The sequence below is a fragment of the Oryzias latipes genome, chromosome 20 (assembly GCF_002234675.1).
Source record: "Oryzias latipes chromosome 20, ASM223467v1".
NCBI classification, from domain to species: Eukaryota; Metazoa; Chordata; class Actinopteri; order Beloniformes; family Adrianichthyidae; genus Oryzias; species Oryzias latipes.
In genome coordinates this window covers 23,101,946-23,218,975 of record NC_019878.2, presented here as the reverse complement: position 1 = coordinate 23,218,975, position 117,030 = coordinate 23,101,946, and the positions used below count along the sequence as shown (strand labels likewise).

At 42.4% G+C, this 117,030-nt stretch overlaps 4 protein-coding genes across 8 annotated transcripts; all 4 read left to right on the top strand.

Moving 5' to 3' along the window:
- Positions 1-15,235: 15,235 nt before the first annotated feature.
- LOC101169498 (annexin A13) lies at positions 15,236-21,204 on the top strand. Its single transcript, XM_004081176.4, has 11 exons — positions 15,236-15,367; positions 16,010-16,085; positions 16,157-16,251; positions 16,328-16,498; positions 16,570-16,603; positions 17,673-17,752; positions 17,910-17,978; positions 18,053-18,154; positions 18,274-18,349; positions 18,462-18,574; positions 19,424-21,204. Exons 1-11 carry the CDS (start codon positions 15,353-15,355, stop codon positions 19,541-19,543), a joined length of 951 nt encoding a protein of 316 aa, XP_004081224.1. The 5' UTR covers positions 15,236-15,352; the 3' UTR covers positions 19,544-21,204.
- Positions 21,205-23,072: 1,868 nt separating this feature from the next.
- On the top strand, positions 23,073-31,701 carry LOC105356707 (coiled-coil domain-containing protein 106-like). 2 transcript variants are annotated; one of them, XM_011489092.3, is made up of 7 exons: positions 23,087-23,249; positions 25,225-25,361; positions 27,028-27,233; positions 27,302-27,502; positions 27,590-27,793; positions 28,114-28,897; positions 29,129-31,701. In XM_011489092.3, the coding sequence occupies exons 3-6, from the start codon at positions 27,038-27,040 to the stop codon at positions 28,491-28,493; spliced, it is 981 nt and encodes a 326-aa protein (XP_011487394.1). In that variant the 5' UTR covers positions 23,087-23,249; positions 25,225-25,361; positions 27,028-27,037; the 3' UTR covers positions 28,494-28,897; positions 29,129-31,701. The 2 variants fall into 2 exon arrangements, with proteins under 2 accessions (XP_011487392.1, XP_011487394.1); XM_011489090.3 differs by lacking the exon at positions 25,225-25,361 and having other exon boundaries at positions 23,073-23,249.
- Positions 31,702-40,017: 8,316 nt separating this feature from the next.
- On the top strand, positions 40,018-95,149 carry myo3a (myosin IIIA). Of its 4 annotated transcripts, none has more exons than XM_023950405.1 (37): positions 40,018-40,309; positions 42,177-42,360; positions 43,574-43,708; positions 53,768-53,872; positions 53,974-54,073; positions 57,406-57,482; positions 58,504-58,649; positions 64,223-64,288; positions 64,367-64,522; positions 64,707-64,748; positions 66,153-66,249; positions 66,694-66,810; positions 66,988-67,092; positions 67,541-67,624; positions 68,769-68,971; positions 70,497-70,595; positions 70,687-70,801; positions 72,614-72,740; positions 73,408-73,618; positions 73,885-74,032; positions 75,493-75,646; positions 75,820-75,908; positions 76,893-77,022; positions 77,592-77,674; positions 77,777-77,818; positions 80,480-80,560; positions 80,765-80,970; positions 81,458-81,569; positions 82,730-82,892; positions 82,962-83,048; positions 83,122-83,245; positions 83,320-84,313; positions 84,654-84,798; positions 87,428-87,516; positions 89,353-89,393; positions 91,884-92,129; positions 94,062-95,149. In XM_023950405.1, coding segments are annotated over exons 1-37 (5,220 nt in total). In that variant the 5' UTR covers positions 40,018-40,307; the 3' UTR covers positions 94,177-95,149. The 4 variants fall into 4 exon arrangements, with proteins under 4 accessions (XP_023806173.1, XP_020568111.1, XP_023806174.1 ...); XM_020712452.2 differs by having other exon boundaries at positions 40,019-40,309; positions 87,425-87,516; XM_023950406.1 differs by lacking the exon at positions 64,707-64,748 and having other exon boundaries at positions 40,019-40,309; positions 87,425-87,516.
- A 196-nt stretch (positions 95,150-95,345) lies between these two features.
- Positions 95,346-113,947, top strand: gad2 (glutamate decarboxylase 2). Its single transcript, XM_004081175.4, has 16 exons — positions 95,346-96,081; positions 96,227-96,289; positions 96,399-96,548; positions 97,184-97,417; positions 98,197-98,287; positions 98,860-98,972; positions 99,360-99,475; positions 99,685-99,764; positions 101,366-101,420; positions 101,548-101,664; positions 104,104-104,168; positions 104,258-104,336; positions 104,412-104,561; positions 105,484-105,591; positions 108,757-108,846; positions 110,250-113,947. Exons 1-16 carry the CDS (start codon positions 96,006-96,008, stop codon positions 110,421-110,423), a joined length of 1,761 nt encoding a protein of 586 aa, XP_004081223.3. The 5' UTR covers positions 95,346-96,005; the 3' UTR covers positions 110,424-113,947.
- The last annotated feature ends 3,083 nt before the right edge of the window (positions 113,948-117,030 follow it).

Here is a 117,030-nt window from a genome sequence, read left to right as displayed (position 1 = left end):
AGGTCGTTTTTCCAGTAAAATTTCAATCAAGAGCAAACTTCAAACTAAAGCTAAAGAGGAAATCATTTTCCATGCAAACGTATTCTTATTTTAGCCACAGAGAGCTCTGTGCTGTGAACGCAGCCCTCTCAATCTCCCATTGTGCGAGAGAGAATCACAGTTGGATGCTGTTGTGCCTCTTTGTTGCCTTCAGAGCGAAGTGGGAGACAGAATCCAACATGGCAGGGCTTATTTTTAACCTCAGACGGTGCGTGAATCACTGCCTTTTGTGGCAGAGCCATGTGGGCAGTGATGGACAGCGACTGTGAAGAGGAGGGACGGGAGATGGGAGGAAGATGATCGCTTGTATCAAGCCAGCGTGGTCCGCCGCTGACTCATTTGTCCCTCAGATGTGTGGATGAGGGAGGAGGGGATCAGGTGAATCTGGGGAAACAACCACGACAAAGACGTGCATTCTTTGATTGAAACAGAAACACGAGCAGATAAACATGATTGTTTGGGTGATCACAAACATTTATGCTTTACGCTCAGAAATAATTGTCTGGATGTCTGCAGAGACTCAGGAGGTGCTGCTCTCCCACACAGCTTCCCCGGATCTTCGTCACTGGAGGAGGCGCCGATGGTGGGAGCCGCCATGACTCGCACTCTGGCTTTGCACCTCCACCATGACTGCCTCCACTACCAGAGGGTATGGATCTGCTCAGCGGCCCCTGCTTTCCTGTGAGTGGGATTCGGACTTCACAGCTCAGTTTCCTTCTCTTTTCTGCAGGATGGTTTCCATCCTTCATGTTGGTTAAAATGTCTCCTTAGGATGTTCTTGATCAAAGAAACACCCCTGTTTTATTCAAAAGAGCTGTTTAATCTTCTCACAAAAGACCCAGAGGATCAATTCTCCATGTAACTGCAATTTCATCAAATAAGAGTTGAATCTCATTGGGTAAAGAACCTTAGTCACACGCACTGGTACAGGAGGTTGACCCGTATGGGCGCGGCAGGTTTTTGGGTTGTCCCGATTCGTGGAGCTTCCTAAACCGTTTCCAACCCAGAAGTAAGACAACTCGATCTCTGAGGCCCCGCCTTTCGCTCATTGTGGGTGCCGCCCATTTCATGACGTCATCCCAGAGCCGGCCTCGGCGGCTCGTCTGCGTTTCGCCCACAAAAACAAGCAACATCCAAACTTTTGCAACGATGGGTGCGTATTGTGTGTATAAAAGGAAAGCCTTTAGCCCATCACCGCTAGCTCAACAGAGAAAGTAGGCATGTGTGTCAGCCTGGGGGCAGAGCTGGCAGCCTGGGAGGGGCTGTTCATCACTTTGTGATGTCACAACGTGAGAACCCTGTATGGACCCATTTTTGTGGGTTGGGAGGGGCTGATGCTCAGTGCAGAGGATTTTAGAGGAACGCTCTGCTTTAAGGCTGTGTTTTGAGAGGGATTAACACTCTAATGCACTTCAAAGCTCCAAAAGTTACAAGCTACTCGAGTTAGTGATCTAATTACGTTTATCCCCGCTACAACACCGTTATCGTTTCTTAGTATAAATCATGGTACGTTACTTCATTGATGTGGTTTACTCAGCCTTGCCCTCACTGTCTTCTGTGTGACTTGGGGGTGGGGGGTGTTAAATGTAACAAAGCACCAAACCCCAAACTTTTCTTCTCACAAACCCCGGTGTGTGTGCTCCGGAGACGAAGCAGAACCATTCAAACTAGACAGAATAGATTTTACAGCCCACAAACTCACACAGAACTGAACAGAATTATTGCGAGGTTCATTGTGGAAACCATTGTTCCTGCTGACCACTGTTGAATCGGAGTCATTCAAAGATCCAGCAGGGCCAGACTTTCCTCTCCCCGCTGTGATATGTTTATAAAGTACATTGATGACAGGAACACAAGATCAAATATGCAGCTAAAGACGTCATTTCATAAGAGACATGTTGAGAGTACAAACCTTTACTTCTATTTGTACGCAAAGTTTGATTTTCTGCTCATGTAAACTTAATATTATTTGGCTTGCTGCAGTGTTTTTGTGTAATAAATATATTTTTAAATGTCTACACTTCAATTCCATTGGTAGAACTTTACCATAATACTAAACGTATCGCTTTGATTCAATCATTGCATTTAAATGCTTTGATAAGTTTGTGGGCAGCTGAGGAAAATAATAAAATTTATTGCTGTATTTTAACTGGCAAAGTAACCTTTCCTGAGTAACTAATTACTTGTAAGACCAGTAACTGAGTTACTAACTCAATACATTTTTAAGCAAAATAACTAGTAACTATAAAATATTACTTTTTAAAGTCAGATTCTCAACATTGCATTTATGTACTTTTTCATCATCCCTTTGACCAGCAAAAACTTTACTTACTTCCTGTTTTGTTTTGAAAAGCTTTTGTCCTTACAGCGATGACTTTAGCTTTACTTCCTGTCTGTGTTTTGAGTTCGGTTACCATCCTGTTATTAACCAGCCTGCTTGTCCATTCATTAAATTCATTGTTAGGTTTTATCTTCTGCTTCAGATGTTCTGTAATCTGGTGTTTGTCTGTTGACGTCTTTTTTCCTTATTCCTCCCCTTTCGTGTCTTATTTGTGAAGAAGGAAGAAAACTAACCACACAAATGGAAAGAAGAAGGTGTGATGTGACAGACTCTGGGCTGATCACTGACTGGTAACTTAGCAGAAATAAAACAGCAGGTTGGATGCTGTCAGCCCAAACACCAGCAGGCAGACTGTGAGGAAAACGGGTCCAAAACATTGTCAGGATTGAAGAAAATATTGAAAAACTGCATTTGTTGGAGTTCCAGTGGGTGTTTAGTGGAATTAGATTTTAATAACCACTGTGTGCAGATGGCAGGGAAAAAAAGGCCACTTGACAGTTTACTTTAGGCTGTAAGGTCCTCAATAGCAAACAGCTTTTCAACAAAAAAATGGAATAAATGTGTGTTGATAACATTTGTAGAACAAAACGTGTTGTGATAAAGAAACGTTTCTTTCACATACGTGCATAGACCAGACGGATCATTTCCAGGGAATTTTGACCAGACTGCATGATGATTAAACCTGGACATCACAAAGATACTGAGATTTTAAAATAAAAAATAAAAAAGAAATTTAACCCATCCTCCAGTGGTGAATTGAGGAACTGCAGTATTTTTTACTAACTTTCGTGTTTGTGTCATATTTTGAAAACAGAAGGTCTGGTCTGGTCTTTCCCAAAATGTGCAAAGAAAATTTGACAAATTAAAAAAACACAAGTCTATTCCAGGGTTTTTCTGCAGGATGTTTTGTGTAAAATGATCAAACATTTAGTTAGTTAAGGATGGGAAGCATCAAGTTACTTCTGTTTCCAGTTATCTTTATTTCCACAAAAACAAAAGATCCTGATCAAACTAATAAAATGAGAAGTGAAAGGGAACAAAATGAAGAAAACTTTTTTATTTGCCCCTTTTACATCTTTTGGATAAACAAATTTTTAGAATAAAAATAATATATGCAGTATATCTATCTATCTATCTATCTATCTATCTATCTATCTATCTATCTATCTATCTATCTATCTATCTATCTATCTATCTATCTATCTATCTATCTATCTATCTATCTATCTATCTATCTATCTATTCTATATATCTATCTGTAACTTGGGCGGCCGTGGTGCAGTGGTAGGGTGGTCGACCCATGATCATAAGATTGCAGGTTCAATTCCCGCCTTGCGCGCCCATGTGTCGAAGTGTCCTTGGGCAAGACACTGAACCCCACCTTGCCTCTGGTGGGAGGTTGGCGCCAGTGTTCGGCAGCGGAGCCACCACCAGTGTGTGCATGGGTGTGTGCATGGGTGTGTGCATGGGTGAATTGGACTGTGACTGTAAAGCGCTTTGGGCCTTCAAAAGAAGGTAGAAAGCGCTATATAAGTATACGCCATTTATCTATCAATCTATCTATCTATCTATGATAAGAAATTGAAAAATGTAAAATCAACCCTCCCTTACAACTTTTTACAATTCAGATCAATTTAGCAAACTGAGTTCTGGTTAAGTTTAGCATCTCCTTTATTTTATTTGACTAAAACAATAGTCTTTAGTTGTAGAACCAACCTGAATCTGTAACTTCATTGCAGTGGAGCTGTGACCGTGGAAAGTTCCGGTCCGTCTGCCTCCTCATCAGAAGAGCTCCATTGCCTCACTCACATCTATTAAACTGTATTCTCTCCTTTTTTGTCAGCGGAGCAGCAATTATGAGTCATGTTTCCCTCTCTTTGTGTTTGTTGGTTGGCAGGTGTAACTCAGTGTTTCCATGGAAACATGGTCTAGCCTCTTGCAGGACATTTTCCGCGTACATTTGACACCGATCGGCATCGGGAGAAGGCGCTCCGTGATGCTTTCGTTCTCATTTGGGCATTTATTCATAGTCTGTGATGGATTGCACCAAATTATGATGAACCCAAAGGGCTAATGTGCAATCCATCATACTGGCTGACAGGATGAGGCCATATCTAGCTCTTTATTGATGTTGACTTACTAACTTCAGATAATTGGCTTTGGCCCAAAATCATTTGTGGTGTTTCTGTAGATGAACTCTACAGACATTAGCAATCAGAGCTGATATTACTGAATCCTGGGATGCCATTCATCACTGAACTCCTGCTGCACCGCCGGGGTTCACTGGGTATTTCGGAGCATAATTACATCGCCGCTGCTTATCCCAGTTCAACCATAACGGCTCTGGAGGAGGAACCGTCCGGCAGAAGACGCTTCCACCGTAATTATCCGGCGCACTGCAAGTTTGTGAGAAAAGCAGCTGCGGCGGCCGTGGCGCCAGACAGGATGTTTCCTCGGCACATTGTGCGAACGCTTTGTGAAGTGGCGAGCACTGCCTGGCTGCAGCGGTGTCCTCACACTGTTGCAGCTCCATGACACCTCTCTCCCAATTACAGAAGTCTTCAGCTGTGCGCGCAGACAGGAAGCCACCTTTCTAAGAAATCCCTTTCTTGTTCCTGTCAGACAGACAACGCTGGCTTTTGAAAGGCTACACACACACACACACACACACACACACACACACACACACACACACACACACACACACCCCCACACACACACACACAGGGAAAGTCTGGTCTTCCAGGTCCGCTGGTCCATCTCGTCTTCATTAGCGCTCTTTTTCATTTGTCCATGCAGCACAGTTTTAAGACGGTTGCTCCGTGAAATAAACCGATTTCAGGACAACATTCAAAAACAATGCAAAATAAAAGCATCAGCTGAGCAGAGTAATAAACAAAAGTCATGGGGGGATGTGGGTGATGGTGAGCATCTCCATACAGCTTCTAAAGTTTGTTGAGTAACAGTCATAGTGTCTGCATTATTAACTGACTTCTGTTCTTCTGTTTTTTTCCACATACCTGACATGTTTCGATGGACGTCTTCCGTCCTCATCAGTCATCAACAGGTGGTGATGATGTGACGTAAATAAAAAGGCGGAGTCACCTGTCAGACTTTGACACGTGACTCCGCCCCCTTGATGTCCATTTGCTGCAGGAGGATGATACTCCAGGTGTGAGAGAGTAGGAAGGCCCCCTCATCCCGGTTCATGGAAGAGTGGGCTCGCTTTGGGATCTCCATTGCCTCCATGATCCATCTGTGGTGTCTGTTGTCTTCAGTGCGGAGGACTGTGGCCTTTTCCCAGTCCATGATGTGGTTTTCTTGTTTCCAGTGGTCTGTTGGGGATGATTTCTTATTTTCTTGAGCCACCTGCTGTCGTCTTGCTCTTGTTAGTCTCTTTCCTTTCTTTTTGATGTTCTGTTTTTCCTTGTGATGAAGGTGCGTCCCGTTTCTCCGATGTATGTTTTGTTGCAGGTGTGACATGGTATTTCATAAATGACATTGCATTTCCTACTTTGTTCACCTAGGAAGTCAGCTTGTGAAGTTTGGTCAATTTAATATCAATTTAACTTTTACATTTTAATATTACAACAATATTCGTCTCAATGGGCTTCATACTTTCATACTATTTGTATAAGAACATGAAATCAGTCATGGAATTCAAAAGTTAATGGCTAAACTAAACTAAACTGGGCATCTCTGCCCTTAGACCCTCCAACTCTGTAAGAAAAAACTCAACAACAAAAAAAGGATTCCAGAAAAGAATAAGAAGCCTCGGGGGTGTCCACATGAAGGAGGGATCCTCCCCCAGGACAGACAGGCGATGTACCAGAACTTATCTAACTCTACAACTACATGTGTAAATAGTCCAGCAGACGATCTTCCTCCAGATGGAGTTGGGGAACGGGAGGAAATACTAAGATTGTGTCCTTTTTCTGTCACTACTCACTACTTTGTGCTTATTTAAGGCAGTTTTTCAGTGTCCACATCTACAATCCCAGAACACCACATTGCATGGAGCCGCTTTTCTCCATACAAATCAGCTGATTGTGTATAACTTCAACACGGTCAGTTCTTGCACATCAGTGCTTTTCTCTGTTTCAGAATCCTCTTGAATTACGGTAATTGTATGAACACTTAAATCATTTCGTTAGTCAAAAGAATGTCAACTCTGGGGCAAACTCTGGTATAACATCTGTAAAAAGGAACTTTTGAATGATCTTGACCCTTACACTTCATATTTTTAATGGTGTTGAAGAGCTGATATTTGTTTCCTAAACCACCAGAACTCTTCTCTCTAGTTCTGTTTGATTACGCGTTTTGTCACGTCTGTTTAAATCCTGCGAGTACATGATCTCACTATGGTCCCTCAGAGAAACCGCCCCCCTCTGCCATCTTTTAGCGGCCTGGAGGCAGAAGCAGTGAGGGTGATGCGCGCTCACCTTCCAGAAATTGCTGTAATTGAGGGATTAAGACTGATGACGTCAACAGAGAGGCTTCTTTTTTCACTGAATGAACTCCTTTCCACACACGTCGGCGTGCTTGACTCACCAGCGTGCGGCCTTGGGCTTTGTGTTCGGCATCTGTGCTGCAGCGGTCCCTGATGACACAGAGTTATGACAGAGAGGCTTTTTTATGTCTTTATTTATTTGCTGTGAAGCACACTGGGTAATAATTACATCAGGGGACTTGTTCCCCCCTCTGTGCGTAAACGTGTTTGAAGCCCTGAAGGCATCTCATTTGTGTATTTACTGGATTTCTGATGTCACCTGAAACCAGGACGGCTCTGACCAAAGTGACTACAGATATACGTTTGAATACAGACAGTGGAAATGCGTCAGTGCTAGTTTGATTGGATCTCAGTGCTGCATTTGATACAGTCGACCACGCTATATTACTCAAATGTCTAGAAAACTGGGTGGGTCTCTCTGGGCCAGCACTAATCTGGTTCAAAATGTGCTCAAAACACAGGAGAGATTCATGTCAACTTCACATCTAAGCCAACCGAAATTAGATGTGGAGTTCCTCAACGCTCCCTCCTGGTACCACTTCTATTTGGGTTTAAAAAAAAAAAAAAAAAAAATTTGTGTAATGGTCCCTTGTCTTGCTTTTGGGTTTTAAAATAGGATTCTGTTTTTAATAAAAAGCTCTTTGGATTACAGTAGTGGGGACACGGCTATACAAAAATAGTTTGATTTTATTGGATTCTATTTAAAATCGACATACTTGACAGTGGTTCAGGTGGTTGAGCAGGTCAGCCAATGATTGAGGGGTCGCCGGTTCTTTCTCTACCCCAGTCAACTGTTTCTGTGTTTTTGAGCAAGACATTTCCCTGCCTCCAGTGCGGCTCCATTGGTGTGTGAATGCGTGTGAATGTCCCTGTGATGGTCAGAGGGGCTCTAGGCGTGTCCTGACCCCCACGCCTCTGTCCGTCTGCCCCAGGGCGGCTGTGGTTACATCAGTAGTTACCATCACCAAGTATGAATGAGGAGTGAATGAATGATGGAGACACACTGTAAGCATGTAAATCCAATCCATTATTATTATTACTATTAGCATTAGTTACCATTTACGCAGATGACAAACCAATATATGTACACTGACACCAGGAGACCGAGGCCCCAGACAGGCTTTTGGTAAATGCGTTAGCGACATCATTGACTGGATGTGTCATAACTTACTCCAACTTATTGTTTTTGGGGCTAAAGAGAAATAGTTGGAGGTCAATGCAAAACTTCAATCTCTTCATCTGAAAACACCAACATGGCCAAAAACCTGGTGTAGTAATGGACACAGACCTACATTTTAACAAACCCATTATGACAATCACAAAATATTATTATCCTTTCACAGATTAAATTTGATGTCTAAGCACGAGAAACGAGCTCATCTGTTCGTCTTTTGTCGACTTGACGACTGTGACAGTGTTTGCACGAGACGACCAGGAGCATCAACCAGGAACTACAGCTGATTCAGAACCCTGCTGTGCGGGTTCTCACTAGGACCAAAACAGTAGACCACATCAGTCTAGTTGTGAGGTCTCTACAGTGTCTGCCAGAGGAAAGGCTTTAAAGTTGTGTTGCTGGTTTATAAAGCTTTGAATGGTCTATCACCAAAATACACGGTTCACCTGTACAGGTGAGTGGGAGCCTGTAGTGATGACAGTGCTGACAGATTTCATATTTATTTCAAAGTAACTTCCAGATTAAAGCGCATTTAAAAACAAAAGACAGACATTTGGTGCAGTTCATTAAGTAACCACGAGAGGGCGATAAACACAGAAGTCCCAGTTTGGAACAGACCTGCTTCCACATGGATTGATTTTTTTAAAAACTGCTTCTCTTCTGCGTTCAGGGTTTATGTCGTCCCGATCTAAATCTCTGTTGTCATTCAGTGATCTAAAAATGTAAAATGTATAAAAAGATGTTTGGTCTCCTGGATGACCTGTGTTGCAGCTAACAGACAGCATCAGGACTCTGAGACGGTTCGGATTAGTTTCTTCCTCCATTCCCACAAGACCTGTGGAAAATGAGCACCAGAGGATGATGCGTTCACTGCCCTGAAAGACCATCGGTGTAATAGAGAGGATTATTATGAGCATCTGCACAAAGCGAGCATGTCTTTGTGCTGTTTTCTGTTTTTTTTCCAGGAGCAGATGGAATCGTCTGCATTACAAAACAGTCTTATTGATTTCTGCTCTGGGAGTTAAAGCCCTGACTCTCACAAAAGGCCATAAAATGATGAGTTTTCTGGCAAAGAGGAATTGAGATTCAAACTGTGCTCTCAAAGCTCGGACAGCAGAATATTAAAAACACAGACAAAATGCCACAACGGGGATTAAAGAAGGATGTTTATGAAAAACTGTATATAACAGGTAAAGCATATTTTGTTGAAAACATTTACATTTCTTCATTTCTAGATCTTGGAATTGTTAATTTTTTTTATTTTATTTAGTAAACTCATCATGAAGCTGCATGTTTCAGAGGAGCTTCATGGAGTCATTTCCACAGATTTCCGCTAGAGGGCAGTAAGGGGCAACAGTTGATTGGAATAAAACTGTTTGTTGGGTGGACTGATCAGGGATATGGTGATGAAGAGCTGCAAGGAAAATTTAACATTTAAATAGAAAACAATATTTAAAATAATAGCTAAAATAACAGAATAAAAATAAAAGTTTGGGTCTCTCTATTCAAAAGGAATAAAAGCTCAATCTTGTTTTTTATTTATCGTCCCCAAAATAATCAACCCTATAATGTCTGTCCTGAATATCAACATTCATTCATTTTTTCTTACTTATAAAGTTTGTGGTGGTGTTGTGTTATAGATTAGGTACTATAATTTAGTGTAAATGATTTGTTTGTTGATGAGGATTTATTTATAGTCCTTTGCTTTACCTGTGGCAGCATCAGTCAGAGCACTGATTCCTAAAATTATCTATAATATGTTGATTATTTATGCTTTATGTTCATATGTTAACCAAAAGCAGAACAATATCCCAAATGCTTTATCTTAATTAAAAATTATGTTATAGCTGTAATCAAATTGAAACCATCAACTGATTCCAATTTTTCATTTCCTGATCATTTTCTGCTGTTTAAATGTTTTCTATGCTCTAACATTCAACAGAATTTCAGTGTAAAGTGCAGATACTTATTAAATGAACACAAAAACATGTATTGTGATGCAAATTTAAAACATTTTAAGAAGAAAATCAGTTTGGACAAGCTTCAATGACTTTGTTTGACCACTAGATGGCATTATTGAGTCAGGATTTGCAGTTTTTCTTTTACTTTGTTGTATAAAAACACATTTACAGAAGATGTAGACCTGCATCGAAAGCAGAACAATGTCTATGATATTTGAACACAAAATAATTGAAAAGAAATTATGAGTTAACAAGTGATAAACACGAAAAATCAAACAAGAGAAAACAAAGTTCAAAGTTCGACCTCTCTGCGGGAATGGATCCATTGAGAATTCAGTAATGGAACCAAACTAATTAGAAGAAGTCTTTCTAAATCAACGTGTATGTGAATTAAATTCTGTGTACAAAAGTAGTAATTAACCACATTTTTATGTTTTCATGATCAAAACTAAAATAAGGGATTATTACATGTTTACAATTTGTGACAGAATTAATTTTAATTTAATCTTTATGGAGCATTTGAATTGGTCCCAGGGCTTAAAAGAAAACACACAACTGTAGAAAAGGTTGAGTATAAATTTAAGGGAGTTTTTGCAAAAATGTATGATCAATATCTGAAAATTTAGCCATGTAGATTTTTTGTTGGATAGATATTGTCTAAGAGTTTTTTTTATGTATCTCGTTGACTTTACTATTAATGCACATTTTTCAGGTAATGACCGCACTTTGTTCCAGATAATATGACAAAAGATTTTCCTCCAGTAAAACACTTTGTTGATTATTTTTTCACACATTGCAGTCAGCTCAAAGCGTAGATGCACACGTGTTCTTTGGAGTCTTATTCTGCTTTCTGACGCAAATCTTCAAACTGCTGAAGTGTTTTGGAAACAAGAATGAACTAAATGAAGAAATTGGGGTTCCTTTTAAAAAAAAAAACAATCATTTTTGCTTGTTCTGAAGCTGCACTAAACATGAAATGCTTATTTCAGTAAAAAAGTTCAATTCAATTCAATTTTATTTGTTTAGCGCAAATTCACAACAACTGTCGTCTCGATGGGCTTCGTATCGTAATTGAAAAAGTAAAACATAAAATCAAAAGGATCATAAATGCATAGAATTCAATAGGAAAATACTAAACTTTAACTGAACAGACTAAACTAAACTAGACATCCCTGCCCTTAGACCTTCCTTTAAACTACATATATAAAGTCCAGCAGACGAGCTTCATCCAGATGAGTTGGAGGGGGACGGCTTGGGGCGCGAGACGAGCCAGAGACAGAAACCACAGCCAGGTGTAGGAGCAGGAGCAGAGAGGAGGTACTCTGTCAGGAACAGGAGCACGGATGAGCCAACTAGAGTCTGGAAGCACTCCCACTCCCCAGGAGGGGAGAGGAAAAGAGGGACAATACATGAATCACTGCACCAAACAGTGGCATGGAGAACTAAATGATGAATAATGATCAAGAATAGAAAAGAGAAGGAGAGCACCATAGTTACCCCAGCTTCAAACTTCTAGAAGCTTACTAACAACAAATAGTTATTGTTATTAAGTTTAATTTAAACAAATTAACATTAAGTTAAATAATCTCTGAATACTAACTAGTCTGACAATAAGCCTGTCCACAGAGGAATGTTTTCAGTCTAACTTTGAATGTAGAAACTGAGTCGGCCTCTCTTACATGAGCTGGGAGTTTATTCCATAAGACAGGGGCTTGGTGGCTAAACGCTCTACCTCCAACCGTACTTTTACTAATTCTAGGAACCACAAGCAGTCCTGCATTTTGCGAGCGAAGTGTTCTTATTGGTTGGTAAGGGACTATGAGGTCCTGAATATAGGACGGGGCCATTCCATGTAAGGCCTTATAGGTTAACAGGAGGATCTTGAACTTGATTCTGGAATCAACTGGGATCCAGTGAAGTCAAACTAACACAGGAGTGATGTGATCTCTTCTGCTGGTTCCAGCTAACAATCTAGCAGCTGCGTTCTGAACAAGCTGGAGACTTCTGAAGGAACTCTTAGGACACGCTGCTAACAAGGAGTTACAGTAATCCAGCCTCGACGTAACAAATGCATGGATGAGTTTTTCAGCATCACTCTTAGAAAGTATATTTCTGATCTTAGCAATATTCTACAGGTGAAAAAAGGCAGTTCTACACGCCTGAGATATGTGAGCCTTAAATGATAAATCCTGGTCAAGTAAAACCCCAAGGTTTCTAACTGTGGAATTGGGGGCTATACTTATACCATCCAGGGAGACTATCTGAGCAGACAGAGTATCTCTGAGGTTTTTAGGACCTAGTATAATGACCTCAGTTTTTTCTGGGTTCAAGAGGAGGTAATTAATTGTCATCCGGGTCTTGATGTCTCTGATGCAGGCATTCAGTTTCTCTATATCGTCATTCTGGTCAGGTTTCATGGATAAATACAACTGCGTATCGTCGGCATAACAATGAAAATTAATGCTGTGCTTCCTGATTATGTTTCCTAGGGGTAGCATAGAAAGCGTAAACAGGATCGGTCCCAAGACTGAGCCCTGTGGGACTCCATAGTTGGCTTCGAGTGCACTGAGAGGAATGTCCATTTATATTAACGAACTGGTACCTATGGGATAAATAGGATTCAAACTACTGGAGGGCAGATCCTCTGATCCCTATGTCATGCTCTAATCTATCGAGTAAAATACCGTGGTCGATAGTGTCAAAGGCTGCACTGAGGTCCAACAGGACCAGAATAGAAAGTAGTCCCTTTTCTGAGGCCAATAACAAGTCATTAGAGACTCTAACTAGTGCAGTTTCTGTACTGTGGTGAGGTCTAAACCCCGACTGAAAGTCTTCAAAGTGGCTGTTGTCCTGTAGGTGGCAGTAAAGCTGTAAAACAGCGGTAATAAAATAAGTATGAAAATATACTTTTTTGAAGGTGGTTTATTGTAGTTACAGAGGAGGTTTATGATAACAACACAAAACAGACGTTTTATCTTAAAAAAGACGATGAAAATATATTAATTTCTCATTTTTCCCCTTTGAGTTTTTTTAAGAAAAGTTTTGTATTTGTGTAAAAACTTTCTGAACCATTTTATACTTATGATTTTTTACATTTATTTCTGTGTTTTTAACTTGAAGAACATTTTTAAACAGGCGGTCAATCGTCAGACCAAAACAAACTGCTGGTTGATTTTAATGTTTCTTAATGAAACATAAATCATTTTTCTTTATTATTTTTGCTGCCTAAGCTTAAGGGACCAGGACCGTCTTCTGTTCTTGACCCAACTTTGTATGACATTTTGAAAGTAAAGTAATAAAACCTTTTTTTTCTTCTTATAATTTTCAAAGAAACCATTTATTTTCATTGCTTTTACATAAAAAGAACTGAATTTATGCTGGGAGGGGGAGTATTATCAAATAATAACACATAAAATAACAATAATAATAATGAATACACATAGTTTGTCATTTGTTTGTAATAGTGTGAATCGTGCTGTTGTTTGTCCTCCTCCTTCTTGGACTTTTTGCATGGCCACAGAACAACAGTGAGTCTGTGGTGATCGGCAGCAGGAGCTGATCAAACCCAAAACCAAAACCGGAGTCCGGGTCCTACGCCAGCATGACAATGCAGCTCCGATGCCGTAAAAGCCGTCTTTGTTTCCCCGTGAAAGCTTCAGTCAGAACACGTTTCGCATTTGAAACCAAACGCCTGTCTGGAGGGAGAATAATGCTGTTCTCAGGAACACCACTGTGAAGCATGGGGGCGGATGCATCATGGTTTGGGGCTGCTGGGGTAAAGATTCCTCTGAGATCGGAGAGAACACTGAGGATGACACAGGTCACCCGGACAACAAATGGGCGTCTGCGCCTTCCTGAAGAATGGACCAAAATAGTCAAAAGCTGCTGGTGACCTTCAGGGAACCTTTGACCTCTGTCACTGAAGCCAAGTCATTCAACAAAGGCATTGAGTTAGTGACCAAACCCATATTCTGCATTATAATACAAATTAATTCTTAAAAAAAATACAATATGATTCTCAGGTTTTTGTATTTTTTTTACATTTTGTCTATGATGAAGACTACAGACAAAAGCCAGCTTTAAGTGGGGATTAAATACTTCGTAGGCTCCTGTAAACCAACAGGACTCTTATCTCAGGTGCTTAAATGTATTCCTGTCTGTGTGGAGGTGAGCTGGCAGGTGAGTTCAGGTGGGCCCCATAATTTAGACGGTTAAAAGATTTTTCCATGGTGTTTTAACTTTTTTTCTTCTTTTCTTCTTCTGTTGGGTTTTATAAAAGTCTCAGCCGAGGTTTTTTTTTTATTGCACAAAATGGAAGCACATTCATTGATTCATCATTCATACAGTACAAAACACAATTTTACAAAATAAAATTCAAATATCCCAGGGGAGCATACATAGAACATGCATTTGACACAAAAACATTCATACAAACATACAGCTTTCTGATTAAGGCTTTTAGAAATAGTACAGTGTTTCAATTTGTTTTATTAATATGGGGAAGAAAAGAGAAGATGAGAATTTGCATTTATGGATATAAAATTAGCCAAATATAATGATAAGATTAATTAGGAGATTTTTTTTACTTGAGTCCACATTTTTACTTAAAAGCCAAAAATGATATGTTCAAATTTCAGGCTGAAGTTGGGGGGAATATGTTCTTTGATATAATGTAAACACTTTTTTTCAAACAAGTCTACTTTCAGTACAATCCAAAAAAGATGGTTAATTGTTTGTGAGTTTTCTTTACAGAAGGTAAAGTCAGGATCAATTGTTTTCATGTATCTCAGCATGAATTGATTGGTGGGGTAAAATTTGGGCTTTCTTTTAACCCTTGTGCTATCCTAGGCACTTTAACATTGGGGGTTGGGTCATCTAGACCCACTAGACAGTGCTCTGAACCTTTTTTCTTCAATGATTTGTGATCTTCACTGGTGTCCATGGATTACATGAAATCTTTCCACCTTTATCCACCTTTGTCATGGTAGGGAGAACACGTCAAAGTAAGGATCGGGTCATCTTGACCCCATAGGATAGCACAAGGGTTAAAAGAAACTTCTTTAATCTTAATATTTATCATACATTTTTGAGTCACACTCCAGACTTTTCTCCAAATACTGTAAGGAACAAAACACCTCCAGTAGTTTTTGGCACAGAAATGACATTCTCAGATGACTTGAAATGGTTAACGGCCCCCCGTGACGTCACGGTCAGTAGTCTCGTCCTCCTTCGGCCTCCGCACTTTACCCCGCAGAGGAGCCATTTTCCCGCAAACCCTGCCCCTCCATTCATCCCGCACACTGCCGCCGCCGAGGACGCGCCTGAAGATGGGAAACTGCCAGGTGAGAGTCCTCCTTTAAACCCACAATCCACATCTAAGCGTGAGTTCTCCAAATCAGAAGCGCGACGTCTCACTCTGATCATTTTTTCCGCTCCCGTTTCGGGAAACGTCGGTGTTTGTTCATTTTTTCCGACTTTTCATTCTTTCGTCGTTGTGAATTTCATTTTGTGGAAGGAAGATGAATAAATTAGGATATTTAATAGACTTGTGTTTAGTTTTACATTTTACATTTTACATAGAAGAGACTGAGTGGAATTCATTACAGCCCCGTTACCCCGACAGAGGGATTTATGGGAACGGGGGGAGGGGCTTATAACGCTTTTTTTCTTTCAAAATAAAATCCTAAAAGATTTAAAAAATATAAATGTATTTTTTAAATATTTGTCCTCTGAACTCCGCCTTTCTTAAGAAGACTGAACATTTAAATGCCAGTGAAATGTTGAGAAAACAAAGTCTCCATGCTGCTGCTTTTGTTTTTACTTATTTCCTGTCAAATCGATCCTGTTTCTTCATTGACCTCATCTTTGTGACCCTGATGGGGACCTCTGGCCCCTGAGGCACAGTCGCCCCCGCCCTTCATGCTGTCAGTGGGCGTAATGAAAGCCGTGTGAGCGGCGGACTGTCAGCTGCTTTGTCTCTCCAGCCCACAGTTTTTCCCGCTGAGGACTTTGACGTGGTGGCGGACATCAAGGCCATCCGAAAGGCCTGCAAAGGCCTCGGTGAGTCTCCACCCAGAGGCCGCCGCCGCGTGGGGAGCGTGCTCTCAGGAGTCTTGTCTTTATGTCGACAGGAACCGACGAGCAGGCCATCATAGACGTTCTGGCGAACCGCAGCTGGGCTCAGCGTCAGGAGATAAAACACGCGTACTTTGAGAAGTACGACGATGTGAGTGCTGCTCTTTGCTCTCAAGGCTCCGGACGGCGTTGGGACGGCGTCCTAAGGTGTTATCGTTTGGCTGCAGGAGCTGGTGGACGTCCTAAAGAAAGAACTGTCTGGAAACTTTGAGAAGGCCATCCTCGCCATGCTGGACCCGCCCGTGGTTTACGCCGTGAAGGAGCTGAGGAAGGCCATGAAAGGCCCGGGCACGGACGAGGACGTCCTGGTGGAGATCCTCTGCACGGCGACCAACGCTGTACGCCGTCGAGCACGCCCATCCCCGTCTGCGCGCTCCCCAAGTCTGACCTTCTTCTTTCTCCCCCACAGGACATCGCCATGTTTAAGGAAACTTACTTTCAGGGTGAGCCAGCTTTGAAGCTTGTTCTTCAGATGTTGTGAAGCTCATCAGTCATTACTGATGGAGCGATGACTCATGCATCCTCTGTAGCTCCGCCCACAGTCACACTCTGTTTGTTCACGGCCCATCCGGCCTCACTTCCCATGACCGACGCAGGAAATGCAGCGAGTCATCGCGACCACGTGACTTCTGACGTAACGGAATTGAAAAAACATCAACTAATTATAGAACAAATGATGATCAAGAGTTAAGAGGAAAAATGGACCAAAGGGTTTCATGATACCATCCTTGATAATTCTGATAATTGGATTCTGTGACAAATGTTATTAAAACCAAATTAAGACTGAATTATCATCTTATAGGACTAATAAAATCATATTTTCTTATTAGTTTTGATTAAAATATTGTTTCTGTAGTTATAGTGTTGAAAATATACGACTTCTACAAGTTTCTTACTGCTTTTATTTTGAAATCCCATACTTTTATAGTCTTTAAAATGCATAAACTCTAATTGTTTTACTCCAGATGGAAACAATTTGGTTGAAAAGTTAAAAAAAATAATAAGAAGAAGAATTGCAAAATACAACAACTAACAAAAGTAAACTATAGTTAAAAGACTTTAGACGTCCAAACGAACCTCATGCTCTTAACAAACATCCCTTCAGGCTTGCTGGTATTACTTTTTTTATTTATTTATTGATTTGATTTATTTTGATTAATTTTCCGCAATACAAAAAAACAGAAAAAAAGACCAAAAAATTTACGGTACATGAAAATATCAAATCTACAGGTTAGATTGGAAAATGCTGCTGTCTTCTCGACATAATGACTCCCAACAGTAGATAGACATAAATAGCTGCAGGTATCATGCAGGCTACCATGGAGTCTGACTTGAACATACGGAGGAGTTCATGGTTTAATCCGGGTCACGAGGGAAGCAGGTCGAACCAGGAAACCTCCTTTAATCATTGATGTCAAACTTTCTAGCGGAGATAACTTTCCAGGAAGCGTCCTGATAAGTCCAGAGGAGGCGCAGATGAAAGGAAATGCTAATCGCTCTTCTGTCCCGCAGTGCATGAACGCGACCTGGAGGCGGACATCGAAGGAGACACCAGCGGCGACGTCAGGAACCTCCTCACCCTTCTCCTGCAGGTCAGTGGCCTTGAGTGTGTCGGGTGGAAGCGAGCCGCTGCACTGAAACTGAGCTCACTTTCGCTCAGCTCACTTTCACGCTCGCCGTGGCCTCATGACCTCAGCCGAGGCCGGGTCGTGTTGCTGCGGCGGAACTGAGGCGCTCCTCTTCCTCCAGGGCAACAGGGACGAGAGCTACCTGGTGGACGAGGACCTGGCGGAGCAGGATGCCACGGCTCTGTTTGAGGTACGGTTTGGATTTGAGGGGAAACCTGGTGATGATGCGGAAACTGAGACGTGTGCAAACGCGGGAATGCGCAGGCTGGAGAGGGCCGCTTTGGGACGGACGAATCCACCTTCAGCTACATCCTGGCCACCCGGAACTACCTGCAGCTTCAAGCTACGTTCAAGATATACGAGCAGGTGTGTTTGTGCAGTCCCTGTCTGAACACGAGAGCGCCTGGTCGTGTCGATTACCAGAGAGTCTGCAGGAATGACGGGCGCAACCGGACCTCCTCAGATGCTGATGTCTTCTTCTGCAGCTCTCTGGAACTGAAATCCTGGACGCCATCGACAACGAGACGACTGGAACCCTGAAGAGATGCTACACCGCTCTGGGTGAGGAAGATCTAAGTATCTCATCAGAGCGGGGACGGCGGCGTGCGACCCCGGGGTCCGGGGTCGGGTTTCCCAAGTCCGCGTGAAGACGGTTGTTCTTCTTCTCCTGCAGTGAGGGTCGCCAAAAACCCGCAGCTCTTCTTCGCCAGGCGGTTGCACGACGCCATGAAAGGAGTGGGCACCGACGAGGACACGCTGACGCGCATCATCGTGTGTCGCTCCGAGGTAACCCTGTCAGACATGAGGGGGAGGGGCCTAAAGCATCCTTTGCGTTTTAGCATGAAAGCTGCTATTCATTCCTAGAATGTTTACACAGATTAAACCTTCACCTCAATAAAACGCAGATTACATCTACGTTCGTCTCAATGCTGTTTTTCGCCAAAGGCTAAAAAAGGACATAGTTTCTGCAGTTGTAGAAGCCCCGCCCCCATTCTCCTGCCCACTGCTCAGAGCTTGGAGCAGGGAGGCTGTGGGTCCAGCCAGCATAGTTTCTACATCACAACTAAGCTCTTTTTCATTCGTAATTTTCTTTTTATCCGCTCCTGATTCACAACAATTTGCATTTAGAAATCCTCAGAAATGCAATTATAAGATTAATTTTCTTGTTTTTGTTTATAAGTTGTTAAAAACACCAAAAACACAGTTTTCATCCAAGTTAAACCACATTTTTCTGGGTAAATATACTTTGTTTTGCAAGTTTAAGCCACTTAATGTATAAAAACAAAGGAAAAAGACGATATACTTTATTTTATATGATTGTTCTTAATCATAAATAGACATATTTGAACTCACACCCTACATGACACATTGATATGAGGTTTGTCGAGTAGAGTTTGATTCATTTCTTGCTGCGGACGGAATAATTATGTCCTCTTTGAAAACATCAGATGTTTTCGTTCTAGTATTGACACGTCTTTGACCAACCGTAACTCTTCAATCGTTGGCGCAGTTATCGTAAGTCAGCTGCTTCCTGCGTGGGATTCAAGGCTTAGCGGAGGCGTTCAGGCGGGGGGGGGCACCTGTGGCGTTTATGGGACGAAACGGGATCCCGAAGTTTGTTCTTTTTCCCCACAGTTTGACCTGGAGACCATCAAGGACATGTACCTGGAAAAGTACGACGTGTCGCTGAAAGACGCGCTGCGGGACGAGTGCGGCGGCGACTTCAAGCGCCTCCTGCTGGCCATCTGCCACTGAGAGCAGAAGGGGGGGTGGAGGGGGGGCCGGTGACGCTTTTCACATGGAAAAGGTTAAAGATTAAAAATAAATAAGTGACCTTTTTAATTTAGCACTTTCCTGTAGGTAGAGGCGTGGCTAGAGGTGGGTGTAGGTGGGGCTTGATCACCTGTAGGGTTTTACGGACACTCCTAGAGAAGACCCCCCCCCTGAGTTGTGGTTGGTTCAGTCCATTGTCACCTGTCAGGGTGGTGGACGGTCAGCTTCCCTCCTTTTTAGGACTCTAAACTGATTCTTTTACACGTCTGCATGAACTACAGTTTGTTCATATAAACGTAGGAAGTTCTGAGTAACTTTTTGAATTTTTAACTCTTTTTAGATCTGCAGTAAATTTTTAGAAAACAATTTAGAATTTTATTGGTTTAACTTCCCTCCAGTTTCTGTACAAAGTGTCCATTTATAACTGAGATCATCTCAAAACCCTATAAATAATTTTCATCGGTCCAGATTTTTCCAATAAAGACACTTTATCGTTGGGATTGTTCAGGTGTGCTAAGCCCCTCCCACTCCAGTAAAAATGTCCCAGCATGCCGCAGTCGGCCGGATTGTTTGCGTTCCGCCAAAGTTAACTTTGTGCATTTTTTTTCCACGTAGGAAATTTCAGTTTTTCGTGATCCATGCGTGATTTACGGTTCCTCGGTTGGGAATTCCGCATGTTATGCATACTTTTCATAGTTTATCCGCAATTATTACGTCAATCTTACCTAATTGTGTGTGATTTGTGTCTTTCCACGGCCGTTCCATGTTTGTCTAACTGACGTTTCACGCGTGAAGCACCGATGTATAACTTTTATGTCACGTATACGGCGGTCATATCACGTTCAAATGACATATATGATACACAAGACACTAATGAACTGCATATAAACACCGCAATACTCGGTTTAGGTGTTCTTTGCGTGGTTTAGTCGTCCTCCTTCCGTGGTTTTAACGTGGTTCAATCTGTGAACTTTTCACGTAAAGAACCTCGACGTTTCTCCGTTTCCACGTAGATTCAGGTCTGAACCAGTTTTCGGCCGTGCGATGCGTTCAGGGGGGACCCATTAACGTCACACCGATCCGCTCCGTTAGGTCGGCGTGACGCCGTAGCTTCACCAGGACCTGAAGAGGGTCGTCTTAATTTCTGTGATGTCATCGTTCTTTATGCTGCTGCTCTTCCACGCCGTGGTCATGAATTATGCAAACCCCCACTTGGAGTTTCTGCAGAGTTTGTAAGTCTGGATTGAAGGTCTGAGAGTCGGTGTCATGAAGGATGTGCAAAGGTCGATGAATTCACAGCTGATCGCTCTGAGGCATTTCCTGTTTCCTGTCAATCAAACTATTTTACTATAACTATTCTGTACTACTAAGTCAAAGTACTGCTCACGTTTTATTTTCCACACATTGTATTTAATGACTAACAGAGTAAATTAATATAAATATTGGGGGAGTTGAGTGTCTTCAGTAGCGTGTCTATTATAATTAAAAATAACACCGTAGTTTTTCCACATGTAATGTTGTTTCTCAGTATAGCAGCAGATACTTTACTGTCTGTAGCCAAAATATATTAAAGATTTCTAACCCAACTTCTTGTAAAGTTGGTAGTTGCATCATGCTTTTAATATTAAAACCTGAAAAAAGTTTTTAATGTTTCAGTGTTTGTCCTGGATGTGTCCAACCATTATAAAGCAGAGTTGAGGGTTCTATAGTCACATAAGAATCACAAACCTTGATCTCTGAAGGAACAAATACGTAGTGGTTCATTATTTTTTTTATAAAATATAGATCACACATGTCAAACTCAAGGCCCGGGGGCCAAATGTGGCCCCCCATGTCATTTTATGTGGCCCCCGAAAGCATAAAAGTTTTTGATTTCTTAAAATAAAAAAATAAAAATTGGTGTGTATTTATTCATATCTAGGGGGAATCTGACTTGAAATATCAGATTGGGCAACTATACATCAGGACTTAAACACTGTCCATATAATCTAACCTGACAGAATCTAATTGAAAAGGATTTATGTTAGAGGAACAAGCAAACATGTTTTCTATGCAACTGTAATTGTCCCTTTCAAAAGTTACTACAAATACATAAATTAGTTGTTTAACATTTAGGAGTAGTTACGTTTATTTTTCATAACATTTAGTTACATGTATAAGTTATATCTGGCCCTTTGAGGACAGCTGCTATGCAGATGTGGCCCTTGGTGACAATGAGTTTGACACCCCTGATATAGATGTTTATATCACACCTGACTTCTGTCTATTTCTGCTTTTATTAAGTGTAACATTTTACTTTCATTTTGCCAACTTGTTAATGGAACAAACCACCTGCTGGTCACTTGATGAACTGACCTGGCTCCAGCTTCCAGCTTTTATTTTGCAAACCAGCCTCAAACAGGAAGTGTGTCATAACCATCCCGAGTTCCTGAAGAAATCGCTGCTTCTAGATGCAGCTTTGCATCTTCTGGTTCAGCAAGAACATGATATGACGTTCCGCTTACCTGGAGGAACTTTCAGAAATACTGGCTACGGCCGTTTTTATGCTTCGAAAAATCTTTTCTCATCTGTTTCTGTTGATTGGTTTATTTTAGGCAAAAAAACAGAACAAAAACAAAAATCATGGAAGATAAGAAAAAGCAGGCATAAACACACATTTCTTTATTTTAGTTATTTATGACCATAAAATTCCACTCCGATCATCTTTTAATCTATTTTCTTCATCTCAAATACGACCTCTGCTCCTGATTCACATAAAGAAATAAACAAATGTAATTTTGAGCTTAATTTTCTTTATAAATGTCTTCCATCATCAGAGAAATGCCAAAAGAACATATCAAAAACACAATTTTTTACTGCAGTGGGTCTTTACCTAGGTTTGACATATCTATATATAAACATGTTTGCCTTTTTCATCTTTCTTTCGTTTATTTTAATGGTTTATATAAACATATTTGAACTCTTTTCTTTTTTTAGCCTTTTCTTTATTTCTCTTCCTTTTTTGTTTTAACAAATGTTGAATCTTACGACCACCATTAAAATGTTTTTCAAGTTTTAATAAAGAAAATTACTCTGAAGTTTAAGTGTTTATTCTGCTGTCTTTAATGCCTGAAATGATATCAGGATCATTTCAGGAAACATTTTTTGTTTCGTGTTTTCTTGTGATGGGAGGAGGAGTCTTAGACGGACACGCCCCTTTAATAATACCGCTACCTTGTTGCCTTCTCAGCAACTCGGAAATTTAAGCTCCTCCCCAGTCCTTTATGAGTTTGATTTAGTCCGTCATGATAAGTTTAAGATTCATGCAGGATTAAATCATCCCACAAATTTATGTTATAAGAAGATATAACATAATTTGTTTAAGTTAGAAGAATACAATATACTTTTTAGACTGAACAAATTCATTGTAAATTGGTTTATTTAAAATGTAAAATTATTAATAGTTTCTTCCTTCTAACCATGAAAACCAGTCGAATAACTGTTATTGTAATGGGTTTCAAATTTCCATGCAGCCCATGAAGGCAGCGCCGCTGTGCTACGTGGCTCCGCCCCTCTCCCAGAGAAGCATGTTAGCGGCATTTTTCCGCTCGTCTCCGCTGGTTCTGCTAAGAAACTCGGCGTTTCCGTCGACCGGAGAGTCCACCTGAAGGAGGCAGAGCCGCCGAACCGCCGCTGGACTCCCCCGGAGGTGCTGATTTCACTCTCTGTCCGTCCTTTTCATCCGGTTCTGCTGGTAACCGCTTGTCGTTAGCATCCATCTTGAGCTAATAAACCCACAGAAATGAAAACCGCTCTCGTTGTAGATTCGATTTCCCGGGGAGGGGGTTTGAACCTGTGATGTGACGCTAATACAAACAGTAGACGGGTCGCGGACTGTGCGTCAGGTCTAGAAAGAGGGTTCGAACCTGTGTTAGATGTAAAAGCGTGCTTCTCCGCTTTGATGAGTCAGCAGTTTCTCTCTGCTGATTTGGGGACGTAAACACAGATTTCTGCTCCGGTTTGAATCCAGGTGTGTCAGAAACGCTTCAGGTAAAAGGTAAACAAAGATGTCTGGTTCTTCCAGAGACCTGACATGATGTTTGTGGAGCTCCACACTGACAAAAAACATCTAGACTTTTAGCTTCTTGTTATCATTGGTGCAGTTTATTGGTTGAATGCTATAAATCATTGTTTTCCTGGTTCTCTTTCTCTCTTCTAGCATCTTCCTCCATTTTTTTTTGGTGCCTACAATTTTTCAGCTATTCTAATTATTCAACTATTCAAGTGTTCCGCTCTTTCATCTTTTTCCAGCTATGACTTTTGGTCTTTTAAATCCTTGAACTTTACCAGATATTCCAGGATTTCTGTCTCCATTGAAATAAATGGGGAATCCTTGGTGCAGAAGCTCGCCAATTGTTACCCTTTAAGTTTCATTTTCATTCAGCAACACAGCATTCAACCCTGCAGATTCTCCTTCTAGGAAAACATGCGTTACTGTTCGCCTCAAGAGTTTCTGGACTTCAGCGGAACAGCTGAGTTCTTGTAGACGCCGTTAATCAATCTCAGCCTTTCCTGACCTTTGACCTCACAGCTTCACATGCATCCAGACATCTATCCTCCTTGGCCTCCGGAGCAGGTTCTACTCTTCCTACCATGTTCATTTGATTTAGATTTGAAATCAAATAAGAATAATACACAAAAACATTACAATCATCAGGTATTGACGTATCAAACTGAGGATAATTAGACATAAAACTGAATATATGCAGATTATGTTCATTAGAAAAATCCTGAATATGATTAAAAAGTAAAATAGACAAAACATTGTTTCAAAAATCTTCATAGCATCAATTGATCAAGTATCAAAAGTTAAAAATAGGTGCAAATTATGGTTCATTAGGAAAAATCATGAATCAGTTTTTCACTTTTTGGAGCAAGTGAAGTAATATCATTAGAAATCAATCAATTTAAGCAACTTTAATAATTGATTAAGCTTTTTTTCTATTGTTATAATCGGGTAATGCTGTGAAATAAAAGGTTTGTTTTCCATCTTCTGCTGATTAACAGCCGTTCTTCTGGTTTAACAGAGTTTATATTCTCTTCGCGTTTATGTCTGCAGACAGTAGATTCAGGTCCTTCAGCTGATATCAGCGGCGCTGAAAGTTGAGGTCAAGTTGTCTGCAGGTCAGAACTCTGCTGAAAACCAGGGTCACTTCCGACTTTTGGAGCAGATCCCAGGCGTCTCATTTCTTGAAATTATATTCGACTCTTTGATTTATTATTGCACGTTGGTTCAGACGTCCGTGATCAAACACTTCTCAAAGTCCTTCGCGTTGCTCACGACCAGAACCTTGGAGTGGTTCGACGTAAATCCTGCAGCCTTTAACCCAACTAAAGCAGAACATGGAAAACATGAACCCTAAAAAAGAAAAACACGTCAAAGTGAATTTAAAAAGCTCAGATTCTTATCATGACTCGTCGTTTTCTGTTGATGCTGGACGCCGTGGCTCATAACGGTGGACGCCTCGGGCATGAGCGGCTTAATGAATGACGTCGGTCTTTATTATCTTTGTGCTATTGAGTACAAAGGTTGGATCACTCCTCTCTGCCATGGTTGGAAAATAAAGCATTCTTTACCGTTAACGGCATTAATCAGTCACGAAAAAGCCGTCTCACCTGAACAGGTGTGGAGAGCTGAAGCTCGGCAGCAGCTGCGTTTGTGGACGGCAGTCGGGGAAAGCCTCAGGTCTGAGCGGCGGCTGGTTTAGTCTCAGGAAAACATGCATTACTGTGGAAGAAGGCCGTCCTAAAGGACCAGCAGGTACGCTGACCTGGAAGACCTGTTTCTGCCACTTTGAGGCACTTTTCATGAAATGTTTTGATGATTGAAGCTGCTTCCTTTGTGCTGAGTGACTCAAGGAACTTTTAGTAAAAATAGATAAAATAAAAATTGTACTTCTGGAAAGTTTCTCAGCAGGTTTACTTTAGATTGAAGATGGAAAGCCAGTTCTCCCACTGTCTGTTGGAGTTCACTTTATTCCCTGAATCATTTAACACTGAAGAAAAAACAAACGTTCAATTCATTATTATTAATATTATTATTATTATTAGAACACTTTTAAAGAATATCTGGTAATATGACTGTTGTGCATCACAGATTTACTATGTAAACAAGTGGAAGGTACTTCTTTGTAAAAAAAGAAAAAGAAACAAATAAAAATTAAATGATGTCCCGGAGCTGCGATGGAGAACTTTTTTTTTTTTTTAAATGACCACCTTAAAGTCACAGAATTTACGAGACAAAAGTCATAACTGTTAAATGACGAGATGAGATGAACTCTTGTCCACGCCGCCGATGCGATGGAGGACATCAGCTCTCCTCGGTCAAGTGGAAACAGTGGTTGCCTTGGAAACCGCACATTAGCCCACACCCCGATGTCTCGTCTTCCTTGTCTTTGGTTTTTTTTTTTTCACGCGACGTAAAAATGTGTTTGGCTAAACGTTAACATAGATGCGTTTGTGGAGGTCAGCGTGGACACGGTTCTTTGTTCCAACCTGGTGTGAGGTTCTAGCAGCAGCTTTGATGGTTCCACCAAGCCTGAGACGTTCAGTCATACGACCAACTCAGCAGTGATTCCATCCATTTGTTCACTTCCAAAGTGATAATAATCCAATCTGATCTGAAGGAGACAATAAATGAACTCTCGTGTTTATTTATTCCATAATGAGCAGAAACTGCCATGTCAGATCTGGAGGTTTTATTTTATCAACTACTTATTTAATAAATATCAAAAACTCTCAATTTAATTTTACTCGTAGTTCCTGATGAAGTTTTTCATGCAGTGGTTGAACGTTTGAAAATGACGACAACTGAAGGTTAATGTTGAGTCAAGTTGAACAAAATCCAGAGTTTATCAGTTTAGGGTTCCCTCAGGACTTTCCTGGAGTCCAGTGGCCTCCTTCAAAATAAAGTTTCCTCAGTGAAAATACATTATCAACCTCAAAACAGAGTGCTAGACCATCTATTTGCATGTTTTCCATCAATTTAAGCCAAATATCTGCTAAATTCTGCTGTTGGACATTCTGCTTTTATTTTGAAATTTGAGATGTTTTTTCTTGTTTCCCAACAGCAGATTTTGTTTAATGAAACTTTTTTCTTTCCGTCTGTTTCTGACCATCTTGGTGGTTCATTTTTAACTGCATCTTCTGTTGCAATCCAAATGAAAATTGTGTTTTTTGCCGTCTTCCTGTGACATTATTCTAATGATGGAGGACATGGAGGAAGGAAATTAAGATTGAAATTTGCCTTTCTGAGTTTCTCTTCATTCAAATCGCTGTGAATCAGGAGCAGACGAACACATTTCGTATGAAAAAGTGATATAAATGAACTAGGAACGCGTTGGAAATGGCACAAAAGACGGTGGGACTTTTAGTGTGAAAGAATCTGAGAGATGGAGCTGGTTGATTGATCTGTCATCCCCGCTCAGGTGTGCAGAGATGTCGTCCGTGTGGCAGCAGGAGCCGTCGGCGTACTCGCCGTGCGTGGAGATCGACTCGAGCTCGGTGAGGACCAAGGAGCGGCTGGGCTCGCCGTCCTGGCTGAAGCAGGAGCAGGACGAGCTGCGCGTCATCAAGTGGGAGAGCTTCCCCTCCGACGCCGTGCAGGACAACACCCCCAGCAGCGCCGCGTCCGGTGAGCGCCGCCGAGGCCGCGGCACGCCGTCTTCTCTGCGCCGTTGTGACGTGTCTGTCCTCCCGCAGCCTCGCACGGCGAAGGCCTCCCGCCGAGGGTGCTGCTGACCATCACCAAGCTGCAGTGCATGCTGGAGAGCAAACAGGAGCGCATCGCCGCGCTGGAGAGGCAGGTGGAGGACCTGATGCAGGACCGCAAGTTCCTGCGCAGCCAAATCGAGAACCTCACGAGCAACCGCGGCGTGCCCACCTTCACGCCGGCGATGGAAGGTCAGCTACTGCGGCAAAACCGGAGATGCCGCCAATCCGCCTGATCCTGAATACCACTGTGTGTGTGTGTGTCCCCCCCCCCCCCAGCCCCCAAACCCAGCAGGGCGCCGCATCCGGAGAACAAGTCCCGGAAACGGGAACGGGCCTCCTCCAGGTCCTCCAGCAGCGACGGCAGCAGCTCAGAGGAGTCCGAGTCTTCCCAAGTGTCCGCGGCCTCCAGCGACCACCGGAGGAAGAGGCACCACAAGGACAAGAAGAAGAAGAGGAGCAAAGACTACAGCAGGAAGAGAGGTGAACGCCAGGAAGAGGAACGAACTGCACATAAAAATCAAAACCCTTCCCAGAGTTTACTATTTCAAAAACAAACAAATCCAGTAAACGTGCTGCTCGTCTGTTCAAGCAAATGCTGAACCATTCTAGAAAAACATACTTTAGGAACCACAAGATGAACAGGTCAGATCAGTTCCTAACCTTTCATCTGAAGTTCTTCTGCAGTCCAAATTAAAAATCTGCTTCTTTAAAAAAGAAAATAAAGGTGTTAAAGAAGACAATATAACCAGAAAAACTACATTTTTAAAGATTAAATAACGTTCTCTGCTGCTTTTTTTCAGCCACCGGCGTCCAGTACGTCATCCATCGCTACAAACAAGTCCTCTCCGCCTTCGTCAAGAAGAAGAGCATGAGCGAAGCCTTCCGCCATCTGGGAATCGACCGCAACACCATCGCCAACACGGCATCCATCGCCGAGCTCCACCTGGCCGGCAAAGACATGGTTCCCCTGGTGGGGATGTTTCGCCAGGGAGAAGAGACTCTGGTCAGCTACGCCCAAAGGTGCACGCTGGTCATCGACAGCGACGCCGAACTCTCCAGGAAAATAGAGCAGATGAAAGCCAACGGCGAGCTTCTGCCCATCTCTGGGAAAAGGTCCAGGGCGCTGCATTCTCACCTGCAGTCACTAGGGGGCGGGGCAGACAGCATTTTGATAGGTTGATAGAACAATGGAATGACATTGTTTGGAAAGGACTCCTCTGCTCTTTTCTGAAAATGCACATTTCTATCTGTAAAAAAAATCTTTTTTAACATTTTAATTTGTGTAGGAGTAGAAACGCCCACTAGATGGCAGCACCACCTAAATCTGAAACAAGCCCAAACCATTTGCCATTTTATTTTAAACTGCTAGAGGTGGGGGGGGGGGGGGGGGGGGGTATTTGTTAGACCTATTCAGTGACTTTTTTGCGCTCCCAAGTGATCTGCTGAACTATAAACTGCTAAACCAACAAATGAGATGTTTTCTGTTGTGTAAATGAAGAAAATCTTTGAGAAACTCTCCCCACGGAGGCCGCCGCGTCCTGGAAGGGCTTCCCTTTTCGGATGGAGACCCGTCCTGGCCTGATGGTAAGTGTCAGTGCGACGCGTCACCGTTTCCCGCTCTTTTCTGTTCTCCCAGAGTGACAAATGGCTCGTGCCGAGTCATTACGAGGTCTGCTCCCGTGCGGTTTCTCTTTGCCCAAGACTGTCAGTCTCAATCCCACGCTGCCTGTCTCCTCCGCCCCCCACCCCTCTGTGTTATGAACTCATTCAGTCATTTCTCATCATTCCTTCTTCTTCTTTGTTTCGTCTTTTCAGCTCAAGCTGAGGAGGAAGTGTGGTGCTGGCGGTAGGAGAGGGACGGGCGCACGCTGGTCTGCTCGCCGTCCCGACCTTCCATTTCCAATCTCCTGAGGCATGTCCCTTCTGCCCCCCACCACCTCTACCCCCACGTCCAGGTTGAATGGTTTTCCGCAGAAACGCTGATTGTGAGGTACGAGGTGTTCTGGAAGCTTCATTCCCGCTCAGGCCTCGCCGGTCGGCGCGGTGCAGCTGCAGACCCTCAGGGGTGGAAGCGCAGAATTTGGTGGTAATGAGTCGGCGTGGTGCAGCTCACGGAGACCGGGAAGGGGGCCTAATGGAGCCTGAAGCTGCTTCCCCTCCTCCCTCCGCTCTTTTGGCTGCGCTGTGAGGCCAGCTGGGACTCCATTTTGTGCCTTTTTCTGGCTGCAGGTGCCACGTCACCGATGAGGCTCAGAACTCCCTCCGCCTCCTCCCGGCCCACCTTTGTTTTTCCTGACCTTGACAAAAAGAGCAGCTGGACTGTTCTGGCGCCGAGCGGCTCGTAATAACCACCAATCACAGCCTTAATGAAGCAAGTAAATGTGTTCAAAGTGAGCGAACTTTGGTGAGGGATTAGGAAGGACTGGAGCTCCGACTGGCCCGTGTGGAGAAACAGCTGCTGGAAGATTGTGAAATTAGGAGTTATTTTAATCCTTTACTCTTAGTTCAATGTAAACATGAACAACAAGATTGTTAAATGTCAGAAAACCCCAAAACAGGGATACGAGCCCACTTTGCTATAGGAAAATGGAAAAACACGGATGGATGTTCTCCCCCGGCATTCCAAAAAAGGAAGTAGACTGTTTCTGACTCCAAGAAGGCAAAATCCCACAGACCTCTATAGAGAAATAAACAGCTCATTCTATCATAGTGAGAGTTATTCAAGTCATAAACTGACCAATCAGATGCCTGTGTAAAAGTAGGTGGAGCCTGCTGGCCCCCGCATCCAACATTCAAAACCTTTGGCGGGTTCTCCTGATTCCGCTTTCAAGTGGTAGGGGTGTGGCCTTACAACAACTTCCCTCCTGATTGGATAGAGTGGTTGCCATAGAAACCGCCATAGACTCTGACCAATCGCTGCTTACTGACGTCGTCTGGCTCCAACATGGCGGCGTTTACTTCTCAAAACTGGCGACTGGATTGACTTCAGGGGGTAAACTATTTTCTATAGATGACGTCACGCTGAAGCTACACTGTTTTCTAGTACAGTTGGAAAAGCCTTGGTGTGAAATGTCGAAGCGGTGTCAATCTGGTTCATCTCGCTCCAGGCCTTTTCCTTCACAGTCCGATTCCGATACGAAAGACTTTGTGTCCTAAGATTCCAGTCGGACATAAACGGCAGTTCACTTCCATGAATTAAAGGGACGCCATCCATAAATCGCTACAAAATCCAATTCCCTGATTGGTCAAACTTGAAACTGGTTTAAACGCGTGTTCAGTGGATGCGCGTTTTGTACATAGAGCCTGAAAAAACGGTCGTAAGAACTCGCGTAGCCACGCATGGACGTGAGAGTTTTGAACGCGGAAGTACGTAACGCGTGAGGACGCGGACTTGGAAGTGTGAACGTAGCTTCACTCGCTCCAGTTCTCACATACAGTAGGTGGTGGTCACCCGCTCTACAAGGGTCATCTGGAAGTCCTGGTCCAGTCCAGGTTCGGCACGCCGTGACCCCACACAGCATTGGTGGTGGTTGGAGGCTCCGGAGGTCAACAGAAAAACCTGACGTCTGTCTGGAGGGCCAACCCACAGACGTGGGGGGGGCTTTGAGGAAAGGTTGGTGAAAGACTTTTGGCAGAAGCGTTTGCCTTCAGGCGCAGAAGCTCTCCTCCTCATTATGAGTCTGCTAACAAAACCAGCAGAGATGCTAATCTGAAACCACGCAGCTCCTCTGCCGCCACATCCACACGTCTGAGTTGCTGCTGCGCTCCATCTGGCTGCTGCTGATAAGAATTTATTGGGGGCTGCTGGATGATAGTCCTGCAAGCTTAAGAGCGCGGGGGGGGGGGGTTACACTGGAAGAGTCAGCCAGCAGGATCCTGTAAAGCGCCGGCTCGCCGTGGTCGGCTGCAGGGCGCGAAGCCGCTGTCACTTCGTTCCTGCTAAAACAAAGATGGCGGCGGTCGGTCGGCACATGTGAGTCACGGTGCGCCGGCAGCTGACAGCGAGTCTGGGCGCACACAAAGGAGCCCCACCCTCCAGTGCTTCTCGGCAGTGACGCACGCCGTCTTCTGCTGACAACAAACCATGAGGGTCTTTACGTCATCGAGGCGACCAGGCTGTGACGCCTTCGCCGCCTTCGTCACGCTGTGGACTCAAACGGCCGCCCTTTCTTCTGCTCAAACACACCGGATCCGGCTGCAGACCTGGTGGTGGGTCACGGACATCTGGTTACTGCAGGAAAACTCCAAAGAACTACAAACATGGAGGCGGGAACACGTTCAGTCTTTCATGGTCTTTTCTTATAGCAGCATCTAACCAGGGCTCCTCATTTTCCTTCAGGCACAAAAGCGTGCGAGGAAACGAGAATAAAAGCCCCCCAAAAAGCTAATTTGTGTTTGGAAAATGATTTTTTAAGTAGAGTTTTACAGTCATCTTTAAAAGTAATACAAGAAGATTTCTGGAATAATTAACGTTGATCTTTAATCCAAAGGTTTTCCTTCAGAACTGGATTTTAAGCTTGTATTGGTCTATTTTTTACTTCCATCGTAGTTCCTCTCCTGAGGGTTCTTGAGCTGCAGTCTGTGGTTTGCTGACTCGGTGTCGTCCTGATCCGGTTCTCTGGATCCCCTAGTCTCCCTGACGATGTGTTTAAGGAGAAGCTTCTCTGAGGTTTCTTGTGTTTTTTGTGAAAAACAGGCCTTTTTTGTTTTTCCTGAAGACCCACTCTAATGAAAATAGTGTTTTGAGTATTTTTTAACATGTTCTCATAGCATTTCTGACGATGGAGGACATGTATGTAAAAAAATTCAGATTCAAACTGCATTTCTCAGTATTTCGACCAAAAAAGAATAAGTGGTCTTTTTTCCCAGCCGCAGCGTTAATCAATTCTTCTTGTAACCGTCTTTTATGTTCGATTCCATAGTTTAGGCTCAAACAAATGGAACCATTATCATCCCCCTTTGAGGATCTTCTCATCTATTTTCAAAGCGTCCTCAGTCGTCTTTTAATTCAGGTTATGACGTTTTTAGACTAAATTCTAAAGCCTGGGTCGTCTTCGAGGACACAGTTTCTGCAGAGCAGCAGGAGTTCATGATAAATTCACCTCTGAGTGGTGGGCGGGACTGTTGGCACAGCAACGCCGCCCCCCTTCCCCTCCCCATTACTGAGAGCTTGGAGCAGGGAGCCTGAGGCTCATCCAGCATGGTTTCTATTCTTTTTGCTTTATCTGCTTCTGATTCACAACGATTTAAATGAAAAAAAGGTTAACTTTCTTTATACATGTATTAAATTATGGGGGAAAAAGCTTCAAAATTAAGATTCTTGTTTTACATGAATAATCGTTCAAACAAGATGCATTGTGGTCTGTATTCACACTAGACTTCTGGGAAATTTTCAGGGCACTGGATTTTGCAATCGTCGATGCGGACACCCCAGAAAAAGTGTTGAATGCGCTTTATAGTGAAGGAATTCCTAGTTTAAAAACACTTTCCCAGAATCCAGTGCAGTATTGTAGTTTTTCCACGGCGCCTGCACTGCTCTGCAAAACCTCTTCAATGATTAGTATGAAAGCAGTGATCCGTATTTTAGCCTTCAAAGCTAATTTATTAGCATCCGTGTTTTACTGGGAAACTGCTGTACAGCTGTGATCTACTCCCAAAACTTGGATTAGGGTTTTGTAAAGGTTTGTCGTCATGTTGTGTCACTTTGTTGTGTATTCATTATTCAAAACAATACGTATCTGTTAGGACAACATTCCCTCGAGTTTCAGTGCAATGAAGTGACTCAAAGCTGCATTTATGGTTTCCTCACAGGCTGCCATAAATCATCTGCTGGCAGCATTGTGCTGCCATCAAGGTGGGTGGGTGGGTGGGCGTGGGGGTCTGCCAGCATCGTTGTAATGTAACCACTGGTTTGTTCACACAACACTGTTCCAAAGTGAGCGACGCCTTTTACCTTTCTACATTTTTTTCGATTAAGAAAATGTAGTTATTTGCAGTTTTTCCACTTCATGAAGGCTTTTGACCAAAGTCAATGACCTCTGAAAGTTTGACCCCAATCAATTTGTAATCAGTAGAAAAAGGAAGAACTTGCCTTTGTCCATCCATCAATTACCTGGAGCCGCTACTCCCAGCTACTGTTGGGAGACGGCGGGGTTCACCCAGAGCAGGTCGTGATCCATCGGGGGGCCCCACAGAGACAGACCACTGAACCAAAGGGACCATTCAGAACCAACATGAACCTATGGAGCATGTTTTTGGAATGTGGGAGAAAAGCCATGAGGAGAACCTGCAAACTCCAAAAACCAGGACCGGGATCTTTCTGTGAGGTGAGAGTGCTAACCACTACCCCACCGGGCCGCTCACAATTGTACGTGGAAAACAAAAGGACCTTGATTTCATTGCGGTGTAAGAAGCCCCCTGTTTCAGTGAGGCGCCCCCCCCATTCCGCTCTGGTAGTTTTAACCAATGAGTGATGTCGCTAGAGGAGACACGCCCGCCAACGGCGGCGGAGCGCGACGCCCGCCAACCGGCGGCGGCGGAGCGCGACGCCCGCCAACCGGCGGCGGCGGAGCGCGACGCCCGCCAACCGGCGGCGGCGGAGCGCGACGCCCGCCAACCGGCGGAGGCGGAGCGCGACGCCCGCCAACGGTGGCGGCGGAGCGCGACGCCCGCCAACGGTGGTGGCGGTCGCCCGCCAACGGTGGCGGCGGAGCGCGACGCCCGCCAACCGGCGGCGGCGGAGCGCGACGCCCGCCAACTGTGGCGGCGGAGCGCGACGCCCGCCAACTGTGGTGGCGGTCGCCCGCCAACGGGGGTGGCGGAGCGCGACGCCCGCCAACGGCGGCGGAGCCCACATGACAATGCTTTTAGTGGCATCTAAGTAGCTTTTATATCATTTATATATGTTTATACATATAAATATAGATAAATATTATGTATATATATATGTATATATATATATGTATATACATCATTTGTTGTTAAATAAGAGAAACAGTCAGCCTTAAAAGTTCAAACTTTAATGAAAAATACATAGTTGCAGGACTTCCTACAAATAAAAAGATATTACAAAGAACTTTTAAAAATATTTTTAAACATGGAGAAGTTTAAGACATCTTTGACATGTAATTTAAATTACATAGAAAAGCCCAACAATAAGTCAATATAACTAATAAATAAATAAGTAAATAAATGATAATAACAATGTTAAATAATAAATAAATATTAAGTCAACAAAAAGTCCAAAAGTTAACAATAGATTTACTGATTCATGTAAGTGATCTATTTGGTTTAAAACAGATGCTATGGTTCTGGGTTTCAAGCGAACAGTCTGCCTCTTATCAAAATGTATTTCTACAAAATGTTTTGAACATAGCCAGACTGTATTGCTAGTTGGTACCACAGTGATCCATCTGGGTTAGCTCTTTTTTTTTTTTGCTAAGGCCCACTTTCTCCTTAAGTCTGAATCCAACCTGCAAGAAAAGTTCAGTCACTGAGTCAGAAATGTATAAATCTATGTTACTATAAGCCTAGTCCTAGTATACTGTATATAGGTCTAACACAATAAAGTTTACATTTATGTCAACAGCAAATAATACGTACATCATGCAGCATGTTGATAATAGCCCTGCAGCATCATGCATGTCAACATGTGTTCTGAAGCCCCTGCAACATTAAAAGAAAAAGATTTGTAGTACCTACCTGTGAAATGTTATGCCTTCCTCCTTCATGGACTAACTTCTCTGTTTTTTGCAGTTGAAACCCGCACAATGAAGTTGCATTTTGTAAAAAATGTGTTCACATGCATGCACTGCAGCATTAACTTGACCTCACCAAGATGGCGGTAGTCTCCTCCCATGAAGAACCACGTGATGTCTCCTCTAGCGACAGAACTCATTGGTTTTAACATATGCAGATCATCACAGGAATTTTTCCTCACCTTATTTTATGCTTAGAATTTTAAAAAATCATCACCTTTTACATCACACAACACATTAATGCGATCCCATAGTTCTATTGAATCTCGTGAGGAGAACTTGCAGCTGAAAGCAACTTTGCCTTTGGAGGGTCAGTTAGAAGATTCAGACAGTGGAGGGGGACCGAATAAAAATGCAGAAGTGTGAAGCTGCAGGGTGGGCCGGCGCCGCGGAGCCCCACGCATGTATGCAGGCGCGGAGATAATAGCCTAATGATCTTTCTATCAACTGCTCGGGCCTCACTGGCTCATGACAGCCCACGTAACACAGCTGGGACGGTCACGGCCCAGCGCCCCGCCACAATGGCAGCCAGTCATTGACGCCAGTCGCAGGCCTGTCAGGTATTCACGCCACGCGCCTTTGGCACAAAAGCCTCATCAGCAGCCTGATTCAATCAGTCCTCACAGACGGAGGGACTCGCTGATCTGTGGCAACGATCGGAGCGTGCCTCCTTAAATCTCCTTGAAGGGATCTCTGATCCCTCCTGACCCTGGGGTTGATATTGATCCCACACAGAGAGGATCAGAACTGCTTTACTGTCAATGCACTCTGTAAAATATACAAACAATGGCCTTAAGTTTAGAATCATAATTGTCTTAAGATGTCAAATTAGTATTTTTTACATTTTTGACTTGGATGTAATCTATGGCTTCCTCCTCTCTGATCTCAATGATCATTCCTTTGAAGAAAACCATCATTTACAGTCTGTCAAAGCCTGAACCCCAAATCCTGAAACGAGGAGCGTGAGGAAGAGGACGAGGATTACTGGATCGTGTAACCGTCCTGTCATGAGGTGAGAGATTTGAGTGCTGCAGGAGTCTAAGCAGATGAGTCTTCACGGACGCTCGGCGCCTGCAGAGCAGGATGCAGGTTAGCCGTCAGAAAATTAAGCCTTTTAGCTGCTTATGCAACACATCATCTTTGCTGGGTTCCTGCAGACTGACGAGGTCCCACCAGAAACAGAAGAACCGGGTCGCAGCAACATGCTGACATGCATGTCTTTGATCATCTAGGATTTAGGAGAAACATGGAAATAACAGCAGTGTCTGAAGCTATTCTTGATGATAGTCTTTTTAAGCTTTCTAACAATGATCAAAAGGGATTTTTTACAACCAATTTCTTGTAGTTTTTCAGGTGTCAGACTATAGAAAATGTCTTGAAGACGTCAGGAATCTACATAAAACAAACCCTGACTCTTTCATCGAAATTTGTGAACACAGGTTTCAGGATTTCGGATTATTTATCTTTATGATTTCTACTTTTTGAGCTGTAATGTGGAGGAAGTAATAATTTGATCCCTTACTAATTTTGCCCATTTTAAAATAATTTGACAGTCTGTCATCCTATGATCATTAGAACAGTGGGAGAAAATCAAAAGATTAAAAAATTTCTATACTTTAATTGCATTTTATAGAGGGATAAAAGTATTTGATTCCCTACTAACCCGTCACCTGAATGACCCCAAGAACACCTTTCCCACTGTTAAGCATGGTGGAGGAAACATTATGGTTGGGGGGGGCGTTTTTCTGCTCAAGGCTACTTTATCGGGAGGATGGGCGGAGCCATGTGCCATCAAATCAGAACCTTTTCAAAGGGGTCATAGGCTTTAAATGGGTCATAAGTGGGTCTTCCAACAGGATTAAAACCCTTTTTTTGACTGTCGTGCTTGGATTGAAAAACAAAAAGTCCTTTGATAAAAGAATTTTTTTAAATAAGCCTTTCTCCTAACCTTGAAGCAATTTTGCGACAAAGCCATTGTAATCTTAGAAAGTAAATTGGTAGTGGAATGTCTCACTCTGGTGTCCTTCCTCCTCCTGGCCTCTTATCCTGCCGGAGACACGACCACAACACAGACTCCAGCTTTCAAAGTAAAGATTTATTTGACACTGCTGGGATAAAAATTGGCTGCATCGTGAGGCGGGGAGAGCGCAGATTGAGGCGGACCTTTGTCTGCTCTAATCATACGGCTATTACAGCCATCAGTGCATCCCCGTCTGCAGTCGTGGTTCAGGCTCCTGGAGCTATTTGTAAAGCAGCAGAGCAGGAAATGAGCTTGGAGATGTGCAGTTGCCAACGCCCGTAGGATGAGCCTGAGGGAGCCGGCCTTAGTGATGACCAAAGCGTGTTGGTGAGGCATTGGATGGTCGGGATCGAACACATCAGAAAAGACAAGTGTTTACTGTTCAGCTGATTTATTATGATCAAATCCAGTTTGTTAGAGGCGAAGCTACATTTGATTTTATTCTCCTAAAGGTCCCCCTCTGATCATCTTTTGATCTGTCTCCAAAGCCTTCCCAGTGGTTAATAATGATCATTATGCTGTTATTAGACAAAAAAAACTGTAATTTTGTAAGAGATAATTTCTCAAATTCACCTTAATTGTGGGCAGGACTGTTGACTTCCCATCATTCCTTTGTTTACCCACTCTCCTGCTAGCTTACAGTCCCTTTAACGGTGCAACAAAAACGGCGAGCAATATAGGAACTATCCAGGCGTGCCGTTTAGATCCAGATTCCAGCTCAGACGAGAAAAAACAAAGACGTTCATGGATCTGTTGGTCTACGAGGATGGAGCGGAGCAGGGAGCACGTGGCTCGTCCAGAGTCTTTTCTACGTCACGATCTTTTTCAAACGGCATTCGTCCGTCTGCTCCTGATTCACAAAAATGTTAATAAAGAAAAACGCAGAAATGCAATTTTAACATTCATCATCAGAAAAATGCCACAGACACCATTTTCTTCAGAGTGGGACTTATAAAGGGTTTTGCAGAAATGTCATTTGGTTTTTTATAAACATTTTCAGCTCGACGTGTTAAACGGAGACGTGTTTAGAAACTGGTATATATGATGCAGACGAGTGTTCAGGAAAACAATCACAGCACCATCTGGAAGTCTTTACGACAAATGATCAGCTTGGCTGCATCAGCAATTAGTTTTTGACATTTTGCGCCGAATCAATAATCTGCAGAGAGTAAACCGGAGCTGCATGAAATCACTTTTCCTGTACGCGCACTCAGAGATTGATAATTGGCCGAAGTTTTGTCAAATCAGAGGTGTAATTATGGAAAACAAATGAGACGATTTGAAGGACAAATCATAACTCACCGCGCGTAATTAGCATCACTAGAGACAGTTATTGAAAATGAAGATCACAGAGGGGAAGATGAGGAGTTGAGGCCTTCAGCGCTCTGGTGGCTTCATCTTCATCAAATGTTCAAAGGGTTCAGGAAAGGTGGGATTGCGTTTGAAAACCTGACAGCCTTCAAAGATTTTCACTCAACCACAACAAAATGAATCGAAAACATTTTTTTGAAAATCATTCCTGAACTTAATAAGTTACAGCCATTTCTAGCTGTTTTGTGTTTGTGGTAACACAGCTAAAACCGATTGTCGTCAACTTGGGGGTTGAGTTTTTTAACTGTGTCAACTCTGGGGTGTAACTTGGAGGCTTTTACCTCCTTACTGATTGTGGTGGTGGAGGCAGCTCCAGCAGCCCGTCGGGGTGCTGAGGCGGCGTGTGCCGGGGTTAAACAGCAGCCCTGTGGCCTCTCGCCGGCTCTTTCTCTGGCGGTGTCTGTGTAATGGGACACTGCGAAATGATGCTGAGAGGCTGCGGTCATGGCAGGTTACACCGGACTCGCTCCTTGCTGCCGCCTGTTGTTGGCTTGTCTTCTTCTGGCTAATTTATGACCCTATCAGACTCATCTGCTGCCGGCTGCCGGACGTGCTCAAACCAATGACTTCAATGAATGACTCTAGCCTAAGAGCTGTGGTGCGCTCTCCTTATTTTTGACATACCCCAGAGCACAGATGTGTCTGGGCCACAGAGGAATTCCATTCTGCTCTTGCTTTCCTAAGCTACAAATGGTATCATGGTAAATCAGTTCAGAAGGAGTAAGTATGACTTTTGACGTGTGTGAATGAAGCTTCTGAAGCTTTTTCTGATCCACCTTTAGCCGCCTTCTTCATTTGGATGTCTTATTTGCAAATGTAAGGAGTGGCTCAGCATGGAAACTGTGTGCGTCTGTGTGAATCTGGGCTTTATCCGGCTGTTGGTTTGTCTTTACTGTCTTTAATGAAGACTGCGGAAAAGGAGCACAGGTCAGTAAAGAAAAACACTGATATTTAAAGATTTTAGATGTTGCGACGCCATCGTTTTGGGCTCTTAAGTTTGGTTTTTATAGCTACTTGGTGTTGAGCCTTTGACTTGTTCATCATCGGTAGAGGTGAAATGATAGAAATCGGGGTTTGAACCTGAGACTTTTGGGTGTTTTTGTTGTTCCTGTGAGCTGCGGCGTACATGTGAGGCTCATTATACGCACACAGGCTGTGGTTAATGCCACGTCTCTGCGCGGCTAATGTAAAGTGACAGCCAGCCGGAGCTGCAGGGCACACATGGTTAGATAACCTCCTGCACGCACACACACACACACAGACATGGCCGTCTCCTCTCAGGGGCTTGTGCTCCTGTTGGAGGTGTCCAGTGTGAGTCCTTGGGTTTCTCCTTCCTGTCTCATGTGTCGCAGAGTGTTGACACGTATGTATTATTAAAGAAGTCTGCAGATGATGAGGCACGGCGCATGAACCTCACAGAATCCCACCGCAGATGACGCCGCTGGACCACATTGGCCGGTTTCATCCAAACGTGCCTTTGTTGTGAGGAGGACTGTTCGTTTGTGACAAATAATGAAAGTGGAAGTGGCCTTTAGCGCCCCCGCGCCTCCTGCCGCCTTAAACAGCTTTCCTTTTCACATGAATGGCCGTCTATATGGGGAAAGGCTCATGCTGCAACTGGGGCTAATTCCTCCTAATCCCATCGCAGCCCCAACCACTGAGGGACAGTTTCCAATGGCAGCCCCGGAGCGGGGCAACTGCCGCTGAGATTAGCCCGTGTTGGCTCCTCCTCTGCGCTTTAGCCCCACTGCCGGGCCTGCCTGCCTCCCGCTGCTGTGCTCTAACCTTTTACACACAAACGGATTAACAGGTTTTCCAAAATGTCAAGCTTTTTATTTGGAGAAAAATGTAAGTTTTGATTTTATTCATTAGGGTTTAAAAGTCCGCCATGTTCCAGGTGAACATGGTGGACGGCGCTGCATTGATGTGATTGGTGGATTTAGCAACATTTGCAGCAAAGCAAACATTATTTATATTTGAAACTGTCGATTCCTGTTTGGGATCAATAAAGTTTTGTCATCTGTTGTGTTTAAACACATTTTTGAAAGGATGATTGTTATAAAATGCATTTTGCCCCCTTTGACTTTCAATAGACAAAAGTTTTTAACAAATTTATTTAGTTTTGTTAACATTTCTTTCCCCCGTTTCTACTATTACCCCAAAAGTGAGAAACTGAAAGCACAGAAATGTAAAAAAAAATGATTCTGGAAGTAACGCAGACTGATCAACATCTCTGGACCTCAACAAAAACCAAAGTGTTACCCCTCAAGTGTTTCCTGGTTCTGTCCTGGTTCAATTTTGGTTTCTGTCCTGGTTGTTGTTTTTTTGTCTCTCTCCTAGTTCTGTCCTGGTTATGTCCTGCATCTGTCCTGGTTCTGTACAGGTTTTGTCCTGCATCTGTCCTGGTTCTGTACAGGTTTTGTCCTGGTTATGTCCTGGTTCTGTACAGGTTGTGTCCTGGTTTTGTCCTCCATCTGTCCTGGTTCTGTACAGGTTGTGTCCTGGTTATGTCCTGCATCTGTCCTGGTTCTGTACAGGTTTTGTCCTGGTTATGTCCTGCATCTGTCCTGGTTCTGTACAGGTTTTGTCCTGGTTATGTCCTGGATCTGTCCTGGTTCTGTACAGGTTGTGTCCTGGTTTTGTCCTCCATCTGTCCTGGTTCTGTACAGGTTGTGTCCTGGTTATGTCCTGCATCTGTCCTGGTTCTGAACAGGTTTTGTCCTGAATCTGTCCTGGTTCTGTACAGGTTGTGTCCTGGTTATGTCCTGCATCTGTCCTGGTTCTGAACAGTTGGTGTCCTGGATGTGTCCTATATCTGTCCTGGCTCTGTACTGGTTGCGTCCTGGTTATGTCCTGCATCTTTCCTGGTTCTGTACAGGTTGTGTCCTGGTTATGTCTTGCATCTGTCCTGGTTCTGCACAGGTTGTGTCCTGGTTATGTCCTGCCTCTGTCCTGGTTCTGCACAGGTTGTGTCCTGGTTATGTCCTGCCTCTGTCCTGGTTCTGTACAGGTTGCATCCTGGTTATGTCCTGCATCTTTCCTGGTTCTGTACAGGTTGTGTCCTGGTTATGTCCTGCATCTGTCCTGGTTCTGCACAGGTTGTGTCCTGGTTATGTCCTGCCTCTGTCCTGGTTCTGCACAGGTTGTGTCCTGGTTATGTCCTGCCTCTGTCCTGGTTCTGTACAGGTTTTGTCCTGGTTATGTCCTGCATCTGTCCTGGTTCTCTCTTGGTTGTGTCCTGGTTATGTCCTGCATCTGTCCTGGTTCTGTCTTGGTTGTTTCTTGGTTCTTTCCTGGTTCTTTCTTGGTTCTGTCTGTGGACCCTTAACGAAAACCACAGCTCCTGCTTTGAACTTCAAATATTTCCCTTCATTCTTTAACTCTCCACAGCCGATGGCTAACCAGGATTGTCTTGGAGTTTTTGCCAGATGTTTGTGAAGATTATCTTCCCTTCTCTGATTGGCAGAAGCCATATACAACAAGTGTTACTCCTCACATATATGAAATTTACCCTCCACCGTCAAAATACACAGGATTATCCTGAAGCTAAATACTTGATCCTGCTGTTTAATACCCAGAAAAAACAGCATTTTGCCCATGGAGACAGGATAGAAGTCAAGTGTATATTTCAAAGTTTTCTTTTTTTTTTGTTTTGGAGTAAACACATTTTTTCTCAACTTGCAAATGTTTTGTTGTTGTTGTCTGCATTTCACAGGAGATATCTCCTGAAGATGTTTCCACAATCCGGGAAATCGATCGTCTTCGACAACTTTCCAGATCCGACCAACACCTGGGAAATCATTGAGACCATTGGAAAGGGAACCTATGGAAAAGTCTACAAAGTTCTCAACAAAAAAGATGGAAGCAAAGCCGCTGTGAAGATCCTCGACCCCATACACGTACGAGTTTTCCTCATGTTTGGATGACAGTGGACCTGATTGGCTTGTTTATCCACAGCAGTCTCTAGTCTAAGATCTCTGATTTAATGAAAACTTTTAATAGAGGTTCACAATTTAAAGTCTAAATGTATTTTCTTAAGAAAAGATGAGAAACAATAAAGCATGGAGGAACAATCTTAATGAATAAAAGTTAGTCTAGGACTCCCATGAGGGAGGGGCCTAAGCAGCTTGACCAGTAGAGAAATAAAAAAAAAAAATACTCTTATCCCACCCACAAAGTCACCAGCATTATTACTACAGATGCAACATCAGAGGCAGGCGCCGCCCATATTTTTCTTTTATTTACAATGTCTACTTTTGAAATATACTGTCTGTTATTTCACGCTGATCCTGATATGGCCGCAAAGATTTAACCTCGATGGTTTCTTTGGTTGAACACTGAACTATACAGAGTAATTAGAAGCTCTTCAAAAACACTGACTTTAAATGTCAGTACTTTGAAAAGTCTTTTATTTTGAAAAATATAAAAGCTCACACAAAATTAGGATCAGTTTTGAAAAGAATTTCCACTTTATGTAAACCAACATTTCAATACTTTATGACTAAATACAGTGTGCTAAACTTCAACACTGTTTATTTATCTATCGGTTCCCCCCTCTGTCCATCCATCCACCCATACATCCATCCCTCCGTCCGTCCGTCCATCCATCCATCCATCCATCCATCCATCCATCCATCCATCCATCCATCCATCCATCCATCCATCCATCCATCCATCCATCCATCCATCCATCCATCCATCCATCTTTCTGTCCATCCATTAACCATCCATTGTCCATCCTTTTTAAGTCCATCCTTCCATCCTCTATTATCCAACAACTGACAAATGTTTTAAGCCTCCAAATGTTAAATGTTTAAGGTGGAATTGCTTTGCTCTACGTGGGGTGATGTGGACGAAGCAGCGGCTGTAACCTTTAAAGTTTAGACTTTTTCAATTTAATTCAACTCAATTTTAATTATGTAGCCCAATATTGCAACAAAATTCGTCTCAATGGGCTTCATACCAGTAACTGTATAATAAACATGAATCATAAAGAACATGAAGTCTTAGAATTCATAGGTAATGGCTAAATTAAACTAAACAAACTAAGCTAAACTGGACATCCCTGCCCTTAGACCCTCCTTCTGGGTCCTAAACTATTTCTGTTTTCAGGACATCGATGAGGAGATTGAAGCAGAGTACAACATCCTGAAGGCGCTTTCCGACCACCCCAATGTGGTCAAGTTTTTTGGGATGTTCTACAAGAAGGATCTGAAATGTGGGGATCAGCTGTGGCTCGTTCTGGAGGTATGAACACCAGCTGCTGTTGTGCTTTTGGTTAGCCTGTTTTGTTTTTCTGTTCTTCCCTCATGAATGTCTGAAATGACATTCGAGCATGTCGTGGGTGGTGGGCAGCAAACATTGGTTATGTTGTGCTGCACGCTCTGCCCCGTGCAGCCAAGACCCAAAATGACCGGATTATATAAGACCTTTAGCCGCCACGGCCAGTCCAGGAATTTTACTAACCGGCTACCTGGGGGATTTGGTTACATGCCAGCTAGTATCAGGGGTGGGGGTTAGCTTACATGCTAGGGGCAGTTTGGGCACTCACCGTGATTCCTGGATTCAAGCAACAACGCAGAGATTTTCCAACCCTTTCTGCTGGCCGTGCACGCACAGCCACACCCGTCACAGCCCGCAGCAGAGCTTTGGAAATGCCAAGCCTCTGACAAACATGGAATAGAGGTCAGGTTTGCAGCAGAAGAGGTTCATGAGGGCCAGCACGTTCTCAAATAGCAGCTTTTTCAGCCTGTTCATGTTTTCACACGTCTTCATTTTTTGTGCTGTAATAGAAAGAGCTGAAGATGTGACAAACCAACTTCAGCAGGTTTGAACTTTGAGCAGGAGGAGAGTTCCTGAACGCTTTGACTCCTAAGGCTAAAATAAAAAAATTCATCCTCATTTGGATAAAACAGGATTAGATTAACTGCTTAACTGATCAATGCTTTCAAGGAATCATCTCTTAAATTGTTCCTCAACATTTTTCCAGAGACTGTTTTTGTGAATTTTAAACTTTTATCACCTGCAGGATTTAAAAAGGTTTTAAGTCGTAAAGTCAAATATTGCTCTAAATGTTTGCTTATCTTAATAAAGGATCTCAAACTAGAAGTTGTTTGAAGTAGTGCAATATTTTGTCAAGTTCTTGTAACAATTATAATTAACATTTGGTAAATTAAACAAATGTTTACAGTTTAGAAGTTAGGGGGGTAGCACTTTTTGTGTAAAATGACCCTCAAGCAGAGCTTTTATTTTGACAAAGTTGATTTTAAAATCATAATTTGAAATTAAGAATCAGAAATGATTTCTTTTGTTTACGTGGACACACAACAGATGCTAGGTTGATCAAACTGAAGCAACCCCAAATCATAATACTGCCTCCTCCTTCTCCCCCTTTTGAGGCAAGTTTGGAATCATCAGGATTTTTCTTTCTTATCAAATCTAATTTCTGCAAATAGTGAATCTTTTCTGTTGTAGTTTAATTGATTAAGTTCAGTCATTGGTACATTTTCTGAACAAAGAGTTTGACAGACTAATTAAGCTTCAGTTGCTCGGATTCTTTCTCTCTGCCTTGAATGTTTAAAGATCAGAAGCTCCTCCCTGCATCAGGTAAAGTTAAATAAGGTAACTTGCTGCTTGTTCCAGTGGGAAGCTCTCACCTCTTTGTTTTGTTGGATCCAAGAGCTGCAGGATCTTTTTAATTGACCAGGAAGCATGAATGTTTGATGGTGTTCGTACATGCCAAAGGAAACTGCAGACACTTTGGGAGGGAGGTTGGGTTGCAAGTGTTTTTTTTGACACCTGAGGAGCAGAAAGGGCGAGCATCCTTTCAACGCTTACTCCGGCTTCGGTCCACGTGTCTTTGGAAAAAATAGTGAACCCCACGAGGCGTCCGTTGATTCTTCTGGGTAGAGGGAACCGGAAGTTCTCCTCTTTGCTTCCTTTTGTTGTTTTGTCTTTGATAAAAAACACAAAAATTAAACTTCTTACCTCTTGTTGTTCACTTGTTTCAATGTAATCTCAGGAGGGACTACCTGAGCCTTTTTCGTGACTTTTGCAGCTCTGTTCACTCAACCTCTGGTTGTCATGGAAACAGTTTGCAATAAGTCAGAAATTCAATTTGAAAAGGTCTGGGGGGAAAGCCAGAGGTTTGTCAAAGATGAAGAATCAGTCTGTCCACCAGTTAATTTTAATTTTAACGAGAGAAGCTTTAATCACACGCACCTGTGTGGGGGGTTGACCCGTAGAGGTGCTGCAGGTTTTTGGGTTGTCCGGGTCTATGGACTGTAGAGAGGAGTCTTGTAGTTCCACCTCAAGGGGCATTAAAAAAGGAAAATCCATAGGACATCCCTGTGTCTCACCTTCTTCACCCCTACCTGTTGTTTAAGTGTTAGCTATGACCTGCTGCCTGCAGCATGTTCATAGAAAGAAAATCATGAATGAACCATTTCCCTTTAACCGCTTCACAGATCGGTCTGAACGCAGCTACACATTGGCCACGTCAACTCACAATGAACCGACCACTTTCAGTGAAAAGTCTATGTAAACGCACATCAGCCTGAATTTCTGCGTTCAGAACGCTCATGTTCATACATCGCTATGCACGTTTATATGTCCGGTCGCGGGCTGTACGTACAGAACAGGCCATCATTGATCGCGCGCTGGAAGTTCAACCGGTTGAACTTCTTGGCTGTTAAATCGCGACAACGCCGAACTGTGACCAATGGGGGACTCAGATTTGGTAGTGACATGTAGGTGGCATCCTTTTTAAATCATGGAAGTGGCAACCGTAAACATGATTACGAGGGCGACATTAGTTGTGTCCGAATTCCTTCCCTACTCACTATATAGTGTGTTCGTCATTTTGCAGTGATGTCCGAATCCACCATTCCCAAATCGAGAGCCTTAGAAATTTCCCAGACGTCTACACAGGTTTGACAATTTTGTAGCCCTTATGCTACTTACACACCGGGCAAATGATGCAAACGGGCTAAAGGAGCTTTAATCATTTGGTGTTCACATTGGACTGCAGCTACTTAATAATAGCGCATACTAGCGCAGATACAATCTGACATTTGAAAGAGATTTGGTGCGAAACGTCAAAGCGGTGCAAATTTTGCTTCGTGCTTCTTCTTTCACATCTCTGTTCCGATGTATAAAAGACTTGGTGTCGTATAATTCCATCACAATTCTTAATTTCTCCTTCATGATCAATTTTCAAACGGTTGTCACTTCCGTCAATGCAAAGGGACCCCATCGATACGTGACTACCAAATCCAAGTCCCTGATTGGTCAAAGTTCAACTGGTTTAACTTTCAACACACGTTCAATAGACGCGTTTTTACATAGAGTCCAAAACTGGACTCAAAAAGTTGTGTAGCTACTTGTGTTTGTGAGAGGTTTGAACACAGAAACCATTTTTTGCAAGTGGCTGCATAATTGTGCGTTGCAGAGGGCAACGTAGCCTTAGAAACCTTGCATCCACCCGTATGAGCAGTTGGGAGTATGGCGTAATGAAAATACCTCAGGTATGTCCCCTTTACCTGAATTAGCTTTCCGTCCCTCTAAAAATATCATTTCCCGTTTTAAGTTTCTAAATTTGCTTTAAATTCTTCTCTGCATTTCTGAGCTCAAACACATTTTCTTGCTGCTGGTTCTTTTTTTCGCTGCAGGAACACTTTCCATGCCTCATTTGTCCAAACTTTACATTCACTGCAGCAGTTTAAACCAACCCTGTAGGCAAAGTTTGTTCATTCACGATGACCTGAGCAGGAACGCTTGCAGTGGCATGCAGGCGCCGCCGTTACTGTTTTCCTGATGATGTCTTTTATGAAACCTCTCTGGCAGGTTTGAAGCTCAGGGGGAGCTGAAGCTGATCTGCAGTTTCTAAAAGCCCAGAGCTGTTCACATTATTTGGAGATAAGTTTTGACTTGTGCACAGAGAGAGGAAGTTCATGGTGGTGGAAATGCAATTTCTGAAGTTCTCAGACAGCAAAAGACGCATTTGACATGTTTTCCACTGGAAATAAGTGAAGCTTCGGAAGTGGTGGTTTTTGCTGATGCTTTTCTGTAAAAATGTTCAGTGATAGATGATCACAGAAGCTGTAAAATCTGACGGTTAATCCTGAAGGTGAAATCATCGCTGTGCACGCTGAGGCAGATGCCCATGAAAAGACAGGACAGGCTGGGTCTGAGTCTGTCATTCACCATGGTTACAGCCCCCTCCCCAAACTGTAATTTGGCGTCTTCTTGCAGAGCTGGAAGGAGCCGTAGCACCCCCAGAGTTTTGCTTGTTTTAGGCTGAACTGATAAAATTGTACCTTGTGGGGTCTTTGAACCTTTTGGCTCCGCCTCCCTAATGTGCTCCTTTCTGTGCATCCTTTCATGTTTGAGAGGTTTTTGCTGGAAGAGCTCAATCATTAAGATCGCCGGCACAGAGCGACTTTTATTCTCTGATTGGAAATAAAAAACGGATTTCAATGTGTGTTTTATTTGTGCATTGAAAGGAGTTTTTTACATAAGGATAAATTAAAATAAGGTTCAATTGCAAATTTGTTTTGCTCTTTTTTCACTTTTATTGCAAGTAAATAATAAAAAATGAATGCAGGCTTCACCTTGTTCCATGAAATTAGTCACAATCCAAGACTGCTTTGGTTTGGACTCATTATCATAGAAATCCGTGTTGTGATGGATTTATACAACCCCAAGTCTTTGGTTATCCGTCAGGAATGACCCAAGTGTGTTTTTGAACCTGCAATCTCTTTGGGTAGACGCTACACCATTGACCCGCTAAATTTTCCTTGGTACTTAAAAAGGGAGTGTACCTTCTTTTTTCTCTCCAAGTTTTGATTTTTATTAGACCAACAACAACTTTATTTTGAAAGTGAGAAAAACACACGCTGCCCTTTCAAACCTTTGGCATGAAAAAGTTTTTTTTTATGTAGAAATAGTTTCACTTCCTTTGACATGTTCAGTTTATGTCACCTCCTCCTCCACGTCTCCTCACCGTCTCCTCCATGTCTGCTCCTCGACTCCTCCACGTCTCCTCTACGTCTCCTCACCGTCTCCTCACCGTCTCCTCCACGTCTCCTCACCGTCTCCTCACCGTCTCCTCACCGTCTCCTCACCGTCTCCTCACCGCCTCCTCCACGTCTCCTCACCGTCTCCTCACCGTCTCCTCACCGTCTCCTCCACGTCTCCTCACCGTCTTCTCACCGTCTCCTCCACGTCTCCTCACCGTCTCCTCACCGTCTCCTCACCGTCTCCTCACCGCCTCCTCCACGTCTCCTCACCGTCTCCTCACCGTCTCCTCACCGTCTCCTCACCGCCTCCTCCACGTCTCCTCACCGTCTCCTCACCGTCTCCTCACCGTCTCCTCTACGTCTCCTCACCGTCTCCTCACCGTCTCCTCCACGTCTCCTCACCGTCTCCTCACCGTCTCCTCACCGTCTCCTCACCGTCTCCTCACCGCCTCCTCCACGTCTCCTCACCGTCTCCTCACCGTCTCCTCACCGTCTCCTCCACGTCTCCTCACCGTCTTCTCACCGTCTCCTCCACGTCTCCTCACCGTCTCCTCACCGTCTCCTCACCGTCTCCTCACCGCCTCCTCCACGTCTCCTCACCGTCTCCTCACCGTCTCCTCACCGTCTCCTCTACGTCTCCTCACCGTCTCCTCACCGTCTCCTCACCGTCTCCTCCATGTCTCCTCACCGTCTCCTCACCATCTCCTCCACGTCTCCTCACCGTCTCCTCCTTGTCTCCTCACCGTCTCCTCCACGTCTCCTCACCGTCTCCTCCTTGTCTCCTCACCGCCTCCTCACCGTCTCCTCACCGTCTCCTCCACGTCTCCTCACCGTCTCCTCCTTGTCTCCTCACCGTCTCCTCCACGTCTCCTCACCACCTCCTCCTTGTCTCCACACCTTCTCCTCACCGTCTCCTCACCGTCTCCTCCTCGTCTCCTCCAAGTCTCTTTCACGTCTACTCCATGTCTCCTCACCGTCTCCTCCACGTCTCCTCCTCGTCTCCTCCTCGTCCCCTCCTCGTCTCCTCACCGTCTCCTCCATGTCTCCTCACCGTCTCCTCACCGTCTCCTCACCGTTTCCTCCTCGTCTCCTCCACGTCTCCTCCACGTCTCCTCACCGTCTCCTCCAAGTCTCTTTCACGTCTACTCCATGTCTCCTCACCGTCTCCTCCACGTCTCCTCCTCGTCTCCTCCTCGTCTCCTCCTCGTCTCCTCACCGTCTCCTCCATGTCTCCTCACCGTCTCCTCACCGTCTCCTCCTCGTCTCCTCCAAGTCTCTTTCACGTCTACTCCATGTCTCCTCACCGTCTCCTCCACGTCTCCTCCACGTCTCCTCCTCGTCTCCTCCTCGTCTCCTCCTCGTCTCCTCACCGTCTCCTCACCGTCTCCTCACCATCTCCTCCTCGTCTCCTCCACGTCTCCTCACCGTCTCCTCACCGCCTCCTCCACGTCTCCTCACCGTCTCCTCCTTGTCTCCTCACCGTCTCCTCCACGTCTCCTCACCGCCTCCTCACCGTCTTCTCACCGTCTCCTCACCGTCTCCTCCTCGTCTCCTCCACGTCTCTTTCACGTCTACTTCATGTCTCCTCACCGTCTCCTCCACGTCTCCTCCTCGTCTCCTCACCGTCTCCTCCATGTCTCCTCACCGTCTCCTCACCGTCTCCTCCTCGTCTCCTCCACGTCTCTTCCACGTCTACTTCATGTCTCCTCACCGTCTCCTCACCGTCTCCTCCTCGTCTCCTCCACGTCTCCTCACCGTCTCCTCACCGCCTCCTCCTCGTCTCCTCCACGTCTCCTCACGTGTCTCCTCCTCGTCTCCTCACCGTCTCCTCCACGTCTCCTCCACGTCTCCTCCACGTCTCCTCACCTTCTCCTCCTTGTCTCCTCACCGTCTCCTCACCGTCTCCTCCACGCCTCCTCCACGGCTCCTCCACGCCTCCTCCTAGTTGGCAGGGAGGCTTGAAATGTTGCTCCTGCTCTGAGCTTTGAGGGCCGCCCCTGAGCGCAGACCCAGCATAAAGCCCATGTAAATGATAGGTCACAGGGACAATAGCAGGGTTTGTCTTTGGACCCGATCCGCAGCAGACAATCCCCCATAACGGGGGGCTTCTGCTCACAAAGGGGCATCAAAGGTGAGCAAACTTAGCACCTGTGCCTGGCGCCTGTTTCATCTTTACTTTTCTTGATCTACTTATTTGGCAGCTCTTTGATGGACTCCTTTCATTTACATGAACAAACAAGCACCTGAGCTCATTTGAAATGGAGACCTGGCCTCTCAGTATTCAGCGTATTCTGTTTCGTCTTTGAGACCCAGAGCTTTGTGAGAACTCGCACGAGATGTGGGTGGAAATTTGTCATCTTGAAAGACCTTTGTCAAGAGGATTTCCTGATGAAAATTCATTGCTCCGGGAAGGCTACGATCAAAGACACACATCCACGCGGCGGATTTCTGAACCACCTGTCTGTCAAATGCCTGAAATGCAGCTTCGTGAAGTTAATTTCACTGCCAGCAAATGCAAAAAGATGTTCTTGTTCAGTCTTTTTTAATTCAGTCTAATAAAAACGTTAAGCTTCCTTTAAGCTGAAACAGAATCTCTTCACTTTCTTATTGTCCCTGCAGAATCTCAAACATCTCTATAATTAAAGTTCATGTCCAGTTTCCTGCGTCTCATCCGATCAGGTGAAAGCACCGAGATGTAGCTCAATCCAGGACGGCAGGCCTCTCATTAACATGGATTTGACGGTTTGCCCTGAGTAATTTAATGATGACAGGTGATACGGAGGCTTACGTCAGGTGTTAGAGAGCAGACCCGCCGTGCTTTTCTTTGTCTGAGTGATGAACTTCCCCCGTGGCCGATGTGCGCCATCATCCATCCTTCAACAGCCTGCGGACCGCTGAAGGACAGGTGGATCTCTAGATGGATAGAAAACAGACTTGAGGGTGCGAGGCGGCTTCTGCCAGCATTTAGTCACGCCTGAAGATCTGCTATTCGGGTTCAAGTCACAGTTTGGGAACCAGAAATTCAAATGACTTGGAAGGAGACAAAGGAGACTGCACCAAGAAATCCAGGAATAAAATTCCAAAGAGATCACGACGTCTATTCAATAACTAATAGACATCAATGGTAGATTTTTACTGGACATTAGCACAATGTTGTTACTCTGTTAGAGGTCCACCAATAGAGTTCACATCAACAATTAGAGATCTCCGTCACATCTGCTTGACTAATCTTTAGAAATTTGACAGAAGTCTATAAAGCCTAATTTCTACTGGACGGTCCAGTCCGGTATAGTCTGGTTTAGTTTAGTCCCATTGTCTGTCAAACACCTATGTGTGTGAAATTGGTTCTCTGCATTTGATCCGTCCCCTGGGGGAGCGGTGAGCTGCAGATACAGCCATTTGGCGGTTTAACCCCCCAATCCAACCCCTTAATGCTGAGTGTCAAGCAGGGAGGCATCGGGTCCCAATTTTAGTCTTTGTTATGACTCTGGATTTGAACTCACGGCCTTCCAGTCACAGGGCAGAAGGCTGTCCAGACAATTCAGATGAGCATCTCCCCCCAAGTTGGGCTGTCACGGTGCATGCGGGGTGAGGCTAACATCGACAACGATGGAGGTCATCCAATGGCTCGTTTTTTTGCGCTTGGCTTTTGGGACTTCTTATATACAGTAAAAAGCATTTAAAGTTGTTGACCTAATATCCTAATTCCAATGACCTTCTGCCAATCACAGGTTTCAGTATGGCCTTACCGATCTGTTCCATGTTTCTATGGATCTACAACCAAACCCCCAAATAGTACGGTTAGATCTGACTTAATGGATCCATTTTACAATAGAAACACTCAAAACACCAGATTGGACTGTACCATGCTGTACCGCTCATTGGAAACGAGGCTTTAAAGTACTCTTTTAAACTTTTGCTAACTCTTTTTTTGTTTTATTTTTGTTTATGGACAACTAGTAATCACAAAATTCTACTTGCCAAGAAACGGTAAACATATCTAGTGAACTCTACCGGGGTTCAAAGGTCTTAGGAGCTTGCATCAAAACATCAATGCTACATTTTTAAGCAGCTGCTTTTGTGAACAGCATCTTCATTCAGAAGAATCAGAACATCAACACCTTCATTCATCAACAGATTTACAAATCAAACGCCAACATTTTACACACAGAAATCCCCTAAAATAAGGATGCACACACCATGAACAGGCTGCAGCAAACTCTAATAAATAAATACTATGAACGTCACTTTTTTCCAAAGTGACCCCGTTTTTAGACACCACCAGATAAGCATCGTGTTGTTTTTCTGTCTTTACGAATACTGTCCTCCATTGCGTTATCAGTGCACCTTCTAAATTATTCTTACTATTATTTAATTATTGTACGATGTAATCATTTTTGGGGGGTTTTGAGTTTGCAGTGCGGCGAAATTTTCACTCAAAAGGCGCAGTAGAAAGAAAAAGAGGACGGATGCAGCACAGAATTAAAAGTCAACCTCATTTTGAGGTTTTACTGAAAGTCGTTCCAGTTGTTGTACTGAATGAAGGACATTCATTGATTATGTTTCTGAAATGTGCTGCAGAATCTGTTTTAATCACTGCAGGAGACTGATTTTAATCACCAGCGACCACACAGAACTCCCTGATTACGCCTGAATACGCTTTCAGTTTGCAACTGTGGGAAATTGGTGTAATTACATGAAGGGGCTCAATGGAGATTTCCTGAATGACAGAAAATCGTTTTTCCCTGCTTTAAAAAATAATATACATGTATCTGTACGTTCCTCATAAAAAATAAACAGAAATCTTCTGAGAAAGTCTTTGTTTGCAAACAGCGTTCAAGCACAGAATCTACAATTTCACTTTGACTCACATCTTGGAGCAATATTTATATATTTTTTTTAAATTTCTCTGGCGTCTCTGGAAGAAAGGCCTAAATGAAGGGGTATTTCTGTTGCCAAGGCAACCAGCTGGGCAATTTTCTGTAATTTCTTTCAAGAGAGATGTCTGCTTTTGTGAGTGGTTTGCGGCGTGAAAACAGCAACACACGCAAAGGTGACGAGTTTATTCTTTCTGTTTGCGCATCTGTTAATCGCAGATTAATCGCACTCTTTGTTCGGAACCGTTTTTGTCGGTTAATGCACATTCTCTCCCACGGAGCTGCGTCAGAGAGATAAGCCTCTGCAGAGCGTGGCGTCGGCGAAATCTGTGAATCTGAATGGTTTCTGCTGATTCTTCGTGTCAAATCTCTGCCCCAGTTTTGACAATTTGTCGTCTTTTGTGTTGCAGCTCTGCAATGGCGGCTCTGTGACAGATCTGGCCAAAGGCATGCTGAAGAGAGGGGACAGAATGGATGAAGCCATCATTGCTTATATTCTGCATGAGGCCCTCATGGTGAGCTCAGTGAAAACTGCTTAATCGAGGTCATTTCGGGGTAATTGTGCAGGCAGGTGCTTGTAAAAAAAAAAGAAGCTGCTAACCTCCTCTCTGCTCAGGGCCTGCAGCACCTGCACATCAACAAGACCATCCACCGAGACGTCAAAGGCAACAACATCCTGTTGACAACGCAAGGGGGGGTCAAACTGGTGGACTTCGGTAGGTGGAAAGGAAAATCTAGGCCTTATTTACCAGAAAGGGGTCAAATTTGTTTCCTAAAGCTGTTTGCTGAGTAAATGAGAGTCCTTGACGGGCTGAAACCCATCAGCAGATGATTACATCCCATCATTTCTAAGATTCTTGGCTTTCCTAGGCGGATGAGGCACTCTGAGCGGCAAACTGGACAGAAAGCTGATCACAGGCTGCGGTTCAGACTATTTCCAGGGGATGACTCACCCCCATTTTCTTTAGGCTCTGCTAAACCAGCTGCCTGTTTTCATTACTAATAAAATCCCCACTCAACTCCTATGTGGGTTTGTTTTTTGTCAGCTAATTGTGGCCTTCTCTTAAAAGCCCTCTGCGAAGCACGAAGTGTGCAGCTCTTATGTAAAGAGGGGGGTGATAATGGAACCACTAATATAAAGGAGGCCAACCTCTTTTTTTTTTTTTTTTCCTCTACAGTGTCTGTCAGTGCTGCTGGAAGGAGCTGCCAGATTAAATAGAAAACTATTTTAAACAACATTTCTGGTTTCAGTTGCTCGTGCCCAGAATGTTTTTGGCTGAAAACCTTTGTCCAGATGCCACTTATTGGATTAAAATTTAGTTAAATGCATTCAGTCTAGAATGACAGAAACAGAAAATATACATTTCTTAGGATGAAACTTAGATTGCTGTTATTTGTAAGGGAACACTAAAGGGTAGGAAGTTGTTTTGTTGTAGCTGGAACTAGTGTAGCATGCGGCAAGGCTAACACACACAAAAAACAAGGAAAATGTCATCCAAAAAGGAATGTCATTTCTCCACTGTCGTAACTCTGGAACTAGTAAATCACGGGACATACAGAATGCAGTTTAATGCTTTAACACGTCAGCTTTAGCCCCAGTGTTGACGTTCCTTGAGCTAGCATAACGTTTACACAATTAATCTAATTCCAGCGGATTCTGAAGTGAAGAAAAGCAGCGTTGCACTCATATGCAGTGAAGTGTTTTCGTGATCCACATTAACCAGCTGATTCTGTCACACTGGCTTTGTGCAGGAAAAGCAGAGAAAAGCTCAAAACCACATTTCTCTGCGTCAGAATTATATTGATTGTGAACATGGTGAAGAGTTACGATAGTGAAAAGAACGGGCGTTATTCTGCTGTAGACAACTACAACTCAGATGTTAAAGAGTTAAACACAGAATAGAGCTAGAATCAAGTTAAAACTAGAAGGAGCTGCATTTCCAGAGGAAAATGCTGGGTTGATGCTATATTTCTGAATAAAAATGAAACTTAAATGGTAAGAATTGGCAAGAAAAAAAAAAGAAAGAAAGAAAGAAAGAAAGAAAGAAAGAAAGAAAGAAAGAAAGAAAGAAAGAAAGAAAGAAAGAAAGAAAGAAAGAAAGAAAGAAAGAAAGAAAGAAAGAAAGAAATGATCAAAGTTGACCATAAATAAAGTGAAAGCAGCACAACAACAAAAAAGATATGTTTGTGAAAAATGCCAGCACCGGGTATCGAACCAGCGAGCTTCTGCGCTGCAGAAAGAAGCAAAAGTTTTCAAGGATTCTAGTTTGAGATTCCTGGAAAAGACTATTTCCTGCAGTGATGGTGGTTCACTGTGGAACCAAACGGAAGCTTTTTTTTCCAGAGCATAAATTAACCAGTTTTCTTTTTTTGGAGCTGCAGCTCAGCAAATGTCTGAGAACATTTAGTCTTCCAAAAGTCGGATGGCCTGGGTTGGATTTGACTCATGTGGAGAGAAGCTGTGGTTCATGAAACTCTGTGGTGACCTGTTTCCTGTTTGGCCCCAGGCAGTGATGACAAACCAGACGCCCCCACAAGAAAATCCTATTTCTTTAGGATTTTCTCATTAGTTTTGAAGGCTTGTGACGTAAAAACGGCTGTGAAACTTAAAGCTGAGAATCCCTAACGTCGGTTTTTGACCAAAAAATAAATAAATAAATAAATAAATAAAAAGCAGCTCAACTGGCAAAAACGATGACATCTCCGATGAAAAAGCTCACGGCTGGGGCAAACCCTGCGCCGCACGCCTAGGCTCTGCGTCGTGCTGGGATTAATGCCTTTCCGTGTTCTGGGAGGGGAGGGGGGGGCACGCTACACTAAGCAGCTGAAGAGATCGAGCCCCCACTGTGACTCATCACCAGCAGACACAAAGGGGTAAAAGGATGGACCGGAAAAGAGCGGCAGAAGACTGAGGAGAGCGGTCCGTTCATGAATATTCTGTGTGGCGGCGTTATCTCTGCGATGGTTATTAAGCGTGGCCCACCAGGCCCCACTCCTGGCTAATGTAGTGGAAGGAAAGGGGGCTGTGGGGGCTCATATAGGGGGACTTATTATGTTTGTGCCCATCGAGACACCTCAAACATATATGTTAAGAGAAAAGCCTTTGGTTGTGGATTTCTTGGGGAAATGTTTCCTTATGCATGTAAAACTGTGGGTATGTCCTCACTGATGTGACCTGAAGTTATAGTGTTGTACACAACCCCCCCCCCCCATGCATGACTGTAATTGCCCCTGATGTTTGCCACAGACCTGCCCTCCTCTGCACAGCTCTAACTCCTTTCTCCATTCACTGGATGCACAGCTGCAGAATTTATTCACATGGCCTCATTAAAAAAAAATTGTTTTAATAGTTTTTAAGGCATCAGTCATACTTGTGTATAAAGAGTTCTTATTTAATGGATTTTAATCTTTTGAATCTGCAGTTTTCCCTCCACAAATGTTATAAATCAGCTCATTTTTCCTGAACTTTTAAGATATTTTTTTTCACCACCACATTGTCGGCCGTTTTACAGTATTTTGCTGAATTCGTTCAGCCAGAATAAATGATCATTTCTTTTATTGTAAGGCAAAACTTTAATTGGAAATGTGTGTGCATAAATGCATTTTCCCCCTGGAAAATCTATAAAAAATGCATTTTGTTCGATCTTGAGCATTTTTGTTTGAAATACAACCTTTTCAGTTCTGTGTTATAAATGAATAAACGTTTAAAGAATTGTCCTTTTAGCAGAAAGTAGTCTGACAAAATGCTGTTTTTGCAGTTTTCACCTTCAGTTGAGTTTGTTGCTGTTGAGGCTTCAGCTGCTCTGAGTTGAATCCTGGTGAAGGATAACTCTGATGTGTCTGGACTGGACTCATCACAGTTAATCTGCATGTTCTATGTCGGATATATCAATGTTCTGACAGTCGTACGCCCCCCATCCTCTCATCCTTCCCCCTCTGCTCTTGAAGCAGTGGGAACTCACAGAAATCTGCACAGAACCTTGTTTCCATCTGAACACGCCGAGGTGACGTCTTCTGTCATCCTGACGAGTGCGCCTCTACTCCGCAGGGGTCTCGGCTCAGCTGACAAACACCCGTCTGAGGAGGAACACGTCGGTGGGAACTCCCTTCTGGATGGCTCCCGAGGTAACGGAGGGTGGCTCATCGATGCTCCATCAGCCTTTCCAGCACATTAGCCTGGAGGAGGAGGAGGAGGTGCTGGTGGGCTGTTCAGCTCCTGATGATCCTCCTCTATGGTGTCAAAATAATGCCTAAACTATTTGGCATCAAAACTGTAAAATCAGGATTCAAAACCCAAACTCCGCGAACCAAAACCCATAATTTGACTGCAGCTCAGAGCAGTGACACCACACAAAAATACTCACCTCAAATACTCCACACATTAGGCAATAGAGGATATAAGACTTGTATAAAAGTTTCTAACATCTGAACAAACTCAGCCTAGCCAGCCAGCAAAGAAGCCTTTCATTACCCCTTCAGAGAAAGATTACAGACCTGACTGCATCCCCCTCAGTCCAGAAGCTCCTCGTCGCTCCACAACCACCTTCATGTTTGCATGAGTTTGCATACGGAGCAAATGTGCATCCCGGGAATGGTTGGGCGACGTCCTTTTAGAGGATTTGGGAATTTTAATCTCATTTACCTGCTGAGCAGCAGGGTTGATGGAAGGAGGAAAGCTGGAGCAGACCTGAAACTTTCACTCAGAAACCTCTGATTCCAGATTTTTGTCACAAAGTCTGTAAAGTTTGACTTTTAAGGTAAGTTTGCTGAATTTAGGTCTTGGTAAAGCTATAATTTAACTGTATGCTGCCTGATTGTAGGTAAAGTTGTAATTGTACTGTCGTCTCCTTGGAAATGGTTCATTTTCTCGGGTCAGAGTTTCTGGATGTTGTCTGCTCAGCTTTCCTCGTTTTGGGACCTGCAGCCCTGGAGCTGTAAAGCTGGTGCAGCTTTTGCGCCTCCCGTCATCACACAGTTGATTTGTGAGCATGTTGCCCTCAGGGCAGCAATCACAGCCTGGTTTGTCACGCCGTGGCGGTTGTGTTTGTGATGTTGCACGTGTTTGTGATGACAGTCTGCACACAGCGGCTTGCTGTGCAGGGTTTTTTGTGCACGTGTGTGTAAATGCGGAGGTCTGCCCCTGCAGGTCATTGCATGCGAGCAGCAGCTGGACTCCACCTACGACGCCCGCTGCGACGTCTGGTCGCTGGGCATAACCGCCATCGAGCTGGGAGATGGGGACCCGCCCCTTTCTGAACTCCACCCAATGAGAGCCCTCTTTAAAATCCCACGGTGAGTCTTCACAAACAGGAATAAAGTTTCCTCGTAGGTCCAAAATACCAATTTCAAAACAGCAAAAAACAACATTTTTTAAAAAAAATGTGTAAAAAGGATTTAATTGTATTAGTTTTTTATTTTTTAAGTAGTTCTGGATCTTTTGATGTTGTTTTCTACTTTGAAATTTCCCCAATAATTTATCTTTAAACAGTTCTTTGTAGGACTGCTTGATACTATTTATAGTACAATGAAAACTTTTTAGCACACATTTTTTTAAAAATATATTGCACATAATTCCACAAACAATTTGTACAAAAAACTCAGTTTCAAGTAGTAAATTCTGCCATTTTCTAAAGGAAAAAAATCTCAAAAAGCTTTTATGTTTTATAACAAAAGATCAAACATGTAGATTAAAAAAAAATGTATAAATCCACAAAAAGAATTAAAGACGGGGTCAAAACGATGTAAAATTTGTCTAAAAACAGACGACGCGTCACTAAACTAGAGACGGAGTTCCAAGGAGTTCAACGGTTATGAAAATTAGACGTCATAACTCTTATTCTCTTTGTTTAAAAGTGTGTGTAAACACACTTAAAGCTAAATACTTTTTTGAAACTTTCACAATAAACTTAGAATGCAAACGATGCTAATGCTAAACCTGTGTTGTTGTCGACAGCCGATGTGATTGGCAAACCGGTGAACTCAAGACAAAATTAAATCCATCGTCAGCAGAACAACCTGAAACAACCCCAGATCATGAAACTACCCCCACAGATTTGAAACTCTAACTTCTAAAATGCTGTTATAAATCTGTACAAACTGGATCTTTACATACAGAATGTTACTTTTTACTGCTAAAATGATAAAGTTTATTCTTTTTTTCATTCTATTATGTTTTGTTTATAGTTTGGGCTTTGTTGCAGTTTACAAAAAGAAATTATAATATTTTTTATGCATGAAGTACTTTGTCAAATTTATATTTAGGCTAGTATGGAATTGTGGTTTTTCATCCCAAAACCGTTTTCCAATAGCAGACCCTGTACGACTCTGTTGTTTGTCCCTTCAGGTTAACGACTTTAGAGTATATGTTTGTTGTCGGTCTCTCCTCTGTGTCGTCCTGAGCAGAGCTCCTGTCACTCAGCTGATTCTGCAAAGCCCTACAGCTCTGAACTTGTTTCTTTTTTTTTTGCATGCCATCCATCCATTAAATCTACTCACTCTATGCCTTCCGTTTTTTCCGTGCAAAATTTTGGAAATATTTAATCTTTTCTTCAAACAAGTTTCTTGTTTTTGCAAATACAGAACCACACGATTAAAAGTTATAAATGAAGCCGCCTTTTCGCCAAGTTAGTCCACCTTTACTTTGAAACAACCCCCCCTGGAGCTAACTGACCGTCACCCAGCACAGGGTGTTTTCATTACTTGACCGAGTCCACGGAAAGTCACTGTAAGGCTACGGCAGAGCGGTCATGTGACACACATTCAAGAACGCACTAAGCACTCTTTTAGCCTGTGGAGTTCACACTGGACAAGCAAGGAGGGGCTTCTTCTTCTTGAATCACACTCCAGGCTTTTTCTTGCACAGCTCTATGCCGATACATGAAAGACTTGGTGTGGCATAATTTCGGCCAGACGCAAACTGCAATTATAAATTTCACCTTTATGATTCATTTTTAAACTGTTGAAAAGGATCCATTAAAATGTCACCGCAAAATCAGAGTCCCTGATTGGTCATAATTTGCACGTAGAGCTTAAAAACGGTAGTAGGAACTTGCATAGCTACATGTGAATGTGCGCTGACGTAGCCTTTTTATTGGAAGTGGTAACTTGAACGCGCGTTTGGCGACGGCGGGAGGAACGTAGCTTTTAACCTGGGCTTTCGCTGTGACCCAAAGGAGACGTCTTCTGCTCCACAAACAAGACGAGCGTCTGTCATCTGGTTCCAAACGCCTTTTTCTAGCTTCTCCATGTACCAGGCCCCCCCACCCAAAAAGCGATCCACTCTGTGGGGGGAGACTGAGATTACTGGAAACACTTCCTCGTCTGCTTTTCTTGTTAGCTGAAGCTGAAAACTAATTGTTTATTGTGTCCTGATTCCTTTGAGAGAACTACATAAACACTTACCGTCACTGTCACGCCAATATCACAACTCTTAGTCCGTCCCTGCCCTGAGGCGCACATAAACACACACACACACACACACACACACACGCCCAGAGTAGTCTTGTGTCTTAGCTGTCCGGTGCGTTAGCTTCAGGCCTCGCGCTCCACTGGAGCCGTCACCCAGCTTCCTCTGACTCGGTGTGACCGCTGCAGCCGGAGCTCCAGGCTCCCAGTTCACACTCAGCCCTGCTCTCCCCGCTGTGGCCTCATTTGGTGGGAGGTCACCGGAGGCGTTACCGCCACCGCTCCTCATCTCCTGGGTCCCAGACGACAGAAGCAGATCATTACAGTCAGCCTCCATATGCGCGGGTCAGAGCCGAGTTCAGGACGGAGACACGACGCCGGGAACAGTTAGAGAAATTGGAGAAATTAGAACCACAATCATCTATTTTAAAGCGTTTTATTTTGAAAAACCTGCAGACAGATTTTAACGGTTGAGGATTCAGACTAGTTCCAATTATTTGGGAGAACTAACCAGATATCTAGAGAAGAGGAAGGGTTCTTCAAAGACTTCAAACTAAAGGACGCGTGGGAGCCAAACTATCGGTTCCAGTAAAGATGTCTGTGTTGAAAGGTTGTGGGTTCAAGTCTGGACTCAGACATGTCTAATACCATGTTTCCCAGGATAGAAAGCTCTCACAAAAACATGGAACGTCAGTACGACTTTCATGACTTCTTGTTTGAAGCGTGCTTTAAAAAAGTGACTTTAAAAAAACTGTTGCATCAGCAGTTTTTACTGTTTTTGTTGTCGTTGTTCCGTTGGAGATCACCAGATCGACTTCCGCACAGGTAGCTTGGCAGAGAGTTTTTACGTCGGATGCCCTTCCTCACCGACACAACCCTGTATTTTCAAGGCACAAGGAGACCCAGATAGGCAGTAGGGCAGAAGACTGCATGTCTGCAGCTCATTGCACACCATGGGAATTGAACCCACGGCTTCCTGCATGAGCCAACCGAGCTTAAAACTGCTTAACATTCATGGTATTAAGGGATTAGACGTTTACCCATCAACCTTCTAAACCAACAGCCGTTTCTGTTCAAGCTTTAGCAAACAACAGCATTCCACACCACACTTTAAGTGGATGATTAGCTTCTTATATCTATCAGACTGTGTGGACCTGCCGTCCGTCTGAAGACACTTTTTGGTTCAAACTTTGATTTCAGACAAAAATCTCCTTTTCTGTGTGAATTGATCAGTAAAAGCATCAAAATATGTGCAGAATTCTTTATTAACTGTCTGAAACTTTAGCACAGCGTTAAAGTTTGGACAAAAACTAAAACATTTAAAATTTAAAGTCAACGTTTAATATAATAATAGTTAAGCAGCAGTTAAAATAAATTAAAATTACTAAAGGTTTCAGGGATCTTGAAGTTTTTTTTTTTGCATTAGGACCAACTACGTCTTTGGAGAAAAGCATTTTTTGAGCTGTTGACAGTTTTGAAAGCATTTACTGCATTTTCATTATCATTAACAGTTAACACGATTTGAAAACAGTACTTTGGTTTTTTTTAAATAAGTGAACCTGTGTTTTCTATACTGTGTCATAGAGAGGATTTGAATTGTTTAAACTCAGTTTTGCCGTCATACCTTGATGAACGTGTAGCTTGTTGCTCTGTCGTGTCCACAAACCTCCTCAGCAGCTGAACGGGCTGTAAATAGATGGATTTGCCGTCTATGCTGGCTGTTGTGTGACAAACAGGAGATGCATGTCCCCTCATTAAAGCCGTTCATCGCTGTCGCCCAGGTGCAAAAACCCCTGGTGCATTTGCATGCCGTCCGTGCAGCCTCTTGTCAAAAAGGTACTCAAAGCAAAGTGAGGATTAATGGTGAGCCATGTGGAGTGGGGCGACTTTAACCCGTTAACGAAAGTCTGCTTTTACCCCCTGAAATAGTTAGTCCTTTTACTGTGTTACTAAAAGTTTAGCAGGTTTTACAAGAAAGAAAATAAATTATTAGATAGAAAGATGCCGTTTTAGTTTAGAGTCTGACCAAAGGATCAAACTGCTTTAAGTTGTTTTTTAAGGAGCACATTTCCCCTATAAAACGACTAGAAGCTGTAATGTATTTAAACCTACGGTGTAAAAGAAAAGGAGATTGAGACTGTTGTTTTAAAAGGATTCACCTCTGTCTGAGGATCCTCTTTCATCCCTCCATTCTCTGAAGAAAAAGATCATTTATGTTAATAAATATTATTCATTTCAATAAGCAATAGGATTAGTTATTTAAGTTTTATGTTTAGATCTTTAACATGTCAGATGACTGATCAAAACAACAGTAAAAGCTCGAATCTGTTGCCATTCTAGAAAGTTTCAAACCCTTTTTTGATCTTTTGCTGCACCACAGTTTAGTTCCTCAGTATGTAACTGAATTTAGATGTGTAGTTTGAACAAAAAATGGATTTTACACCACTGTTGACATGGTTTGATGAAGGCGCACTCAAGTTATAATATTAGAAAGCACCGCATTTGACTTTCTTGCATTTTTTACTTTATTTAAATCTGCTGCAGCAGCAGGAGGATGATGTACTAGTTATTTATTTCACTATTTATTTATCTATAAATTTACCAGAGAACCTTTCGAAAATGAAATGTCAAATACCATCTTCTTCCTCAGTTTAAATGAGTGACAGAATGAGCGGTGTTGAAGAAGAAGAAGAAATAGCCGTTTGGCCGATTGAGTTTTCATTTCATTTTCGACTCAACAGACTCAGCTTTATTGTGAAAATGAAAAACCATTTCGTGTATTGACTTTTATTTTGATTTTTTAGTCAATGCTTCCATACTAAAGCTGCCCAAACTGGAAGAAAAAGCCTGTTTCAATGCTGTGATTAAATATTATTATGTGGTATTTTATATATTTGTATACTAAGTCTCTTTATATGTATTTTGTATTTCCTTTGGGACAACAGATGAAGATTAACCTTTGGCTAATTCTGGCATTTTTAACCATTTGTAATCATGTGGGTTTTTTTAAATAGCAGTGTCGCCTTTAAAGAAAGTATTAATAATTAATACTTAATGTCCATTGCTGTTAATGAAAGAAGCACTGACCTATCTGTCTGTCAGTCTCTTCTTTTGAAAGGAACTATATATATATATATGTTAAGCAAATACAACATTAAGTTGTCTATATATTGAAATTGTAAAACTGTTGTTATTTGTAATTGCAAATATTTAAAAGCTAGATGCTTCAACTGAATGGCAGTGAATAGCAGTGAGGTGGGGCTTGGCGGCTCTCGTTGGGTTTTTGGTTCAAACTGAACCACAACCCCCCCGGTGCATCATGAAAACGCCTTAAAAAGGTGGATCTTCTTGAGTTTTCAGATGCACCACGTGAGAAGGCGACCAGGAAATAATACTCCAGAGTTAACTTCATCATCGCCTTCATGCTTAAAAAAAACAACTCTTCATTTGACCCCAAACAGGAATCCTCCTCCCACTCTCCACCAGCCTGAGCTGTGGTCACATGACTTCAACGACTTCATCTCCAGGTGAGCGTCTGTGTTTTAAGGCGCGTTTGCAGGTCAGCAGCCGTTCTGAACGCAGACGTGCCGTCTTCGACCCCGCAGGTGTCTGATTAAGGACTTCGAGCTGAGACCCAATGTGCTGGACCTTCTGCAGCACGTGTTCATCAAGCAGACGGTGGGCAGAGAGAAGATCCTGCAGAAGCAGCTCATTGAACTCACTGACCTCAACCAGCAAATAGGACTGATCGAAAAAACCAGGTAATGAAACAGAAACCCGGTCAGTGGGGTTTGCAGCTCAGACTCTGCAGGGATTCAAACATCACTCTGCCTGGTGGCAGGACGCTCCACCATCACTGTTATCCTCTTAAAGGCAGCAGCCGTGTTTGCTGCCCTGGTGTCCTGAGCAGTTTTTCCCAATTTAATCCTGTTTCTGTCATTAAAGCCATCATGGAAAGACAGACAGAAGCACAGACAGTAATGACAGGTAACAACCGTAGGTAGCTTCTTAGTCGAGTAAGACTTCTTGTCATTGTGTACTTGCAGCTTGTTTGCATGTTGTTGTGTTTTAGTTTCAGAGACCGTTTGTTGTCTTTCATCCTCTGTGTCTGTATGAGGTCGTCTTCTGTCATTCTCAGGTGTTTCATCGCCAGCAGCCATTAGATCTGTGGGATCTATGAAGTAGAAATGATCTTTAGCGTAAAGCTAGAGCTTCTCGGCCCTAAAATAAACCCTGCTCCTAATTTTCAGCAGTTTTTTTTTTTGTAGATATTTTAAAATCGGTTTTATTGTTAATAAAAAAAGCTGCAAGCCTCGTTCAAGCTGGAAACTGGCTTTTGCTGCACCCCCCCAATGTTAGGTTAAGCGAGCGGGAGAGCCTTCAAACATAGAGCTGTCAGTAACAGGGAGGGGAAGAGGGGCGGGCTTGCCCTGCACTGACAGTCCCGCCCACAACTCGGAGGTGAACTTCTAAAATAAAACTCCTGCGGCTTTGCAGAAACTATGTCCTAGAAAAAAAAGAGGCTTTTTAAATCTGGGCTAAAAACAACATAATGGTTATTAACAGACCACCTGGAACGCTTTAAAAATATACACTATAAAAAAATCTGTTGTTTTTACAGAAAAAAAACTGGCAGCTGTGGTTGACAGAATAAACATAAAAAAAAAATATTGTCTATGTAAACAACTTTACAGGTACACCCTAAATATTACATACTTTAATGTTTTAATTTATGTAAATAGACTGTCATTTAAAATTCATTTCTGATAAAACCTACAGATACATTTTTTAAATTTGCTGGGTTATTATGTAATTTTATGATGTAACTTAAAAAAAAAAGAAAGCAGAATAAAAAAATAAAAATCCAGAAAAGCCAAAGCTGAAGCAAATGTTAGTTTTAGAAACACTTTCATGTCAAAAAGGTTAAACAAATGTTCACTTTGTGACTCTTAAAGTACTTATTCTATAAGTTGTGTCAATACAACAGACATTCTCCTGTTTCTTTATAAAGTATTTTATGCAAAAATGTATTTTTCAAAGTAATTTTCTGTGAAAATCTGGACCAAACGTGGCTTAGTAGTCAGTTTAGATGCTGAATGTTGACTTTGGGAGGATGGAACACCTGAATTTAGCCAGAATAACTAATAATCTACTTTTTGTGCCTTTAGCTCAATTTTGACAGACTAAATAAATCCTCAGGACCCTTCAGAGCCGGAACAGAAGTATGGGAGTAGCTTAGTTGTGGCCTAAAGTCTCTTCTGAGAGATCATTTCTGAGATTCAGGAGGCGATGTGTCACATTAGGAGAGCGTCGTTTCTCGGTTCGGTTTACTGTGGCCCTTTTTTTGTGGGGACAGGATCACAGACTTACCTGTTCGCTGGGTCATTCCAGGCATGAACGCATCCACACTAAGAAAGGAGGCCACCTGAAGATGCAATCCGCTGCAGACGAGGTGGAAGACCTCGCCACCCTTGAAGCTCTAGATGAGGTAAAGAAAACGTATAAACTAACCAGAGTTTTGCAGACTTCCCATGATTTGTTTAAAACCCTCATGAAGTCGCCTCTATCCTCTGGGGATTTTTGAAAGACATCCATTCAAAGAGGCATTTTTGTCAAGTTCGGGGCCCCAGAGGAGATCATTTTTCCCGCCGTCACCCCTGCTGGTCTGCGGGGGAAAGAAAAGCCTCCCCGTCGATCAAAAATATTTGCAGCAGTTGATCAAACCCAAGCTCAGCTGTGACATCTTGAAGGATCCAGCCTTCCTTCGCCGCCCGCCGATGTTCCCCGCCATCTTTCATGCTGGGAGGCGGATGCTGCTGAGGAGAGAGCGGGGAGGAGGATTGATGGCTGCCTTTACAGACAGATCAAAAGGCTTTTGTTTTTTTCTGAAAACACTCTTGACCTTTTAACTGTTGGTTTTTTTCTTTTTCAGAACATTGTGACAGAGCAGCTTCAGAGTCGATACAGCAGAGATCAGATCTACACCTACGTTGGAGACATCCTCATCGCCGTCAACCCCTTCCGTAAGATGGAGATCTATACGCCTCAGGTCAGGTCTTTAACCATGACTGGATCGTTTTCCATCTTTCTGCTTTTTATTTTTGGTCGACTTTGCACTGAAGCAGTTTCTGTCGGCCGTGAACTTCTTCCTGACCTTTCACCGACTTTGTCCATCCTCCCCTTTCCACATGGAACATTTCAGTTTATTTGACTTTTCTCTTTTCAGCACACTAAGATGTACATAGGAGCAAAGCGCACAGCAAACCCGCCGCACATTTTCGCCGTTGCCGACATCGCCTACCAGTCTGTGGTGTCGTACAACACGGACCAGGTAACACTTCACTGCAGCAGGTGGACAGAAGACTCAAACATTTAAGAAAGGTGTTCTGTTCTGGCCCGAGATGTCTTCATCATCTTGATGCTATGTACGCACCAAGGATGTGATGCGCGTTCAATTGCGCGCTGAAAGTGTAGCAAACGGTGTTCACACGGGTCTGTCGCTACCCGTTAACAGACGTTGATGCGGGGAACAGGAAAGCTTTGAAAGTCCAAAACGCTACTAAACTCGCGTTTACGCAGACTTTTCATTGAAAGTGGTCGCTTGAACGTGCGTTGGCGAGCCCGATGGAGACGTAGTGTTAGACTTAGTGTATAGAAAACCACCGTTTTATTTCAGCTTGTTGCTAAAACATTTAAAAAAAAGTCTTCCTAATGTCAACCTTCTTCTGCTCAGGCTGAAAGTCTGACTTTGAAACGCGTGTGTGACTTCCTGTCTGCAGTGTGTTGTGATCAGTGGAGAGAGTGGAGCCGGGAAGACCGAGAGCGCCCATCTGCTGGTGCAGCAACTGACGGTTCTTGGAAAGGTGGGTCAGTGAAGGCATCGTCCTGTCATCTCTGATTCTCTGCATGGCTGTGGACAAAGGGCACTTTCACACCAGGTCCACACTGAAAGAAGTCCTCTCTGTGGGAACACTGCTGAGCGACGCTGCTAGCAGTTTAAACAAGTTCTTCCTGGTTTTTCAGTCCAGTTTCCTTCTCTCGACTCTCAAACGTCACCTACAGCAAAATGAAGCCTGCAGGAGGTTTGTCATGCAGGCTGTGTTTCAATTACCTCCCTAACTAGTAAATAACTAGAGAGCGTCACCAGAATCTCTAGTTTTTGTTTTGTCTTGTTTTTTAAAAAAATGACAAATGTGACGTCACCAATTTCCCTAAAGTAAAAACCTTAAAACGAATATTTTAAATTTAACGAAGACTATTTATGAGTTTACTGTGTTCTGAAGTTAAAAACCTGGATAGTTTAAAAGAAAAAATGAATTACACACACATGAGAGAGCATAGAGAGCTGTGTGCATCGATGCTTTCTAGATTGACAAATATTGACCACAATGCTTTGCATTGAACGATTTTTAATTAAAAAAAAAATGATATACATTTATCTTTTTTATTCATGGATTCATAAAATGTCTTCGTAAAATGTTCATATTCATGAGGTTTTTACTTTAGGAAATTGATGTCATCATACTTCGCCGTTTAGAAAAAACAAAAAAAAAGATGTGATCATGGCGTCCGAATGACTTAGAAAATCAAGGGCACTAGATATAAAGGTTATAAAGACACAAGAACATTGTCTTTTGTCAAAGTTTGACCGTCTTTTCCTTCCATCATTGTGGGTTTTTCTTTAACAGATTTGTAATTTTTTTAACAGATTTAATTTTTTTAACTCAAATATCAAATAATATTCAGATGAACTTTTTAAACACCTCAATCTTCTGTCTGATGCAGATTCTGTATCTTCAGTGTCTAAAATGCTCTTTTCATGCCGTTGAAGTGTCCTGATGTGAGTCAGCTGATGCTCCAGCTGCTCCCACTTCAGATTTGCATCTTAATTGAGAATAAGATTATATTTCCTTTTCATTATTTACTCTTTTGTTGTTGATTCTGGCTAGCAGACGGATCGCTCGGCGTGAACATTTGTCAGGTTTTTTGTATTTTTTTATTTTTCAGGCCAACAACCGGACGCTCCAGGAGAAAATCCTGCTGGTCAACAGCCTGGTGGAGGCGTTCGGAAACGCCTGCACCGCCATCAACGACAACTCCAGCCGCTTCGGAAAGTACCTGGAGATGAAGTTCACCTGCGGGGGAACGGTGGTCGGGGCAAAGATATGCGAGTATCTGCTGGAGAAATCCAGAGTCATCCACCAGGCCGTGTAAATACCGCATCCTCTTCCTGTCCTCCACACAATCATTTAAATGTTGTCCTTTTTCTGAAAATCAGAGAAACTCAAAGGTTACTTTTCCACCCAGTGGCCACAGATTAGAGTGTAATTGACTGTCTTTTTTCCCCCTCAAGTTCACCTCTAACTCTCCATTTCAAAGCGTGACATTTGCCTTCAGCGGGCTCCTCGGTCACTCCGGCTTCTCCTCTTATCTTCTGTCTGCGGAGCGGACCGGGTCAAGTGCAGGGGCGAGCTTATTTCCTGTTTGATCAAAGATTGTGGTCCTTCCAGGAGCTTCAAAGGCAAACCCAAGCGTTTCATTAGGAGGCAGACAGAAGGTTGAGAGTGGGCTTGATTTGGCAGGAAGCAGCGTGTGCAGAGCTTCCCATTGAATGGATCTACTGTGAATAATTGGTTGTTATTCCTCAGGAGATGTTCTGACAGGAATGTCTCTGATTTTGAAACCGTGTTTGCTCGTTTCATGAGTTTTCTTCTGTTAAAATTATGAATTGTTTAGTAAAAAAATAGCATAAAAATGCAAGTAAATGATGCATTAAAAGGCTGTAAATGATAGTTTCCACAAACAGCAGCTCCTGCTACAGTTGTGGTTTTAGGCTCTTTGGTGCCACGTCTTCATTTACATCTTTTTGCAAATTATTCTACTTTGAAGGCAAATGTCCTAAAGTATTTACTCTTCTTCCTTTAAGGCACTTCACTCTGAACATTCGATATGCAAAATACCTACTTTATCTGAGCTGATCCATTCCAGATCATCTATGTGGGGAATATTTTCGTTAACAAGACCCCCTCCCATTAAAATGGTTTTTGTTTTGGTGTTTTTAACATGTTTTTGCTGCATTTTTCTGATACTGGAGGACATGTATAAAAAAAATTAAGATAAAAATTACATCTCTAAGCATTTCCTTATTCAGATCGTTGTAAGTCAGGATCTGAGGCATCCACTGTCAGACAAATATCCATGAACGTCTTTGTTTTCCTCGTCCACGCTGGAATCTGGATCTAAAGTGTTTGTCTGGATAGATCTTGATATTAGTCGCCATATTTATTGCACGGCTAATGTTAGGTTGTGGCTGTGAGGGGCTGTAAGCTAGGGGGAAAGAGTGTAAACAAAAGGAGTAATGAATAAAAAAGGCACAACTTTCTGATGAACTCCTGCCGCTCTGCAGAAATTGTCCTAGAAAACAGCACGTTTTTTCTTCAATTTTGGCTAAAAACAGCATAATTATCATGAAAAGAGGATCAGTGGGAGTTTAAGCTTGCAATAAAAATCCAGTTGAACTCTTTGGAACATCAGAGTCTGGGACTAAGTAGTTTTTAAATAACTTTTTAAAAATTTGCTCCTACAAAACTTACCAAAAAAATAAAATCAATATTGAATTTTATTTGTACGTTTGACTGACTTCAAACTGGGATTGAATAATCGGTCTGTTTAAGTTCAATAATGTAAAATATGAGTGTCTCACAGTTGAATCTCTAAGCTCAGCTTGTTCCACAGAGGTGAGAGGAACTTCCACATCTTCTACTACGTCTACGCTGGTCTGGCTGACAGGAAGAAACTGGCCCACTACAAGCTCTCTGACAGCAAAACACCAAAGTACGTCGACAGACTTGAGTCTTTTTGTCGGTGCCACAGCCTCGGCGCTCTCCTGAACTTTCTTCTTGACCTCCGTCTTTTGCTTCTGCAGGTATCTGTGTAACGAGCACATCAAGTTAGGGCCTGACATAGTGAGCAACGCTTTCTACAAGGAGCAGTTTGACGCAGTGGAGCAGTGCTTCAAAGTCATCGGCTTCACCCTGGAGGTAGAGAAACTTCATCACAAAGAGAAATCCCCGCCCACAGGATTTCCTTTGATCGCGTGCACATCCCGCCCACTCTCTGCTTTGTCTTGCTAAAACTAGCATGATGTATACGAGCACGCCAACACGCCATTTCTCCTGCAGCTAATGAATGAATGGAGCTGCTGCAGGACTGGCTGACGTGCAAACACAAAGCCACACCCACATCTGGAAGTCACCTTTAACAGCATCTGTGAAAACCGGTTCCAAATTCTGCCTGTCCTGGTTGAGATTTGCAGGATTTAAGCACAAGCTGCATGTGTGACTGAAATCAGTTTCAGCTGTCAGATAAATTAGCATACGGGCTGAACGGTGGTGCAGTGGTTGCCTCATAGTCCTGGGTTCAAATCCCCATTGCCACCATTCTTTTTGTGTGTGTTGCCCCCCCCATTTCCTCCCAAAGCTCTCTAAATTACCCCTTTGGTGTAAATGTAACTGTGTGGCTCCAGTCATTGGGATAGGCTCCAGCAACCTAGTGTCCCTAAAAGGGATTTAGCAGCTTCTGAAGATGGATGGATGGATGAAGAAGTCAGCCTACATTTAATTGTTTTTATGTCTAAGATACACACAGGTTTCCGTAGCTGCCAAAGCAGCCCCCACTATCCCCTCGCCACCACCATGCTTGACAGTTTGGACGGTGTTTGAGTAAAATATTTTCAAAAGAGGAACTTTTTCGACCATATTTTTTATGCTTATACCGTACATGTAACTCTTTTATTTCTTTATGGAGAAAAGAAGGATGCGATCATCTTTTCATCTATTTTTAAACCGTTTCCAATGGTCTTTTAATTATGATGATGGCGTTTTTAGCCAAAGACACACGTGGCTCCTATTCGTCTGCAAGTGGATGGATCAGAATAGAGCCGAGCAGGGAGATTGTTTATACTTCCCATGACACACGTGATCTTTTTCCAACCGCATTTATTCGTCTGCTCCTGATTCCCAACGATTTGACTAAAGAAATACTCAGAAATGCAGTTTTGATCTTAATTTTCTTTATACATGTCCTCCATCCAGTGTGTCTAAGAAAACATTCCTGCTGAAGCCAAAACATCCACTTTGAACTGATTTAAGAAAATTAATCATCCAATCAGTTTTAGTAAAAGTTACCAACTCCCAAAGCTGAAGTGGACTTTGTTTGATCTGTTAAACCTTTCCATTCATCAGAAAACTTTGCATTAATATGTGTGGTGACATAAGCTTCAAGGACAAATGTTTGGTTACTTTAAACATGCAAACTGAGGCCTGTAAGGTCTGAGATGCAGGTTTGTTTTTGTTTTTTTTTACATTTAAATGTGTTTTCTAACTTCACACAAGCTTTAAAACTGATTAAAACTCTTGTGTAACGGTTTGCTGATAAATAATAATAAATCAGTCTCAGGCAGTCGCCCCACAGAGCTTTGAGACTGATCGTTTTGAATTAAATGTACACTAGTGACCCAGTTTAAGAAGTAATAAGCCAATGTCCATGTCTAAAACCTGCTAGTACCTGAAACTCAGACTTTGTTAGTCAGAGTTCATGGATTTTTTTAATGTTCTGATACTTTTTCCTTTTCTTTTTTTTGCTTGACCGCTGGCTGTGAGCTGCTGGCATTGTGACGGCTAATGAGCCTCAAAGAACTGATTGCTCCTGGGATCTGCACGTCAATAATACTTATCCTGTAATCACTCTGCAGCAGCTTATCATTCTGCTGGAGAGCTCCGCTCCAATGACGACCCACAATGCACTTCTTCTTCATGCAGAAGTGCTCACAGACTGTCTGCTCACGTTTGCAGGAGTTGGGGAGCGTTTACAGCACCCTGGCTGCCATCCTCAACTCTGGGGACATCGAGTTTTCTGCTGTGGCTTCGGAGCACCAAACAGACAAGAGTAACATCACCAACATGTCGGCCCTGGAGAACGGTGAGGAAAGTGTCAGAATCAGACGTGTTCTGGTGCCATTTTTAGGAAGAAGGGAGACAAGGGAGAGATGTAGAAATGACAGAGGAAGGAAACTGATGACCTGAACAATCTGCAGTGAGAGCAGGAAGCAGGTGGAGGAACATCTGGAGAGGTGGAGGTTTGCAGAGAATCTGTGCGGATGGGAGGAACAAAAGATGTTGAGGTTCTCTTCGGGACTGACCAGGATGGATCAGGAATGGATCCATCAAAGGAACAGATTGTGGTTTTGGAAATAAATGCAGGGCAGCAGATGGAGATGGTTTGGAGAGGAGGAGCAGCAATGATGTTAGCAAAAGGAGCTGAGGACCAAAGAGTGGTTGGTGTCAGGGAGGAGGATGCAGAGGTGAAGGTTAGATAGATGGATTTGCTGTGTCACCCCCTAAAGGGAGCATCTGAAAGCCAGAACAGAATCCCAAACTATTCCTAAATAACTAAGTCAAGTGAGACCTTCTTTTTCTTTGCTCTGATGAGTCGTCTCTTGTCGTGTGGATGATGGATTTTTCTGGGGTTCTGTGGAGCCCAAAGCTGCAGAAATGTATTTGTGACCCTATCAGAGGTAAACATGTCCATTTCTGTCTCCTCGGTCTGTCCAAACTCGCGTCTCGTCTCTGAACTCGTGTCCCATCAGTGGCCTCTCTGCTGCGGATCCGCTCAGACGAGCTCCAGGAAGCTCTGACCTCTCATTGCGTCGTGGCCCGGGGGGAGACGATCGTCCGACCCAACACGGTGGAAAAAGCGGTGGAGGTGAGGGACGCCATGGGCAAAGCCCTCTACGGCCGCCTCTTCAGCTGGATCGTCAACCGGATCAACGTGCTGCTGAGGCCCGACAGCCAGCTGGGGTGAGAGGCCAAACCTCTGCTACTTTATATCAGTATAAGGGCTTTTATTTTGAAAAGTTGTATCAAAGTATGTTAGAAATTCAACTACAAATGACAAAAATACATGATTTTCTTTTACAGTTTAAAATGTTGAAGTTTTTTTCTTAAACATCTTCACAAAACTGATTCAAACAACACTGATGTCTGCTTTTTCACGTCACATAACTGTGATTTAAGCTAAAGAACAAAAACGTAAATACTCAAGAGCATCTTTGGCCTGTTTTCAGGGAGGCTGAGAAAGGCCTGAACATCGGCATCCTGGACATTTTTGGTTTCGAAAACTTCAAGAAGAACTCCTTCGAGCAGCTTTGCATCAACATCGCCAACGAGCAGATCCAGTTTTACTTCAACCAGCACATCTTTGCTTGGGAGCAGGTAGCGTCCCGCCGCGGACAGACCCCCGCCCGCCGGCTAGAATCGCTTCCCTCCTTGGTACCTCCTCATTTCCATCTAAATAGCGCAAACATGTCATCGTTTGTCAGTGTGCGCTTGAAGGGATGGCTTTGTTTAGGTCGAGTGAGGTTGGCGATTCTTGCTTTATGAACCCTCGTGGGAGTGTTTTGCCTTGGGGGGGCAGAGCACGGTTTGCTAATGTTAAATGATTTGGACTCCCCCACAGAGAGGTGCCATAAATCATGCCAAACGAGGGTCAATTAGGGACTGAAGGCACTTAATGTTGGACTTAAACTCACTCTTGGGGGTTGTTGGAGCCGGGCCCAGAAACACACTGTTCTGATCATATCCTGTGTGTTCAGGGAAACCCATAAGGCTGAGATCAGGCACCTGGTGGGGTTTACACGGATGTTTGCAGTTTCACCCTCGCTGCTTTTCTGACATGTCCTCCATGTCAAGAACATTGATTTTTTAAATCTTTTTTTGTCCCCATTCTGTCTTCTTCTTCACTGAAAAGAGGCTTTTGCTTTGCTGAGTCATCGCGTCCTCTGAGATCAAATCTGCTGAATCCAGAGCGGAGAGCTAATCTCCTTCTTACCTTCAAGCGGTTTTGCTTCCAACATCGTGTTACTCTGAAATAAAGCCGAAAAACGGGTAAAAAATAGAATAAAAACAGATTCTTTTCTTGAGCTGTATAGAAAAAATTCTGGTAAAAGTAAACCAATAATCTCATCTACATTCCAACCTACATATTTTTTATAGATAGATGGATAGATAGATATGAAAATAATGAATAATACAAAGAGATACATAAAAGGTGCACTATTTGGTAAATAAAAACAGGAAATTTAAATAAATTTGTTGCCAAATAATAGTGCATTTGTCATTAAAAAACCTGGATACATAATTGATGAGTGTTAAAATAGATAAAACCAAAAAATAATAAGAATAATAAAGAAAAACATCCGCAGTTGTATAACTCAAGCAGTCTTATAGAAGAAGTTAGGTTTTATTTGAATGTTTCCTAAAGCCATGCTTACTATATTTATAGGATTGGGGGTAAAAGCTGTTCTGAAGTATTTTTTCCTCACTTTTCCTGAAAGCAGTAGCTGAAACAGGGGGTGTCTGGGTGGGAAGTGTCTCTGATGTTAAGCAAACTTTAGGTACTCTATAAGAAACTTTTTTTTTTTTTTTTTAGAATTTGTGGTTTATAAAAAATACCTTAAAAGTAGCAAAGGTTTCTTAACTATTTAGTTGAAACGGCAAATAAAATCAAAAATGACAAAACCAAAATTCCAGGCTAAACATTTAAAAATCAAATCCCACTCAAATGGTGACAAATACCCCATTTATAAAGACCTTTTAACATTCACGCCTTCACATGTCCACATGCAGTAGAATTCCCGTGAATACTCACCGATTCGCCCCCCCTTCCTGTGCAGGATGAGTACCTGAACGAAGAGGTGGACGCTCGGATGATAGAGTACGAGGACAACCGGCCGCTCCTGGATCTGTTCCTGCAGAAGCCGATGGGAATGCTGTCGCTTCTGGACGAGGAGAGTCGTTTCCCGCAGGCGACTGACCAGACCCTCGTAGGTCAGTCCGCCTCGTTGCCACCTTACCTCGTTAGGACCGTTTCTTTAAATGTCATACACAGTATAAGGACACTAAATGATTTCTAGTCTACTCTACCCAAAAATGTACTTTAAATATGAACAAACCCTGGTGAGCATCTGTGAGGGTGATTGACGGATTTGTTGATGTTTCAGAGAAATTTGAAGATAATCTCAAGACAAAAAGCTTCTGGAGACCAAAGAGAGTTGATTTGGGCTTTGGAATTCACCACTATGCAGGAAAGGTGAGCGACCGGGAAATCCGAGAAAAATACTCGAGGGGTTGGCATCTTTTTCCTCATCATAAATAAGATTGTGCCATAGATTTCTGATCTAAAAAATAAAATAAAAATACATTTCCTAGATTCAATTGTGAATTCTATTAGTTTTTGACAAAAACTGACAGTCAAACACTAAACTAGGAGATTTTCTGGAGGTTTAACAGCATCATATCTCTTCACTTGTTTTTACAGACACCCAAATTGATGCTGAGGATGGACAAATACAAAAAAACCTCTGATAAAATCTGTCTGTGACTTAAATTCTAGTTAAAGTCCCACTCCGATCATCTTTTGATCTGTTTTCAAAGCACTCCCAGTGTTTTTTTTAATGTGTTATTAGACACAATCTATCAATCATTTTTAATTGACATAGTTTCTGCAGAGCGGCAGAAGTTCTTTAGAAATTCCCCTTCGCGTTGTGGGGGGAACTGTTGGTACGGGCCAACTCCACATTTCCAAAACTGAGAGCTCTCTGTCCGCACACTCTCCCACTAGTTCACAGCCCCTCAGACCCCCAATCCAACATTACAGATGCAACAAAAATTTTGAGTCAGATGCCAAAAACATCTCGACTCAATTGGATATATTTAAATTACCGCATAATATTGTTTTCATTCAAAAAAACTCTTACTTTAAGGTATATATTAGTCAGAATCCTTTGAGTAGAGTCGGTATTTGACAGGGAACATTTCACTGAGATAAAAGGACATTTTTGAAGTAAAAATTACTTGAAATGTCTTGTTTTTAGGGAATAAATCTGTGTAAAATCTTCCATTTTAAAGCCGTTTCATATATCTAACAAAGTATTTTGACTAGAAAGTCGATAAAAGTACTTTAGTTTTGCTGTTTCTCATTTGAGTCTCCAACGTGACCCCATTATTTTTCTATGGTAACACATTTGTGGCGCTGCTGCTTCACGCTTGTCTTAACTTCCCGTCAAACTTCCAGGTGATTTACAACGCTGCCGGCTTCTTGTCGAAGAACAGAGAGACTCTACCGGCCGACATCATCCTGCTGCTACGATCGTCCGAGAACGAGCTCATCCGGAAACTCGTAACTCACCCTCTGACCAAAACTGGTAAAGAAGCGACGCTCCTGCTCTCAGGCTTTTGTGGGGGGTTTTTTCTCCAGTTGTTTGGTGTCAGCCGTCGGCTTTGTGTTTAAGTTGAAAGGAACAGTTGGACAAAGCGCCTTCAAAGACAGTTTTTAGGAATTTAGAGTATTATACGGTGTGGAATTCTTGTCGGCCGTTCCTCGTGACAGAATAAAGCATTTCTAGCCAGGCTTGATCCTCATCACTCCACCAGAAGCCAGAAAGACCCGAATCGATCAGCGGCTCTGAAGAGGACCTTTGTGTTACTCACCGCCATCGAGTGATTTCCACTCAGCTATTGTCCCGCTGCTTTTAATCAAGCGTGGCCGGAAGCCATGAAGGTCATCGCCTGCGTCTAATATTGTTTTTTTTGTCCGTTTGTCACCTTTTTTTCTTTCCTATGCTGGGAATTTCCCATCGTTATTGTTTACCAGAACATGAAATCCTCTAAGTTCACAAGAAAAGTTTCATTTTTCTCATTTCCCATCAGGTGACACAACCCTTCACTCCACGTATTTCACCGACTCTGTCTTTGGTTTTCATGCATCTCACAGGAAACCTCGCCCACACCAAAGGTAAAGGTGTGAACACAATGGGGGGCCCTCGAATGCCAAACCGGACCATGACCTTCGCTAAGGTACTTTTTGCTGTGTCCAGATCTTCCTCAGAAAACCCCTTATTCTCCTAACCAACCTTAAACCAGTTTTCTCTTCTTCCTTCTCTGCCTTCTGTTTAAAAGATGGGAGTGCTAAGTTTGTACAGTTCATTTTCCGTTAGCGAGGTAATGAATATATTTCATTTATTAGCTTTTACTCAACCAGAGTGACTCTAGTTGGGCTATAGCTGCGTCTCCATTGACTGCCAAATTGCTCAAGTTGGATTTGCGATAATAAGTTTGCCTATTGGAAAAAATACATTTTTAAGAAAAAAACACAAGAAAAAAAAAGATTTTGCGCTTGGAGGAGATGGTTTTTGACATCTTTCGCAAAACTACAAAGGAAACACGTGACCAATAACCGGATACCACCGGCGGCCTTGGTCACCGCTCAGTGGGCGCCACCAGACGTCCCACAGCATCACACAGCTCGTCAAGAGTTGAGCGTGTCATGCTGAATTGAAAATCACCATTTCCCAAAATGGCTTTCTTCCGTAGCCACACCCACATGCGTGGAGCTCGCCGCTCCACGGCCTGGAGAAGCCGGCGGCGTCTCCTTTGATAGGTGATGATGAGCGCTAGTGGCGTGGCAGAAATCTAAATGTTTCTGCTGTCAATCAAAGTATTTTACACATCCGTCACCGTGTTTCTGAATGAATTATCGCTCAAGTTTGGTTGTGTTTATCGCATGATTATGATTTAATAGAATTTTTTTTTTTTTTACTAATATCTCGATTAGGTTTTGTACAGATGTATAATGGAAACGCAGCTGTAGATTTGTTTTATGTTGATGTTTTTTGTTCCCCTCGTACTGAAAATCCCTTTTACATCCCAAAGTTATCTCTGATGTGTTGAGATTGTTTATAAAATCTCTAAACAGCCAGAGATGAGGACTTGGGTTAAAGTCATAAAGTCCTTTTGACTCATTGACAGTTGTCACTTGATCTGCTTCTTTAAACTTATCAGTGTATAAATTCAATAGAAAACCACTTTGTCCAGTGTCATTCTTCTTTCAGTTTTAAGCAGCTAAAAGTTTAGAGAACAAGTTTTTGAACATGAAGCTGCTGAGGCTTCTCTAAGACATCAGTAACTGGAGCCGTGTCACCAAATAACCTCTAGGTGGCTAAATACTCCACAGCTTTCTATTTCTCTTTTTGTGGGTAGATGTGCTATCCATGACATCTGTACTTTGGGTGAATTTTTATCATTGTTCACATTTTTTGGGGATATTTGCAATGGGCTGCACGGTGGACAGCAAGAAGGCCGCTGGTTCAAGTCTGGTTGGGTTTTCTCCGGGGACTCCGGCTTCCTCCCACCGTCCAAAAACATGTTTCATAGGTTAATTGGTTACTCTAAATTATCCATAGGTGTGTGATTGTGGCGACCTGTCCAGGGTTTCCCCTGCCTTCGCCTTGGATAGGCTCCAGCAGCCCCAAAAGGGACCAAACGGATTAGAAGATGGTCAACTGAATGTGGGCGTGGTCTTTGTTCAATGTCAAGTGACCAACTTTTAGGAATGCTGCAACAGTCAGGCTTGCCTGTCTCAGGCAACTTTAAAAATAAATGGAGATTAGAAACGTCAACATAACCGTGACACTAAAAAAATGGCTTAAAACCCGCCCACCACAAAAAAACAAACAGGTCACGTGACCACCCAGTTTTTGATTTTGTAACTAAGAGACTCGATTGGACTTAACGAAAAGGATGGAAATACACGGTTATCCTTCTAAATGGAACAGTTCCAAATCACTTTTCAAAGTATCACGTTTTTATTTCATACTCAATCCGGTTTGGATTTCACAGCGATGCTTTCAAAAGCTAACCTCTATTGCATCCTACTGCATTTAAGTGTGGTGATGTCACCAGCTGCAGAACTGAATCATGGGTACATTTTGTCGCTTTTAGTTTGAAAGTTGATGAATTCTACCTTTTCTAGTTGAAGCCTTAGTCACTGGCGGTTTGACCGAAGGAGGTCGTGGGTTTTTGGGTTGTCCGTGGAGGGGGTCATGGAGAGGAGTGGCTGCCTCTTAAGGGGAGGGCAGGTGTGTCTCATAATTTCCTTGAGGTTCGTGGAACGTACCATTATCGCGTGTGGTAATTGTACCATGAAGTATCCTGCTGACACACGGGGGATGCTGCCATACGATGTCTTTACGCCAAACTCTAACTCAGTGAGGTGACATTCACACAAACTACACTCTGATTGTCTAATTTCCTCATTTCTAACAGTCAGGGTGCACGCAAAGAGTGCGCACGTATCGCGTGAGCCACATTAATGGGTTCCTTGCGCATGAACGTAGAAAAAAATGTCCATGTGGGCAGTTTGGACTATAGAATAGAAACGAGTCCTACAGATTTTGCGGCGTCTTCTGTGTGCTTTTTGTGTTGTTGGAGGATTGTTAAATTCTTGTTTAGTTGTTGGTATCATGTTAGTTTAAGTCTAGTTAGCTGTAGAGAAACAGGATTTCTCTGTATTTGGCTCCTCACCATTTATTTCTTTTGCAGCTTTCTTGGGATTTAAAGCAAATTCCTGCAAAAAAAAAATGCTTTCTGAATGTTCCTTATGATGTCAGCGTGCAAATGGTGATTCTTCAGAACAAAAGAAAGTGTAGTGCAATAAATAAAAAACACTTTGATAAAAAGATGCTGTCTGCTCCAAAGCTGTGAGTCAGAAAATGATGCTCATGCACAATAGCAGCTTCAACGCATTTAGTTCATCACAGAAAAGTATTCTGAGCTACTTTTTAGTGGTGCATTTGTGCATTTTAAAAAAAATTGTTTTTACAGCCAACTAACTGTGGAGATGCGCCGTACCATCCGAGAGAAACCACCAACATGAAGACTCAGACCGTGGCCTCTTACTTCAGAGTAAGTCTGCCGTCTGCGGAGCCTTTTCTAAACCGCTTCGGTTCAACTGATATGACAGAGAAGACGATCTGCTGTGCCATCAAAGTCCAACAGCAAACAGAGCAGAAGGTTTAGTCTCCTCAGGGAAATAATGATGATTCTGACTGATGCTGTTCCATAAACTAGGGTAGCAGACGAGCTTCAAACCTTTCTGCTTCTCTCTAGTACTCCCTGATGGACCTGCTGTCTAAGATGGTGGCAGGGCAGCCTCACTTTGTTCGCTGTATCAAACCCAACAACGACCGGCAGGCCAACAAGTTTGACCGGGAGAAGGTTCTGGTTCAGCTTCGATACACCGGCGTTCTGGAAACCGCCAAGATACGACGGCAGGGCTACTCGCATCGCATCCTGTTTGCCAATTTCATAAAGAGGTATGTAGTTTCTCATGTTTTTTTAAAACATTCAACCCATTGTTTTCCTGTTTCTCTGTCTTTATTATAGTATCTTTCACCATTTCAGTTATTTTAACCATTCAACTGTTCAAATGTTCTGCTCTTTCATCTTTTTCCAGCTATGACTTTTGGTCCTTCATATCCTTGAACTTTTCAAGATATTCCAGGATTTCCAGGATTTTAGCCTCCATTGAAAAACATGGGGAATCCTTGGTGTTATTGTGCTGTTTTCACTTTATTTACAGTCAACTTTGATCATTTCTTTGTTTAATTTCCCCCCCCCCCATTATTAACCTTTAAGTCATTAATATTCAGCAGTATAGCATTCAACCCTACATTTTCTTCAGGAAATGCAGCTCCTTCTAGTTTTTTTTTTAGCTTTCTTTACATTGGTACCTTCTTGAATTCAGCTGAAAGTGGGCGGAGTCTCATCTCTGACATCTGGTTAATGATGGTCTTGGTGCAGGTACTACCTTTTGGCTTTCAACGCTCACGAGGAACCGCCTGTGACTCCAGAGACGTGTGCTGCAATAATGGAGAAGGCCAGGCTGGAGAACTGGGCGATGGGGAAAACAAAGGTACTGCAACGTCCATCACGCCAAAACATTTCCGCACACACACACACACACACACACGGCACTCCTTCATATTCACTTGCTCCCCCTCCCCCCGCAACCACATTCATCTAACTGACTGGACCACCAATGGAAACACAACAGAATCACTTAACGCTAACTGAGGATGGTGACACAGAACACAGCTTAATGTGGGTCGCTACGGTACGATTGACCTAAATTTGACATTTCTTTTAGTTTTAAAATGTGTTTTTTGCCATAGTTGCCATGGTAACACAATGTAAGTCTCAGTGCTGTATAAGGGCTTTCAAATACAATAGATGATAAACAAAAGATGCGGTTTATGGTCATTAACTGGACTGAAGGACCAGATAGTTTACACATTTCTGCCTCCTTCCTGCGCCTTTGACAGAAAACGTCTCAGACTCCAAAATAAGACCAACGTTTGCACAAACAGCTGAAAATTAACTTTGGCCATAGTGAACAACCCCCCCAAACTACATCACAGCGGCAGAAACCGTCAAAAAATGAATGAAATAATAAATAAAATCCAATAACAAAAACTAAATACACGTCAGGGAAATCTAAAGGAAGTTATTATGGGATGGCCGCTGGACCTACTGCTTGGCAGCCATTTTTGGGGAAATTCAGATTTTCACACAATACGGGAAAAGAAAAGTTTTATATGTGTGATCTTCCCAAAGTTTCACAAACACGCCACAAGGTTAAGTCACAACCACAACTGAAGTTTCCTTGACTCTGGAAGTGGGCCGCCATTTTGAATTTCCCAAAGAATTAGCTTTAATATTCTACAAATTGAAACTCCTGATTGAAACAATATGACATCCCATATCAACAGAACTTCAGAAAACGAGAAAATCCAATCATATTAAAGTGAGGAGCATTTGGGTTCTTCAGAACCCAAAGATCAAAGATCCAAACAAACATCTGACTTTGATTCAAGAGGCGGCTGATGTTCAGAGACATGTCTGAATGTTTTATGATATAGAATTGACAAACAATGTTTTTGAATGAAAATCCTTCAGTCGTGCAAAGATCCACTGCTGCTTATCAGGAACATTTGTTTTAGGTTTCTACCCAAACTCTTTCTCTGCACTGACGTATTGATTACATTGAATCACTCCGGTGTGTTTTGGTCGCAGGTGTTCCTAAAGTATTACCACGTTGAACACCTGAACCTGATGGTGCAGCTGACCACGCAGCGGATCGTCCTGCTCCAGGCTTGTGTTCGAGGCTGGCTGGGGGCCAGACGGTACCGGCGGATCCTGAAGGAGCGAGAACAGAGCGCTCTGGTTCTGCAGTCAGGTCGGTTCCTGTACCAGAACACGAACGACGCTTTTGGACGCTCGTACTGAGCCGTCGTCTCATCTGCAGCTTACAGAGGTCACAAAGTCCGGAGGAAGGTGGCTGATGATAAGAGCAAAACAAAGTTTGAGGCTTTCGTGGTCCAGTTTCAGGCTGGTGAGGAGAATTGAATGTTAAATCGGTTAGAAAACACACGATTGATGTTCCATTCTGTTTTCTGTTTTCAAAGTTTGCAGGGGTTTCATCGCAAGACAGAAGTACAAGGAGCTGGTGGATGAGAAGAACAAAGCCGCAACAAAGATCCAGGCTCGCTACAGAGGCCACAAAGAGAGGAAGAGCCTTCAAAGAAAACGGTAAAAGAGATGAGAAAGGACGGAGCAGACGAATGAAGCCGTTTCTGACGGAGGTGATGCGTCTTTGCTTCCAGGGAGGCCAAAGAGAAAGCTGCTAGAGAAAAGCAGGAAGCAGAGAAAAGGGCCTCAAACGAGGAAGAGGAGGAAGAGAAAGCGGCTGTGGTTCTTCAGAGCAACTTCCGGGGCTACAAAGAGAGAAAAAAGTTCAAGGAGAGGAAGAAAACCTTGGCTGGAGCCGAGCTGGAGCTACCAAACCAGGAAGAAGGTAGAGATAGGGCGAACGACAAGCAAGAGGACGTGGATGATGAGGATGAAAGCACCTACGAAGCAGAAGAGAACAATGACAGTGATAACACTGAGGTCCCGGAGGATGAAGAGCACACAGAGGTGGCTGATGAAGCTGTGATCCAGGATGCACAGGAGGAAGGCCACAGAGAAGATGAGGAGGAAACCAAGGCAGCCACTGTCCTCCAGAGCAACTTCAGAGGCCACAAAGAGAGGAAGAGGCTGCAAGAGGAGGGAAAGATTCCTGCTAAGAAACAGAAGACAACGGAGGAAGAAGAGTCCAGGACGCAGGAGGAAGACCCCGATCAGGACGAAGCCAAAGCAGCCGTCGTCCTCCAGAGCAACTTCCGCGGACACAAGGAGCGCAAGCGGCTCCAGGAGGAGGGAAGGATCCCAAAGAAACAGAAGGAGTCCTCAGCAGAGGAGAAGGTCGAGCTGACAGGAGAGGAGAACGTAGAAAACCCAGCAGACCCAGACGAGGAGAAAGCCGCTACCGTCCTGCAGAGCAACTTCAGAGGTCACCGCGACCGCAAGAGGCTGAAGGCGGACAAGGAGAACAAAGTCAAGGAGGACGCCGCCATTCCTGAAGAAGAGGTGGATGTGAGTGACGTGGAGATTGAGCGTAGGGATGAGGAGGAGCTTGAAAAGGAGCGTCAGGAGGAGGAGCAGGCCGCCGTGAAGATCCAGAGTAACTTCAGAGGATACAAAGACCGGAAGAACCTGAAGGCCAACAGGCAGGCAGCCCAGAGCAAAACCCAGGAGTTTGAGCAGTTCTCCAAGGAGGTAATGAGTCTGCAAAGCATGCTGGGAACGTTCCTGCCAACATTAAGGGTTCTCCATTAGCTGCAGTGACCAGTCAGGAGAACATTGTTGTTGTTTTTTTTTAATTATCTGAAGTTTAGTTTCTGGTGCTTTTAGCATGTTCTTTTAGAATTTTTCTGATTATTAATCAAGAAGATGTTTAGCTAAAAATTGTGTTCTGTGTATTTCTTTATACAGATTGTTGTAAATTCACAACAATCAGCTTAATCCTTATTAAAACTCTCAGAAGATGAATGATGACCAGAGTTTAACCACATCCATCACGATTCCAACGTTTCTCTTTTTCTAACCCCTTCCAAAGATCGCAAAGGCTTCCCAAGGCTTCGAGGCCCTGCAGCACAAACTGAATGAGATCATCCAGGCCCATCAATCAGACCCTGAGAGCAATGGCATGTTTGTGAGAGGAAAAGCAATCAATGGCTACGCTCCTCATCATCACCAATCAGGTAGGACAAGTGAGACGGGCGCCGTGCAAAACAGATTTTAAAAGCAATAAATATGATTCATAATGATGGCACAAGGTTAATGTGAAAAAAAGAAAAAACCCTGAACTATCAGATAATCAAGAGCCAGTCTGAGTAGGAATTATTTTGTTCTCTTTGCACCGCAGAGACTCTTTCACCCAAAGGTGCTTCAGTTGAACTGGATCTCCTCAAGTCCTTTTATCTCCATTTCTTGAGGAAAGAGAAACCGTCTGCGTGAATCTTTTTATTGCTTCTCCTCTGAGCGGACAGTGATCTTATCAGGAGGTGGCATCCCTGTTTCTCTGACGTCCAACTTCATCAGATCAGGAAACCTGAGGGAGTCAAGTGGCGAGGCAGGAAGCGCCTCTCCTCTTGATGTGTCAGCAGAAATCACATTTGATTAGCACAGGTGATAACCCTAATTGCCTGGAGCGGCGCGAGCGAGGGAAGCAGGAAATGGAAAGTTCGCCGTCCTCAGAACCCACGCCGGCGGCTGAAATATGACAGTCATCATATAGCTTCTGCTGTCTGCATTAAATATTAGAACCTAATTTGATTTCTGTCATCAATACTCAGACATCCCACCAATGTAATGTTATTATCCTGTTGAAATACAGTCATTCCTTGACTGAAAACATCTCTTTTCTTAGGATCCTGTCATGTCTTTGACCTGTTTTTTCACCAATTATACAACATTTGCTGTTATGGTTTGACTCAATCTGAGTTTTCCTGGATAAAGTCTAAACAATTTACTGGTTTTCGAGAGAAAAAGAGCAGGAAACGAAACGAGTTACACACATAAGTGCATTTATTCAAACCAAACTTTATTAACAGAAATGGCTGCACAACACTGGGTTTTGTTTAAAAAATAAATTAAAAAATAGACAACACTATCCAGAAAAAAACAAAATATTGCAGAACAATTATTAAACCTGCAAATAGTTAAGTCGAACCCTTAAAAAACAATCGGGACAAAGAACCAAGAAAATGTTTAAAAAATGAATTTATGTTTAATAGAAAACACAAGTAATATAAGATAAAGATCGGCTTTTTATGGATCCAAGAAATATAAAAACGTGGAGAAAAAAATGCTTTAATTACTAAAAAATATAATTTTTATAATAAGAAATGACAAAAAATGATCAATTTACTTGAACTCCATAACAATAAAGTTCAAAAAATGACTGAAACTAATCAAAAGTTAAATAAAAACTGAGATTTTGTGATATTTTAAATTGATATTGACATTCAGTCATTGATTTATGCATATTTACTAATGTATTAAAGCTTTTTATAATTTGTTTGTTTTGATTTTTCAAGTTGTTTTTGTTTTTTGAGTTACAGTTTGGCTCAACTAATGCCCATAGAGTCTAATAAATTAAAAATATTCAGGGTATTACTGTTAATATGCGGCGCAATAACTTACTTAATACATTTCTTCTTCTTTAATAATAACAAATACTGTACACAGAATTTAAAATGAGACCATTTTGGTTTAAAGTACACAAAGAAGTCTTTTTGCAGCAAAAATAAGTCATTTATTTCTTAACTAAAGCTAAAATGTTTCCAAATGCAGTTTGCCTTTTTTTATTTCTGCTTATGCAATATGCTGACAAGCTGCAGGCTGTATTTGTTTTTACTTGATAAAAGCCTCGTTTAACCAAAGCTTTGTCAGACTTAATTCTGAAAAGCTCTCACCTGAATGAATTATCAGGTTGTTGTTTTTTCCCAAAGACCTGCGCGGCTCCTAGAAAAGTGTACTTGAAGTCGTTCCTGCACATCCTGAACTAATCTGTCCTCATGAATTTCAATGTCACATTAGGCCGAATGTGAGTCGCCGCCGCCGCAGAGAGCATCAGTCAAGTTGTTTTCAGCAGAAAGGTCGTTAAATGTTAATCATATTTTGTAACCCAACAATTATTGCCCAAATGAATATGTAAAATTGGGTTTAGTGTTTTATATAACAGGAATGACCTTTAGACAGGCCTGTTCAATAATCTCAGAAACTCTTTATTTGAGTTATTTTTATTCTTTATTCTACGCATGATTGATGGTTTTCTAACAACATTTACATTCAGCAGCAAACAAGCACAGGTCATGCTAATATATTTATAATTGCGACGACTTGGATGAGGAATATTGCTCAATCATGACAGGTGTGATAGATTGCAGTGCAGGATGGGAGAGGAGTGGCAGTGGCATGCTGGGAACACGGGGAACGTTGCAGCGTTCTTGTGGTTTTTGCATTAAAGGTCGTTGTACTTCGTCTCTGTGGAAAATTCCAACCCAGACAAAGGCCTCCAGGCAGCTCAATAAGCACATTTCAGAGACCAGCGGGGGGTCAATGTGCTTCCCTGTAATTCAGTCCGGTTTGGATAAAAACTCCCACCAACTCTACAGCTTTATTATTGCATTAAAGCACTTTTCTTATATTTATTATTTGAAGAGCAGTAAATCAAATAAAGGCTGTTTTCAGATCACATTTCCTAGACAGAGAAACCCTTTGACTTCCGTACCGAAGCACATTTCAAAACAAAAGTTCCTGATCCTTCCCTGTAGAAGCTGACAAACTGTTGTTGTTTTTCTTATCTTAAACGTTCTAATTCAGAAGACAAGCGTCTATCACGAACGCCTCGCAGGACCCAACAGCCAAAGACCCTGAACACACCAGAGGACTCCACCTACTACACCCTCATCCACGTGAGTGCCAGAAAAGATGCTGATCGATTTGAACCTTTGCTGTTTTGCTTTTATAGCGCATGATTGGTTACTTTTTTGTGCCCTTTCTCCAACATTTATTCCTAAGGAAAGGAGGATTAGACTGACTGCAAAGGTTCTGAATAAAACTGAAGTAGTATTTAACCAATTTTTCAGTTTCCAGGAACTTTTTGTTGTTGATGAAGGATTTTAATTTTTTCCCTTGTTCTCTGGTTTTTATCTGCTGTTCCTCAAAACCACAGGACTTTATACATTTGCTTAAAATGGCGCCTATGTGTAGCCCTTGAAGTCGGTGCAGTTTTTGTTTGAGACGTAAACATCTAAACTGAAAAAGGAGAATGGGAACACGTTTCTTACAGGTTTGGCTTCTGCAGAAGCAGACGTTCACAGGATCTGCTGTACGGCTCCGAATTTACCTTAAATTTACCAAATTATCACGTGGATTCAATGTAGGAGTCACTATTCTTCTTTTTGTACACTTTCACTTCTTTTTCTTCTACTCCTGCTAAAACACAACACAAAAGAATAGTCCCTCATAAAAAGAAGACCTAAAAAAAAATAAACCTCAGCCTTAAGTTAAACTTAGTTACTAAATGTAAAAATGGTCAATGTTTGGTATTTGCAATAATTGGTTTGGTTTTTATTTTAGAGTATTTTTTTTCTTAGCAACTGAGGTTTTTTGTTAAAGCCGACAACTTGTAATTCCAACATGTTTTTCCCCGAGTAGCTTCCCTAGGATGCTCGGGGGTTTAGGAGGCGACAGACTGAAATCCCTGGGAGGAGTTTACACTTGTTGCTGCCACTAAGGGTGATTTGTTTTTGGCCAAATTAAATATGGGGGTCCTCTTCCCAAGGTTAGAGGTCAACAAAACTTAGACTTAACATGCCGGCATGAGTGTGACATTTTGTGAAGATTGCTCACACTAAACTTCACTTCACAGTGACACAGCATGGCCACCAACCCAAAAAGGGACTTATCAGTGCATTATTTAGTCTATTTCATGACATAAGAGCCTCAAACCTTCCAAAATGTGTTAAATGAATTTAGATTTTCAGATAAAAAAGCTAAATCTGATGCTTCTCGGAAAGAAAATCATCATTCAGCCTCCACAAAAAGTCCAATGAACTGTTGAAAATTGAGCACGTTCACATGTTTGAGTCTGAGGAGGCGGGAAAAACCTCTGCTAAAGCATCTGGACTCCAGAGAACCACTGAGAGCCATCAGTCATATATGGAACAATAGGAGAACCTTCAACAAGGAACTGACTAAAATAACTAGGAGATTCAAGAGGTCATGAAAAAAGAAGAAGATGGAAGTTCAGGTCTGAGTTCATTATCCAACAGTCAGAAAGAGACTTTTGGACAAACGTGGAGACATGGCACCGCTGAGCAACAAGAACACAGAGGAACATCTGGATCATCACCAAACCTCCTTATGAGACAATCTTTCTGGAAGGAGAGCATCCCCAAACATCTGCAGACAAACTAAAAGCAGAGAAGAGCATGAGAGCAACAGTCAAGCACGGTGGCAGGAGTGTAATGGTTTGTGGCACGTTCAAACTTAAGGGTTTGGACTCAAGTGGGAGACTGAGATGTTGCTTCAGGCTGGAAACCTTCTGATGTGTTGCTGTTCCACTAATAATTCCAGCTCATTTCAGCTGGACAGCAGTCATTCGCCCAGGGTGGCATTAGGTTTTGGAAGCGGGAAATTACTTTTTCACAGAAACATAAAAGATGCCCTTAACGAAGTGAAACATTCCTTTAAAAACCTTAGATTTGTTTTTCTAATTTCTTTTTGTTTTTTTTTAATTTTTCCAGCGATCCGTCCAGGACGACAAACGGAAGCCCAGAAAAGAAGAGTAAGTGTCCGGTTTTTCATCTGTTTCCTGTGTGATTTGAAGTTCAGTCAAATGAGGAGATCAGGACAACAAGGAGGTCAAAAAGCTGCAATGAACGGACTGCTTACTGCCATTGTTTCTGTTGATAACACAAGCTAAGAATGTCAAAGGTCACGTCATCATCGGCGCGTTTCAGTGAAGCTGGAAGATGAGGGACGCCTTAAACTTTGTTCGTGGGTTTCCGGTTCCGACTGCAGGGGGGTTTACAGAAAAAACACTTCAAGAAGCTCTTCACAGCTGAAAACTTCACAGGATAGGAACAGTGATGCAACCTTAACACAGGATGCAAATACTTCTCCTTAAATGACAGGAACAGTTCATTTTAGAGATGAATTTTGCTAAACAGAACTTTTATTGTTGTTCATAATGATTATTGCTGTATATTATTATTGTGTTTGGATGTAAGGAATGAAGTAGTGAGTCCAAGTTGAATTAAACCATAAAAACTTTATTTAGACTATTTTTCCTAACGCCAGAACAGCCAGAAACAAGTTAAACGTGGAGACTAATCCACAGTCACGCACAAATAAGATAAATATTGGTAAAGACAACGGTTTTATGCTGAACAGTACAAAGGTAGAAATATTATATTCATGCAAAACACACAAGGCTAAGAAAAATAATTTAATATAGGAAAAAATGGAAGAATTAATAGTGCATTTTCTACAAAGGACCAGCCAAAAACGTTATTTCTAACGTAAAGTTAGTAAACAAACCATGCTTGTAAGAAATTAAAATGAAAAATAAGCAATTTCAGGGAAAGAAATGTAAAATATTTACCTTTTTCTATGACATAAATGACAAAAAAAAGCATCACTCATGGTTGATATGGGTTTGAATGATTAATAGCCAGGTGTCATCAGCGTATAAGTTTATTTAGCGCTATCTGTTTTGACCAAAATAAAAAGGCAATTAGACAACGTAAACAAAAGTGGTCACAATCCAGAACCCTGAGGTACACCATGACTCACATTAAAGACCAACTCAATTGAAAATTTGTTTTTTTTTGTGTGTTTTTACGTGTTCTTGTGCCTTTTTTATGATGGAGGACATATTTAAAGGAAATGCAGCTCAAAACTGCATTTCTGAGTATTAAAAACTTGAAAAAGCCCTCAGGTGTGACATAGAAGCTACAATCGGTGAGCCAGAGTCTCCGGTTCCATTCCAATCATCCACCTGCAGACAAATAGATCCATGAACGTCTTAGTTTTTCCTCGCCTAAACTGGAATCTGGATCTAAACTGTATGAATGGATTGCTACGATATTGCTGCCATTTTTGCTGTACCTCTAATGTTAGGTTGGGGGAGTGAGGGGCTTTAAGCTAGCAGGACAGAGTGCAAAAAGGGCTTTCAGCAATAGAGAAGGGAAGATGCGGACCCTCCCATGAATCACAAGCAAGATGTGAATTTCTAATGAATTCCGGCTGCTCTGCAGGAACTATGTCCTAGAAAATGACATTTTTCATTCTAGCTAAAAATGAGATAATCGTTATCAAAAGCCAACTGGGAACGCTTTAAAAGTAAATCATAAGATGATCAGAGCTGGACTTTCAAGTAAAGTATAAAAGAGGCATCATCAACCTGAAGGAAATAAATCCCTCAAAGAAACATGGATCCAAAAAAACTAAAACCGAGTAGTTCTTTAAGTTTTCTTTAAGCCACAGAGTTAAGGGAAAAATAAAAACAAATTGGCTGTTTGAAAAAGTTAAAAAGGCACAACCAGAAACCCAGATAGTGCTTTAAAAAAGATGGAGGTCCAGACCAGAGTGGACTGTTGCCCTCAGAGCTGAGTCAGAGTGACTCAACCTTTTCATCCAGAACGCCCACTAGCTCCTTTTGTGGACATATGCAGAGCCGGAAGAAAAAAACAAAAGTCCTCCAGATCTTTCTTAATCATGCAGTTCAGCCAATCATCAGGTTTTCCCCTCAATCTCTGGTCCAAACGTTTCTCCCCATCATGAGTGGGGTGTTTTGTGCCTCCCCCTCTCTAAACATTGATCCTCTTCACACTTTTGTTTAAATGGAGGTCACAGTGAAGGTCACGCTCTGGGATGTCACCTCTGGAGTTGAGGGGAAGGCAGAGCCGTTTCCGTGGACCATGTAGAGCGGCTGTTTAACATCCTCCTTCCTCTGCTTCTTCCAATTACTGCCTCCAATCTGTTCGGAAAAACTAATGCAGCTTGATGAACCCAGAGTTACCTGATCAAATTATGGGCAATTTTACACAATAAATACAAATTTTCTTGAGTTGTTTCCTCTTCTTAATTTGGTGTCAACATTTTGTCTGTCCAATTTATTAATCACTATAACAACAATCTTTTGGGGAACCTTTTCTCTCAGGTTTATCTGGTTTACTGCATTTTCACTCATTTAATTTGTTAGATCATCCTAAGAAATGCCTTTAAAGGATCTTAGTAAGAATATAATCCTTCCTCTGGTTCTGTTCTGCAGTCCAGGAAAACAGCTGGATGCAGACGACCAGTACTACCGGACCTTATCCACCAGCAGATCCGAGCCCTCCATCTCCACAGAGAGCCTGTCTCCCAAAGGTTTCACGGAGAGTACAGCTCCTGCAGACAGGCGGAGCTCCACGGAGAAGCCGGAGTCCACGGATCAGAGGCGGCAGGGTTCTGGTCGACAGACGAGAGAACGGGCCGTTACTGAGCCTGAGCTGCCCAGACCTTCCAGAGACAACAGGTACCGCATCTAACTTAATGATCTGACCCAGTGGTCCACAACCTTTCTTAGGCCACGGACCAGTTTGATGTCAGATGATATTTTCAGCTTCCGATTTCCGAAATCTCAAAGAAGGTAACAGATCATTTGAACTATTTGACATGTGTCACGAGTAAGTCATGGATGTGGTGGACAGAATCTGTTAGTTTTACTAAATAAAACTTCCTTCAAAATCAGAAAATAAACAAAATGGAAATAATGTCGGTTCCTGTATGTATTCCATTTTTGTGCACGGTCCCGGGACCATTGATCTCACTTAATGACATCTACATGTGAAAAACGTTTACTTTTTATTGCAGAAAAGTAGGAGTCTTGGTACGGATCTGTGAGGAACACCTTAACTAATTTTAACTTCAAGGAACACAAACTTTAACACACTTTTGAAGTGTAATTCTACACCTAATAAACACAATTTTGCATTGTTACTCAAACATATTTTTTTATACTGAAATCTTTAACCAATTTACAGTTTTACGAGCCACATTAAACGAACCAGCCATGCCGGAGATGATTTCCATCCATCTTTTAAACTCTTAGTGATCAGTTAGGCTCCAGTATTGGTGCCTTTTTTTATTAAGTAATACACCTTCTTATAACCAGAATATTAAAAAAAAAAAAACCATCTTAAAAAGGATGAACTTGGGTTTCTAGCCGGTCCTGTGAAGAGTTTCCAGAGATCAATGAAGGCTTTGGTTGAAAACTACAACTGTGTGAAACATTTCTATGTTCGTTGTATGGAGAAATGTTCAAAACTGTTCTTTTCTTTGATTTTCTGAATGCAGACTCTGCTCCAGCTGAGATTGATCTTCCCAACATGAGCTTTTGTTTGTCATTGTTTAGTTGTTTTTTCTCAAAAAGTTGTATTTCAGAATCCTGCTGTTCAAAGAAGACTGTGTGCGGCATTTAACCAGGTCACTGCCTCAGACAGTGACAAATGCCTGAGCAGGAAAAAAACATTACTAACCTTTTATTTTTTTTTTAAAAGAAATCTCTCCCTTTTTCTCATTTTGTTCTGCTTACTATCTTTCAGCCTGTCTCCCATAAGACTTTTGTCATTTTGAAGTCTTTTTTTTTTGCTATCTGCCTTCATCTTTAAGATGCAAATATGTGCACTAACTTTTGGTTCTTGCAACTTTTTAACCAAATGTTATATTCCTTCAAAATAAAAGTAGAAAGACAAAGATTCTCGTTGACAGACTGGAGGTTTTTATGAACTTTGTCAGCATGCTTCCACATCCAGAGATCATTTTAGACCTTCAGCTGCTAACAGTAGACTGAATTTAAATCATTTAGCTTTTGATCTTTTCTAATGTTTATAGAAATTTCATTTGAGTTTACGCTGTTCTTCTGTTAGTGTCTTTAGAATTAATTTATATGATTATATTTGTCTTTATCCCTGCTGTTTATCACCAAAACAGCCTTCAGGTCGGTTTGTTTTGTTTTCGCACTGCGGGAACCGATCCTGCCCCAAAAGATTCTAAAGAAACTGTTGCTTCCACCTCTTTTGACTGATATATTTCAGACAAGCCGTGCATTTTGTGGAACAAGCATTAAATTTGTGTGGATGTATCCACTCTATCAAAAAAGCACATCAGCCACGAGATCAGCTACAATTGTGCCAAATTTGGCGCTTGTCGCACAAAATGCACAATTGCAATGCAATGTTTTTAGCATATTTACTTTTTTTTAGCAGTGTGCAACATTTTTTTGTTCATGTTTTATTGTTTCTCGCATTCCTAAGCCACATTATTCTGCATTTCAAGCATTGTTTGTTTTCACAAACCGGCCTTTTTCTAGATTTCGTTGCCTTTGATGAGACGTAATTTCATATACATATTTTTTAATGGTTTACACTGATGGAGTCTTCATATTTTTTCTGTTCTTTATCGACAGGCGTTCTGTTCCTCGAATGTCGTCCACTGAAAGCAGGACTGGAGACAACCCTTACGACTTCAGGCATCTGCTGAGGAAGACTTCACAAAGACGACGGCTGATCAAACATTACTAAACGGGACAGCTTTGGACCAAATTATCCAAATATACAAGAAAACACAGTCGGCATGTTGAGTTGGACAGCAACGATAAACTGTTTGCGTTCTCCCTGGATAGAATGTACAGAGCGAATATCCTTAAATTTGATGTAAATGAAGGTTTATTTGTAAGGTCTGTTGTTTTTTTTGTTTTTTTTATGGCACAACATGCAGGTAGTGTTCTTTTACTGCATTTAGGAGCATTTCAGTTGTTAAAATATCTGCGTCTGACTGTTATTCTGCAAAAACGTGTTTATTTGAGCAACAAACTTTGTCCAGTTTTATTCCTGTGATGTAATATCATGGAAATCCAGTCTGTTTTTTTTCCTTTTTTTTAACCATCTAGTAGTTTTGGAAAAAGGTTGGCTTGGATAATAATCTGTTTTTAGCTCTTTTTTCCTTTTTCACTCCTAAAAATGTCAGGATTGAAGTCCCACTGCTGTAAATTCCATTGTATTCTTTACACGTTAGGCCTTTCTCTCAGATTCAACCTGCAACCTTTGTGTGACATTTCAAAGCAGTGACTCCCCCACAGGGATTGTTAGCAAATCCCTGAGTGCCGCACATGCTCACTGCCCACCCTCCTCACACAAAAACAACAGCATATATGCTTAGAAATCACAGAAGATGGAAAGAGCAGCTTCTCTTCTCCAGGAGGGGATTGTGTGGTTGAAAATGGAAACATGTTCTTTCAAAATAGAAAATGACAATGTGAGGAGGGGGAGGGAAAAGGGGTCATTTGTATGTTTACTGTTAGGCCTTTATCCTCTCACTTTGATGTCCTGTGGTATTTTAGCTTTTATCAAAAGGGCTGCTTACATGAGGAGCAAACGGATTTTACTGTCATTAGTTCAAGAAGAGCATCATAATTCTTAGACTTTTATTTCTCAAGGTCAGTCTTTGGAAAACTGTTTGAGTAAATGAAGATATGTTTGTGTTCAAAAATTCTCTGAACTATCTGAATTCAGTTTTTTGCTTGAAGTTCTGCGTAATCAATATTTTGGGTTGTGCGCACCCTTCCCAGTAGAGGGACCCACGACCCAAACCCCCCCCCCCCCACACACACACACACACAAACGCACACACCCTCCACCCCTCCCGCTTCGCCGTCTCTCCTCCGGAGGCGCGCAATTAGAGCAGCCGGTCGCCAAGAAAAAGGTCCGCGATCGCCGCGCGGATGAATTAGCTCTCCACGCGCATGGAGGGTAAATTCATCTCGCAGGGGGCAACATGTTGGGGGTGGGGGGTGGGTGCGGAGTCACGACGCACGACGCAACGCGGTTCGTCATGACCCTGAAGTGAATCACGATGGGATTTCTTTGGTGACGTGAACATTTAGGTTGGTCGCAATTACGCGTGCTTTTTGCGCTGCGCATTTACCACCAGCTGCAGCTGCCAATCATCTCTTAGTTCGGTCTTTTTTTTAACTCTATTTTTACATTCAGCACTTTCCATCACGCGCATCCGTTTCCTGAAACTTGCCCACTCGTGTTACATCCTCATTTGTCCTCTGCGCGCGGAGTGGCTGCGCGCCGCCTGAGTGCGCAGTGTTTTGCGGGATTTTCTTTGCGCGGAGACGCTGCTTCATGCCTCGCGCACCTGTGGACTCCCGCCAACGGACGCCTTTTTTGCTCCGTTAGCCCCCCCGTTCCTCCCCACAGCCCACGGTGCGCGGCGGATGCGCGGCTGGATCCGCGGTCTGAGGGCAGATTCAGCACCACCTCGGCTCCGAACAGCTCCAGCTCGTCGTGAGTGGATGGGCTCCGTCGGTCTCCGTGTCTCCTGCAGCTCCTAACGACCGCCGACGATGGCATCTCACGGGTTCTGGTCTCTCGGCGGAGATAATGCGGGGGCCAACACCGGGAGTCAGAGCCCCAGCACGCGTGAGTGCTTTGTTTTCTGTTAGACATGACCTCTGAGTCTGAGGAGGAAAGCGCGCTTTGTCCCTGACGAACAGGCCTCTTTGGCTTTGAGCGCACATTCTCTCACAAAGTTGGAGCTCACCTTATTTCCTCTTCTGCCCTGCAGCTAGAGCCTGGTGCCAAGCGGCGGCCCAAAAATTATCCGGAGGAATTGGATCGAAAATATGTGGTACGTCGGTGAAGGAGTGGGGTGTGGGGGCTGGGGGCCCGCCGGGTACAATATTTTAGGTTCATTTATTTGATTGATCAAAATGACGCCTCGACGTTGTTTTTCAAAGCGCTGCTCAACGTCGGGGAAGTGGAGAAAACCGCCGAATCGGGCTCAAAGCAGCCGCTGCAGACGTCTGCAGCCGGAACCTGCGGCTGCAACAAACAACCCTGCAACTGCACCAAAGCCGACGTGGTTTTCTCCGACCTCTATTCAACAGGTCTGATGCTTTTACGCACCTCCATCCTCGAAATGCTTTCCAGAAAAATACCATGCATTTTTAACCTTAGTTTTTTGGTAAGATTTAAAAATAACTTAGCTCATATTTAAGTATATTTTTTATAAAACAATTCAAAAATATTTTGAAAGAAAAGATTTTGCTCATTTTTAGCAAATCTAGAAACTAATCAACGGGGCCTAATGGTGTATTGGTGCTATTTTTAAAATGACTATTATTTTTACTTTTCGTCAAATAAAACATAAAGACAATAATGTAAACGGAAAATTAATTATTATATTTACGTTGTGCTTGTGAGATAATTTTAAGGCATTTTTAACGCAAAGAAAATCAAATATATATATATATATATTTTATTTTATTTCCAAAGGTCACCTTCAGTCAAATCTTGTCCTTGAACGTGTTGCGCGCTGCAAAAATTTAAAATCAAAGCACTAAATCAGCTTATTTATTATTAGTATTTTAAAAGCATGCATATTTAAACAGAGTAATTTTAGTGGATATAATCTGATTTTGTATTCAAGGCCCCAAAAGGTGACGTTCGGTGGAAAACCGGGTGTGGAGCGCGAGCGCGTTCCTTCATGGATCCAATTATTTGTTTGTTGTTGTTTACGCAGACTTGTTGCCGGCACTGGACGGAGATGCCAAAACCATGACCTTCCTGCAGGAGGTGGTGGACATCTTACTGGCCTACATCGTGGAGTCTTTCGACCGAGAAACGAAAGTTATTGATTTTCATTATCCAAACGAGCTGCTGCAGCTCAACAACTGGGAGCTGCAGCACGAACCGGCCACTCTGGATGATATCTTGATCAGCTGCCGCGCGACGCTCAAATACGCCATAAAAACAGGCAAGTTTCGCCTTTTCTGTGATAAAACATTTATGATTATTTTTGGGAAATCCAAATCGTGTCTAAATTTGCCCCCAGAAAAATCGTTAAAAAAATAGCTCCCTAAATAAACGTTTATACGCATTCTCCAAATCTCTGCGCCTTTCTTCTAAAATTTTCCTAACAAAGCGATGAAAGCGGAGGTAGACATGATGAAGGAGCTCCATAATGGGAGGTGTCCCCGTTTTCCTCCTCCTGACTGCAGCCACCAGACCGATAAATGCAGTGACGCAGCGAAAGTGCTTCAGCAGGCGGCAGATAATAGGCTAATAATCAGGCTTCATGGGCCCACTCCATTATTCTGCGCTGAGTGACGCGCAGGAGGACATTTACGACCTTTCAGCCTCCTCAATATAGACACGCTGTCCTGTGTCTTTTTATTTTTTAATACAAAATTGTATTTAAAAAAGAGATTAGGCATTTTTATGGACTGGAATAAAACATTGTGACATGGTTTAGGGGTTTTCAAACCAACCAGTTGTGTTGTTTTGTGATGCGTAAAATGCGTAATCAGAAAAAGCGCATTTGGAGAATGTTTACCCTGTAATAAACCACACAGCAGCCGCTGCAAAAGCCAAATGTTTGCATTATTTTCAAAGATCATTTGCTAGTCTGCAATTAAAGCGGCTCCGCATTGACAGCTCCAGCTCGTTTCTCCTCGAATTCCTTTGACTTTTCTGCATAAAAGCGCGCAAGCTGCATCACGTCTCCCTCCTCTTCCTCTTCTGCCTTCCCTTCAGCCCATCCCAGGTACTTCAATCAGCTCTCCACGGGGTTAGACATGGTCGGACTGGCTGCTGACTGGCTAACATCCACGGCCAACACCAACATGTGAGTAAATGCGGCCCGCTTTGGTCCGCTTTGGCCCGATCGCGAGCGCAGATAACGGCTGATGAGAAGGAATTCCATTTCCGGTGCATCCGCATGTGCTCTGCTGATAGTGGCTCTTCCCCCTCAATCATGCCAAATGAATAGGGTGAAATGAAAACGCCCCCCGCCCCCCACTGCCTCCTTTTACCCCACAGTGCACCCCTCCATTTACAACCTTTTATCCCCCCCTCCTCACTTCTGATCCCCCGGGGATTAAATGGGAGAAAATTAGCCTTGAAATTGAAATCGGACTAATCTGAAGCTCGTTTCTGATGTGTGTTTTTGGGCTGATAAAAGCTGCAGCTTTGCCAGCTGCAGTGACCTGCAAACAAAGACACAAAACGGCTTTTGCTTGATAGATTTTCAAAATAAAATGTATTCTTTCCATTAAAGAAATCAGCAGTTATCTCCACACCACACAAACACAACCCGGGATGTTCGTAGATCAAATTCAGTCACTTTGTGTGCCATATTTGTGGTGAGCAGTCAGGACTTGTGTAACAGACCCATGTGACGCCTCTTGTGTAACGCAGGTTCACCTATGAGGTGGCTCCTGTCTTTGTGCTGCTGGAATACGTCACCCTGAAGAAGATGAGGGAGATCATTGGCTGGCCGGAAGGGCGAGGAGATGGCATCTTTTCACCTGGTATGTGTGAGGCTGTGCTCACCCCTCCCTCCGTGCTGCACAAGGCTCTGCAACTTCTTGGATGTGTCAATTTGCATTTTGATGATCTAAATGGAAGTCATTTCAGGGCCAATTAGCATAAAATAATTCTCCTTTTCTAGCTTAAGCCCCCATCAGCCCCTTTCTTGAATGTCTCCCACGCTCTGGTGGTTGAAGCATGAAGAGGAGCAGCCTCTGCAGGCTTTAATGAGAAAAGCTGCGATTGTCTCGGGGGGTGGGGGGGTGGGGGTTGTGAATGTTTTCCTGTCAGCTGCAAACAATTCTCATGTCTTCGTTTTAAAAACACCCATTTTGAAATTCTTCCATCTTCGATTCCTCTGAGTTTGCAAATCCATGTCTGTCCTCCAGGGGGGGCTATTTCTAACATGTATGCCATGCTGCTGGCCCGCTTCAAGATGTTCCCTGAGGTGAAGGAGAAGGGGATGTCCTCCGTCCCCAGACTGGTGGCCTTCACGTCGGAGCACGTAAGGCCTCCTCGTCTTTATATTTTTTTGTGTCCGCCGCTCACTCCTGATTTACAGCCGTCGTTTGTGCGTCTGTCACAAAAGGACACACGCTGACAGATGTGTGTGTGTGTCACATTCATGGCTGCCTCCTTCATCGCACAGAAAATCCCATTTATTTGAGCTCCTGTGATCTGATCGCTTATTTTCCTCCTCTTTTATTCTGTCAGAGCCATTTTTCCATCAAGAAGGGGGCGGCGGCTCTCGGCATCGGGACTGAAAGTGTGATCTGCATCAAAGCGGACGAATGGTAACATTTGACTCTGTTAGCCTCTGTGATCCATACATGAAAGTGGAGTTCATCCACAGAATGATCTTCATGCTGTTTAATCTGTCTTTTATTCTCCAACATGCGGGCCAAGTGTCTCACATTTCTCCTGTTTGACCCTGAAAAGTCAATGACCGGATTGACTACATGTAGATAAAGACTAAAAAGCTGAGAAATCAAACGTTTCATCTGCATAAAGCACTTTTTTATGTTTGACTTAGCAAAATCAATCAAATCTTTAGGGTAAATGAACTCAAAAACTCATAAACCTTTACAATTTTATAGGTTTCTGTTCAAATAACTTTATATTTTTTTTGTAAATACTGTTCTTAGCAGCTCTAACCATTGATTTAATCCATGATCTGAAGTGAGAGAGTGTGGCGTCATCCATAGAAAATGTTTTACTTCCAGTTCTGGCCAAATGAAGTCAACTCAGACGCCATCGTATTTGGAGCCAGACAGCGGCAGAACCAGTGACCGAGTTGGTCTGAGTTTCTATGGCAACCACTTTCACCAATCAGGGGTGAGATTGTGGAAAAGCCACACCCCTTCCACTTGAGCGTTGGTCGTGGGGGCCAGGAAGCTCCACTTACGTTTATTAAGGCGTCTGATTGGTCCGTTTATAACTTAAACAACAGGAAACATATTATGAGACTGATCCAATCAATGGTATAAAGACTTTAGTGAGCTTCTGGCTTCTGGGGTCTACTACCTTTCTGACTTGGGAGGGCAGATTAAGACCCCCCTGCAGTCTCACATGGCCCCTTAGGTCTAACATTTCACCTTTTTCTCTGATATTATCATCATTGAATCTTTTCAAATGCTTTTACTTTTTTTTAAACAAGTTTTATGGGGCAGAATCCCATAGCATGATCAACCAAATACCATGCTTAAACATTGTTTGTGTGTGTTTTTTTCCCCTCAATATTCTGCCCCAAAGTGGATCAGTGCATCAAAACTCCAACATTTAAGTTTAGATCTAAGCAACTTGCATGATATAAAATTCATAAATGTTGACTTGGCTGACATTGAATTGCGCATAAACAGACTTTTTTTTTAAAAGGTCTCAAAAATACCTAAAGGTTCGAGTTTCCAAGGGTTTGAACATAGATTTCCATGAGGGTCTGTCAGGAAACACACCTGTATACCTGAGTATCCAGTAATAAAGCTGTAGTCTTCAGGATCTTCTGTTGTTAAATGAAAAAAAAAAGACATCTGTTTTTCTGAAAGGTGTTGTTGGTCCACCAAACCTGAGTTTCTGTTGGGTTTGTTTGTGCAGCTGCATCAGATCAACTGCTCATTATTGGGACATTTTCAAGTTTTGAAATGAAATCTGCATCAACTTCTTTTTCCTGACGATGATTGGGAACAGGCCGATGCTCCATTGCGCTCTTTTAAGTCGAGACCTTGGTGGAAGTTATCTTAAATCCATTTCACTTAATGTCTCGCTCCCTCTGGGTTGGGGGCTCATCTTCTGCCCACTTAGCTGCGGTGGCTCTGATGATCATCTTTCTGTTTTGTAAGCATCTTTACTGTCTGATTAGAGCAACACTACGTCAGCTGAGGCTTTGTTTTATTTGCAGCGGTAAAATGATCCCAGCTGACCTTGAGAGAAGAATACTGGAGGCGAAACAGAAGGTAATGTGGCGCGCTATAAATACACAGCCGTGACTTCATGCAGCATTGGCTTTATGGGGCCCATCAGCCTCAAACAGAAATTTGGGCGTGCGCTACATGCTTTTGTGTTGTTTTTTTCCCTGTGCAGGGCTTTGTGCCTTTCTTTGTGAGTGCGACCGCCGGGACGACGGTGTACGGAGCCTTTGACCCCCTCATCGCCATCTCCGACATCTGCAAGAAGTACAACATCTGGATGCATGTGGATGTGAGTCCAAAGGAATCCTAGTTACGCCTCCTGCTGCAGCTGTCTTTAAGCGGTTATCTTTACTCCTCCCGGAGGAGGAGGTTTTAGCGGAGGAGCACTCGGACCCACACGGCTCACCTCCGAGTTTGACAGATCTATTATGTCTCCCGCCTCCAACCGTAAGGAGCTGACCCAGATAGAGAGCTAGCCATTCCCTATCTAACAGTGGAGATGAGAAAAACTAGAGCAGAGGCTGTAAATCATTGCCTCCCTGGGCTGTGCCATCACTGTAGCCTCTCCCCCCCGCCCCCACCAAAGGATTGTATTAATGAAGGTGATGTTGTCTCGACAGGGGGACACCTCTATTAGGAGGCTCAAATGGCCTTGTCTATCATTTGTTAACATGCTGAGATGGAAAAAGTGTTTTTAGAAAGCGGCGGCGGTGGCGGCGGCGTCTGTTCCACAGGGAGCTGATGTTTGCAGCTCCGCCTACTGGAGAGGGTTTCACCCGAGGATCACGAGGAGAAGTTTTACCACAACCTTCACATGGAAGCTCCTCGGTGTTACTGAATCAGTTAGGAAACAACAATGTGTTATTATCATTTTCATGAATTAGAAAAAAACTAAAAGACCGGCGTCATTCTGGCTGTGTCTGATGAAAAAGCCACAGAGATTGGAACGGATTTTGGATAAAGAACAAATATAAATTCTTTTGCTTTGTGGCACCGTGGATTTAAAACGGTTCTGATTGGTTTGGTCTCTGCTCTGGTGATGTTTTGTTCCAGTTTACATCTGTCTATGATATGTAAACTGATGTGTTTGAGCAGTGATTCAGGGAAACCTTTTCAAATTCAACTAATTAAGTTTGTTTCTTTGAAGTAAAATGATTTAACTTTTGGCAAATGTTTGTTAATATCGGACAGTTTTTTTGTTTGTTGGAGATAAAACGATCATTTATTTAGTGACATCTTTTTGCTCCTAAAACCCAATCTTGAGTGAATTTGAAAGATTCTACTGCTTCAGCTTTGGATTTCTTCATAAAGTTGTTAAAAATTGAAGTTATACCTTTAAATGTTTGTTTTTTCAGGGCAAACAGTGGATTCACATCAGTGTGGCCAGTAATCCAAATACAGGAACAAAAGCACACGTCTGTTGTTTTTCAAACCTGACTAAGCTGAAAGAAGAAAAAGTCCCATTCCGATTTTCATCCATAACTTTTAAACAATCCCATTTAATTCACTCACCACAGTCGTTTCTGTTTGTTTAAAGGTTTCCATGGTTACTTTGAAGCATCAAAACTGTCAGAGAAACAGACAAACCAAAAGTGATGCACACTCAGGAATAAAGGTTTTTCAAACATTTACTAAAATGAGAGATTTCGTTATTCGAGGAAATAGATTTCAAAATAAGAGCACAGAACAGGAAGTTAACCACATTAAGGGCTAATGGTAAAAATCTGTGAGTTTTTATGCTTTTATTTTAGTTTTTCGATTGTGGTTTTGTTTGTGGCTGCTAACGTTTGCTTCTTCCTCGTGTTCTCGCATCACTGCAGCCTAAAGAACTGTAACGGTTGACATCGTTTCTTGCACTTAAGAATAAATTGCTAAATGCAAAACAAAAGAGTTTTTAAAACCCGCTTTAAATGAACAGAAATGTGATTCTGTACGAACCTTTGATGCAATCTTAGCTAAAAACTGAAATGAGGAAAACAGCAGCAGCAAATAAAAACACCTCTGACATGAAGACCCTGTGAGTTTGCACTAAAACATTAAAAACATAATTATTCATCATTCTGACTTGAATAACTGGAGTCAGTTTCTACAAAATGCTCCTAATCATGACCCTTCCACCTCTGTTCTTGGCAGCAAGTCAGCAGTGTTATTCTTGACATCCCGTTTTAAATGTTCTCCAAAAAGAGAGTATTATGGCTGCCTCTGGGGGGAAGTTTTGTATTTGTTTATGTTCTACTGTACTTATAAATGTTTTAAGGAAGGTTTCTGATGAAAAATGCTCCTTTTTCCTTTTTAAATTCAGATCTTTTTTCCCACCTGAGATGAATCTTTCGTTTTTTTCATGCATAGCGACTGTGCCTGAAACGATTTTCTTCTGCTGTGTTTGCAATAAACCAAATTTATTTCCCGCTCTCGACTTTAAGAAGAACAAAGAGAACATTTCTCTCCGATCGAGGCTGTTTTTGTTTGCCCTTCTTCCTTTCCTGTGGAAGAATTTGGGATACAACTTTAATTTTTAAGCCCTATTTTGTTTGTTTTTAATCCAAAAATAGAAGAGAATTCAAGTTTGAACAGATACTGATGAGAGATGTCCAGATTAAAGCAATGAGTGGTGTGTTTAGACAATTATAAAAGCAACAAAGAATCTTGAGAAGACTCACATTTTGATATAAAATGCCTGATAGATATTCATGACACAAACAGAGTCTGAACCTTCTGTGATTTTCAGGGAGCATGGGGAGGAAGTCTGCTCATGTCCAGAAGACATAGATGGAAACTAGATGGAGTTGAGAGGCAAATAACTCTTTGTTTTATGGAATTATAAGAAAAAAGCAACAAACATTAGCATCTAATCCAACTTTTTGAACGGCCTTTTCCTGCAGGGCCAACTCAGTGACGTGGAACCCCCATAAGATGATGTCCGTCCCTCTGCAGTGCTCCGCCCTGCTGGTTAGAGAAGAGGTCAGGATGGATCCTTCAGAGCTTTTTCCTGGTTTGGATGCTTGAAATAACCGCTTTCCGGATCTGACCCCACAGGGTTTGATGCAGAACTGCAACCAGATGCACGCCTGCTACCTCTTCCAGCAGGACAAACAGTACGACCTTTCCTATGACACCGGGGACAAAGCGCTGCAGTGCGGACGCCATGTGGACATCTTCAAGCTGTGGCTCATGTGGAGAGCCAAGGTAGAGGCTGTGCAGGGATTCCTTCACAATACCAAACCATAGAGATGTTCTGTTAAGCCTTTATTTAACGCTTTAATGTTTGGTTGTTTTAGCTCATAAACCTTTTCAAAACACAAATACAATTCCTGCTTTCAACAAGTTTCAGGCTAAAAAGTTTTCGATCATTAATTTGTTGAGAGAAAGTGAAAAACACGCATAAATATAATAAAAATTAAAAAACCTGCCTTGACCTACTTATCTTTTAGTGTTTTTATGGACTCTAAAGTTGTGTTCAGGTTCCAGGTTTTGTTCTCTTTAGCGTGTAGATGTTCCTCGGCTGTGTTCCTATCACTCATATCTGACACTTTTTGTTTTTTATGGTGGTTTTTCATTCCTGTCAACATTTTCTGCAAGTCGTTAAATACCCACTCTGACTAAAAAAGTGTGTTTTTGATGTTTTAACATGTTCTTGTGGCCATTTTTCTGATGATGGAGGACATATATAAGGAAAATTAAGCTTAAAGTTGTATTTCTCCGAATTTCTTTTATTCAAATTGTTGTGAAGATGAAAAAAATCCCATTTGTATTTCCTTTTCAGTAAAAATGATCTGAGCTTTAGGCTGCATAAACGCAGACACAATAAGATTTAAATGCAGTAAATGACTTAGTTTTTAGATTTTTAGCTGCTAATCGTGTTACAAAACCTATGAAGTGTTGCTTTTCTATGTATTATGCTACATACACTCCCAGCATGTGAACACGGGTTCTTGAACGTGTTTTTAGCATCCGGTGTTCACACTGGTCTGTGAACGAAAATCGATAAGAAGCCCCTCCCTGTTTGCCCAGTGTGAACCCCGTGGGGTAAATGTGCATTCAAGAACTGGCGTTTAGCTTTAGGCTTCATCCAGAGTTTTCCACATCAGAGGTTTCTTTTTCATTCCAGGGAACCATCGGCTTCGAGGCTCAGATTGACCGATGTTTGGAGCTGTCGGAGTATCTCTACAACAAGATCAAGGACAGAGATGGCTATGAGATGGTCTTTGACGGGAAGGTACGTAGGCGTCCATCCTTCACTTCCGTCATTGGTCTGCAGTCCGTCCAGGGAAAAAGAGCTAACACGTCCACGTTCGGCCTCATTACGGAGGACTTGATTGGCACGCAGACGGCTTCAGCTTTGTGTTGGATGAATGCCATTGTTACTCCGAGCCGCCAGTGTAATGTGCTGCTATTATGTTTAATGAATAGCATAACAGCCTGTAATTGCTTATATGCATATGAATAGCACGGTGTCTGAAATATCCTCTGCAAAGCCGAACTACAACGCTAACGTGTGTGGGTCGGGGGGGGGGCCAAACCTCTTCTCTCAGAAAAGCATCTGGACATCCACGGCCATTTATAATGACAGCTCAGTAACAGATCAGCCAGGACTGTTGTTCTCAAAAAGGCTGAGAGCGTCACAGCGGGATGAGAAAAGTGTTTTTGGGCAGTGACCCAGGTGTTCACGCGACGGCTCCGCCTCCTTCCCATCGAGCCGCTGCACCAGTCTCAGGTTGGAGAAAAGATGGAGCTAAACGAGGCTGAGGTAAAGGAAGAGAAAAAGCTAGCTGTAGTGTCACGCAGCCACTACATACATTTCTGCGCATATTCCACGGATGGACAGTGACTTTGACAAACATATAAATGGCGTTTAAAAATCGAGTTTTTATCACCTGCAGCTTTTATCTAAAGCTAAACCCTTTTTATCTTTTATTATTTTTGAGCGGGTCGTGCACGCTTTTATCTCTTCATGACTCACACTGGGATCTTTGAAGCATCAAATGGCAACGCACTTCACACTGGGATTTCCCACAAGGCACTTTCCCGGTTGCAGTTAGTTCAAACTCCGCTGAACGACTTTTAACAGGAACCAGAAAACACGAGCACGTTGAACCCATTCCTGCGCCCTTGCACTGGATTCATTTGAAAATGTTATTGTCTGTTTTTAAAGCTCTACATGGGCTGGCTCCAAAATACGTCTCTTCAGATTTATAAACCAGCTCGTCCTCTGAGGTCAGAGGTCAGCTCCAGCTCGTGGAGCCCATGACGAGGCTCAAAACTAGAGGAGACGGAGCGATCACTGTTGGAACGCTCTGCCTCCTCATGTCAGAACAGCGCCCACTGTGGAGGGTCTCGTCTTAAAAAACAAAACTTTTATCAGCGCGAGAGTTGTGGGTCTTCTGTGTTTTTTATGTGTTTTTATCTTTTTTTTATTCATTTGATTGTGGATTTTTTTTTTATTTTGTCTAATAATTTTTATCTAACTTTAGTCTCTGTCCAGCACAGAAACTGTTTGTTTTTCGGAAAAGTGCTCTATAAATAAAGTGGATTGGATTGAAAGTCAGTCATAGGTGTAAATACGTAGAGAAAGTGAGAAAAGTTGTGGTTTTTACAGATGTATCATGAATGAATTACGTGAAAACCCTGGAAGAAGAACGAACCACGCAAAAAACACGTAAACCAACATAGAACATGAACTGTGTGTGATTATTGCGCTGTTTATATGCAGTTCATGGGTTAATTACGTGAATTGAATGTGACGTGTGCGCTGTGTACGTGATATAAAAGTTAACCATCGGTGGTTCATGCGTGAAAAGTCCGTTAGACATACGGTTGTGGAAAAACACAAATTTGCATCTCGCGAAAAAAAACAAATCGCACAATTGAAAACGTTTTTGTAATAATTGCGTAAAAACGATGCAAAATACACATGAACTGCGTAATTCTCAACCCACCAAATATTATAAAACAGCTCAAAACCGAATTCACGTAAAGACCCGTCTGCCGAAACCTTCGACGGAGATCTGCGACGGACACAAGAAACACCTATGAATGACATACAGTATGTCAGGCATGCATCACGAAAAACCGAAACTTCATACGTGGAAAACGCACAAAATGTAGGGAGCGGCCTTTTCAGGTGAGAACATCTGTTTCAGGGCAGGAGATCCTTGGTTTGATCCAGTGGATGAATTTAAGATTGTTGTTGGTTTTTATACAGTTATTTCATTTTATAATCTGTATTTACTGGAGGATCTATTAATGGGCTGCAGGTCTTTACAATCATTATGAGGCTCAACATAAAATCCACATGACTGTCAATCAGATTTGATGTAAAGACAAAAACTCTTTTATTTTAACTTTGATTTAGTTCTGAATGTGGATCATTCCACAGTTTTACTGAAGTTACTGTAAAGCAGAAAATGTTGCTCTAAGTGTATTTGATTGGAGAGAAAAAAATTGTAAGCGAAAAAGAGGCAAGTTGTATCTTATTTTATGAAGAAAATGTCAGATCATTTAGATTTTAAGAGACTTGCCTTTTTTTAATAATATATCCAGATGATGCATATAGATGTATGTACTTCCCAAAGCTTCAGTACAATTATAAAAAATAAGGTGAAAGCAGAGATTGCAACAAAATATGGAATGATTTTTATTTTAATATATTTTGGTGGAAATCAACATCACTTTCTTTTTTTTTTCTTTTTTTGACACATTTTATTTCCCATAATATGCACACATTTATTTGGAGATTTAAAAGTGACTTTACTGAAACAAACTTTATGAATACGTTTAAAAATACCACAAACAGTTCAAACTAATGGAGAAAATGTGTAAATAAATTATAAATAAATACAAGAACACATATTTCTACTGTTCCTCCTTTGTGTTGTACTTATAAAAGCGTGTCTGGATGTTTAAGTTGGACTATTTTGTTTCTTAATCTAATTTGAGCTCATAAATTCAACAGAAAATAGAGGATAAAAAAGACACTTTTCTGCATAAATGAATCTAGAAAAATAGCTTAACCTGAAAAATAGAAAAAGGATTCATATTTAACAGTTTAAAATGGATGCATTCATGTTTTTAAATTGTTTTAATCGTGCACACTTTAGAAAATGTTTGATCCTTTGGAGCATCCACACAATCATCATAACTTAGTGAATCTGGAGCGTGATGCGAACGACTGACAGTGATGGAAAAACACAGATAAAGTGCAGCTTCAGTAGATTTGATAACTGTAAGTGTCTGTTATTGGATCTTTGATAGTGCAACATCCCTTAAATGAAAGTTTTATCTTATTTTTTTCCAAATCCAGCCAGTTTTTCTGGTATTTATTTTGTGCAAAGTTGTACATTTGTGTATCCATTGTTTCCTGTTTTTGTGTGTTCCTTTTTAGCCTCAGCACACCAACGTCTGCTTCTGGTACCTTCCCCCCGGGATGCGCTACATAGAGGACAAGGATGAAAAAAAGAAACGCTTGCACAAGGTGGGTGAGCCCAGATAAGACGGCTGACGGTGGTATCTGCCCCAAACAGACCTGCACAGGCCCCTGCGGGTCTGTCACCGTCAGCGCCGCATCCTTCTAATGAAGGAGAGGAGGGGCTGAACTTTTCCTGTGACCGTCCTGAGCATCCCAGCAGCAGCACAGCCGCTCTAATTGAAAATTAGCCCAAAGGGATGGAGCGAGTGTGAGATCGCGGCGCTCTCTGAGCCTCTGTGAAACCCACGTCGTTGTCATAAATCTGCAGATGCTGCCGTTTCCTACTTTAAAGCTGGGCTGATGTTATGAATTCCCGCTCAATCGTGTTGACAGATTAAAGCTTTGTGGAGGAAGTCTTTATTTTTTTATAAAAGAATAGGCCCATTTTCTCCACCCCAGATCTGTTCTAACCACTGCCAGATAAACGGTTCTCTGAATAAGTTTAACTTCTTGAAGACCCACTCTGATAAAAAAAACTGTGTTTTTGGTGATTTTGGCATGTTCTTGTGGCATTTTTGTGATGATGGAGGACATTTACATAAAATAATTAAGCTAAAACTGCATTTCTGAGTATTTCTTTATTAAAAATCGTTGTGAATCAGGCGCAGATGGAAAAATGTCAGGATTGGAAAAAAGATCTAATTCCTCGCCTTTCAGACCTACATGTCCATCTTCCAGCTGTCCAGAATGCCTTTTTTTGTCTTTGTGTCATCTTTACTGAGATTTTAACATGGCAGCTATGAAATCTGCTTTTGTTTGTGCGTTTAAAGTTCGACTACGATCATCTTTTGATCTATTTCCAAAGCGTTCCCAGTCAGCCTATTATTATTCCCTCTAAAGCTTAAATCAGAAGTCGTTTTTCTAGAACATAATTTGTGCAAAGCAGTAGGAGTTTATTAGAAATTCACCTCTGAGTTGTGGCCGGGACTGTTAGCGCAGAGTAAGCCCGCCCCCCTTTCCCAACACTCTGTCCTGCTATTTTTACAGCCCCTCTCAACCACAAGCTGGCATTAGCGGTGCAGCAAAAATGGCGGAAATATCAGAACTATCCAGCTAAACAGTTTAGATCCAGATCCGAGCAGAGGGATCGTTCATGGATCTATTTGTCTGACAGTGGACGCATCAGAATGGAGCAGAGCAGAGAGCTTATGACCCGTCGTTTGAAGCTTGTATGTATATACACGCTTTTTCAAACAGCAATTTTTGTCTGATTTAAACAACAAAAAAAACTCAGAAATGCAATTTTAATTAGAAAATGCCACAAAAAAGAAAATTATTTTCATTGGGTTGGGTCTTTCATTCTCAGAAATCAAACTGATCTTCATCATGAACTACCATCCTCATGAACTCCTCCCCAATCCTTCTCTCTTGTGCGAGTAATCTGTACTCTGACTGCTGCATGTTGTCAGGTGGCTCCCGTCATAAAAGCCCGGATGATGGAGTACGGCACAACTATGGTCAGCTACCAACCGCAAGGAGACAAGGTCAACTTCTTCCGCATGGTCATCTCAAATCCCGCTGCTACCTTCGAGGACATCGACTTTCTTATCGAAGAGATTGAACGCCTCGGCCATGATCTATAAGACTCTAAATTCTTTTTCCCCTTGGCGGATGAAATATTTGTCGTGAATGTACTGGTAACGTTTTTTTTCTCTCTCTTTCCTGCAAGTCATATATATATATATATATATATATATATATATATATACATATATATATATTTAAGATTACATTTGAGAAAAATATCTACAAATATGTCCATATATTAAGTATTGCAGCTTTGCCGTGGACCAAGCGGGTCCAGAGCTTTGTAAAAGTGCTTCTGTCTGCCTTTCTCATTGTGTAGTGGGAGTTGTGTTAAGTGACGTAACTATTTGTGTACTTTTTTGTGGGTTGACATGCCTGTCAGTCACAGAGGAAGAGGGTTTTTGTCTTTTTTCCTTCCTCGTTTGCAGAGTACGCGGTAAAGTGCCAAATGTGGTTGTGATCTGTGGAGGCTTTGGGTTCTTCACTTTTACCTCGGCTTCTTCAACTGCCCCCACGTCTGCACAAACAGGGACAATTCCAAACCGTCTGTAACGTTTAGCCGGGTCGTGCATGGTTAGGACACCGGAACATTTACACTATTTACCGATGACGCAAGCTGCTGGCATGTTGGCGAGAATAATCCACAACTTCTAGATTAAACTGGATGCTAATGCTGACAGCAACACTTTTTTATTGGCACTAATGCCGCTCGACAGTGTTGGTGGAACCTTTATTGACACAAACATGCTTCAACCTTTCATTTCGGTTCATCTGCCAAAATAGCATCTCACATCAAGTAAGCCTGTCGCTCTGGTGGTCATTTTGGGTACTGCATGTATTTTATTTGATCTTTCACAATGAGAATACGTTTCAGCTTCCAGAATTTAAAGTCCCTATTTTACGTGTTAACTACCATGTGCAGTTCAATTGAGGGGTTTTCCCGCTGACCCTGTTTCACCAAAAATAACTCCAGAAACTCCTTTTAATTTCTCCCAAGTTCTCCAGACTACACAGTCAAACCATGACTGAATCCATTCACCTGGAACAGTATGTTCAGTTCCCGTACGTGCAGCTAACGTCATCGTTCAGGTATTTTTAGGTATCAAGGTGGCCCCTAAGTGGGTCACCTTAAGTGCATGAAAAATAGACAACAGGGTGCAAGAAGACAATGACACTGAGTGACTAGGACTCAGACGTTAAGCTAAATACAAAATAATCACGCTAAGAAAAAGATCTTACCTATATATGTTTTTATTGAATTTAAGGTTAAATATATAAACTATAACATGGTAAAACTGTTCGGCTTTTGGATAGGCTCTAAAATAAATTATATTAAAGAAAATAACTTTATTGTTAAGGATTTGAGGACTGAGATTTCTTCTGAAGCAATATATTTAAGAAAAGATAGAAAATGAGGCAAACTTGTTCAATTTAACATTATTTCCCACAAAAAAAACACACGTTTCTGTGTTTCGTAAAGATTAAAATGAAAATAATATCTGAGAATTGTCTGTAGCATTTCCTTTAGAACAAGTTAGAAAAGCACAATTTACTCAACATGGTCAATCAGTGTACAATCACATGTGATCATGGACTGTAAATAGTATTTCAAGATGTCCTAAGTACATATCATTGTGTATACATACGTGTATATAAGACATATAGCCAGAGACTATTTGTGAGGTAAAAGTATTCATATTTTCTCTATCTCTGATATAGATCCTGTATTTTCATCTTATTAGTCCTGAAAAGCTTTTTCTTCTGTGTGTGTGTGTCGGAAACGTTGTGACTCTTCTCGCTATTTGAAAGGAAACGTGGTTCAGGCGTCGGCTTAACGGAAAGCAACGGATTTCGTCCTGATTTCCCGCGGAGTCCCACTCGGCCGACCTCCGCCGTTTAGGGTTTGAAACCGATATGCAAAGCCATTTTTAACTCTGTGTTTCAGTGTGCACAAGTGATGACTTGACGATATGTGCCGATGTGTACCTTAAATGTGTTTGTAACTGTGTTGCCTTAGTAGAATATTTTACAGTATTGTCCAGTTTTCCTCCAGAGGGGAGGTCGTGCACTTTAGAGTGACCTGATAATGTGCAATGTCCACGAGTCGATGTTTTTGGAGTACCCTGCAGAAAAACTCTTTGGTCTTTGCTCTGACATGAGTCCGTCCAGAGCCGTCTGTCTGTAGATGCTGTGGCGCTAAAGTTTGAGAGTGGCACCCCCCACTGTGGCACAGACAACATTATCTCAGAGAAATCTCACTGTGGTAGACTTGGAAGGCCAGGCACGCCGTTTTTGTCGCTGCTGCTGCTTCTGCTGCTAGTCTTGCTTCCTTTGCACGTGCATGCGATGCCTTGCTTATCCAGCTTGTTTGTTGTACAGTCTCCTATTTATCTATATATACATACATAAATATATATACTTGAATCCAGTATGTGTAGCTCCTGTAATTAGCTTTTAGCATCCTCTATATAGCTTAGCATGTAGTTTAGTGCACTGTCGCTCTAGCCTTTACATGTGACCCGTGTCCTGCTTTCTGTCACGTTTCTCTGTGCTGCTGAGCATGCTAACCTCGCCTCCGCGCTTAATACACTTTCTCTATCTTCTGTCTTTCTGCTTTGACTGTCGCAGCTTTCAGTGTTCTATGTATCTCTCTCTCTATATATATATATATATGTATCGGTGTAGCTCCTTGGCATGCCTATATGAACGCTCCTTTCTGCTCTGCGCCTGTTTCCTCTCTTTCTCTTCTGCTTCTGGTAGCAGCATTAATCCTGCTTTCCTCTGACGTGTCTCGGCTGCCTGTCGTCTCTCCGTTTGTGTGTCTGACGGTATGTTGTCATGTGTCACGGGGCCACGGATTGTACATTTTCTTTAGCATATGGAAGACTGAAAGTGACGGGACTTAAAAACAGGTAAATTGATATATAGATTTTGGTCTGTTGTTACATTTCTTTATTTATTTGTCCTCATCGGCCTGGAAAACTGTGCTGTTGCCATGACGGCTGGTTAGGAAACCAACAAAACATCTGATTTCTCAACAACGTACTTAATGTTAGCTTTGGGAATCTAAAGATAAACAGCAGCAACCTCTGGTGACACGTTGCGTCCTGGAACATTCAGGAAACTCAAAAGAAAAACAATGAAAAACGTTCAAATTATCTGTGTAATATATTTGGACAAAGAAAAAATAAAAATGAAAACATGTAATTTAGCAGATAATTTCAGAATAAATGTAGAATATTGAGCAATAAATAAAAGCAAAAACTGTTTAAAAATAATAGTTTTTTGTTTACTTGTGTTTTTTTATAGGTCACTTTGAGTCTTCCATACCCTTAACTTAGATTATTAAGATATAAAGAGAAAAAGCAGACTCTTGTTTCTTGCTAAAATGAATATTGTTTGTTTATGAGAACTGTAACCCCCCCAATATAGTACATAGAGAACCGTTGAGCACATGGTTGCCGTATGTATCTAATCCTATGTTCTGCAACAACTGCTGTAACAACTTCTCAGTCGTTCATTTGTCCTGAACTACATGTTACTCTTTGGGTAAAAAGAAATAAATATGAAAGCCTGAGAATCTGTTGGCCGTTTTGTTTTCATCCCTAAATTTTTTTTATTTTTTAGATGTTAAAGCAGCCGTTCTGGACGGAAGGAGTGGATTGTTTTCTTCTCTCTTACTGCATCTTTGAGCAAAAATGTCACCCCGCCAGCTAAAAATTTCAAGTGTCTATATCAAATTTTTAAGCTTTTAAGTGTATTATAATGTTTATTGATCGAAAAAACAAGCCCAAAGCCAGTATTTTGATTCATTCGTGCATTTCTGAGTATTCCTTTAAAATCCTGCGCTCTGATCACCAGACCCTCCCAATTCAAAAAAATGAGCGGGTCCTCATATTGTGATGTCACAAAGGGAGGAACCGCCCTTCCAGGAAGAATCTGCACAGCCAGCTCCGCCCCAACGCTAACGCACACGTCCACTTTCTCAGTGGAGCTAGCAGTGATCAATCATTTTATGTCAACAAAACGCACGTCCTTCTTTGCAAAAGATCGAATGTTGTTTGTTTTCGTGTTAGAAACGCCGACACGCTGCTGAGGCCAGCTCTAGGATGATGTCATGAAATGGGCGGCACCCACAAGGAGGGAAAGGCGGAGCCTCAGAGATTGGGTCGTCTTACTTCCTGGTAGGAAAATGAGCTGCAAAAATGAACTGCTTAAATTAAAAAAATCTTCTTTAGTGTTCCAAAGGTAATAAATTATCATGGATATGGATTACACTGGAAGTCTCAAGAAAAGAACGGTACAGACCCTTCAAACTCCTCCTATGGATGTCAATCTGTCGCGTCCTGAACTCCTGAAGCATCTTCGGGAAGCTACTTGGGAAAAAATCTTGCTTTTAGAAGTTGCAGATTTTAAACGCCGTTATCTGGGCGAGCTCGCCAAAATAGGCGTTTCCTCATTGCTCACATTTTTTTTTACAGAAATATTGTGAAATTTAATACATGAATCGTTGGCTCAAGATGAATGAAATATGTCATCCTAGATATGACCGTATTAGGAATGTGGGCGTGGTTAACCAAAAATCTCTGTTGCTACGGAAATTCTAAATTTTTACTTTCGACAATTCTTTTGAAAATTGCATGGACATGTTTGTCACCCCCAGGAGACCCAAAAATAAAATGGTTGCTATGGTGATCAACTTTTTTCTCTTCCGTGAAGGGCCTGAAGCAGCCGCTCTGCCAGCAATGGCAGGGAAAAAAGGGGGTAATGATGGCGACAGTGGCGAGTAGCGGCTGCAGGCCATACAACACCGCTTTAATAAAATCATGTTTCTGCCTGTAAAAATGCGATTTTTATTTATTTGTTTATTTATTTTTTTGTAAGTAAAGATCTGAGGAAGTTACATGAGCTGTTAAATAATAGCTTTTTACCAGTAGAGCAGGAGATGAAAAGCGCATCCCGAAACGCATTACTGGGAGAAGTGGTGGTCAGTGCTGCAACTGAGGAGGACCAACAACAGCCCAGATATAAAGAGTCATTGTTGTGTTACTTTCCTGTCCTTTTGTTGGTTTTCTTGATGCTTTACCCAGAGAGTCGTCGTGCAACAGCTGATATAACACAGTTGAGGAATGACTTCCTGTCAAAGACAGAGTTTTGGATGCAAATGCCAATTGAATGTGAACCAGTGAAGCATTATGCTTGGCTCCTCTGGCCTCATCTGCAGTGGACCATCACAGCGTGGAAACACACCCTGAGGTCACATAAAGGAGGAGGCGAACATTTCGGGGGGGGGGGGGGGGGGATCCTGAGAACCGCCAGTGGGAAGGAAAATCCAGTTTTAGCATCAAGACGACGTTTGTTTAAAATGGTTGACAGAAAACTACGTAATAAAAGCTTCAGCTGCAGAGGAGGAGCATGTGACATCACCTGGGCGTCCACCTTCAGTAGAGAACTAGAGTCCAGGTGTTTGTATTAGCACGGTTGTATTCATTGCAATTTGCTTTAAAGGTTAGATAAGCTGCTATTTTAACATTATTATAAACACAAACTGATCCAAAATCAAAGAGAAAATCAAGAAATATTCCAGCATGTTTGACATTTTCCCCTCTAGATGGCGCTCTTTCCTCAGTTTTTCTGACTGGATCCAGTTTTCTCCTCTAAAATGAGCTGCAAATGCGGCAGTGATGCTGCAGAGGATCACTTTCATTTTCATGTTTTATCTCAATCATTAGGTTGCAGAAACATATTTATCGACTTAAAGAAGAAAAACTTTCTAAGCAACCCAAAGAGCTCCGGACTGTTGACCTCATCCCTCCTCCCCGCACACTTCATCTGTTTTATTTTTCTACATGGTTTGTTTGAGTGAAACATGTGGAGCGCAGACTCAGCTTGGCTCCAGGCTGCTCATTGTCAGTAATTCTATTATTTATTCATGTTTGATATTTCAGAGAGATTTACTAAAAGACAAATCATCGATCATCTGATCAATCAGAGGACAGATGAGGAAAAAAAGTTAAGTTACGGTTTGCCTGTAAAACCAGTTCCTCAACATGTTATTGTTTGACCTCCTTCACTGTTATGGATTTTTGAACATCTGGAAAATATAAATTGTTAGGAGGATTTTATATTTTGATCTATTTTAATGTATCTGTTAACATGAACAGATAAAAAAAATGAGGTTATGTTGCCATCCAGAGAGGCTGTTTTTAATTTAAAAAGCAAGAATCTTTGAGAGTTTATTGTTTTTATTGATCCCCCCCCCCCCCCCCCCCAATGGTAGGAATAAAATCATGTCTCACATGGCCATTATAAAATAGGTCAGCTTCTGCAGGACAGGTTTATGCTAATGATGAGCCTTCCTCCACAACGTTTCATTTGAGTGATCTGTTGGAACCATGTGAGGAGGAGGAGGAGGAAGAGGTCATCCAGGTGTAAGCTGAAACCAGAACTAAAGTAGCAGCCACTTTAAAATTTTTTTTTGCTTCTGCTGCTTCACAGCATGTTTTGCTGAATCCATACAGTTTTTGCTGATGGTTTTTCTCCATTTCAGGATTCAATCTCATCACTTATGTGTTTGTAAAATGTTCTAAAATGCAGTTTGTCTAAAGGATTTGGTGAAAACAGCTGCATAGAGAAAAAATAGAAAAAAACTTCAGTTACTTC

What these genes read in the sequence shown, in the direction of transcription:
- LOC101169498 (XM_004081176.4), top strand. An exon ending in CGTTCAAGATATACGAGCAG is followed by an intron (nt 18,155 to 18,273) that starts GTGTGTTTGTGC and finishes CTTCTTCTGCAG; the next exon opens with CTCTCTGGAACTGAAATCCT. An exon ending in TCATCGTGTGTCGCTCCGAG is followed by an intron (nt 18,575 to 19,423) that starts GTAACCCTGTCA and finishes TTTTCCCCACAG; the next exon opens with TTTGACCTGGAGACCATCAA.
- LOC105356707 (XM_011489090.3), top strand. Translation starts at nt 27,038, where the DNA reads ATGTCGTCCGTGTGGCAGCAGGAGCCGTCGGCGTACTCGCCGTGCGTG. An exon ending in CCCCAGCAGCGCCGCGTCCG is followed by an intron (nt 27,234 to 27,301) that starts GTGAGCGCCGCC and finishes GTCCTCCCGCAG; the next exon opens with CCTCGCACGGCGAAGGCCTC. An exon ending in AGACTACAGCAGGAAGAGAG is followed by an intron (nt 27,794 to 28,113) that starts GTGAACGCCAGG and finishes GCTTTTTTTCAG; the next exon opens with CCACCGGCGTCCAGTACGTC.
- myo3a (XM_020712452.2), top strand. An exon ending in AGATCCTCGACCCCATACAC is followed by an intron (nt 42,361 to 43,573) that starts GTACGAGTTTTC and finishes TTCTGTTTTCAG; the next exon opens with GACATCGATGAGGAGATTGA. An exon ending in TTTGCCAATTTCATAAAGAG is followed by an intron (nt 80,971 to 81,457) that starts GTATGTAGTTTC and finishes GTCTTGGTGCAG; the next exon opens with GTACTACCTTTTGGCTTTCA.
- gad2 (XM_004081175.4), top strand. Translation starts at nt 96,006, where the DNA reads ATGGCATCTCACGGGTTCTGGTCTCTCGGCGGAGATAATGCGGGGGCC. An exon ending in AATTGGATCGAAAATATGTG is followed by an intron (nt 96,290 to 96,398) that starts GTACGTCGGTGA and finishes TGTTTTTCAAAG; the next exon opens with CGCTGCTCAACGTCGGGGAA. An exon ending in AAACTAGATGGAGTTGAGAG is followed by an intron (nt 104,169 to 104,257) that starts GCAAATAACTCT and finishes CTTTTCCTGCAG; the next exon opens with GGCCAACTCAGTGACGTGGA.